Source organism: Caloenas nicobarica, chromosome 3 (genome assembly GCF_036013445.1).
Source record: "Caloenas nicobarica isolate bCalNic1 chromosome 3, bCalNic1.hap1, whole genome shotgun sequence".
Lineage (NCBI taxonomy): Eukaryota > Metazoa > Chordata > Aves > Columbiformes > Columbidae > Caloenas > Caloenas nicobarica.
In genome coordinates, this window is record NC_088247.1 from 119,859,690 (window position 1) to 120,003,868 (window position 144,179).

At 38.5% G+C, this 144,179-nt stretch overlaps 2 protein-coding genes and 1 non-coding gene across 5 annotated transcripts; 2 read left to right on the forward strand and 1 right to left on the reverse strand.

Annotated features, from left to right (window-relative positions):
• The first annotated feature begins 33,281 nt into the window (after positions 1-33,281).
• FANCL (FA complementation group L) lies at positions 33,282-56,126 on the forward strand. 2 transcript variants are annotated; one of them, XM_065631611.1, is made up of 14 exons: positions 33,282-33,401; positions 35,708-35,766; positions 36,701-36,761; positions 37,658-37,714; positions 39,388-39,485; positions 41,574-41,670; positions 45,397-45,465; positions 51,754-51,904; positions 52,880-52,963; positions 53,539-53,584; positions 53,674-53,755; positions 54,562-54,678; positions 54,897-54,968; positions 55,468-56,126. In XM_065631611.1, exons 1-14 carry the CDS (start codon positions 33,306-33,308, stop codon positions 55,501-55,503), a joined length of 1,125 nt encoding a protein of 374 aa, XP_065487683.1. In that variant the 5' UTR covers positions 33,282-33,305; the 3' UTR covers positions 55,504-56,126. The 2 variants fall into 2 exon arrangements, with proteins under 2 accessions (XP_065487683.1, XP_065487684.1); XM_065631612.1 differs by having other exon boundaries at positions 33,376-33,401; positions 36,706-36,761.
• On the reverse strand, positions 55,257-96,370 carry VRK2 (VRK serine/threonine kinase 2). Of its 2 annotated transcripts, XM_065631609.1 has the most exons (14): positions 96,283-96,370; positions 95,903-96,043; positions 88,017-88,072; positions 87,441-87,510; positions 86,522-86,609; positions 86,303-86,411; positions 84,957-85,049; positions 75,537-75,669; positions 67,185-67,305; positions 64,615-64,673; positions 62,742-62,923; positions 58,785-58,958; positions 58,274-58,450; positions 55,257-55,809 (listed from the first exon to the last, which is right to left on the reverse strand). In XM_065631609.1, exons 2-14 carry the CDS (start codon positions 96,036-96,038, stop codon positions 55,564-55,566), a joined length of 1,644 nt encoding a protein of 547 aa, XP_065487681.1. In that variant the 5' UTR covers positions 96,039-96,043; positions 96,283-96,370; the 3' UTR covers positions 55,257-55,563. The 2 variants fall into 2 exon arrangements, with proteins under 2 accessions (XP_065487681.1, XP_065487682.1); XM_065631610.1 differs by lacking the exons at positions 95,903-96,043; positions 96,283-96,370 and adding an exon at positions 89,158-90,404.
• Positions 82,389-82,460, forward strand: TRNAC-GCA (transfer RNA cysteine (anticodon GCA)). Its single transcript has one exon. It is a non-coding gene; the product is annotated as a tRNA-Cys (tRNA).
• Positions 96,371-144,179: the final 47,809 nt, after the last annotated feature.

Sequence of the window (144,179 nt, forward strand, 5' to 3'; positions counted from 1 at the left end):
GGTTAGCATCCCTGTTGGCAAGTCTCAAATGGCTGTGGATTGACTGGGCACATGGAATGAACAACGCTGTGAGCCCCGTGTGGGTTCCTCTGGGTCATGCTGGAGGCTCTGCGGAAGCAAACAGATCTGCTGCCTGTGCTCTAGCCATTTACAGCTAAATGAAGGTCATCGGCCTCTGGGGATGCCAATCAGCACCTTTTCTGACTTTAGATTTCACACAGACAGTGGTGTTTCCTGGCTCCTAAAAACCCTAAACTGTTGGAGGACTTCAAATATTCATGTGAGCAAAATATTGCAGAGCCTAATACAGCCACTATAAAATAAGTAAGCATTTCCTATACATTTCTTTGAAAAAGGCTTCATAAGCACTGTTGAATGTCCTTGGTTGAAATCGTCGAAGCAGTAGCCAATACAGTCCTCAAAGGGGTCTCTGTTGTACAAGTCTCAGGTCTCTGTCTGTTAGGGGGCACAAATGCTGCTTATTTTGAGATGGCTTTTACAGCAAGGATACACTAAGTGGATGGCACTTCAGTGTAGTGTCACAACAATGTTTTTAACACTTCCACTCTGGAGTCCATCCTTCAAATGAGCCCTCATATTAGCTCACACCCTTTTTTAATGCACACTTGCCCCAGCCTAAGACACTGATTTTGTTGGCATTGCCTAAGATTTTTCTTGAAAGACACTCTACCCCCTGATCAGCACTCATGCTGCCCCAACAGATCTCTTGTGACAGCTGAGAATCAAAGCCATTGTCTGGTGATGGTTTTGAGATTCTTTCCCAACAGCTTTCATATCAACTGAAAACGTAAAATTAAATGTATTAGGATATAGAAAGAGAATTGCATATAAGGGACCTGAAAATGCGCTGTACAAGACTGTATTAAAAAAGTAGTCACATAAAGACTCACTGCTACAGCACATTTTCTTCATTATTTCTGCCTCATTGTATGTGAAACTATATTAGTATAATGAAGTGAGAAATAGTAGGATATTGGATATTATATTTCCTGCCCAGCAGTTTTAGAGAATTTAGCTCAAGGCAAGAGAAAATGCAGTCTTTCTGCCCTGAAGAATAAACAAAAACCTGTTACAGAAATAAAAGTGTCAGTAAGAAATCAAGTGGTCTCTCCACATGCATCAGTGCATTTCTTACCATAGCTGTACAGAGAACTGCTGAGGGTTTAGTTTAGTTTGGTTGGGTTTGGTTTAGAAACACTCAGGCATCTTACACCAGGATATGTACTTATGTGTACCTTTCCTCTTTATAAAGAATGGAGACATTTGGAACACTGAATAATCAAGCTGCCATTGCTAAATTACTGATAATTGCACAATTATAGAAAATTATATACTAAGAAAAATGAAAGTTATGAAATAGCAGAGGACCCAGTGTTGCTGGGATGAATCTTAGTGCTGCTTCTACTGAAGACATCTTGCATTCTTTTTACATAAGCTACTTTTAATGTATAGCACTGGTGTAAACTATGTACAGCAGACTTACGCACTTAATAGTTTCAAGTCAGAGAGTTATTGTATTTCACCAGCTGGTGTTCAGATATTTTGTAATTTATGAAGCTCATTAATTTACCAGGTATTTGTTTAAAATGTCACTTTTCCCTTTACCAGGCCTTAGCAATAAAACAAAAATGTCTTATCAAAACACTGGAACTTCACAGAACTTCTCACATTATTACACAAAATTCCATAAAATTAGAGAAAATATATAAAAATAAAATGATCCAAAAAAGTAGGGCTTAAAGGAAAAATAATGTTATTGCCCTGAAAATAAAGAGAAACATGAGTGGGAGACTGGTAAAAACAAACGAACAAACAAATTTTAAAAGATCAGATGACCTAATACGTTGTGTAAACCAGCAAGATGTAACAATTAAATACCTAGCCAGCATCTCATGAACATGAAGTGCAATATGCAGTTGCATTGCAATCTGCCTACTTGATCTATTGGAACAAGTTGCTCCTGGTCTTACGCAAAACAAAGTGTAAAGGGCTGATATTGCAATAGGACTGTGCATCTCATGCCTTAGAGACAAGCCTGGTGCACTCCTTAAAAAGGTGTGACTGCCATTAGCTCAGCAAGCACAATGCTTTTCATTATACTGGTACTCACTTCCCACCTTCACCTCTCAAAGCAAAGCAGCTCTGCATGTTCCAGAGGACAGGGCTGCACCTCCCAGGAAGGATCTAACACCTCTGCTGGAGCCTTGTAAAGAAGCATGATGCTGATCAGAGCCTGAATGCTCTTTGGTTTAACCTTCCTTCAGGTGAGACCATTCTAATATTCTTAAATGTGCATTGCTTCCAAAAGCTGATTGTGAGCTATGTCAAATGCTAGATCTTGGGCTTGAGTAAGTCAGGGCAGCGTACCCATAAAAGCACACAGGCATAAATCTAACCTTTTAATTTGAAAGCTCACAGTTATAAATAAGTATACAGTAATCGGAAGTCAGTAAGGCAAGTAGCCCATGTCAGAGGTTGTAGTGAGGCAGTTTTATTCCGCTTTCCAACTGCCAGATAATTCTTCCCCCTTATTCTAGTTCAGACTGCTACAGTAAGACAGGAGGGCTGACAAGAGCTCCCATTGCATGGAACTGAGAACTGCAATCACTGGAATAACTTTGGGCAACTTAAGATCAAAAAGATCCAGTTCTTCTAGCTGGAAACCACAATAAATTACTAAGTAATACCTGGATACCCTCATCTAAAGACTTTGCACTTACTGCTGCTTGAGGAGATGTTTGTGCTGTTAGAGAAAAGCAAAGTGATCCCAGCGAAGGCCAGGTTCCAGCCCTGCATGTCTAACTTCTTTAATTCACATTCATTCACTTGCATATCTTTCTTACCAACTACCATTTATTTTCGTTTCACCCTGGTACAAACAGTTTTCTCTGTATTACAGCAGAGTTAGTAGTTACTTCACTGGATCTGCTACTTTCAGTTCCTTGGTGAATTTACAACGTTCATTGCACCAAAATGACTCTGTTTTACCTCACAGCCCACACTAAATCACTTTTAGTGAAATTTCCCAGTACAGATACCAGTCTACTATATTTTTAATTCTGTCCAAAGGAGGATACTACTTCAGCAGTTGTCACCAAACTCCATGCTTTGCATGTATCTCAGAAAGCAAAATTATCCTAGGGGTCAGATGATCAGTTTTGCTGGAAAAAGCGATTTAGCTTTCAGCTAAGGCTTTCTTTTCTGTCAAGAGCTCTACTGTGAACTGTGTTTTCCTTCTGATAACTTTTCAAATTGTTTTATATGACATTTCTACACTTTCTTTCTAACACAATAATTCCATCTTTGTTTCAGGGATAAGGGCTGTAATATATTCTCATGTTTGCCACAGAGCAAGCACCAATCCATCTAAGATATGACAACCAGCATGCTTCCTTATCTGCAAAAAGGGTCATCTGTTGTGCTTAAGAATATGGTGCAAATGATTGCACCAGTATATTGTTAATGCTTAAATCTACATTTCTATGTAAAATTAATTTTCTCTTTTGTCTGTAGTTGCAACTTGGAACGCTTTCCTTATATGCACTATAAAATGTTAATAGCAAAATTTAGTGTGACTTTATGACTGGAGTGTCATTTTTCTCAGCTTGATCAGCTCTTTCAAATGGCATCATTATGATCAAAGTTGTTTACAGTAATAAAGCAAGAATAGTTCCAATAAAATAGTAGGTGCCTTTACAGTTAAAGTGTAGTTGGCATTTAAGAATGCAGCAGCTACTCATTCTGTGGGTGCAGAATCACAGAAGTCCACAATATAATAGAGTTAATGCATGTAATTACAAGATTGCCCCCCTCAGGATTTGAGGGCATTGAAAGAGACAACAGGAGAAAACATTACGAATCTGAAAGGGGGGAAAGTAGCAAAACTGCACATATTGACGATATAAGGAGAACCAACTACGCGTTGAAGCTTTGAAGTCTCCAAAATTGTGGATTATTCTAATGCAACATCATTCTTCACTAGCAACTTGTCAGTGGTTATTAATTTAAGAGAACAAAATGGTGGCATTTTAAATTAAGGTGCATTTATAAATATTTTACTAATGTTACATGATTAATACACATTACTTTAAAACTAAATTATTGTAGATATGCTTTAACATGTGGGAACACATGGATGATGTTTCAAAAGATGTTTAATAAATGAGGTTCTAACTACCAGCTCTAAACATTAATACTCTGGGACATATGAAATAATTCCTAAACCATAGGTCTCTGTAAAATCTTTAAAGAAACTTTGTAGCAGTGAGAAAATAATCAGTGATGGTGGTTTAGACCCGTTTTACCCCATGTAAAGCATAAAGATGAAGCCTGAGAAAGCAAGATTCAAGGAATGTAATGTGAGTGAGATCTCACAGGATCCATTACTAACTGGGAGTATCTGGTTCTGGTAATACGTTAGGTGAAATTCCAGGTCAGCAGTTGCAATGCATAAGATAATGAAGAAAATAAAGAAAATTTGTTCAATGGAGGGAAAAAAAAGATTGATGATTCTTTAGTGAAGCACTAAAGCCCAGTACTTCAGAAGACAGGGGATCAACGCTCGGCTCCATCAGGACAATAATAATATGTGATATTTGCTTGGTTAACAGTGACAACTGGCAGTTTGGATCAAGGTTAAATAAGCGAAAACTCACTTCAAATGTTCTTACCCTTGGTAATAATTTATTAGCAAAGGTTTTACCTGGGACAGTAACAAGTAAATCCCAGACTGATCACGGCTCTCCTACAATGAAATCTAGTAACAGCACTGATTCCATTTGAGGGCTGTACTTCAAGATTGTAGGGCCCTGACAGAGAACTGAGGATGTGATTGATTTACATGACACTGTTTTAACTGAGAACACCGCAAAATAATTCAAAACCAGTTTGACATCTTGGAAGACAACCTTATATTTAGAAACGTCAAGATTGTAGAGCACAGAAAGAGAAGCCAGTGATACATTTTTTCAATGAATACCAAAAGTGGTAGGGATGCATACCTGTAAAACTCCTGAACAATGTGTTGCAGCACATTGTATCCTTGGAAAGGCCAATCAAGTAGCACATTATATGGTACTTGTGAAATGTTGCAAGTCTTGGAATGAGGAACAGAAATTTGAAACAGGCGTATAAATCTGAGTCGTGCTGTTAGGGTTGAAGAATTTTCTTTTATCTGGATTACCCTGCTGCTCTTATTTGATGTTGAAAGGTGTTTATAACTGTTCAACTGGGAATGAAAAATATACGGCAAGCCACATTCACCCAGAAAGAAGGCTCATTGAGGAAATCAAAGTTATCTTTGACTCATGGGATAAGAGGAGACCTGTGCCTGGTTCCTGTGTTTTCACAGGAAGAACAGCCTTTCAGAAATGATTGCCTCATGTTTTCTGTTGGTAAACTACAGCCTTATTACATAATTGATTTTTTAAAATGTACAGGGCCGCATTCTCCTCTTTAATCTTACAGAAGTTTAATGACTTTCCCTGCCTCTAAAGCAATTTTAATCACTAGAGACTCATGTCTACAGGGTACATAACACTGTGGTTATAGCACACAATGCCTAGACAAACACAGCATTATTTCTGCTTCATCCTTCCTATACAAAGAGAGAAGGAATTCAGCTCTGATCCTTCAGATGCTCATTATCAGACAGATTTATACAAATGATTGTCTGTACACATGGTTGGAAGTCCCACTGAAATCAAGAGAGTTGCAATGCAGGGAGTTAAATATATGCATAAAGCTATGTAAGATTTGGGTCATAACAACAACTGGGTTCAGTCTCTCCACATTCACTGCAGTGTTTTCTCATATGCCCCCATCTCAAAGTGACAGCTGCTTTTTAGAAACTCTTTCCAGTATCATTTATTATACTTAAAATTGTTAAGACAACAAATTATTTTAATTGGTATTATTTCTTGTCTCTCCTCCATTATTTTTTCCAGTTCAACCTGTCCAAAGCACGAACATTGGATAACACTCACAATCCAGGTAGTAAGAGAAATATTTTTGGCCCGAGGATACCCTAGGGCCTCTGAAATGACACTAGATGAGTACGTTTAGATACCTAGTCCCAAGGCCGCTGCAAGTTAAGGTCCCAACTATGCATCTTCTTAAGGAGGAGATGTCCTATTCTTATCTAAAGTCTTTCTGAAGTCAGCGAGGAAATGCACTTTTTTTTTTTTTAATTTGAATAATTTCCTCCACAGAAGAAAATATCCATTTCATCCAGTCTTTGCCTGAGAACGTTTACATCTCTCTCCCCTCATACAGCATCATATGGAATTGTATTAGGGGTACATTAGAGCTGCAGATGCATGAAATCCCTTTGCCTTTCTCCCTAAAAAAAGGCAGGTAAACATTCTCCTACACAGCCTCCTGATGCCCTTCTGCATCCGTCTGAAATGTCAGCTCTCCTTCTCATTGCTAGCATCTGGCAGCCAAACGCGTTTCCCTTGTCACAGAACATACAGGATGACTTGAAACATTACCCACCAACAGACACAGTAAGTGCACAGAAGGGAACGTGTTGCTTACAGCAACTCTTTGCCTATTTGTTGCTGTCATGCTCCGTGGCTATATTCTTTTTACCTTTGGTCTGGTGGACTTCCCAGTTGGGACCTGGTGTAGTTACACAAAGCAGCAAGAAACGTACAGATCCAAAAGCCAGTTTTCCTTTCTCTTTGTCCTGCTGTGTTCTTTTTTTCTTTTTTATTTTTTTTCCTTTCTTTTCTGGCTTACACAAGGGTGGAGCAAAGGGGCATATCTGATTAATCCTGTTCAGACTGGAAGGCTTTGCAATTTTATTACAGGACAAAATTATTATGAACAGCTAAAGCTAGAAATACTCTTTGATATGAAGAAATTTATTTAAAAGTGTGCCTGCAATGCCTGGTAAGACCAGAGCTAGAATATTTGAATAAGCCCTTTGAAGCTTGCAGTCGCCCGAGTTCATTGTCGTCCAAAGCTATAGTCCAAGACGACTGGAGCTGCTCCAGGCTTTGCGAACTTATTACAAGCATAGGTGAGTTGCTGTCATGAAATTGGAGTGTCCATTAAAACTTCAAAGGATAAGCTTGATCTAAGTTTTCCTTGTTATAATGTGTAATACTTATTACAGAGAGATTTATTAAGCTTCTCTCATTTTATAGGTTGAATCTAGTGTAGGGTCATGGAACATATTAAGGTTTTGACCAACAGTAAAGAGCTGAAATTTTCATATTTTGCTGTTCATGACCTTGGGACTACCTAAAATGGCAGCCACCTTTAATTCAATGCAATTGTGCCTAAGCACAGCTGTACTTTCACTCTATTGATGTTTCAAGAGACAAAAAAACCATGAGAAGATGAATGTTGAGTGGGTTTAGGAGGCATTTTAAAAGCCAGGCACTATGCTAGGCCAGAAATGAGGGACCCTGTCACGTAAAATAGTCGAACGCTCAGGTGGTAATGCTATAAATTGAGAAAAAAAGATACATAATTTAGTAAATTAAGTTTGAGTGCTCTGTCCTATCCTGAACTAAGTCTGTGTCACTGTTGCACATTAAAGATCTACACTGTGTGCCTGAAAAACCCCCATTAAAACAGTGAGGTTTCACACATACTTCAATATTGCATTCCTATCTACTGGGAGTGAAATTATCAACTGGCACAGCACAGCTAATAATCTTACTTTTTTCCTAATGATATGCAGCAGAACTGCAACGCAGATGAGAGAAGTGTTTATACTGCTTATGCTGGTGTAAATCTATAGTAGCTTCTCAAGATTGAGAAAGTTTGGGAAGTTCCTTTATTTCCTTTGAGACTGGTTTTACAGACTTGAGGGTGGGCTTCATCTGCCTAAGAACAGCCCTGACATCACCCAAAATCTCTTGGTATAGTTAGTTCAGAGCTAGTCAAGGGAGCCTAGGGCACAATTTGTTTCACCTTCAAAGAGACTCTCAAATACTTCAGTGATTATTTTTCTTGACCTAAAAGGGAGGTTTGTGTGCAGTGGGTACCTCACTGCAGATGTCGAAAGCTTGTGAGACAAATTTCTTCACTGGGTTTAGTTTTCAGAATTTCCAGGGCTCACTTTCATCATTGTTGCTCCGGTATCACAGAAGAATGTGGAAATGTAAAAAAATCTTAAATTGGTAGAAGCCCTGTAATAGTGGAACACAAACACATACACAAGAGTGGATGGTGTTGTTTTCCATGTATTGTACTAATACAAGGAAAAGAAACGTTTATCTGTCTTTCAGAGTCAACTGAAAACCAACCAACCAACCAAAAACCCAAACCAAACCAACTGGGTTTCTTTCCTTCTTAGGTTCTTTATGGTACATAGCAAAAAAACTAGTAACAAGATTGTTTCTGCTTAAAAAACCCAAAACATTTGCAAAGCTTGCAAACCCCATCAGGTTTACAGGACAACCACTCTATTTGTGTTGAGCCACTACACTCAAAGCAGTTCTTACTTATGATAACAGAAGATCCTGCTTTCACTTCACATAATGTAGGATAATTCTTTTACAAACCAAGCTAAATCATCTTTAAGGGTATCACTGGAGTTATTCTGGATTTACAATAATGTCACTCTGAGCAGAGTGTGAGCATGAATTTGTGTCTTATTCCATTTTTATATGCAGTTCTCATGATTTTGTTTTTATGGAATTTGCCACACTGGGAGGGCCAATGGTACGAATGTGTCAGGCAACAGGGAAGTATTTGTTCCTCCTGACAGTTGACAGTAAACAGAATGTTGGCCTAGTGAGGAGGTTAGTCTCCAAAGGCTTCCTGCATAACCCATGCAGAAAGAATTAAGATCCTCAAGCGACTGTCTGAGAGCACCTGAACTGGGCTTCTGCTCTGAACTGCCCTGTGGAGGGTCCTTTCACTCTTTCGCCTTCGCCCCGATATAAACTGGGTGCCTAAATGTGCGTGAAGGTGAAGAACCTCCCTGGAGAATCTATTTTGTGCATAGACTACATGACAAGTGGGAGAATGCTTTTTATTTTGGGGCGGTTAATTTGGACCGCTGTACAACTGTATTTAAATATTTCTGCAAAGAACAACCTCTTGCCTACTGTCTAAAAGAATTTATTTGTTTTCATGAGTTTGTCTCAACCTTCCAGTTATTGTAACAGTTTTGTGTATTTAATATACAGCGTGTGTTAATATCACAGACAGTTTTATAACAGCATTATAACATACACCATTCCCTCCAGCTTTTTATGGACATCTACGCTTCTGCATTAAACTACTGTAGCTTGTAGAATTTACAGTAGAAATCAAGAATGAAGCCTGACGAAAAGCCTTTTAAATTGTGTTGTATACATCCACTGCATCCATCTTGCAAAAGGACTAAAATGAAGAGAACTCTTATGTGATAATTTCTAGCATCGTATCTTAGTAAGACTACAGGATTACCATTCTGCTACACAAACCATAAAGGAAAAAAGATAGTAGCACAGTAGGAAGGCTAACTTAATATTTTTATTTGAAGTCAAGTTTAATTATTTATATTTTCTGAGGAAAATAAAACCAAAATGGTAACTATGCGTTCTTAGTTTAAAAGAGGTCTCATTTTAGATTCTGTGGCATTAAAATACAGCTAATATATCCTATCTAGAAAAATAAAAGCAGAAGAGACCCGGGAGAGAGAGACAGACAGATACCTCTCTCCCTACCTCTGCAAAAAATGGAGCTAAATAACAAGGAGTTTTATAATTACAAAGCAGTCTAATTATTTATTGTACTCTGAAGATATATTAATTCTTAATTTGAGAATTTCTATGTAATTTTTAATGTAAGCTTTATGCAAGTGACGGAAGTTCTTATTATGTATAACAGCCAAAAAGAAAAGACACGACAAAGCTGAACTGTTCTTTTTACCTTAGAAACGCTCTGAGTTTCTACTGAAAAATATAATAGATGACACAAGTTATGCTTCACATTATCGGTAAATACCACCATAACCTCACCATGAGGCAACACAGGTTGTCATATCTAGTTACTATTTTCTTAGGAAATAAATGACTTTTGGTTATCATGGGCCGATGTGACATGACAGTGTAAAATCATATTCCAGTCTGTGCTGAGCAAGATTATAACATATGTCACCGCTCTACTAAACCTGTGAAAATCCCTTGGAATTTCTATTTATTAAACCTCATGTTCACCACACTGTACAGTATATGGCTTCTTCACCAGTTACAGTAAAGCACTGCGTACTGTTAATTGCTTCGGAGGATCCGATTTCAATAGCAATCAACCTTAAACAAACTAGTCAAAACTCTCCTTAAAGAAATACTATGAGCATTTTTCGAAAGTACAAGTATGCTACCAAATTACCTCAAGGACGGCTCTTTAGCAATGTGTTGCCTGTTTGCAGTCTACTAATTCAACTAAATTTAGCTCACAATTAAAGCACAGCTGACCCGTACTAAAAGTACATTACCTGTATTTAGGTTCTATTTACATAACAGTTTTTATCTTCTTTATTACTCTGTCTCTCAATTTTTCTCTTGTTTAGCTTACTACAGATATTCTTAATGGGGAATTACCATCCTGAAGAAATGCTTTGAGGAAAATTATGATTAAACAGTCTCTGTATGTTAGATAGAAGCAATTCCTGCAGAACTGTCTTTGCAAAGCAAAGAGCAAACTGAAAAATTTAACTCCAGAGCTCAAGACCTCTATGTTCATATAAATGTCCAATCCCTCTTTTGCCAAACTAACATCCCGCAGTAACAAGCTCCACATTGGGTGAGAAGTTACGTCTTCTGCTTTAAATTTCACTGAGTGTTGTTATCATACATGACAAGATCCTAACCAGCCTTATCAAGACATTATTTCATAGCTTTTTATCATCTCTCTCATGTAGCCCTTTGGTGAAGCTGGTGACGCCAATTGTTTCAGTCTTTTCTCCTTATCCTCTGTCATTCTTGCCAGATAGAACTGAGCTGCTTCTAGTTCTGCAAAACTTCTGTTTGCAGTAGGTGACCAGGACTGTACGTGGTGTTTGAAATGCAGAGTACAACTAATTCAATCACATTAAAGAGTTTTTCATATTATTCTTCCTTCCTCTACCAAAACTTTCTACTATAGCTGCATGCCAAGGGAAGGACTTTATTGCACTCTTGGCAATGCTATCTAGGTCCTTTTCCTTTGATACAATTAATTTAGAACTCAGGTGTAAAAATAGATAAAAAATCCTTGTAAAGTACATTAATTTGCATATATCAACACTGAATTTAATCTGCCATCAGGTTGATCATTCATTCACCTAACTTGTTTATTTTCTTCTGAAGTTTCTTATTACCCTCTCTGGACTTCATTAACCTGAATAATTTTGTGTCACCTGCAAATTTTATCACCTCAATGCTCATCCCTTTTTCCAGTTCATTAAAAATTGTATTAAACTATGCCACTTCTGCTGAATAGCATGAACTTAGATGTCAAATTCTTCTATGGTGAAAACTGAGAATTCGTTTCTTCCTCCTCTTTGTATCTCCTGGTTGAATTGATCCATGAGAAAAACTAAGTGAAATCTCTTTTGACTGAAAGCTACAGGAACTTTGTTGGGCATGGAATTTCTATTTTTGTCTCCAGTTTTGTGACTACTTAATTTCTTTAAATTTTGTGAAGCTTTGAAAGGCTAGACTTTAATGATTAAGCAGTTTATCCACATTTTTATGACATATTCAATGAGTTCTAATAGACAAATTGGTATGCGAATGTCCTGTTGTACACAGATAATCAGAAAACAACTTTTATTTACTAGATCAGGTTCATTTAAAAGCAGTATTTATCTGATACCAATTCTAGGGCGTATTGTCCTGAGGACTTTTGACATTGCAACATATGTCTTTATCTAGAATATTTGTTTGATGGGGTTAATTAAATTCCTTCAGAATGTGTGGCTCCCCGTATTTGTCATTTCTGTTTGAGAGGACACTTGGCACACTTGCAGCCTCTTTTAGCCCTTCAAGGTTTCATTTGCAGAAGCAAACAACCAACCTGTTTCTCCACCTGACATGTAATTGCTCTCTGGGATAGTCTGGCAAGCAAAATCATTACCAGTACTGAGAGGCTAAGTTTCTTGTTCCTGCAAAGAAGGATTTGCAGTTGTTAGTTCAAACATAGAAATTCCCTGTATTTCTAACTAGTAGATTTCTCTGGTTCTCTATCCCTTGAGAACAAGTTGTCAGTTCAATGAAGGCCAAAGAATGGGCCATACTATTAACACTACTCCAAAAGTAACCACACCGTAGGCAGGGGTGTCAGGGCTACCTGTCTTTCCCCTGAATGATGAGCTCCTGCTCTGCTGGTGTCCTCTGCCTGATGATGAACGTGAAATTAATAGCATCATTGGAGCCTTCCACTGTCTGAAACAGGACTTTTCTGAAGCCAAATGATATTTTGGAAGGTGGAAAAGGGAATGAATAACAGAGGATAAAGGGAATTATTTAATCCACTTGCTGACCTCCCTAAGATATCTTGGGAAAGCTTATTGAGTTTGCTGAGGATTTAGTAGAGGGAGGTGACTGGAAGCTATAAAAGTTTCATTGATGCTTCCCTAAAATTGTAAAGTAATCCTCTAAGTTACGTTAATATTTAACTCTACATCTTGATCCTCTGTAATTCCTTTAAAAGGAATCTATATTATTATTTTCCCAGGAACATGGGTTACCATACATTATACACAGGATTAACATGTCTGTCTGGTAATTATGTAATCTGCACGTGACCCATGTTACAGATTTTTTTGCCATGCCTAACATTTTTGGAGCTTTTTGAACAAATGAGAGCTCAATATGCAGGACAGAAATAATTTTACACAAAGGAGTCCTTTTACAAGAAAGAGTCCCTACCTCTTTGCTAGATTACCTGTTGTACACACTGTCAGAAACATTCTAGTGAAAGAGTGGCACATTTCAATTTTTTTGGTTCTACATTTGCAGAGATAATGAAAACTTGAACCAGTTCTGGGCAAGCAGCTCTAGCTGACTCTGCTGGAGCCAGGGGGTTGGACTAGATGATCCCTTTTAACCTAAACAATTTAGTGTAAATGTATACAGAATATATAATGATTATTGTTTAAAATCACTTAATGTTTGCTGTAACTACTAACAGACAGTCTAAACACAGGAACTAATTAACAGGTCCAACAGAATCCAAGCTCTGTCAAACCAAACAACAGGTGAGAGTAGTTCAGCCTTTGATGAAGCCTGGAATTTCCACTTAACCAATACCTTTTGAAGTTAGTCCTTCAAAACTTCTGAGATGCTTCAATAAATTTACAAAATGTATACCTAGTGCCTCTTCTTTGTGCATAAATTTAGTCCAATTATATAGGTCCAATAACGAATACAAACTATCAGGATTTCAAAACATCACCAAATCCATGCACCTCTCTCTTGTGAAGAAGTGAAAAATCCACCCTTTACTGATTCAGCCAGTAACAATTCAGTCCTTGCCTCAGTGTAGTTAAATCCCCAAGACATGATTTTATGGGAGAGAATGTTAGAAATGCTTTAATAAAAACAAATGCCTCATTATTTTTTTCCATTAAATTCATAGAATAAAGTATTAATTAAACTATTAAACTCTTATGCTCTTTTGGAAAGACTACCTTTTTCATAATACAAACGATGTAAATGTTTCAACAACGGTACTTAAAATATTTTGGAAGGAATCTTAATGCCATTATTGCACATTAGACATGTTTTATGATACGTTAGTGTTTAGAGTATGAAGAAGAGACTTCCCACTTCTTCAAAGCAACATAAAGGACATCTTGAAAACAGAACCCAACAGAGACAGGAAATGTTTATGGGTTAGAGGAGCATGTGCTACCAGAGCCAACTTAAAATCAGAGGTATCAGATGCTTCTGGTGATGAAAATCTTTGTGTAAAGTGAAATGGGCTACGTTCTGTTCCTTTTATTCCAAAGATGAGATGGATTTGAAAAACCTACCTGGGTCCTTGATGCAAGGACTCGCCACATGAGATAATCTCCAGCACATTACTATTGGCAAGCAGATCTTTCACCCTTTTTTCTCCATGCATTACAGAAAATATTAAATCAGTTTGGTGTCCATAAAAACTTTTGATCGTAGGAATAGCCTAGGGTACTATCATTATCTTCAGGAGAACCATTTGTAGATCTTCAGTAGGTAGCACTAATTTAATTTCTTTGCTAAAGTGGCTGATTTTCTAGATCAATATTTGATTGAATATGTTTGAAATGTCTGCAGATAAAGGCCCCTTTTTCTGGCCCAAAGAGTTTTTGAACCACAGAGGTATACTGTTCTAGCTCCCCTGGGATCTGACTGCAAGGAGGTCTCAAAGATCTGTTAGAAACCTTCCTGCTGTTCCTTGTGTTCTTCCAGCAAGACTTTCTAAAGGTTGAGATGAGAAGAAAGAAGATCAAGAACCAAAATGTCTTTATATCCATTTTTTAATCTTTCCTGGTGCTTCTCTTAACTAAAAATAATCGTTTATAACACCAGTTTACAAAAAAACTTCTGTAATAGGATCATGTGAAAGGAAGGAAAAAAACCTAGTGAGGGCCAGTCCTTCAGATTTGCTTTAAGAAGATGCTCCAACAACTTTTGCAAGCCATTGACATTTGAAGGGCTTTTTCTCTTTCATGACACTAATTAAAGCAGAATACCAATGTATCGTCATCTTGAAAGTGATCTATTAAAGAGATATGCTCAAGGCTGAAAAACCAGGGCAATGGACACATGTTTTAGAACTTCAGAAGAAAAGTTGCCCAGTTATGTTAGATAACTACAGAAAAGCATAAAAGTGAAAAGATATTCTTAAACAATGATAAGAGATGCCGTTGCAAAAATGGCATGATGTGAGAGCCTGCATCAATATATTCCATATAAATTCATGCCAAATACATGCACACACAGACATGGCCCTCCCTCAGCCCCATGCAGAACAGTGCTCGTGTTCATGCTGTTCAAATGGAGAGGTTTCTTTAAATCTTCAGGACCTAGACGTACATTTCTCAGAATGAGACAATGAAATATTGTGGATGGAAACTTCATGTAAAATTGAGCTAAGAAATGCACGAAAGAGTAAACCATATTGCCTAGCTTGACTACATGTATACCTTGATGTTAAATGATTAACAGTATACATATTTATACATAATAAGATTAATTCATCTTAACATTAAAATCAAATTTAAATAAGAGAAAACCAATGGTGATTTGCTTCATAATATTTTACTTAGAGCTTTGATATTATTTTTAAAAGTATGTTTAACTTGCTAATAAAGTATGTGCATACTTTTTCAATTAACAAATTAGAAAGAAAACTGTATCAAAGATACTGAAAGCATGTGGTGCCCTAACAGTTCTGATGGTAGCAGTTCTAACTCATCTGCTGCAGTGTCTAACACCAGTTTTCTGCCATATTTATAAATATTATATTATTTGCAGGGTTCCAAAGTTCCCTGCTTTAAAAATGCCTTCAATTACCCAATATTCGAGCAACATAGTATACTACTTTAATTTATTTCAATGTGAAGTAAAACATATCTCTATCAGCCAAAAATGTGTAAGCTACACCACTAGCTGCTTAATATGCCATTTCAGTGACCCTGGGAGAGCCTTTCAGTCTTTTCACTTCTTTTAGAAGCAGCAAAAATGCACCAACATTTCTGTTAATCTCTTGGGAAATACAGAAAAAAAAAAAAAATCACGACTACTCTTGTGTCTACCATGTAATTTAGAAAGATGCTCTAACTCCAATGCCTTGTATGTAAATAGAATGTTGGTTTTATTTCATAAAAAGAAAAAAAAAATAGCAGCTTTGCCGCCCATTATTTCTGCATCATACCTAAATGAGTAGATTATATCAAAAACACCTCATCCAGTTGCTGTACCAGGTTCTGCTAACCGAAACCATAAGCCTCCAGCAGCGAAGTCAGCTACCCAATAGTCTCTGCATGGATCAAAGTAAGCCAAACCAAATCTATGTTTTGTACTTGCTTCCAATATGTTTGGGAAGCACTGTTAATGAAAAATGAGGTTGATGTACCTATTGCACACTTTTGGATTATTGTTCACAACCATCAATCTGAAACCTAATGAAACAGAGACCACCTACAGTGGAGGGATATTGTGTCCATCTGACAAACTGCATCCAATTTACTAACTGATGGGATGGCATAAGCTGCCACTGGTCATATGATTTTCAGCTTCTGATTGGTAATACATTAAGCATTAGTAATGGGGCAATGCCATTTCCACTATCATTCTCTGGCAAGAGTAAAAGTATTACATAGCACGCTATAATTCTGTGATAACGATAGCATGCAATATGCTGCCTTCTCCCCTCTGCGGACACAAAAATTGTAGGAGACTTGGCTCCTCCAGACTGTCTTTATGGAATTAACAAAGAAATACGCTTGCTATGACATATATTGAACCTTTTCAGTGCATTTCTGGGTAACTTTATGGGCACATGTGTTATGTGTGTCACAACCAAACTCTGCAGGAAGAGATAAAATAGAGCACACATCACACATTGGGTATAAACAATGGACAACCTAGGCTCCAACCTGCATAGTACAAAGAGGTTTTTTCAAAGAAAACTGCTGACTCTCTAAATGGAAGATGCTTTTGTGCCTGCACCTGTTTTGCTCAGTATCTTGTTAGGCTGCTTCTACGATATGTCATACTAATAGGGAGAAGCAAAACAGGGAGAAATTATGGTGGATATTAGTTGATCTTCTTGTTATTGCTAGATGTGATTATTGCTTTTTCCTGCTTGGGCCCCCTCAGTGTACTCCTAACAGAGCGCAGCTTATTAAAAACCTTGCTGTTTAAGTTTTACTAGCATAATAACCAGTTCTCTCTTTATGGTTGTTCTGAAGTCGATTCACTGGCTACCTGTCTGTTTGTGAAATAATGTTAGGTTTTCCTAATGACTATTAAGGTTTTTCATGGATTTTTAGAACATCGTATCTCTTTGAACTTGTCCAGTGCTGTGTTCATGCTTGTGATTTATGCTTAGCAGGTGTGTGTTTGCTATGGGTTTCTAAATGTTGGCTTCCTACTGTAAGAAAGGAATGGGAAGGTGGGAATGGGTTTATTGTATTCTGTATATTGTTCCACAACTACGAAATGGATTTCCAGCTGACACTCTATGTGCTGCTACGTATTAAGCCACAAAACCCCGTCTATATCAACAATATACCAACTAATGCAGGGGAATTCACAGTTAAGACTGAAGCTCCATTACTAACTGACTACGTTGTGCCTAGGTGTTGCTGTACATATTGCTTTGATATATGAGGTGTTTCAAAAAGATGGACCCAATTTCAAAGAAGTACTGCTTCTTGTATACATCCTGTATACCAAGAAGACTGCAATAGGTAAACAAAAGCAGGTGGGCTCACTATACTACTTCAGTCTTCACTATGAGATTCTGTGCCCTGACTGTTTTAACCAGACCTTTTATATTTCCTGAATTTTATCTTTCGTTATTTCAGTTTTTCAACTTTAAAAAGTTTGTTGAGCACTTGTGATCCAGTAAAAAATATCCTTGGAGACCTCTTGTGTAAATACATGAAATGTTTATCTAACTTCTTTTAAAAGAAGACGTTATTCACATCTACAAAACTAAAATCCAGTGCAATTAGCTAGATTAGAGCAACCTAATTTTAAAACGTGTATTACTTACCTGATAAACTGTAAAACCTCTTGTCAGAGTCACTGCAGTGTTCATTACAAATATTTTGCCCCTAATTCTCACAGACATTATTCTCTTTAGAAAGGATAAATACCACTGTGAAATTATGGATTGTTAAGTGCTACTAAGAGCACTGAGATTGTTTTCAGAACTGTACCTATACTAAAATTGGAATGCTGCAGAAATCATACCTTTCGTTAGTCTGCAAAAGCTTCTGAGGCTGCTTCTGTCATCTGTAGTTCCATTATCCACAGCCTCCCCAGTCAGCAGAAAAAAAATTATTGCTTTCAGTGGGCTTTGGATTAGTCTACATTTTAATATACCTTTCAAAGATGGGGTTTATACATGCACGGGTCTTCTTTTTCCCCCAAAGACAGGTCCTACTTTGCCTATGAGTCATAATTTAGTTTTGTCCTCAAGGGGATCCATTGCATTTTGGTGACCTCTTCCCCGCAAGTTAGGCCATCTTTTTTCCAGTGCTGCCGACTGAGCATGATTTGGGGCTTCCTTTTGTTATTACATTCTCATCTTGTCACCCATGTTACCCAAGTAGTCACTGGCATGATTTGTAGTTGACGCTTATCGTTTTAGAAAATTTTGACTTTTTTTCCTGGTGACTTATAATGCCACTGTTATGCCATAAAGTGAAAACAAGATACAGCTCGGCTTTCAAGAAAAAATACAAACCAACCCAATACAAGATACTGCAAAAACCTGCAACTGGTTATCACACTTACTACTGTGGGCTGGCTTTGATTCACCTTAAAATCATGATTACAGAGGTTTAAATCAGTATTTCACTTAAAATTAGAGCCTACTATAAAGAATGAAATCTTAACAACAAAACCACTACACTTCATGATGTTTGTAGGACTCTATCCAAAATTTACATTTAAACTAAAATAACCTCATATCTCTCCTTTGCAGGAGTTTAGTTACTGACTTTTATTCTTCAGCCATTCAGTGTGTTTGGGAAGTTGCAATGCATACAATTTTATTTATCATATAACTTTCTTCCATATCATTGAGATATACACTAGAGTTAGGATTGGCTTGGCATTTGCCAACCAAAGGTTGTTATTTTTGTTAAGTGTCTGCATGCTCTTTTGACAATAACTCTTCTGTTTCCTTGTCTCCTCTGCTTAAACTTCATAGTACATACTAGGTAATTTAGAAGATCTTCTGAAAACTGCTACTTATCAATGTCTGTTAGCTCCCCTTTGTAACTCTCATTTGAGAAAACATACGATTTTATAAACTGAGGGAAAGCACCTTGTAACAGTTCTAAGAGAGATGCCTCTCATTTCTGTAAGACAACTTAAGAGAAAGGACTGGATGTAAGAGATTCCGATTATATCACTTTAATCTTTAGTCTTAATCTGGCTCATGAATTCCTGTGGATTTTTCCATAACTTTATTGGTTTAAAAAGAACACAGAGAAGATTATAATAGGCCTAGTTAGCAGTACAAGAATACAAACTACCTGCCAAACAGAATCACATATACATGTGTGGTTCTGTAAAATCTGAAGTCTGGTATCGTACCATAGTGGAATCCTATTTTTCTCATAAAGTCTGCAACAATGCTGTATAGCTTTTGAGAGAGGAACTTTTTTCTATAGTGTTTGAATCACCTTCCTTTTAAAATGCTGCTAAGTGTGAAATTAGCATTGTCCCTCAAAGTGCATGAGAATAATTGTCAGTAATTGAACACAGTTTGGGGGCTAATTATATAAAAATTGATATTAAAAGAATACTACAGGATTGATTGAGTTCTGCAGTTCATATTTAGTTTTCAAGGCTGTGGTAAGAAACAAAAATCCATTCAAAGCTGCTAAAGCAAATTAAGGTTTACTAGTCCTCTGAAAGACAAATGATTCAGGTGAGGTAACACAGGAAGGACAGTGAAAAACTTCTTGACATTTCCCATAGATTTAAATTATCAGGTGTTTTCAGATCCCATATGTTGATCGAATTTAATTTTTCCACTGAATTTCTGTTTAGATATTTGGGATTTCTGTTTTGGTTTGTTTTTAAAAAACTCGTCATGCAAGAAATGCCTTCTTTAGGTGTATCAACTCCAGAATTTTGTTGAGAATCCAGTGGAGTTGGTACGTGCTGAGATGTGAGAGGAGCATAACCTGTCATGATCCTGATCTATGCTTTTGAGTGGGAGCAGGAAATTAGTTTGGGGGAGAATTTTTAACCACCACTTGCTCTAATTGTACAGTGTCAGAAATAAATGGGATCTTGACAAAAGTAGAGTAAATGAACTTACCACTGTTTCTCATGCTGGAAGGAATTTTGCAACCCCAGAAGCAGTTGAAGCACTCCCAAATTTTCCTGGAAGAAGAACTGTAACAAAGTAAGACAGAAGGGAGAGAAATCATGTACACTGTTGCATGTCATAGGCTCAGAGGGTTTCAAGACCTATTGTGCATTTCTTTGCAACCAGAAATAGCTGGAAATTGCTGAACAATTAAAAGGGGAAAAAAAAAAAAGCCAAATAAACATTGATCTGCCCTAAAAAGACAGTGGTACAGAAACGTTTCCTTTTTAAACTAGTAGCATGGGAAGACCACTAACTGGTATTTCGAACATGCACACGACAGTGCAGAATGTTTTAGATGTGAACAGCCCATTCATGGAACATTCAAAAGACTGGACCAAACCAATTTAATTAAGTTGGTTCTTTTTTAATCGAAGCTTATAAGTCTTGTCAGGAAGATGATACCATTTTTAGATGTTTATTTTCCTATAAAAATGTCATTCTCTCTTAAACAAAAAATCTTGAGTTTTGTAAGAATGATTGCTGATATTTGCTGATTGCTTAATGAAAAATGGTAACTCTAAAAAAAAGTATTACAATAACATTTTAAACAAATACAGGCTAAGTAAGTATAAAATAAATATTATTGTAAAATATTTTTAAAAATCTGAAAAAAATCAGTTTCCATGTCACTGTTTAGAGGGTGAATAGCTTGCTATAAATAGTTATCATTTTATAGGATTAGTGAATCAAGTAATGTGGATGTTACAAAAACAGTGAATATTTACATTGGTAACAAAAATATTTGTAAATGAAATAGCAAGTTTTGGAAAAAATAACTGAAATGTATCTGAATAAAAAACCCCGTTTCTCTCAATACAGATGAAGTTCAATACTAAACAATTAAAAAAAAATCTAAAGAAAAGCGATCACACCAGGATGATGTGATATGAGGAAAGACTGCATAATACTTGCAACCTCTAAATGGTCGTAAATAAGGAATCAGCCTCTGATGAATCATAAGATTATCATTAAAGTCACCGCTTTAAGGAAAAAGCTTTTTTCTACTATTTTACTTTATGGACAACACAGAATTTGTGCTTCCAAGGCTCTGCAGACGGCCACAATGCCATCAACTGAAGCTGCTCTCAGCAGACCCTTTCAGTAATAGTTTGTGATGCTAGAAATAAAAGGCAACATGAAGGAGTTTTGCAAGTTGTGTGAAATGTAATAGTGGCAAAAATAGGCAGGAAAAACTAACAGCCACCCAATGCTCAAATACTAAAGCAATAAATATGACGCATTAGCAGGCAATTAAAATGCTCAGGAAATGAAGCCAAACCGTTCTTTCTACAGAGGAGGTGCCGCTGACTATAGTTATAAGCAGGGGAAGAGGAAACATGCTTAGATATAACAGCCAACTGTAAAAGCATATGATCAAACAAATTTGTCTACTGAAATGGATGTACAAACTACAGTTAATGAATCTGATGAAGTTTTTAATGGATTGGGATGCATTAAATCTATAATATAACACATTGCTATAGGCCCCAGTGTGCTTTCTGAAGTAGATGTGCCACATAAAACCCAATTAACTCTCCGAGACAGAATACAAACTGAACTTCACCAGATGGCTCAGTCATTTGGAGTTAGTTCAGACACTACTGACTGGGTTAATAGTCTGGTCACTGGACTAAAACAATTTTAAAAAAAATTATGAGAACTCTAGAGATAAGAAAGACATGAATAAAGCAATCAACCTAAAGTAGTTCCCTGGAGGAGCAGGTGAAGAGGTCACATCTAGACTTCAAAATGCAAGAAAGCTTTTCGTTTGGGATGTCAGCCAAGGAGCCTGGCAAGTCTAATTCCTTCAACTCTTTTCAGAAGAGGTTTGCAAGAATGGATATGTTTCACAATTCCACCAGCACCTGATTTTTAGGGGTATCTTGTCTCAGATTTTGAAGGGTGTGGGCAGCATGGAATCAAGTAATTACTACTGACCTGCTGGGAAGCAAAGATCACCTCCCAGATCAGAATGTTTAATTTCTATAAAGGAGAAAGAACATTAGACTGAACAGAAACACACTTTGTGTTCGGCCTGGAGGAATTTGTGTATGTAGAAGAAAATAGTGACAAAGAACTAGACTTGACCCTGTAGAAATGGATTTAAGTGTTTGAATGGAATACCCCAGAACAAGAGGGTCTGCTTCCATGAATGGGCTTGCTCCCATTCTTGAAACATACTCATCCATAACTTCTTATGGTTAAGTACTTCCATCAAAAAATACATGACAGTATGTTGAATGGCAGAAGAAAAACCTTTGGAATACAGAAGACATTATCCTGCAACTACTGCAATGTTTTGAGATCAAGCAATGTCCACAACCTCAGCTGTGTTACAGACTATTTTAATATTTACTGACATGTAGTTCTAACCCTATAAAACACAACAGAATGCTCACGCTTCTTTTAGTTCAGAAACAGTCTCTTGTCTAAGGCCTAAGGAATCACAATTATTTAAAAATAAAATATACAAATGATTATTTTCCCAAGTCCTGCTGTCCTTATGAAGCCTTATTTTATACTAACATCTTGGTTTCAAAAGATAGATGAATTATTTTACTGTTTCAGTCTAACACTGCCATTTAAAAACATGCTTAACTGAGATCTGAACATTACATAGAAGGCCGAAATCTTCAATGTTGTGAATGCTGCCTTCGAAATACAAGTCCAAGGTCAATCTGAAAATGGATTTTTCTTAAAAATAACCCTTCTTTACAAACAGCTAGCACATATTACTGAGTAGTACAACATAATCATAACATTACTCAGTTTCACCAGAAAAATCTTTCAATGGCTTCAAGGCCATGTTGTTTGAAGAAGGAAACTTCAAAAATCAGCCTCAAATCCTGGTCCTTCTATATGACTGCACTCTTCACAAAGCCCTTCCCTATTTTCTTAGTGATCTTTCATGATTTAATTAGAAACATCTTTAAAAGGCACTTCTTTTTTTAAACTATAGTAGTAACATCTGCATTTTCAGCAGTATGCTATTTAATCACATTGGGTTATAAAGTGAAATTCTTAGTACTTCGTGTAATATCTTGAGAACCCATGCATTTGGTCTTTTAGTGTCCCTGACTCATCATCTTATATTCTTTCATCAACATTTTAATAGCCACTCTTAAAAATGTAATTTGATGGATAATTCTCTAAACCTGTTTCAGTTCTGTTATTTTTTTAAAAAGCTGTGCCCGTACACGTTTTCTTTCTCTGACTACTGCACCTGAAACTAATTCCAAGCATTCAAACCTACAGACTTAAACCCAGGGCCAGCATAAATGGAGAACTCAATAGAGCTGTGCTAGATTGTGTTGTGCAAGATTCTGATTCCCAGTTAAGAGAATTTTGTTAATGTCAAGAATTTCACTATTAGCTTTAATGAAAACATGTTTATTTACTATATATCTAATGTATGGTGTGCAGTGTAGTTTGACTTTAGACACCTGAAGTCTCTTTTAACCCTGTGTTCAGTCCCTCTACGCTTGATTGGATCCAGCGCTCGCTGTCTACAGATAGTTGATTTTCAGAGTCACTGACTAAATTCCATTGGAACAGAGGACTATCTGCAGCTATTTTGCAGCAGACTGGGTAGAGCATTTATTCACTTAATTTCCTTCTTGTTAACTTGACAAAAAAACCCCTCCATACAGTAAAGTGGAATATCTATGAATTTCAGGGAATCTTGAATGAAACCTTCCCTGAGGATAGCACCTCCTTAAAACCATACTTGATCTGGACAGCTCTGAATAGGATATTTATGTTAAATGTTTACTTAGACAGACAGGCTCCTCTGGGGAGTAATACAGAACAAAAGCCTAATTTTAAGTGCTTTAAATTGACAGTGCTAAAGTCAGCATGTGTGCACAGTCCTTAAAGAGTAGAATTGAAGCACTGAAACTTGAGACTAATCTCTTTGTTCTCAATCTGGATATTGAAAATAAAGTCTGCAGAAATGTGGCCTTTGCAGATTCTGCATAGTTTACCACTGTTGGGACAATTCCACCAATACTTCTAAACTGAAACCCATAAAAATTCTTAGTACTTCTACAGTATGCACACAGAAAATAAGTTAACCTTGCCAGTTATTTTGGATAAACAAAATCTTTTTTGTATTTATGTACATCTACATTATACCAGGTGACCAGTCCTTATTTCCAGGCACTATTGCTAAACTCTTCAGGTCTCAATACACCCGCTTCTTGGTTTCTTAAACAAAGCCTTTACAGCACTTCGGTTCTTGAAGCACGGTTGGACCGAATGCATCTTTTGACCCACAAGTGATAATTATTAAGCCTTGTTTCAAAGGTGGAAGAATTCTGTATTGCAACTTACATTACTAGTTAATTGTTAAAAAAAAAAAGTAATAATCGGAGCCATTGTCTGAACTCGATTTCATTACACATGAGCAAATCTGGAATAAAGCTACTGCAGGCAGGTTAAAGTCAATGAACTATATCAGATTTATATTGGCTCAACTGAGATCATAAATTGGTCCCGTAATTGAACCTTTCGTTTTAAATATAACATTTGCAATTGGCTGTTCTGCCTAGCGAACACACAACTGTATCTTGACAGACTTCTGAACTTATTAGAATTAGTTGGGAGAGGGTGACTACAAGAGGAACACCTAGTTCTGTAAAAGAGAGAGAGGTAAAACACTAAATACTGAATTTGAAGTAGATTATCCTTAGATTTCATTTGCATTAGCAGTGTTTGTAGACCATAAGGAGTGTTAACTTAAAGCAAAATAGGAGGTGATAAGGGTGTGATGTTTCTGTCATGCCTTTTTTTTTTTTTAACTTGAAGAAAAAAAAAAGCTGTAGTTGAGTATAATTGACTGAATGCCCATTTGCAGCTGGAGTGTATTAGATGTATTACAGCATTTTCCACTTCGGTTTAATCCAAAAGGAATTCAGTTCATGTGCTTCAATACCACATCATGATGTGAATCAAAGCACAGAACATCAGGACAATCAGAGATTCACTTCAAAAGCACAATGCTGATCTGAACTAAAATGACACTAAAAAGAGACGAACTCCCAGGTACAGAAAGGTATTTGTAGGCTTTGCTGAAGATTGTTTAAACACTCACTGGAAACTGTCCTACAAAAAGGCCCTGAGTGAATCCTATCTGCATTCTTCCCTCAAGTGGGAAGACAGGCCAAGAAGGCCTGTGAGTGAATTTCTTTTTAAACAGTAAGATAAATGATCTTGTCAAGATCAAACTACACTTCCTAGTTTTTAGCCAGCTAAAACTAATCATGTAATATAAGAATGGTATACAAGACATCTCTGAGGACTGAACTGTTCCTAAAGGAAACTATTTGGAGAGGAACAAGGACTTACTGAGATAACATTAACTCCTCTGCTGACCTTTAAGAGAAAACATCAATTGCAACACGGATACCTTCAGCCCAAGCCAGCCAACCTGGCTGAGTTAAGGGCTGAAATACAGGCGTGCTCCCTTTTATATAACATCTTCCATCTTCAGCGCAGATGAAAGCCCTCTTGTGTCGACAGTCCCTTTATGTCCTTTCCACAGCTCACCCTCATGGGCCAAAAAGGTGTCTTACAAGTCAACTTGTGGAAGAATCCCATGTTACTTGACAAGAGGTCATGTTCAGGGGAAGGCAGAAACTCTGAGTGATCCTTCATACAGTCAGCAAGGATGCTCACAGGGTGACTAGACTGTCATGCTTATGCACCCACAGCAGCCATCTCAGCTCTGGATTTCTGCTTACAGGGCTTTTCTGGAAAAGGCAACATAATCTGCTTCAATCACCTTCATCAAATATTTAAATCAACCTGGATGGTTTTCCTAGAAGCAGAAGGATCTACTGTGTTCTCTCACTCAGCCCAATCAACTGATGAAGCACTTTTCGGCACAGGAAGGACAGTCAGGTCAAGTGTGTCTTCAGCATCTTCAACCAGTACAGCTATTCATGAAAGGAGTATCTGCCCATGGCCTGACCTTGGGGTACAAATCAGCAAGTTAACTGTATGCTGCAGACACTGCCTAAATGTAATTAGCTCTTTTGTTTAAGAATAAACTGACTCTAACCACTTCTTGAGCATGTGGTTCTTTCAAGACAAAAAGGCAAATAACTCAGTTACATTTAGAAAAATGGCTTTAATGAACAGGAAAATGGCATTTAATCTTTTGGTGCATCCTGCATTTTATGAGTAAATTCCATGGGAAACTGTGTAAATGGAACGTAATTATTTTTAAAATAGAATCCTTTGTTATTAGCTGCATAACTGTCATGTGTACATAAAGCACCCTGCTGTACTGACAAAAGACTGGAAAAGTTTCCTGGAGAGTTTCTGCTATTGAAAGAATAAAAATTGAAGCAGTGGGGTGAACTTTTGGTTCACAAATACTGAATGTTAAACCTGGCTGAGAGAAAATCACTTTATTCTGATAACCGGATTACTTAGAACAAAAATAGAGAAAATTAAGAACTGAAGAGCAGAAAATTAAGGTGGAATGCAATTTAAAGAGTAAGTAGATGATACAGGCTTTCATTTTCATCCCCCCCAGTGTCCAGCTAATTAAAATTACAATCAAAATGGAAGTCTAAACTTGTAAATATCTTTAGCTAATGATTTTGTCTTTTTAATCATCTTCACATTCAAAGACTTTATTTTATTCATTTAGAGCTTTACAATAAAATGAAATTGTTTTTCTCTACTAAAATCCTTTTAATTTTCGTTATCTGTTTCTTTTTACATCATACATTATGTATTTTTCTTTTTTCTTTCTAATTTCTACACAGTATTCTCTACTTTTATAGTCTGTGCTCCTCTTACACATTTACTTGACTATTATAAAGTTAAATGTAATAAAGGGCTATAATGTAAACTTTTTGCTTTGCATAAAATCACTGGAGTTGCATCTACTGGCTTGAAAACTGATCTAGACAAACACTAGCTTTCTTCATAAGGTGCATAATGCAGATACAATGAATTTTTAAGTCACTGATTACAAACAACTGTAAAATTAGACAGAAGAGTAAGTGTTCATCTTGTTTCTAAGACAAAGAATGGATTTTCCTCAATTTATAGACTGTGACCCATGAATAATGGCTGTTTTTCTGTGAGTTTTGAGGCAACTCTCTTAAATGGTTCAAGAGTTAAAAGTAATGAAAGACATTCTTAATGTAAAGGGCAGCAGTGATTCACCTTTCTGATCTTGCTGTTCTAAAAATTAGTATTTGCTGTCAGTATACATTACACTTCTCAACCATTTGGGAATACGGAGTAATTTTATCATCTAAAAATGCATACAAACTTACGGCCTTTGTTTTGCATGTTTATGTTATGAAACTTACTAAAAAACATATTTAGTTTTGCTCCAAAATTTTTTTCGTTATGTCGGTTTTCTAAACCAAGGGTGAGGAAACCTTGAAAATGTAGGGAAAATGATGCCCAGTGATAAGACTCTGTCTTAATGACTTATTTTGGATAATAGAAGCATTTCATTTTTCTAGACAATATAGATTTACAATGGGCACTAAGGTTGGAATTTAGCCAGTCGTAACAATATACTTTACCACCATGCAAATACAACATTTATTTAGTAACACAGTTCATTTTTACTCCAGTGTTACTCGCATGATCCAGCCACACTGTGAAATCTGAGGATTCCAAACTGGATCCTGGGAGTCACACTGTGCTCTGCTTGAGAGATGGTTTTGTATTCCTACAGTATTTAGAAAATCCCACAAAAAGGCAGTGCCAGCACCCAAGAGAAATACCATAGGTTCGAAATTGTCAGATTCGGTGGCTGTTTGATTCAGTGTGAATGCATCTCAAGGTGCTAAGCCTTTAACTCTACAGAAAGACAATTCTCAAGTTTCCCATCTGTAATGACTGCCATGGATGCTACAAGTCACATGTGTACAGGAGATCCCATTCACATGCAAACACAGACCATGGGTGCATTTAGGGCAACGAAGATGCTGAAGGGAGTGGAACATCTCCCTTATGAGGAAAGGCTGAGGGAGCTGGGTCTCTTTAGCCTGGAGGAGACTGAGGGGTGACCTCATCAATGTTTATAAATATATAAAGGGTGGGTGTCACGAGGATGGAGCCAGGCTCTTCTCAGTGACAACCAACAGTAAGACAAGGGGTAATGGGTTCAAGCTGGAACACAAGAGGTTCCACTTAAATTTGAGAAGAAACTTCTTCTCAGTGAGGGTGACAGAACGCTGGACCAGGCTGCCCAGGGAGGTTGTGGAGTCTCCTTCTCTGCAGACATTCAAACCCGCCTGGACGCCTTCCTGTGTAACCTCATCTACGTGTTCCTGCTCCGGCAGGGGGATTGGACTGAATGATCTTTTGAGGTCCCTTCCAATCCCTAACATTCTGTGATTCTGTGATTCATTTGCAGCCTATAACAGTTTTCAACCTACCTGTGAAGATCTATACTGTCAGTCATCACTATGGTATCTGAATTATTTCCAGGTAAAACCTATTAGTAGCACAAAAGACCCTCAGAGCTATCATGAAGCATCTGACAAATGTTTTGGGGTTTGTAAAATTCCTAGCTAGAACAAAACAATGTTTTTATTTGTTTCTTATCTTCAGTTTGGTATTCTCAGAAATTAACAGGAAAGAAGATGTTAGCTTTAAACTCTATCTTGCAAGATAATGATCAGGTTTATATTTACCTTGGTGTACATATACACACCTCCACTGAAATATTCTCATTTAACACTTGTAAAAGCAAGGCCAGATTTTGGCCCAGCATCTTTTGGAATCTCTAACAAGATACATTCCCTGGTTCTAAAAGGCAATTTTCAGCTGGCTGCTTGGAAGATCTCCAAGAGTTTGTGCTCTGCAAGGTTTGAAAGGGATTAACTGCATACTCTTGTGCCTCTAGAATCAATACAACATATGGATTGGCCTCATCTTGAGTTGCCACTGACTGCAAAGGGAGTATTTGTACAATTCAGGAAGATGTAATTGGGCTTAAAGCCTCTCTGTTTTTTATGTGCAGAAGTTAATTTATGTGAATGCATTAATGTTCATACATCAGTCACTTCACTGGCTCATCTGCCAAAAAGAGTGCCAAGATTTTGCCAAGACGTACAAAGATGAACATGGGCTTTGAGGGCTCTCTAGACCCAAGACATTTTAAAATATCCAATGCTTACTTAATCATTTTATAGTGTTAATAGATCAAACAGTTTTCTTGGTTTTGGTACCAGCATATGTTTTCTAATATTAACGTTCTGAAATACAGAAGAACATTTGCATTTAAAATCATCAGGACAGACACACTGGCTGCTTCAGATGCTTTTGTTAACAGCTGTACTGCTTTGTACTGAGGTGTTATAATAGAGATGTCCAGAGCCTCCACCTGAGTTTGTGAACTGCTGATGATGCAAAATGCTTTTAAAATAGCCAGAAATAAAAGTATAGTGCAAGATAATTCTATGCAAATCACTAGAAATATTTTGTAGCAAAAATTTCTTGGCTAAAACAGAGGAAGGGGGATACAGCAGAACTGTGCCAGCAACGGGGTACGGACTGGGAGGATTGTGATAGAAGGGGAAGTCTGGTGAGACTCACCTATGTGCTCTTCCAGTGTCTGATCTGACATCTGTTTCCAAAAAGGGTGGTTTGGCTTGTGGATGAGCCCTCCTGATGCTTTCTTCAAGTCAGCTTTAGTGCTCATGTCACAGCTTCAGCAAGCCAGGCCGGCCTAAAACTAATTCATTAAAAGCAATTAGTTTTTGGTCAGTGAACAAAGTAGCACAGTGCACAAGGGGATCAATGGGAACCAGAGTTGGCGTAAGTGAAAAGAAAGGGCTGCAGGGTCAGGAACAGGGTGAAGGGAAGAGCAAAACTGTCCCTCACAACAACCTTTAGCTCTAGAAAAAACGGTACAACTGTGTACCATTCAAAACATTCTTTTGCTGCAATTAATTATAAGTCCTTTCATATTTTTTACCTTTAAGAATTCGTTAGGGCTGGAATTCTTAAATTGTAGTCTATGGTGCATTTTGTAGAGGCCTGTGAAGCTGTTGTGTGTTTTTAAGTCTGCTTAAAAGGCAGTTAAAATATACTTAATATTTTTCTAGTATGTATTTTTCCTTACAAAGAACTATTGCTTTTAACATCAGACTGTCTGATCACTACATAGTTGAGGAATCATCTCAGAAAAGAGGTGCTCTCTGCAATAAGAGATGTTCTGTATTACAAAATAATGTAAACTATGAAGTTTAAAAACACTTGATCGATAGCTTTGCACTTAGTAACACTGACCTTCAGTGGCTTGAAATACTATTGTAATTTTTCAATTTGCTACTATAAAATTCAAATTTTATAAACATATTATTATCTTTCCATTATGATTACTTATTCTCACCAAGGCCTACGATGCTTTTCTATAACATCTAAATGGAAATGGGATTAGAATGAGATTCTGTCACTCAGGGGATTTGTGGAAAAAGGTGGGGATTCACACAGAAAAGGTCATTTCTTAGGGGTGAGATGAATAAAATGACACTGAGTTATGATGAAGGACAGCAATAACATTATTAGCAATTTTGCATGTTTTAAAATTGATTGGTTTGTGTTTGAGATACTAATGTTCGAGAACAATGCACTGTTATTTTCTTGCCTTTCATAATATCCTTAAATGAATAAATAAATAAAGCTCCTAAGAAAACTACGTTAGTTCAGTGAAGTATTTTTTTAGGTTACTAAGTGATTTTACATGAATTCTGTCTTCTTTAAATATATTTGCTGTCTGACTGTTGTGCGATAATTTTACTAACAAAATCTACCCTATTAGATATTCAGAAATTGTCTCTTTCAAGTGCTTAGTCTGCACAATGCTTGTTTTGTCACTCAAGTCATGAGGGTTTTTTGATTATTTAACCAGATGAATGTAATATTTGAATGGACAGATAATAACAAACTCCATTATGATTCTTCTGGCAAACAGTGATTGTAATTAATTTAGCAAAGGTGGCCTGTGGCTGAAAGGTCAGACCAGGACTCCTTCGTCTTAAGAAGAATACCTGTCAAACCTCTTTCTTGCTTTTAATTTATTATTTTCCTATTTTAAAAATGCTTAAGTCTGTGTGCCAGATTGAAGTAATGTGAAGTTTCAAGTAATTGCATTTTTATACAAAGTTTAAAAGTGTGCCATACAGTGTAAGATAACGATTAATGCTCTCTGGGCCACAATTCTAAAATATTTTATGGTTCTGATACCACAGTGTTTTTAATTTAGATACGTTACTCCATAACTGCACTTGGCTAAAGTGACTAGACATTTCTTTTAATGTCAGAGACTATTAAATACAGCCAAAGGAAGAAAAAAAAAAAAATACACACACACCAACCGTCTTTGGGTTTGCATTTGATGTAATTATGAAATAATCTCTGTACCTGGTAAAGTACAGAGATACTTCACAATTAAATAAGGTAATTTCTAATGTAACGCATATCGAGAGAAAACAGCCCAAGAGAATAAATGTTTTGATCAAAATGAAATTAATAGATAATCTGAAGGACGCAATTTACTATGAAGCATTGGATTAACTGCTCAAGATAAGCCATGCTGGGTATTGAAATACACATGAACAGCTTTAAGGGAGTAAACTCTGGGCATATGGGTTTAACAAAATGGTATTTAAAGCCTGTTTGTCCATACATTCAGAAAATTTTCCTTGAATTAGTAACTGAGTCTTACATTGTCCAGAGTTCTCTGGAGGAAAAAAAAAAAAAAAAAAAGTGACTAGAGCAACATTCTTGCAAAGAACTGAACTTCTAGAACGTGATTTTTTCAGGTACACCCAATAACTTGCTGGTAGACTGGAAATCATCAGTGACACTTCCAAGGTGTAAAATCCATGTTAACCATCACCGCATACATATTTGTATCAGCCTGTATTCCTGGAAATCCTACTATGATGAATTTAGATGGCAAATCTTAGGACTCTTTCACCTCTCTATTGACTCTTAGTGCATTGTACACCTGATGCTTGGGCAAATCATTGGCAGAATTCGGATACAGGACAAAGGAACTTTGGCAGCATAGAAAAAGAACACAAGAGACTTCAACATCCAGCTCAAATGAGCGAAAAAGGCTTCACATTCATTCCCTCACTTAGCAGCCATATTTCTAATAGCCACAATATAAAACTGCAAAGGGTTCACCCCCTTTTGACTCCTCCGTTTCCATGCTATCCCCATGTACAGGTTTTCCAAGCCAAGGGTACAAGATCTAGCTGCAGGTATAAACACTTCTGTCGTTTTCTTTACTTCTCCTTCAATTTTTCTGTTCCGCAGGTGCTGCCAGCACTCAAAGACAGTGGCTCTCTGCCATGAAAACATACAGAAAACACTTACAGCCACTTCCCAGGTCTGGAACAAGTGAGCTCCTGCCATCTAACACTGCTTTTTCTACACTTTGCTGAGCCTTCTGTACTCACATCCACAGTGAGCACTGGTTTAAAGATACGAGCAACTCAACATGTGTAGGGAGAAATAACCTTCCCTATTACAAGAGTTGAATAACTGGATTAACCACTTCAGTCTTTCATACCATATCCAAGAGTAGAGGCCTTACCAGCTGGCCTATACATATAAGGCCTTGTACGAACTTCAGTAACATATTGCACGCTAAACAGATTGCATTAGCATTTGTTTCCAAGGGAAGCAATTTGCCAAGATTCAGGTGCTAGTCCTGCAACACACCTCTTAGACATCATTGGTAAGCCACTTACCCCTTTGTAAAAACTTTTTTTTCCTCCCTCAAACATACCTATTTCAGGAGAGACTGCCTCTCACTGTGCTTTGCCTGATGCTCGGCCTTAGCGATGTTCAAAGTCTTGAGGCCTCCCGAAACACAGCTAATAACCCCCGAAGTTTTGTTTAAGCGCCTTTCCTCAGGCTTTCCCAAAACGCACCGGACTAGCGGCAGCCCGCCCAGAAGAGCGAACGAAGGTTTTTACCCCAACACCCGTGAGAGAAAGCGTAGAAGAAGGTTTTTTTTCTAGCCGTAAAGGTGTGGCGGCACAACGGCCGCCACCACCCCCTCAGCGAACGGCCGCCGCGCGCGCGCCCGCCCTAACGGCCGCGCCGCGCGCCCCGCCCCGCCCCGCCCCGCCCTAACGGCCGCGCCGCGCGCCCCGCCCCGCCCTTTGCCCTCAGGCGCGTGCGCAGTGTGCCGGCGTGGGGGTGGCCTCGCCCGGCGGCGCGTGGGATTCGAACGGCGGGAGCGGAGCGACATGGCGGGCGCGGCGGCCGCCCTGCTCCGCCAGTGCCCGCGGCTGCTGCCGCGGAACCGCGAAGGGACGGCGTACGAGGGCTTCGTCACCGCGCAGGTACCGGGGCCCGCGCGGCCGGCGGCCGTTACTGCGCGTCAGCCTCTGCCGCGCTGGCGGGCGGCCCCGCGGCCGGCGCTGTGAGGGGAGGGAAGCGCTTCCCGCCTCTCCCCCCGGGCGGGGCCGGCGGCTGCTCGGCCGAGCGCGGCGCCGCCGCGTTTGTGCAGCAGGAGACCGGCCAGCCCGGGGCACCGCGGGCCGTTGTGCGCCCTCGGGCCGCCGTGCGGAGGCGGGTTTGCGGTGCTGGCAAGTGGGTGTCGTCGGCGGGAGCGATGCGCCGGAGCTCCTGACCTAGGGGGAAGGTTAAAACAAATCGCTCGGCGTGGGTATTTTCTTTTCCCTTACTGTTTTTGTGAGGTTTCAGCGTGAGTAGCTGCATCGTCTCTAAGAGGATGTGGTGAACTGCAGAACAGCGTGGGCATGATACTGTAAAATCGGTCAGTTACTTAGTCCAGTGAGGGGCTAAGACAGGTTGAGAGTGAGCGCTCTTAAGCCAAATTCGCCAGCAAAGACGCCGTGCAGTGACACTGCGGCCACGGCTCGTTGGGATTGCACACAGGTTCCTGCACGCAGACCACAGAAACAGCTCCTAACAGGTGTATTTTCATGTAGAAATAGCGTGGGATTCTCCTCCCGTAAAAATAAGTACAAGTCAAAAGACACGGGCTGGGTCACACTTGCGTTTTTAAAATTGTTTTGCATTTCAGAAAAGTTTTGCAGTCAAAACTAGGGGATGTTTTCATGACTCATTCAACCTTCACAATACATTTGCAAGCACATGTTTATATTTGCATTGCTCTAACAGCTGCAAATTTTGACATGCCCTGCGTGTTAGAATGTATCCTGGATGTAATGCAAAGGTTGAGACAGGAGGTGAGCATCTGCTTTCAGATGTGGTATTTTGATTAGGGCTAAGGCTACAGTGTAGCCAAGTCTGAGGTTATGTGCTTAATTTAAGCAGGCAGTAATCATTAGGTTTGGAGGCGTTTGGCAGCAAGTGATGCCAATGGGCTGTATTCTGCTCTGAAACTGGTATCTGGCTTTTGCTTGTGAGAATCACAGGAATATTGAGGTTGGAAGGAACCTCTGCAGATCCTCTAGCAGGGTCAGCTGGGCTTGGAGGTGTTCAGCCTGGAGAAGAGAAGGCTTTGGGGAGAACTTATTGTGGTCTTTCTGTACTTTAAAGGGGTGTATAAGAAAGGTGGGACAGACTTTTTACCAGGGCCTGTTGCGATAGGACAAGGGGTGTTGGTTTTAAACTGAGGGTAGATCTAGATTAGATACGAGGAAGAAGTTTTTTTACACTGAGTGGTGAAACACTGGGACAAGGCTGCCCAGAGAGGTGGTGGATGAACCATCCCTGGAGACACCCCAGGCCAGGCTGGACGGGGCTCTGAGCAACCTGAGCTGGTGCAGATGTCCCTGCTCACGGCAGGGGTGGCACTGGGCGGGCTTTAAAGGCTCTTCCAACCCAAACTGTTCTATGATTCTATCCGCTGTAGCAGTCATCTAATCACAGGAGGAAATCTTGTTTTGTTCTTCCTGCTGAAGAAATCCCAGAATTTGTAGACACAATTCAAGGAATGGTGAGCTGGAACGGAGTCTGGAATAAAAGTTTGGAGATAACTGCCCTCTTCACTTCAGGAAGAGTTACTCACAAACCTCTTTTATTTCAGTTTTATTTTGATCATCCCATAAGAAAGTAGGAGGAGGATCACAAATAGGGATAATTACTGAAAACACAAGTAGGTGACATTTAGGAGCTGCCCCACATGGATTGCACTAATGGGGAAAAAATTACATTCATGTACTTGGGATTGTTTTTGTTTACGGTTTCTAAAACCTTACTGAAATGTGTTGTGGATCAGTTCCCAAGTTCCTTTTTATTGTAGTACTTTTATGATAAGAATCTGTTTTGACTTGAGTTGAGGACAGACTTTCACGTACTTCAGCATGGCTTGGATTAAATTATACTTCTTGGGTTTGTTCAGATTTGGACAATGTTTGGTTTTCTTCTAAAAGGTGTTATTTCCGCTTTATCAAATGCGATGCACTGATGACTTTTTACTGAATTCTGTGAGTCGGAGATTGAGTGTGTTACAACTTCAGAGTTAAAATCAGCTTTATTTCTACCTGTCAGACATGCTGCTTTTTGTCCTAAATAAAGAAATTCTGAATAATATTCCTGAAAGTCAGATAAGATAAACTTTATGTCTTAGCAGCTGATCTTATGTGGAATACTTTCTACAAGTGTCTAACTATTTTTCGTTGCTGACCTTCCTGTTAACTAAATGTTTATTTTCAAGGGTAGAGACTTCCATATCAGGATACTGTTACCAATGGATTTTCAACTGAAAAATGCAAGGTAAGATAGTGTTATGAAAGCGATTTCCAAATGTATGTAACAAGAGCTTACTTTGATATAAGTGATGTGGATATGCATATGAATTATTATTTCTTTCCAATATCAGTATTGGTAATTAATTCTTACTGGTTTCAACTTAACCTTGCAATAAAATTGTACAGCGTCAGTGTTAACAAACACCGACAATAAACATTTGCCTATATCAAAATATTTTGTTGTTAATTAACTTTGAAACCTGTTGTAATTAATTAGTTGTATTTATATATAAATCAATGTACTTGGAAAAAAATGTTCATTTAAATCAGATTATTTATACGTTACAATTTGGGAAACAGAAAATTCAGTGAAAGTTTGTAAATTTAAGCAATTGTATACATCAAGTTTTCTCTTTCCTGCCAATATGTATTAATTTCCGTCACCCAACTTTTCTTTAAAATCTCTGTTCTTATTACTGTGAGTGTTTATCGTGGTAATTTGTGGGGGGTGTACTGTGTGCGTGCACACAGACTTGCGTTAGTCTTTACCATTGTATTCCACGCTTCTGCCTAGGCCACAGTGAGCAGATGTGGTATTGCACAGCTTTATTATATTCTAGATTGGATACTTAAAACCACATTACAGGCAACTTTGACATTTTCAGGATATAATTTTAAAGTATTGGTATATTTTATGAAGGAATATTAGCTTGCAAGAATTATGTTGTTGTTTTCAGCAAAGAACAGAGGCTTTTGTAAGTAAATGTTTAATTTTTAATGGGCTTTGGGATAGTGACATTTGAAAGTTTTAAATAACTTTGAATATGAAAACTCAAAGAAATTTTGAAGTATTGTTTTTTTGAAGAAAACTTTTATGTTGTGGTATAGCAGACTTTCTGATCTGTTCTAAAAATTATGTACTGTGAATTTAAAATTTACACAAAATACTGTTTGTCTAGTATAGAGTGTAGCTGGCACCTAAAGAAGATACTGCATGGATATCGGCATATTTTAAAGCAGGTATACAACATTTAAAATAACTTCTGTTACATGTATACTTATAGTAATTTTGAAAAGCTGATACTTGCACACCAATTCTGAAAACATTAAAGAACTCTCCTTGCGTTGTGTAGCCAAGATTTACTTTGAAAGGCTTGAAGATTTGTAGGTCGACCTAAAGAGAGATGGGTAGAATTTAGTAAATATTTATTTTTCTTCAAGCTTTATTTTTTGAAGGTTGGGCTAGGACAATTTTTAATGAATGGCTGCTGACATTTTACTGGAATATTTCTTTAATCTCTCAATTAGATTATTGTTTTCTCTTTTTAATTAATATATGTTTTTGCAAGCTGTTTGTAATGCGAAGAAGATAATTCACATTGATTATCGATAGATCTAGCTCATTCTGTGTTGTAGACAGTCTCAGGGACTGTGAGCTCCTTTGTAGAACAAGGGTTGTAACTAGGGAGTAAACAAGGACACAGGACTGAGGAAATGGCAGTGTGAATATGGACCACATTCCAAGATAGACAGACATAACCATGGACAGCATCGAAAAGCAGACGGGTCTGGAGAGTTCTCAAAGAAAATGTAATCAAGAAACATTTTCAAGTGATCCTAAAGCTTCCATTCTCATTGGTGAAGACTAAGGTCTTTACAAATATCTTCATAAATACTTAAAGTGTAAAGTCTTCATAAACTATGGAAATGTGTAATGGGATGTGATGTGACAAAGGGGATGGTTAATTTTCAGTGAGGTCCCCGTATTCTGGGAGGTTTACTCTGTAACTGAAATATTGAAACATGTTGTTTTGTGTTCGCTGGTTTGACAATACCAGAAAAATAGTTAGACTGCAATTGTCTACCACTAAATGTTCTGAGTTGAAGAAAACAAACTGATACTGTCTTCCCTCCAGAGGTTGCACAGCTGTCCAGATCTTGTCAGTTTTATGGTGGAGCTGAAAACTGTTTTGGTAAGTGACAGAATGTATGTGGGAGAAGGGATGTTCTTATAACTTTGTTTTTCACTTTCAGTTTTTAACAGTTTATGGTTTGATAGATGGATTTATGGGGTTTTTGTGTGTGTGTTTTGGTTTGTTGGGGTTTGTTTGCTTTAGAAGAGGGCGTTTCATGTGTATGCTGTTTGTGCAATGTTTGTATAAATATTATTTAGGATTTTAAGTGACTGTACTCTTTGGAAATTGGAGTGTTACAGAAAAATTAAAATCCTGGCCAGGGACCTCAGTATAGAGCCATGCACTTTACAATTATTTTCTTGGAATTCCTGGTATTCTTCAGGTGGTAAAAAGGGCTTGTAATCATACAAAGGCTTATACAGTCAGTGGATTGCTGAAGGTGTTTTTACCTGTGTGACAACTTGACCAATAAATGCAGAAAGCTTTTTTTATAGCTCAAAGACTGCTGTTTACTCTGTTTTTAAAAAGATTTTCTAATCTAGGATGGAAAAGTAATAAAGTCTTTAGTTAAGAACACAAACCCGACAATTTCGTGTCAAAGATTACTTGCTGCAAGGTACTTAACTTAGAAATAAATCACAGTAAGTATTCTTCAGAACAACAACAAAAATACCTTCCTGGTATTATGTTAGTGCTCTACGGCAGGAACACCTTTCCTCAGTGTTGGTTCAGTCCCTGCCAAACTGGATTACGCTAAGCCAGGGAAAGACACTTGGAACAGCACTGAATAAGAATGTGTACACGTGGCTATTTTGGAATATTTAACAATAGTTATTCCAATCTATTTGCCTGGATACACAAGCACTCAGAAAACAGGAGTGCAATGAAAGTATAATTAATTCAAAAGAGTAAAATAGTAATCCTCAGTGCAGATAGTAAAAACGGAAGACGCTGTGGGAGAACTGGGCAGAAAGGACTGTTATACTGATTTTATTATTTCTTTTGTTGAAGATGCTTTCATTTTAAATTACTAATAATTTAATTATAAATTTTATTAATTTATTTGTCCTGTAAGCATAATTTAAACTTAAGTACACTTCTAAAGAACAAGCAGTACAACACGAATGTAGAACACGTGGTTTGGTTTTGTTTTTCTCTGTAACGTGGCATTATCTTTTTGATAAACTTTCTTTTTTGAGGCATTATGACATACTTGATAGGTGTCTGTACCAAAACTTACTGTCTGGGATTTTTTGAAGTTAAAACTGAGAAACAGATTTTTTTTTTAAATTGCTATATGAAGTCGTATATAGCTACTTAAAAATAATAGGAGAATTTCATATATGTGTTGTCTTTCGAGGCTGTGGAGCCCAGGAGACAGCTGTGGGCTTAACAGAACCTTCTTTTGAAATGTTCTTTCTGTCAAGATGCTTGACTTCAAATTTACTAGCTGAAAAAAGGCACATTTGATATTTGCATCTGAAGACTATGTTGTCAACATCTGTGGGTTTTTTTTAAATTGCAGATGTTTTCATTACCAGTATCTGAAGTAATTTACCACACAGCTTCTTTGTCTGCTTTAGCTGGAGGCTATAACAAAACAAATGCAGTGTACAGTTAATTTTACATAAGCTTAATATTTTTGAATGAATTGCGAAAATCACATGACTAAATAGATGCAAAAATATTGAAATCTCTCTTATTGATGTTTTTAATGTTCTTTTAAATAGGAAATTGCTCTAAAGAATACACAAGACCTGCATATACCACGGCCGCCAGAATACTACTCCTGTCTTGTCAGAGATCTAGAAATATTGGGTTGGAATAAGTATGTTTATTTTATTTCTTAACAGACAATATCTTTAGAATATCTGTTCTTCTTTTGTATTTGAGGTTTGAACATATCAATGTACTTGTTCTGTTAATTTATCCTGTTCAGAAACTGGTTTGCTTTAAAAACTCTGCTGCTTTGTTTTTAATTAAAAACCCCAACAAACCTGCACCAACTGAAGGTCTGTTTTCAGTCTCAAATAACTGAGCTGAAAGGCAAGATGCTACTACTAAGAAATCAATTCTTCTTTGACCTATAAACTATTGGTATAGTAAACATTTAATACAATTTTATAGTTGTCCTTTTTCTTCTTTCCCCTACTTTGCACAGCTTTTTTGACTATTCCCATATGCTATGGTTGATCATCATGTACCTTTATGCTTTCATAACAACAGTTCATACATTTTTTTTTTAGAACTAGAATAATTATTTTTAAAGAACAGTTCTGTCTTGCTCTCCATAGCACAAAGATCTCCTCTAGACAAAGGAATAACATGGTTAATCCACAAAAAGGTAAATCTACCAAAAAAATATGCAAATTGAAGGGAGAATTTTGAAAGCTGTAAATCCAGAAGTCCAAACCAGCCAGGTTTGGGATTTCCCCACCCCAGGTGACGGTACGTGGAGGGGTGAGATACAGGTAGTTTCTTATCTTTATCAAACCCTGTGATATAATTTTCAGGTAAAGTTAGAATAAAGCAGGAGTAATGATATTTTTTTTTTTTTCCGTTTAGAGGAAGAATGCTCTGATTCTTTCCAAATAAATTGAGTTTCATTGACTACAGTTGAATTACACTTTTATCAAGACTTGTATTTTTTTGAACTGTTGTAGAGAAAAGAGGCGTCAAAATACTCCCAGGAATCTGTAAGACTATTGCATTAAAGTTACTCAATGTTAAACATGAAGTAATATATCACTTTCCCTACTTACTACCACTACTGCTTTCTCCAGCTGTTTTTTTCAATTCCTTCATATTGAGGCTATGTCATTTATGTAGATAATTTTTTCTTTTCACTTCCTTCCTAGGAATCTGCACACCCTTTGGTGTATGTCTGCTTTTTCTTGTACAGGTGTCTCAACTCTTGTTGCCCATTTCACTTGAAAGAGAAACATTTTTCCCAACATTCTGGCCCAAATGACTAGGCTAGCATGTATTGCTTTAAAAAAAATCTGTTACTTAGGTCAGCAAGCAGACGCTGTCTTTGAGCTCTGATAGGCCTTTCCATCCATCTAGGTGATAAGTTGTACAATAATCTTGGACTGCTTTTTATCTTTCCACAAGAATGACAGAGTAAAAATGCCAAAATATCCACCTGCCTGTTTTGCTGGTAAACAGGGAAAAGTTTTGACCTTTGAGGAGTTGTTGAAGCTACGCAACAGAACATATTTCTAGAGAACAATGTATTTTATAATTGTATTCATCTTCATTGTTGTGGGAAGCACAAATCAGTGACATCTTAAGCAAAGAGTCAGTGATTATGTCAGAAGTTTTAAAACTTATTTACTTTTAGTATGTACTTGCTACTTGCTTGGGTGCATGTATACTGTGTAAAACTGTCATGAAACGAAGGCAAATCATCATAAATAACTCATTTTGTACCTGTTCGGGTACTGTTTTCTGCAGAAAATCGATTTCAGAATATGAACCAATATCCACTGAATTTTCCACAATAATAGTATTGATAATAAAAGAGAAGTTCATTGAAGAGAAAAGCAAATCAAGAGCATAAAAGTCTCATACAGTAAGAAACTGCAGAAATGGATCAAAGATTTGACAGGAAGTTTAATGTGTACATAAGTAGAGGCTGACAGGAACATGCTGTGTGTGTCAAAGGTTCCAGTGATGGAAAACTGAAACACAGTGCTCACTGACCACAGCATGAGCCTTGACACACGCTGTAAATAACCCCAAGATGTATGACTGCATTAAGCAGTAGGCTGGTGTATTAACAGCAGTAAATCTAGACCAGCAGAAATGGTTGGCATGTAGGACTTCCTCTGATTAATATTTGTAACAGACTAATAGGAGTATTGCAGATGTTTCAGGCTGGATTTCTGACAACGCTGTTTCTTTTCTCTTCCAGAGTCACATATGTGGATACTGGTCTTACCACAGTCAAGCTAAAAGCTGAAGACTCTTGTGGTCGACAGCATCTCATCGTTCTGAAGTTAAACGCCAAGGTGAATTTATGCGGCAGAAAATATTTTAAGGCTTCCTTGAAATAAATGGATTTTTGTTAACTCGTAAGGATTTTAGAGACCTGGTTTATTTGTTATTGTGTCTGTTCTGCAAGATAATGGTGGGGGTTTTTTTGAGAAATATTTTCTGTAGAGTTTTCAGACTTTACCTTCATTTAAAATTAATATTGCATTATGGCTATCTGTAAGAATCTTTTCATATGAAACTGTGCATCACAGGAGAAACATCTTATGATACTATAGTTATTTTGGTGGATTGCAGACAAAGCCATTTGGGAGACTTTCATTCATTATCGCTCCATCCAGAGACTATGCATATAACAAGAATCAGAGGATGCTGGGTTGCTTCTTTAGGAAGTCTTACTGTTAAAGCTATAGATATAACGATTTTTGAAAAACTAACTACGGAGGTTGAGTTCCTTATTTTTAAAAAAATCTTGCTTTTTAGTCTAAATAATTGGCTGATTTTGGCAGTGCTTACAAAGCAAATCCATGGCATGTGCAGGAGCAGGAAAATGTTAATTCTTCCTAGTACTTAGAACTGAATTCAAATTGCAATGTTTCTTCATAGAATTTCTCACTTCCAGGCAAAAACCTCTTGTCAGACTTTCTCCAAGTGATTGTTATGATGAAAGATCAATTGCTTGTCCTTTTTAAACCACGTCTGGCATTTAAACTTGCCACGAGAGGAAGTTCATATGCAAAATGTGGTTTTGGTGATGTGGGGATTTGATTTTCCTTGATATACACATCTAAGACATTTGAAAGGACTTTGCTTTTTTGAAGGGATTTCTTTTTGTAACCCGCTTTAATACAAGTATACTTATTTTTGTTAGGCTGTTGCTTTGGTTAAGGTTAGTATGTGAGCGGAACCTTTCTTCCCCAGTACATATTGCTGGCTCTTGTGTGTTCTGGCAGATTGGTTTGGTCAGCCTTGTCCTCATGGATGCCATACAGGGACGTGAGTTTATGAGCCTGCCAACAATGTTTTCAGAAGAGAGTCTTCAAGAAGTTAATTATTTTTCATAAAGTTATCAAGTGTATTCAGATAATCCCCTAAATATTCTTAACGGTGTGGATGTGTTTCGATGACTTTTCCTTACTGCGTTGTCAAATGTTCCCCACTGTTATCGTTGTCTTGATGTCCTTTCTGTTAGGAACTGTCCTTTCAAAACATTTACACTCTTTAAGCTGCCCTTGTAAAGTGTCTCAGAAACTTGGGGCGATCCATTTAAACCTGGAGGAACTGAGAATGGTCATATCATAGTTAGGTATGTTAGCAAAATCATGTGCTACACAATTTTGACTTTTGTAAATGATTAGGCTTAAACCTCACAAGAGGATATATTGTTTAACGGTCAGATTACATTTTGTGAAATAGCTTTCCGATTTATTTGGTTGAAAATGCCTGGTCCAGAAATCTTTATCCATTCACTATTTAAATAAATGACTAGAGAAGTTTTCTGAAAACAAAGTGTGCTTCTTTGCAAGTATAAGAGTTATGAAAATACTTTATCTAGATAAAGTTAGCTGCGTGCTCAAAAATGCAATAAGAATATTTTGTTTAATAATTGCTTAAATTATTCTGAAGAATAATTGGATGATTGCAGAGATATAAATTTGAATGTAACTGTAATAACATATGATGTCATTGATATGCTCTGGTATAGTATTTTAAAATACTGTCTCCTGGGAAATCACTTGCCTTATTTTGTAAACGATTTTACTCTGTAGGGTCTAAAAGCATTGTGTACATATGTACAGAATCGTTGTTGTGTAGTTCTTGGCTATTATCCAGTGCACAGTACAATATTGTGCTCTTAAAGAAAATTTGACTTAAAATGCAGGGTAAAAGTGGTTAATGTTTTTTGGTTTGAGTTTTTTTAAGTGATATAAAGTTAGTAGAATCTGTTTGCAAGCAGTTGTTCAAAGGCACCCTACAAAAACTGCATTAAATGAATTTACTTACCAAGAAAGTAAACACATAATTTTCTAATGCCACTAGGATTTCAAATTTCGTCAAACCGATCCTATGGAAAAATTGTTGTGACTTAGTTCGTTCTAGGCGTATTTTTATACCTTGAAAACAAGTTTATTTCTATGCAAGCATTGAAATCTTTCGTGAAAAATAATACCTACACCACAAAACCACTAAGAGTACAATGCTTACAATACAAGATCAGTAACACTACAGTAAAATAAACTCTAATAGGTTTTGTGGAAACGCATTTCCAAGTTGTAACCGCTCCTCTCCAAATCAGCTGTGCTCTGTCACTGTTTTATAACTTGTCTGCTTCCAATCTGATAAAATGGTGAAGCACAAGATATTCAGATTGTAGGAGCTGTTTTCAGAAAGTGGATACCTAACAGAAACCACAAATGAAGGCGAATGAAAAACCAAGTTTGAACAAATTTCCGTGAAATCCATAAATCCACTAGATTATTATTAAAATCAAAGCAGTGAAGAATGGGTGCTGCACCTCTTCTTTGCTCTTTGCCATAGAGAACGATTATGAACTAATTGCTGTAGAATTACATTTTACATAAAATGAAGACGCATTTAAAAACCTCTGATAAATTAATTGCCAGATGTCTGGTAAATAAGGACAACGTCTACGTCTAGAGGTTGACTTTGGATGGAGAATATTTATGGCAAGCAGCACAGCTCAACTTCGCCTTTTTGTCTTAACTCTCTTTAAGATGGGGCTTTTTTTCATAAATCTCCCCAAATAAATATCTCCGTAACGTTTTCTTGCATTGGCATTTTATGCAATACTGATACAATTTCTATAAAACCACTGTGTACATCGCTGGTAGAATTTGAAAGGCTGCGTAGGACTAAAGGAGGGAACTTCTCAGGTGAATAAAGTTTTGGATAGGTGCTCTTAGAAATGACAGTTTATTTGTAATTAGATGTTTCTTTCCTTTGCTACTTTATTTTTCAGAAAATACCGGGTTTTTCCACATTTCATATTGGACGCTGAACAGCAATAGATTTACTAGTGTAAGGAATAGTCAGTGGTTATTTTTGGAGTTATCAAACCTTTTATTTTTATAGTTTCAGTTTTCTAAATACAGCTGATTTTTCTTTTCTTTATTGATACCTTTTAATTTGAGGAGGGGATGGGCAGCTGTTTTCATTTAGGGTGTATGTTCCTTCATCTCTTTCTAAACAGTTATCTAGTTATCTGATTACTTTCAGTTCCAAAACCAAACATGTTGCCAATCAGAGCAAATATTCTAGTTTAAATGAAAATTAGTTCGTGACTCTTGAAAGGTGGGGGTTTTTGTTGTTGTGGTGTGGGTTTGGTTTTTTGTGTGGGGTTTTTTTTTCCCCTCCTTTTTTTTTCATTTTCCTATCTGATAGAGGTAACTAAGGAGATTTTTTTTTTTTTAATATATTTGATCTTTTTGGTCTTAAATTATATTTTAATGTGTCTCTGTGAACACTGAACAGAGAAAACTCTGGTTCTTCTGTCTTTACTAAAAACTGATAAATAAAAGCTGTTTACATGTAGATTTCTTCTCTAAACGGTAGGTAACATTAATAACCATTGCTGAAAATGCTTTACAAAGAGTTTCCTGTAAGAGTCAAGTTCTCAAGATGCTTGAAGTGCTCATATTTTGTTATAAAATTCGGCAGCTGAGTATCAGTCTGACTTTGAATCGCTTAAAAAAACCCCAACACCTGTATTTTCTTTCCCTCAGTATCCAACAGAACCACCGGATTGCCTTGTGGATTTTCCCGTTCAGTTTGCTATTTCTTGGATGCCGCAGGTAAACTGCTGTACCGGGCATGTTTTTTTAATAACTGAGATACATATGCAACGTGTAGGTGGTAATGAGGGCTTAGGCTTTATTTTTTACCTCCAGCTTTTTTCCCTGCGTGCATTTTACTTCTATACATGCTCACGTAATGATACTGAACTTCATATTCCTTATGATACTGTTTTAAATATTCTCCTTGCCGTGTAGTTACACCTTGCCTGGTGTACGTTTTGCAGTCATACTGTCTGGTTTTTTCTTAAGCTATTTGTACGTCTGAACTATCTTTTGGAATGACATTGGGAAAATATATACAGGAGAAACAATTGTCGTATAGAAAAGAAGCACCCTCTGAAGTTGACAGATCTTTAAAAAAGAAAAAGGTGGTTCCCCAGTTTATCCTATATAGTTTCCATAACATAATAAAATTTTTTCACTTACAGTCAAAAGAACAACAGGAAAGTACCTAATAGAATTCTGATTTCATAGCGTAACTGATACCGTTAATATAAAGAACCAAGAGCCGTTGTCTTTTTTTAGTCTCTCTTGCATTATTTCATGTATCTTTTTTCTTAATAGAGCATGTGTACTTGATTAAATGGATTTAAATGTGACCGCTTAGAAGTTAATTTGAATTATCTCTAGAAAATAGTTGATGTTTAATTTCATTTGATTCAGGAAAATAGGTTTTACATAGATTTCATTATTTGAACTCTCGTGAGGGTTTCTACCCATCTATAAAGCCTGTCTTTATGGTACTATATTTACATAGGGAACATGGCTGAAAGGTTGCATCAGAATGATTGGAAGGTGGGCGTAGAACTTGGACTGCAAAGCCCAAGGTTTTGTGTGTCACCTCAGGCCCTCCAAGGCGAGAGCTGCAGGAAATAACTGCAAGAATTTCATTGCAAATGAAAAATGTGTTTAGCTCTGCATGTAATTTGAGATGTTGATTCTCTGATGTGCTTTGGAACAATTTAAACAGATACTGTTTTTACCTTAAATTGTACTGGATTCCATATACTACAGGCAGGATTTCAAGTAGTGTTTCTGGCCTCAAACTTCATACATGCTTTTCATAGTGTTTCGTTAATTTTGTGACCTTGCAATACATGTTGCCACAAATTAACAACATTTCAAATATCCTTGACAGTCTTCGCTTCTCTGTGTTTACTGTTAGTCATTTCAAAGCTACTAGCTGGACTTACGTTTTAATAAAATGTTCTTGAAAAGCATGATATGAAGCTGCCTTCTTTGACAAGTGGAAGAGTGAATATAGTAATATTGACATGATAAGTAAAAATTTAATGTTAAAAATATGACATTCTAATGCTTACGATCTTAAAATCTTTTTGCAGTTAGCATTACCTGTGGACTACCTGAACACCTGAGCAATAGATGTGTGTTTTGAAATTGTGAGATACTAGTTCTTGCTGCAGATAGTCTGCTATAATATTGAACCAAATACCAGGCACCTGTGCATTATGCTGATAGAAACGCTTTAGTTGTACAGTGTGTAACGTGGATGGTAATTGTCTGAATTGTGTTTGTTTTCAAAATGCGTGGAAATCATTGCAGTGAGCAGACTTTGTGCTGTGGTAAGTGAAGGGTTAAGGTTAGATAATGCTGAAACACCACTGAGAGCAGAATTTACCAGGTCCCCAAGTGGCTGAACATTTTAGTTCTTAAGAGGGAAAAAGAGCATGCTATGCCTGTTTTCTAGTAAAAGTTTTGGTACTGATATGTCTCAAATTTTAATATTTGTTGGTCATATTTAATGTAGAAGCTATCAAGCCTTAATTAAAATTATGCAATTGCACTCGAATATGATCTCTCATGAAAGAAAATATAAATAGATTTCAAGTAATGGATTTTTCTTTTTCCACCCCCTTGTGCGTGCTGTTGTTGCCTATTTCAGGTTCTTTTCAGTGCTCACGGACTTGAAACTTGAGGGGTTGTTGGATGGTTGGTTTTTTCTTTTCTTTTTTTTTTTTTTCCCTCCGTATAATAATAGACATGGCTTTATGGCATCCATATTAAAAATGGGTAATTTTCCTTATGGTCCCTGTCTTCCTGCTGGGTTGATAATGTTTTGATGTATTTTTCTTTTGCTCTGATGAGAGGTCTGCCGCTGCTGCTCTGACATATTCATTTGGATGAATAATTATAACTTGCACAATGTCAAGCTGAAGATGGTAGGGTTTTGTGCGTCATGACAAGCCTGGTAGCCAGTGCAGGTGTCTCACAGCATGAGCAGCAACAGCCAGTGGATTCTGGCTCAGAGGAGACATTTTAGAGTGGTAAGAAATCAGCACCAAGGGCAATGCTGCTGCTGCTGCTCTGAGTGCCAAATAAATGCAGAGTGCTTCTCAATGACAAGCGCAAGAACATCTACTTATTTCACTTATATTTTTTTTTTTTCTAAATAAGCGGATAAATGTGCTGTCTCCACATTTCGGCATGCATTCTGCAGTTTCAGTGCATCTATATTCTGCTGCCCTCACATCAGGGGGTTGTTTCTATACTGCCCACTGCCCACCTGGTTGGCTACATGAAGGTCATGAGAGTGGAAATTAGTGACTAATGAGGTCATGCAGCCAGCCAACAATGAAACTAATATGAGATTCAGAAGGTAAAGTGGTATGAATGAGATTCTTTGGGCATTTTAATGAAAACACGGGAAAATGCATCATAATTGTGCTTTTTCTTAGCAAATGGGCTTCACAGACGCCAGCTTTAAATGCAACTATAAATACAAAAAGCAGAGATGGCTGACAAAACACTTGATAAAGATTTCAGAGTGTTTGGTCTCAGTTTCGTTTGTGCTAAGGAGAAGGGAAGATTGTTAAAACTTCTGTTAGTGAGAAATAAATCGTTTCCGTATAAGGCATAAATTATTTAGGTGATACAGGTGATCCCTTTTCCAGCCAACAGCTGTTCACTTTATTAAATTGTATTTTATCTATGAATTTATAAAGGGCAAACAAGTACCAGCACCTATAGTTTAGCCTACTTTACCTTTTCCATTAGGAGGTTTCCCAGTTGTTTTAATTTTGGATAAGCAAATTTTGTGTCAGGAAGAATTTTAGAAAGAAAATCTCAGAATAAAGATACATATTTTTAAAATTGTGCCGCATTTACCTTAATTAGAACATTCTTACTACGGTTTGATTAATGTTTAGTTCATCAAGGATTTGGAGTGGGTTTTTGAAGTATTTCCATATAACACCTCTTAAAAGTTACTGAAAGACTTCATGGATTTTAAGGCAGGTGCAGACTCAAGATTTCCTCTTGATTCTTCCCAGCCTCTATGGCTCTAGAAACGTGAACTCAGAGTAGAGTGACTTTTGTTCTATTCCTTCTTATTCCTAATTGGCCCAAGGAGCTACTGGTGATGAGAGGAGACGAGAATAGAAACGAAAATGTTGCAAAGCTACAGCAGACTCTTTCCTGGTAGAAGAGAAGGTGCGTTCCCCTCAGAAACAGGACCAGAATATCTGATCTTCGCCACCCAAAATAAGTGCTTCATCTCCCACCCCTTGTTGAAAGGAGCGGAGGATACATACAGTCTGAGAGCACAAAGGGAACATTTGGGTCAAAGTTTTCTAAAGCTGCTGGGAAATCATCGAAGTTGATATGTTTACGTGTCTGTTTTCCTCTAAAATAACCAGTTTCACCGAATCTCTACAAACACCTGCTTTCAGAAGTTCAGATCACAGAATCGCAGCCCTCCAAATCAACATGAAATTGCTGTTCAGTCCAGAGGACTGCGTTGGTATAGTTTGTAGCAGTATATATCACATTTTTGCTGTGTAGAGCCTCGGACTTTGAGGCGGAACATATGCTTTGCTGAGAGAGAAAGCAGTCTGTACCGAGCATCGCTTACAGCGCCTTTTCACAACTCAGCTCTGGCAACTTGAAATTTGAAAAATCCGGAGAAGAGGGTTTGTTTTTTGTTTTTTTTTTTTTTTTAGAGCTGTGACACTGGTCACTTGGGGCAATGCTCTAATAAAAACAGTCCTGTTCAAGCCAGATGAAAGGATCTCAAGTGGAGTACTCCAAACGAACATTTTCTCAGTCTCTTATTTTTTCCGTATGAAAACTCAGAACGAGCCCATCTAATCTGAAAATGCATTTTGATGGTGAACTTGGTAAGGGTGGACTCTCCAGTCCTCGTCTTGGAAAGTTCTTTGTCCCAGCCGTGGTTGGCTGGTTTGGTTCAGGTCTGGTCAGAACCACACAGGGTGTTCCAGCTTGGACTGTGCCCTCACCAAGTTGTTGCGAAAGATTAAGCTGCCCCCAAGCTATTTGTTTTTAGAATGGAGTAACCCTCTGGTTTTTCTAGTGGTTTTTAGACTCGGGTGGGCAGCCAGTGGTGATACCCTGAATTATTACTGTCTTATTTTCCAAAGAATATTTGACATCTTTCAATTCTAAAGCATTTCTACAAAGGTTACCAAGAAACAAAGCATTTGTGCTTTTTGACATTATTAACAACTATATTGGTGTAAACAAACAACCAAAAGGATTGTAGCGGTGTTTGCTGAGAGAGCGTTGGGCAATGACCAAAAATTACTTGGTTAATCAGGTAAAAAGGAACGTTATAGTTTTCATGGTTTGCATGACAAGCATGTGATATCTTTAAATAGCTATAGATACATTTATGTATATAGCAGGAGACAGCTGGCAACATCAATGAAGCAAGCAAATAAGATCAAATGAACAGTGAGTTTGAAAAAAAGAAAGATTTAACTACCTTTTTAAGGAATATCATTGAAAAATTACAATTAGTATCAAAATTAATTGGATTTTAAAACTTATCTGTGGGTTATAATCCCTTGATGTTTCTTTTTTCTAGTGAAACCCTTTGAGTTCCCGGAAGATAAAGATAAAAATGATTATTAGAGGATTTATCTGTATGTGATATAGAAAAATGTAAAAAATCAAAATGGAAAGCAACTGTTGCAAGTACCAGAAAATTATGCTATTAATTTAAGTGTCATCAGAGCACAAAAGATCACATTTCAGGACTGTGTGAAAATTATTAAAATACTGGAAATAATAGTACTTAAGATGAAGATATTATACTCTAAGATGTGGTTAAGTGACTGACACTATTATATCACTTCAGGTATTATAAAAGTAACAAAATGCTTTTAAAGATAATAAGCGTTACATTTTGAGATTGGCAGTATTCACACTTTTCTGCTTAAGTGCTTTCCTACTTTAATATAATTTAATAACAGCGGGAAAAATGTAGCATTTTATTTCTTAGCTACACTGTTTCATTCTAAAATACGTCTGCATAAGATACAAAAACTTAAATCAAATTTCTTCATCTGAGAATGTTCACGTGAGCTGCTTCTTTTTGTCCAGGTGAGAAAGGGAGAACGGAATTACTAAAGATTGAAGGAAACCGTTCCATGTGTATTGTGTTATTTACGGGAAAACACCTCTTTAAGAACTGGTCATTTGCTTTGCTTTTCCTTTTGGATCTCAAGAAGTTGTTCCCAAGCCCAAAGCAATCTTTTGGTTACCTCTGCTTGGAGAAGGCCTTTCCTCATAGAAATAGTGACTTTTTTGCCCAGGGAGGATTTTCAAGAGGCTTCTTTTGCATCGCTGTTCTGTAGATTGTCCTGTAGAACGAGAGATTTTTCTGATTCCAGCTAATCCACTCGCAAATATTGAAATCCCTTGAGTGTAATCTGCTGGTTATTAGATGGTTTTGCCTTCTCTTACTGTATTTACATGGTTTGAAATCTAATGTTAAGCACCTGTTTTTATACTCCTTAATTTTGAAATAATGATGACATTGGTAAGCATTATTTCTTAGAGTCTTTAAAAAATAAATCCGCTACTTTAGTTATGTGAGTATTTCTGTGCATTTATGAGGTAGAGACAAAATATCTGAACATTAGAAGTTTAATAGTAGAGAATGACAATCTTAACTTTCTTTTTACTGTAGTTCATTGTAAGTTAAAATGCAAATTAATAGTTGCAATCTCTTTGCAGAAAAGTTTTCTGAAAAAGAGTATAAAACATTATTAAATCCAGGTATGATGGATGTACATCACATGTTAGAACCCCCAGGATTAGAGAATTTATGCCGTGCTCAGGATACAGCTATTCTTTACTTGTGTTATTTCAATTATAAAACCTGTGCGGTTCAATGTTTTATTGGACACACACTAGATTTTAACACTTCTTAAATTACCTACCTGGGCTTTTTTTTTTTTAAATATTCTGTATGGCTGTAGGTAGAAGCTAGATAAAACTTATTTAAATTTCTTCTTTTCTCAGAACTCCTTAATAGACATTTACAATCAGTTCCTGGCTGCATTAGAATCACTGAAAGAATTCTGGGATGCCATGGATGAAATCGATGGCAAGACCTGGGTGCTTGAGCCAGAAAATCCCACCCGGAGTGCTACAACAAGAAGAATTGCAATAGGTATGAAAAGGTTGGAAGGAATAGAATGGATTTAGGAACTAAAACTCGGGGTGCTGCATTGCAGGAAAATATTGTGTATTTATAAATTATCAACATGTAACTGTCAAACTGGCGACTTGCATGATAACTCTAGAAAAATGAGTATTTGTAAAATATCAGCTTAGATGAAGCCCTTATCTCATGCACAAATTCCAGGTTTTTTAACAGACTATGACTTCAGATTGATCCTGTCCTGGAAGAGTGGAAGAAATATTGGAGTGCAGCCAAAGGGAAACAAAGGGGATTACAAGAGGCAGGTGGAAAGGACAGAGAAATAGGAGAGGAAATAAGAGGCTTAGGGTGTTAACCATCTGAAAAAGTACCTTGATTCAGGTGCTCCTGTCTGGCATTTTAAGGTCTTTATATATATTTATATTTATAGAATAAGGAGTCTTGTAATTGGAAAGGAGAAAGTTGCCACTGTCAGAGGTTAGAAATACAGGGGGAAAATGTAATGTGTGAAAGAATGCTGGGGAGGGGACTGACTTTGTTGATTTTACTGCTTAAAATTGTCTTTATACTTCTCTTTTTGACTGTAAAAGATGGTGAGAAATTAATAACAATTACATCTCTACTACCTTTCAAATTTCACTAAGGTTTCAAATGGATTATGTCATCTAGCTTGAGTCTGAATATTCAGAAAAAAGTCCAAGTGTTAAGGTTAAGACTAGTCTACAAGAAATGCAAGACTGGCAGGTTTTTTTAATTAGTTGCTATTTTTAATTACAGTCCATTGAAATGTAGACATTTAATATATACTGATATTTTGTACAACTAATTTGGATACCTGCCACCTTTTTTATTATTTGTCATAACGGAAACCAGCCTCAATTAACCCATTTAAAACTCCTTTTGAAAAGGTGAATATTTCTGTTTTGAAATACTTGAGTGCAGAGCAGAGCCTCACCTGTGCCTGCCTTTGCTTTCTCACCGCAGGGAACAACGTCTCGGTGAACATAGAGGTGGATCCTCGGCACCCAAACACGCTCCCCGAGTGTTACTTCCTCGGAGCAGAGCACGGTAAGGCAGCAGCCACGGGTGTAAGTCCGTCGCGCTCCTGGGGTAAGCTTGGCTTAAGCAGAGCCGGGAATTAAGCTGAATATGTGCTTAGGAGAGCTTGCCGCAGCAGATGCTGGAGTTTCGCACAGCCTCAGGCCATAGCATGCTGCTTTGCTCCATGGGACACTTTTTTTCTAGTGCTTTCCTAGCACAGTTTAGAGGGAACCCCATGTCCAACAGGTTATTACCCAACCCTGTTTACATTTTAATATAATTTTCTAGTTTAAAAAAATAATATTCTGTATGTCGTAAATGTTTGGAAATCTTTACATCTTTTAGTCCATGTCCCACAGCTTTTTACTAGCTTTTTAAGGTAAATAAGATCATATCTTCACCAGTAAGATATTTTAAATACTAGTGTAATGAATTCCCAAAACTAACAAATAAGAGCAGTCATTTTACTTAGGTGTGTGAAATAATTAAGCAAGCCCCAAGCCCCGCATTCCCCTTCAGTGCTGAAATGTGAGAGCTCGGACTGGGTGCGGGAGCAAAGGGATCCTAAAGATGATGTAATGATTTACGTACGTTGTTTGCAGCGGTTAACCCTTTGAGAATTAAGCTGAACAACAACATGCACTCATGGTAAGCACCTTCAATAATACAGGTTTGAAACCAACATGCTGTTTGCCATTCCTAGCGTTGACTTTTTTCTCTCTCTCCCCTACCTGCAGGGATCCAGAAATCAGTTTATTACAAAACCTGCAAGACCTCTTAGAAATTGATTTTCCATCTCGTGCTGTGTTAGAAAAAAGCGTAAGTTGCTTTTTTGTTTATGATCAGTCATTATTTCTCAATAAGGAAAATTCAAATGCTCACTTTTTAACTGCCAGCAAAAATAAGAGACTTGGAGAGGTAATTGGATTAACGTATTGTCATAAGGACTTCTGAACTTCAAGCAACAATTGTCAGAGCTTGTTAACCTTTGATTAGAGGTGCACACTTTCCTGAGGCCTTCATCGCTGTTTGGCGATTAATAACGGGCTTCAGTATTAAAAAGGAAAGAGGAAGTTCCAGAGTAGCTAATGAGATGTGGAATATCCAAACACTCTGTTATGGATGTTGATGACTTACGTTCTAATTAGGTAGAGCTGCTTAGAGGGGACAAGAGGCCATCCAAATACTGGTGCATTTCAAACAAACTTGGAATTAATTTTGACAATGCTGTAACACTGGATTACTAGCTTCCCTGTCACTTGTGAAATCTTTAAATTAATATCTGACTGTGTGTCTTGCTTCTGATGTCCAAATGTAATGACAAATCATTGTGTTGAATTAAAACCTCACACTAGGGCCCAAGAGTATGAAAATGCTTGTCCAGCTAGACGTAATTCAGCAACAGCATAAAATACAACCTAACAAAGCCTTGTACATCTGGCACCTGATCTCACTCTCTATACCATAAAGGTGTAAACATCTCTATTGAAGGAAAAAAATAGTTAGTAATTCTAAGTAACAAAAAATGCAGGAGCAAAGACAAATAGATGAACATCTGTTCTGTGTTACCAGCCCCCTTTCTTCCTTTCAGTTGTACCATAAGCTAAAATGTGTTGTGTTTTAAGGATTTTGCCAAGGACTGTGGAATCTGCTATGCTTATCGACTTGCTGGCGCTCCTCCCGATCAGGTGTGCGACGATCCTCGATGTGGCCAACCTTTTCATCAGGCTTGCCTTTATGAGGTAAGGTAATTAAGGGGCAAACCTTGCTCATTAACTCTCAGATTCTAGAAAATAGAAGGGAACCCACCCCTCTTTGTGGTTATACAGACTCTGACTTGACACATACTATGGCAGATGCTGATCAAATGAACTCTGTTTGGAAAAACCCTTGGTAATAGATTGTTCTCAAATTTGATATCAAACAAATATGAACTTTAATCCACTTGCTTGTGTTGCAGTGGCTACAAGGTCTTCCTTCCAGCAGACAGAGTTTTAATGTCATCTTTGGTGAATGTCCCTATTGTAACAAGGTAAGGAAAGCTGATGAAAATGAGTGAGCTAATAGTGTGTAGTAGGCAAATAAACGCAAAACTCTGTGTTTGTCATCAAGCAGAATTTGTGGCTAGCATTTTCCCCTTACACATTGACATAAAGAGAGGAAAACTTCAAATTCCCATGCATTTAATGCATCAGTATTAACCTAAATGTTTTTTGAACAGTAGAAAGATGGCTACACACAAGTTACCAACAGGCTAGTGTCAGAATAATTGAATAACACACTCCCTTGTAGTTCATGATACTTTTTTTAATATTGCTGTAGCAAGGTCCAGTTTCAGGGAAAAAAACCCAGAAAAACAAAAAACAACACACAAAAAACCAAACTCCCAACATTCGTATCACAAAACAGTCTTGTACAAATAGTTTAGTGCATATGTAACTATTGAGTGCTGATTTGGAAGGGTTAAGAGAAGTTGCCTTTAAAAGATGCATATTAACAGTATTTTTTAAAAAAAAAAAATCTTTTTCAAGCCATTGACATTGAAATCTTCAGTGAAGAAACTCTGAGAAAAAACTGCACGATGGAAACACCACTGCACTTACCCTGAAGACACTGAAACATGGACATCAAAGAAAATACAAGGAAAGTACTATTAGTAGCAGCAGTACGAGTATGGCTACACTGTAGTGGTATGTTTCCTCAGTAAACGCAAGCCTCAGTATACTCGATAAAGGAGGACTAGTGATGCCAGAACCAGCTCCTTGCGATGATAATGGATGATGATCTGTAGTGAAGAGCTGATTGTGGTTTTTTTTGGATTCTGAGAATATCGCTTGGGGGTCAAATGGTGGTAACTCTCGTGCAGTGTCTTTCTGCAGGGAAGAAAAAAAAAGTAGTCATAATAAGTTTATATTGAATGAGGGTGACCTGGAAAACAAAGATGCCATCCAGGTATTTAAGTTACCCTTGAGAAAGCAATACAATACTTACAAAGTCTTAACTCGAGAATTTGCAGCTGTAGGTACATTGTATATTAAGTGTATAATATTAGGTATGGTTAAACACCTTCTAAAGAGATATACTCTATATTTTTTACTGAAGACAACCACTGAAATTCTTCTATATCTTTAACTTGTTTAAAAAAAATGTTAATATATTCACTCCTTACAGAATCCTGCTAATAAAGTTTCGGCCTGGAAACCCTGGACATTACTCTCTTTGATTTGCCATTTTAAATTTGTGTAAGTTTTTGCATTTCCTAGTGAAGCTCAAGTTCTCCAGATCTATCACTGATAGCATAGATATGCTAGAGTATGGTGGTGGGTGGGCTTTTTTTAGGTCTCCAGAAGCAATGTCACCCTTAGCTTACCTTTTTGATCTCCATCTCTGAAAATAATCCCCAAACACTACAATTCTGTTTCTCACATATCCAAGACTTGACCATGTTTTCCACTGTCCCTTAGAAAAATTCCCACCTTTGGTTTCCTTTCCATTATCCCATTCACAATGTTATTTTTTAGCAGTACATCCCACTTCATTTCAACTCTAGAAATACAGTTTTCTTGGTGAAAATTCATAAACTAAATTGTATTTCTCTAATAGAAATTTCCTGTCTTGGTTTTATTCCTCTTTTCAACTAGTGACAAATGTGTCTGTTTCTTTCTCTTTAATGAAATATGGGCCCTATCTAACAGAAAGATACTATTATGTTCAACATAAAGGCAGCTCAGGTTTTTTCTTTTGTTTTTTATTGTTTCCACATTGTTTTCTTGATGTTACTTCAGTCTTCCCTGTTCTCCCTCTCCCAGTGTGACCAGCTGTCCCATCTCTCACAAGCTCCTTGTCCTACTCTTCTCAGTCACACGTTCCCCTCACTGGAATATCTTCAATGTTTTCTGACATCCATTTTAACTCTCCCCTAGTATGCATAATATTCAGTGAGTACCACAGAACTATTCTACAGAGATACAGCATTTTTAATAATATTAGAATAGCAGCTTTTCCTTTAGAAAGACAAAATCAAAACACACATCTACTCTGAACACTAGACCAGTGATTGGTCCCTTTAATGTAAAAATGTACTTTTCCCTCCTCCCACAAAAAGGAGGGAAACAATTGCTAAGTTACTCTGCAGTGTCAGGATCTACAATCCACGTGGTGCTTGCAGTTCAAGTAGACAGGGGAAGTGACATCAACTTTTTTTCCCCCCTACATCTTGTTGGAAACCTAAAGGTGTGTCTCTCTGTATCTACTTCTTTTCAGACTACAGTAGCTTTTATATAAAATATAAAAGAGGGAAGAGATTTGCTACTTTTTTTGACAATCTTTTAAATTTTACATTTGCGGCTAGGAAGTGGCACTGGAATATCTTCATGTTCCAAAGTTGTATTTGTTACTTTGAGGCACTGTTCTGGCAGGACTCCAGAGACTTCTCAGAATCTGTCTACCTTGCTAGCAGCCAAAACAGCTCCAGAAATTGTTCTGCTCACCGCTTTAGTGCCTGATGCTCTCAGGTACCACTGTGCTTTTTCTGCTTCCCTCTCCTACCTTGTACCCGAGTCTCCAGGGAGTGATCAGCAGACTGCCTGAAGCAAAGGATTTTGGATTAATAATAAAGCAAATCGTTAAAGTTGCTGGTTAGTGCTTATTAGAAATTGTCCTCATTTAACGAGTTGTCTTTCCATATGGAAGAAAAACAGGGTAGAATCTCTTTGTTAAAATACACATAAACTCCATAGAAAAGGAGTGCAGTGTGATTGCTAAGATGTACTTTATTCTGCATTATTTTTACTAAAACCTTGTTTAATTTTTTCATGTACAGTTGAAGAGTAAGGCTGAATACATTAATTCAACCCTTTTATGAAGTAAATTACCAGTAATATTCAAGGTGAGTTAGTTAACTGCTAAAATCCTCAGATTAAAAAGTCAGAATTTAAGAACTTAAAGAAGTTTTCCACTACATAGAAAAGGAAACTACTGAAGTAAGTTTCTACCAAGAAAACAGTGGAGTCCATAACGGGAGATGATAATTTCTCAATGTTTTTATCTGCATGCTGGTGCAGGACTCAAAGGGTAGTGTTTTACTACCAAACTATAGAAGAAAATGGGGTGTTAGTTTGCTAATTGTTTGACCAAGCAACTATACACAAGCTTTTAGTGTTTGTAGCAAACATACCTGTAGTTTGGACTTTGTTTGTGGTGCTGTGGGTTTGGCTTTTGAGGTTTTTTGGTGGGGGTTTGTGGGTTTTGTTTTTGTTTTAAACCCTTATTTGTAGAAAAGCTGAAATTTCCTTCCCTGGGTACTACGACTGTTCAAAGGTAACACCAAAACCTCACCTTTGGTGGGTGGTCAGGCTCTTGAGTTGTAGTGTGAAATTTAACTGGCATCGCTTCAGCCTGGAATTGCCGGCGTGTCACCCGAGCGTGGGGCCTGCTCAGGCCGTTTGTTTCTTCCTCTTCCGCCTTGGTTTGCTTCTGGTGCACTGGTTTTGCTGAAGGCTTCTGTAAGTGAACCTGTTGGGATGTACAGACAGGAACTCTGTATGCTGAAGAGAATTCAATAGCGTTCAAATTTATCACAGGTAGCATTCCAACACTTGGACATGTCAAGCTTGAGACAGGTAAGGGCAATTCCCTGTTTGCATCCATTCCCTGGGCTGACAAGAAATCTGAGTTTCATGTTTGCAATAACACAAGCCAGCAAGCACACAACAGCTTCTGGAGTTTGTGACGTAATACTTGGCTATTTTCAAACACCTTTCTTCCTTGCCCACCCCAAAAGGTGGACACTGAGCAAACAGAGCAGGCAAACTCCCAGGGGAGACCGTGAGTTATTCTGAATCCTCACCTGCTGAGGCTCTGCTTGCCGAACGATCCTGTTTAATTGACTTGGCTTTTCTTCATCATGGAGTTGTTTGCCTGTTACCCCCATACGGGCTTTGTTTTGACATGCGTGTTCATCACTTTCCATCTTCTTTTGCTTCTGCTGAACTGGTTTTGGCATCGGCTTTGGTAACCGCACCTGTTATTGTACAGTGAACAACTTTGTTTAGCAAAAAAGTCAGTATTTCAAAAAGAAAAACATTGCATCTTCAGTACCAGGAACACAGAATGAGAGTAAGGTTTTAATCTTCCTCCAGATAATTGTTTTCAGTATTCGAATTATCTTCTTTGAACAGTACAAAGTTAGAGCTATGCTATATGTGGGAAGTGCACTATAAAATAAATGTGAGTTGTATGTTTCAAAACATTCACTACTAACCTTTATTGGGAACGATGCCAGTAAGTCACCGCTTCATTAACTGGGAGAGCTTGAATGCATTTCGTATCACTGGATTGAGTCAAACGCAAAACTCTCTAAAATAATCACCAAGTTTTCTGACTCTGGGAATCTAATTTAAGAGTTAAGGCTTATATTCTTCTACGGTCTTCTAAAATGCAAATGTGGAATACACAGTGAAGAGTTGCACGAGTTAATGCAAGTTTTTTCCTGTGCTGCTCTAAGCACTAAGTATCAAATGATGTCTGGTTTTGGCTCTTGTAACTTGGAAGACAAATGTAGCCAAAACACAGGCTGCATGCCACATGCCTTTGGTACTTTGGCACACTAATAACTCTGTAACTCTAACATTTGCATATGGGCCTCTATGCAGCAGCTGGATCTGAATATAGCAGCTAAAAAAAAAATAATGGGCTGCTTTTTTCTACTGCAAATTAAATACATACAGGAGATAGAAACTGCAAAACCTACATACCGTTTAAAATGCCAGTAGGCACCTCATGCCTTGCTTCATCCAAAACACCTTTTAAGAATATAATCCGTAGTTCTGCTCTGTGAAAATTACTGATGTTTAGCAACATAAAGGTCTATCTGTTCTGAATAACTCAAGCTACTTTCAAACAGTCCACCCCAGAAAAAAAAAAGAATGCTGTAGACAGCCCTGAGAACCTGAAAATTACAATATTCCATACTAATAAAAATGACAGGTTGGTTTTGATGAAATTATTTCAAGTAAGTAGCCAGCTGGCCTTATCATACACTTCATCTGGCCGTAACACTCACACTTTCACCGGGGTGAAAAAGCTGAAAATATTTATCCAGTTCCAAAAACTGTGGTAAATAAATTTGAGAACAACACAATATGGTATCACCTACGTTTGGTGTGCGATTGAAACAAAGAACCAGGATGTTGCCACTCTTAGGCTTTTTATGTCATCTCTAGATTCATGTACTATACAGGGAGCTGCATCTTAAAATTCATGTTCTGTAGCAATTCCTCTTCAAGAAGCTGGTGTTACAGGATCCCCTTATTGGTACTTAGAGGTGTTTACTGGTCTTCAGAAGGGAATTAACCCAAAATCACCTCTTTCCTGTGTACCAAACTGGTAGAGGTGGAATCAGACAGGTCATCTGGAGTCACATTCTGCTCATAAGCAAGAAGTGAGGAGACAGTGGATTGTTTGTAGTGGCTCCCACTATTCTTAGGTTGCCTCTTTAATGGGAGAAGTGTTTGGTGAATAAAAGGAGAGGTGGAAAGGGAATGCAGAGGGCCGAGATGAAAAGAGTCAGCCCCAGGATAACGACAGACAGTGCCGTGAAGAGATGCAGTGGGAAGTGCCTGCCTGTCAGCGAACAGTGGCAGGGCTGGAGCACCAAAGAGCACCAGGCCTTGAATATCCTCCACAGCCAAAAACCACAGCCTGAAAAATCGGATTCCCTGAAAATAGCAATAAATGTAGAGCAAATTCAGTTATCTGCTCTCTCCGCTTGTATTTAAGTACTCCTTAAGTCCTTTGAATAGCCCTAGAAATTTCTTTTCTGCACCTGTTTTGCAGTGAGCGTTACGGGAAATTCGCACACACAAGCAGCAGAGCTGGCCAAAGAAACACACGTAAAACCGGGTGATCATCGGAGCAGCACTAACATTCTGACTATCTAAGAAGCAAGACACTCAACACAAAATTTCTCTGAAAAAGTGATGACAGGTGCCAAGTTATAGTAACATGCAGACATTCCCCCTGATCTTGTTCTTGGCCATCAAAACCAATTCTGCTTCATCTTACAGCACAAGAGTGGTGATAACTGACACTCCTCATTCCTGGAGTTTTCAGAGGGGTTGTGCACTTGCAAATAGCAAGCGCTACAGCAGCTTTTACAGCCTGGAAGGTCAGAATCAGCTTTTCTGCCAGCATGCTGTCATGTCTTAGGCCAGGCGATAAAAATTTAAAAAAAAAAAAAAAAAATTTACTATTCAGTATCTGACTCCAAGAAATCAAAGACTCTTGCAAACCAGAGATCCAACCGGATCAGCTGGAGATTGGTTACCAGCTACCTGATATTCCAGTTCAGAAAACAGTACAAACTTTTTTAAGCGCCTCTCAAATTAGTGAGGACCAAGTGGTTGCCATCCCAGCAAGGGAAATACTGTCATTGGATTAGCTTTTGGGTTTGTTAAAAGAAAAAAAAAAGTTATAAAAACAGAAAAGTCAATAAAATTGCTAAAATAAGTATCTGTAATTACCAAGATCAAAACCCAGTGCCTTTTTATTAAACATGAACTTTTGTTCTGCCTTCCATAATACGTAAATAGTGCTGACAATTGGTTTGCGAGGCACTTGCTACAATAAAATGTAATTGTATCATGAGAGAAAGGTGACAATCAGGAGATCATGAAAAAATTACATATTCTCACTGGTGGTTAATTAGCCATGCAAAACCCCCTCAAACAGATATTCTCTTCTATTAGGAATGATTACTATGCAGGCCTACAGATGTCAATACCACAGTCATTCAAATACTTCTTTCCCTACTAATTGAAGGTTGTAAAGCTCTGGTGCCAAGGTTTTGCTTCCAAAGAGCTAATTTATGACTAGAAGGATATTTTATGTCTTCAGTTGCAGCAGCTACAAAACTCAGCAAATCAGAACCATCTGTGCACCGATACTTGAATCACCATTCATCTAGCAGCCTATCAGTCACATTAGTTTGCATCCTGCATTCTTGGCTCACGTACGCTTGTGATGGTCCAAAGTTCACCAGAAATATTAAAAATGAATGGTACCTTGACCCTGCCTTATTGCACACGCAGCAGAGACAGAAACGGGGCTTCTGCATACGGGGAGTTTCATGGCAGAGGGATGCTGGGACTGACATTTCCCAGCAGGTCCAGTAAGACTGCTAATTACCTCAATCGCCACTTATTAAAACATGGCTTTATTAACTGTGTACTTTCAGACTTAAAAGTACAAAAGGAAGAAAATAACAATAGCTGTCAGTTTTAGAATTCTGTGTTAGTGCATCATATAGCACTGCGTTTCAATAACAGTTAAATCCCAGAATAATACCTCCTCCACGTTCCTGACTGCAGGAGTATAAAGGCAAATGACAAAGAGCAGTTTGAAAGTGAGAAAATGAATTAAATGCTTTCACTAATAAAGGTAACGTTGCTTTTAATCTGGAACGAAAGAAAAACCTGGCATTCAGGCTCATCTTCAAGATATTAGTGAACAAAGTCCTTGACTTCCCCATTATCCTGAAAGTAAATCATTCTCCGCAGACCTACCGCTTTGAAGTGAGAGGCTGCAGGTCAAAAGGACTCATGACAGTTCTTCCTCCTTCAGGGTTGATATCCCACGATTTAGCAAAGCCAGGGGAAACAGGAATTAACAAACATGGTGTATTTAAGGCATAAGAACTGCTGTGTCAGTCTCATTTTGAGATCTTAAGCTATTTCCTCTTCCACAAAAGAAAAGGCAACAATCAAGCAGGAGATGTCAGAAATTATCCCAGAACTGTCTTTCTTACTTTTGAAGCTTTAGCCACACAGTGGTTTCGTGTGCACGCTGCAGCAGAAAATTCCAGAGGGCCGTCGTAGCGAGTTCCACTCGACTCTAGTCCATCCAGCAGGATTTTCTTGAGCACTTCATACTTTGGCTTCTCATCATAAGCCAAGCCATAAACATATGCCAAAAACTTGGATGTTTCACCTGTGGAGCATATTTTAATAGAAATTTCACTTGGTGCAGACCTAGAACTTCAGAAAGAATTTCATTCCAAAATGGTTGCCAATCCTGCATTGCCAAACGACACAATTTCAGCTACAGACACGCTCAAAACACAGAACTGACAGTATCTTGTCTTTTTGAGATGAGAAAAGAAAAAGACAGACTTGGATAAGCAAGCTAAACCTTGAGTGCTATGTCTCATTAGCACATGAAAGCTAAGTATAAAAATTAATCAAAAGACTTTATCGACAAATATTGATAGTTCTGTGTAAAACAGAAGCGTTTCATATTTGATAGATCATAATACCCCTTTGAATATTAACTACTCTCACCAACACTATTTTAATCTGCACAGATATACTCTGAATGATTTGGAAAAAAGCAACATTTTCTTTAGTTCTAATACTTCAACAAATACTGGGTTTGAGATTACATCCTAAAACAGTCTAACAGCAGCATTATTTTGCTATTATTGAGTGGTTCTGGAAACAGGGAAACCACTAAATGGGCAGAAATAATGCCATTAGGAAAAACATATGGGGTGGATCAAACTTTGCTTTCAGTTGGAGACCCAAGTGTATCCTAAAACCCGAGTACTACACCAGATATTAGCATCTGGTAAAATCCCAGCAGTAAAGATTTATTAAATATGTATACACATCATGAATATATTTTATGTCATACACAATGCATTCCAATAATTCCAATACAGAAAGTGAATAAATAAAAAATAGATCCTGACTTTTGAAGAAAGTTTGGTGTTTTCCCTGGGTTACTTTTGTATTTCAGTGGAGGAAGAAACACATGACAAGGCAAACTGTCCATTCATTTGCTTTTTCAAACTCTGAATACTGAGCAATAAACCTTTTGTAGACAGTTGCTTACTATTTCCATACCAACAGCTACTTCTGTTTCTAAAATAGTTACTAACACCTTGGATTACATACGGCTACGATCCCTTATGTCACTCTATGGTGTAGATCACAGATGAGACTGATCAAGATTTTTGTACTACAACACATTGGGGCTGAAAATGTAGTCATCTTTATATCACCTACTTAGTACTTGATAATGGGATAATGCAGGAAAGCAACAGAAAATGAGTTCCTGCAATAAAAGCGTTAAGTATCCTGTGTCAGTAAGCACCAAGAATCATTTATTGCAGAGTGACCAGCGTTCAACAGCATCCAGGAATCTACCTTCTCCCCTCACACTAACAAGCCTTTGAGCTGAAAATGCTTCAAGTATAATAAGCTTTACCTGAAGGGCCTGATCCAGTTCCACTGAAGTCAGAAAGATTAGTTCAATTTAATTGCACCCTGAATTAATGAGTGTGATATAACCTAACAATGAGTATTACATAGATACGGTGTCAGCAGCTAAATACAGGCAAAATTCTTTTGTCGAACGGGTGTGTGTAAGAGCGGTTCATGCAGGCTGGATTTCAAGGGGTTGATTCTGCTTGTGCACTGTAGTTTGCCCTGAGCGCTCAGCCCTGGCAAAGGCCTCTACCTCAAGGTGCAGAACTTCGCAATACATTTAAGATTTTAAATCGAAGACTTCATTACATTTGTGCTACTTTTACTTCTGCTTCCCCCAAATAGAGTAAGACACTAAAGGGTTTTTTGTAACAGGCTAACAAGCTGTATGGCACATAGTGCAAGCACACTTACCACAGCTGCTTCCAGAAGAATCCCATTCCAGGACTGAATGTGGGAGCTCATCCATAAGTCTGAAACAACATGAGAGTGCAACAATTTAATGTGGTTTTGGAGCAGGTGATTCTTCATTTGGGATTTAGGAAGACAGCAAGCCTCAATTCCAAAGGGAGTGGACCTCCAGGATAGCTAATGATTCACAGTACTGCTTTTAAAACAGAGTCTCCTCTTACCAGCTATATTTTTAACTCTTTGGAGACTGCTGATTTCAGCAAGACCAGGCTGACAGCTAAGGCTGCACTTTAACGTGAAGCTTTTCTTTGCAGATGTTTTAAGCTTTCTAGAAAGAAGAAGAAAAAGCCTTTGAGATGAAGTTGCTCTTTTCTGATTTAAGCATATTGATTAATATTTGTATTTTGGAATTTAAGCAGCACTTCTGGTCTGCCTACTAGTCATTTGGCATCCGTTTTTTTCTGCCACATGGCTCACGGGCCACGGGGTGATGGCCATCAGGATTGCAAGCAGGCACAGCAGGGACAAAGGGGGAGAGGGAAGTTAGACGATCTTAAGACCCATGCACTTCATAAACTGAAGGGCAGGGCCACAGATGTACTTTCTGTCCATCCAGAAACAGCAAAGGACACCGGAGCTCAGAATCAATCATGCACTAAGAATGGATGAAGCAACAGCAGCTCTCACATTGTGCAGACACAAATCAGGATCATCTCCCAGCACCTGTAGGAACCTGCGGCTGCACGAGCCCCCTTGCCCCAAGTAAGTGAAATCTGTTTGTCTATCAATACTGTTAAGGCATCCCTTTGTTTATTTGTTTAAAGGAACCATAAAGATCCAGTCAGTACCAGGACATGTTCTAAACCGCAGAAAGTTGAGATGCATTGGCTAATAACCTTCAATTCAATAATTTGCTGTGTAGTATCAGAAATAGGGGATTCAGTTTTGGGGAAATGAAACATTTAAGCATAAATATTTGCCTGTAATCTATCTTAAATTCTAATTCAAATGGAGCTTCTCTTCTGATTACAGTATAGCACAAACATTTCTGAACTTAAACATACCAGCAGTCCTTAATTCCCAAAGCTTTGGCACAGTTGCCTCATCAACCCAGCGTTACTGGAAGACGAAGAACTTGTAGCGAAGGGATGAGAGGAGGAATGAACTGGTGAGTTTGAGGTGCTGCTCCAGCGCCTGCCTTTTGGATGCACCCCAGTGCCAGCCCCAGCCCCACACCGACCCCACAGCAAAGGACCCACATGCTCAGAAGGGATTCTACCGTGCTGGTAATGTATTTATTAACTGATAAGCAACTGGAGACAAACATCTATCCGGATGTCTATTTCTGGCCTTTGAAAACAGTACAGGCACTGAAAATTAAGATAAATAGAAGGGGACGACCTGGGGAAGTTACTTAATACCAAGAATTTAATTCAATAGACTAATGGGATATTTCTGATACATGGAATCTGTATCATTTTCCATGCATTTCCTCTCAGCTCCTGTTCACTGGGCATCCTGCAAATGCGAGCAATCTAAGGGTTAACCACAAGGGAAGAATTAGTGAAGCAGCTTGATTGATTAAATTGATTTAACATTGAATTGTGTAAGTGTTACCTTGCAGGGGGTTGTGTAATGATCAGAACTTCTAAAGGAGAAATATTAAACATAACATCCGATGTCAACATTTACAGATGCAATCTGTATTATCCGCAGTCTGCAGGCTAACCTTTTCTCTGCTGAGAGCCCATGCCACACTGAATTTGCAGATTGATTTCTGTGGATCAGCTCTCCCTATTGTGTACCTCTGTTGTGACTTGCCCTACTTAAAAGTTTGCTGCCTTCTCCAATTGTGCCATTACATTTATGGGTAACTACTCTTCTGTGTAGCCTTCCACAGGCTACACTGGACCACATGCAATTAACTCTCTCAAGTCCCAACAGTAAAAGCAGAGAAAGAAAACACTAATACACTCTGTTGCTTTAGTAAGCTGTAAATGAGTCATGCTGGGAAAAAGGAAAGATTTTAATCAAGTTCTTCAGTATTTTTGTAGTTAATTGTTTGCAACAGCAGTAGGCTTATATAACATTAAAAACCTACATAAAAACATCTGAAAAATAGTATCATATATAAAGTAAAATAAATTAAATGCACAAGTGGAAAAAATCTTTCCAGAGACATCTGTACTATAGTCTCTACAAAGTACCCATGAAGATTCATGGAAACACAGAACTTTCTGATGTGCAATAAGACCTGTACTAATTCACAAATGCTTTCTTTAAAAAAAGAGTATTAAAAAGCTACACAGCAGACAAAACAGCTGTGTACTGTGCATTTGAATTTATCACCTCTCCATAGCAGCACATACATGAGCATGTGCAAGGGGGTATATATGCAGAGTCCACATTTTTAACTGCTTCTAGTACCCCAATTAAGGAAAACGGTTTTAGCTTTCTCATAAGGTGCTATGCTAAGAGATGTAAAGGTGTCTTTTTCAGACCTGTTTTGTTAAACAATGAGGATTTTGCAAGCTAGGATGCATGTGCACATGTATGTGTTGGTTTATACTTACTTTGTTTTTGCAGTCTGGACAGCTACAGGGTCGTTCAGGTTCTGTTCCCAGGGCAGCTTCCCACACAACCACTGCAGCATGCAGTAGCCAAGGATTTCAAGGTCACCTCGTCTGGACGGGGCTAAAAAGTAGGGAGGGAGGGGTGGAGAGGGAAAGAAAAAAAAAAAAAAAAAAGAGATGAAGAATAAGAACCTCTTCTTAGGAAGTAAAAAAAGACTTTGATTGAACTAGTGTTGATGAAATATGAAAAAGCCAAATGGGCAGAGTGTTTTGTTTATTCAGCTGTATTAGCCCTAAAACGCCCTGGCGTTTGGCCGCAGTCCACAGGCAGGCAGTGACTTGTTGTGTTGTAGCCAGGGTCAGCTTCCTCACCTCCTCCAGCTCCATCCTTCCTCAGGCTGGCCTGTCACATGGACTTGATCCCCATGGCCTCTGACATGATCCAGACAGCCCATAACCGAGTACCAACACTTTCTCAAAGAGCCAAGCAGTAAAACAAAGAAATAAATGTCTGCTGCTAAATTGCTAACACATGTTCCAGGAAGTCCATGGGGTCCACATTGGTCATGCAGGGACCCCACGAGTGCAGACTAAACACTGATGGCCTTTCCTGTTCTCCTACAGAGCTGCTTGAACTTGGAAGATATGACAAAAGTGCCATCTAGTGTACATTTACACACCAAAGTTGTCTCCTTACAAGTACCATTAAGTGTTCGGAGTCGTAGCGCAGGCTGAAATACACTTGCTGTTAGCAAGGCCTGTGTAAACTTACCCCTACTGCTTCCAAAAAGGAACAACTTACTCTTACCCTGCACACCCCAAACAGATATACTAACTACAGAATACAAATACAGTAGATACAATTCCATCAAAAAATAACCCCATCCTCAAACACCATCTATGCAGAAAAACAGGTAACTGAAGTTAATCTACAGATTGATTTTCCCAAGAGAAAAAAAAAAAGTGCGATACTAATAGAATTGCTATTGCTTGCTGCTATTCAGAGGAAACGAAACTTGAAAATATTGCAGCAATCCTGCACATTCAGTTTTTCTTTGTACACATTTGACTTGCAGCCTACAGTTTGCAAGTGAAGACCACATGGAATCTGCAAAACCAGAAACTGTTGATCGTGATTAAAGAAAGACAGATATACAAGTTAAATTTAAGCTTTTCCAACATGAATTTGCACTTTCCTGGGGGAAAAAAAAAAAAAAAAAAAAAGAGGATTTCAGATTTGTTTGGTACTTTTTGTCTAGTGTGAAGACTAGTAGTTGAGCATAGTGCTGTTAATCCAGCTGTAAACGGTTATCACATTTTATGGGCCTTCATTAAATAAATTCCAGAAAGTCACTCAGCAAACCTATCTTTTAATTTTAAAAGTCATCTGCTAAAAGCTACGGTGCCAACACATCATAACTGTTTCTTGTTACCATACACATATTATTGTAAAAGCAGAAGATTAGTTCTTATATGTTCTCTATCTTAACTGCTATTAGACTACGGGATTATTAAAGGCCCTTCAATCTAACAGAATGCTACACCATCCCTTGGGTGTCATTTATTTTCTGCACTAGATTCAGCAACATCCTAATGCAAGACTTGGCTCTCATATGAAAATAAAAACACACAATCTCTACCACTTGCTGTTCGGTAGTGATTTCTTCAGCCATAAATCTCCTGTTAACTGTGGAATGATTCCATTCATACACATGTGTTCACAACTCCTTTTTCCATTATGGCAATTCCAGATTATAACCATATAAGCCAGCACTTTTGATTGCAGATCCTCTTATTTTCACACGATGCTTTCCTGGTACCTGTTTGTGTAAGATGGGCTACAGAAAGTGGCCTCTTGAGAAAAATTGTCAAAAAGACAATGGACCACTTTTTTTTTTTTCCACTGAGAGACTAATTGATATGAATCTGTAAACAATGCTAAGTCAATTAGATTTCAGAGGCTAACCTAAGATAACTCATTTTCTGACAAAACAGTCCCCAGAGAGTCAAGTTTACTTCACAGTTAACGGTTTGGCCATGACTAATTACGTTCTCGCTCCCATGCAGATCGTCCAGCCATTTCCTGACTAATGAGGGCAAAGCCATCACAAACGGGGAGGAGTGTGTGCAAGTGAGACCTTACGAATAATACCTTCCGAAAGCCACAGCCCTCAGCTAGGGGAAAACAAAACAAAAAGTATGTACCAGCAAGACATACATCACTAAAAAAATAAAAGGGGAAATGTTTTACACAGAGATGGTAAACTCCCATATCACTTTATCTCCCAGGTCACTGCAAGTGTTACTACATAAAGACATTTACATGTGTTTTTCATAGAACCACATGAAAATGTCAACATTGGATTATTTGACTGTACAAGCTGATTGTTTCTCTCTGCTGCTTTGTCAGCTCGGTGTTAGAGATGTGAACTTCCTCAACTTCCTAAACAATTCAGATCCTTATTAAAAAAAATATTCAACTAACTAATCTTTAATGAATATTATCCATGAACAATAGAGTTCTAAGCCCAAATAAAGCACTAATACATCAATCTCAACTATATGTTTACTTGAAAAAAATAAATCTGCTAATACAAGTGGAGATTACAAGAATTCTTGATAAATATTAACTGAGAGAAGTCAATCTGGCTTCATTTTAAATGTGATAGCCATGCAAAAATAAAACAATTCTGCTTGATAACTCGTCACGGTTACAAGAGTATACATTCAAAATAGTACTTATCTAAATCAAATTCTCTTCTCTGTAGACTAAGACTTGTTGGCTCTTTTTTTTCTTCTTTCTTTTTAATAGATATTTGATTTCTGCTTTTCTATTAACCAGGAATTTTTTAATCATTATTTTAGTCTCATATGAAATACTATTTAATGGAACATGTTGGCAATATTTTATTTCACAATATTTTTATAGTTTAATTTGTTAATTTTAAGATTTAAGGCCTGATTCTGTCTTCACTCCTGCCAAGATAAATCAGGAACAACTCCACTGAAGTTAATGAATTAACAACCATGTCAACAAAATCAGAGTCAGGCTGTAAGAAGTTTTATACACACCACAAACATACTCAACATGCAGGCACGGGGTTCAACGTTAACTCAGAATAACATAACTGAAGCAATTCGCCCTGAGAAGAAAATATATTATGTATCTCCATATACCGGATTTGGCAACTATCTGAGCCCCTAATTTATATTCAGATTCCTATTCCAAAACAGAACATAAATGATATCACACCAGCCACAATATGCTCTCCTAACTACAATGCTCTCAAGAACTCGTCTGAAACCCACGTAAAAACGGGAGTTTTCCTTGATGGCCCTTATTAAGCTAACTTTCTCAAGCCTTTTGGAAAGATCTAGGAGGATAACGAGTGACAGATGAAATGTTCTTTATTATTTTTAATTAGCACTGTTGCATTATAAATTTCACCATCAGTGTTTCTTTAGACTGGAAGCTTTTCATACAAGGATCATTTTAGTTGCTCAGATTGCATCGACACACAGTGGAACCTCCAGCTCTCCCCCTGGCATTACAGCACACACGTTCCTGTTCATTCACAAATAATTGGAACTCGTACCATAGCCATCAATCCAAAAGCCCCTAAAGGAGTGTTAACATGACCATGGAGAAATTTAATTATGTTTAAAATGTATTATCACAAAGTTTTAATACAATAAATGAACTAAAAGTGATGTAACTTCTTGACTCAAGGTTGAGATGATTAAAACAAAACAGACAAATACAAGACTTGTCAAAAATCAGTGCATCTATTAGGGGCAGAAGAAACAAAAAGACCAAAGAAAAAGCTAATTATTAAGTATTGCTTCCCCAAGGTCCTGGTCAGTCTGAGGAGTTCACTGCAGCAGGATAGTCACTAACTGAACAGCGGGTGGCTACAGGGAAAAGGTTAGATAAATATAGATACATTTATGATAAATGTTAGTGCTTGGAGACCACTCTGTACAGAGTTAACCAGTCTCAGGCAGGGCAATTGCCAGCAGGGGCTGGCAACAGTCTCTCCTTCCCTCATGTCCAGTTCTGCACCGTTAGCTTGGCATATGGCTGAAGTACTTACTGACAAAAACTACCACTGCGGAATACCGGAAAGAAAAATAAATCCAGAGCAAACATGGTGTCACCACATCTCTTCCAGAGAACTCTGTTTGGGACATGGCAGAGCTGTCCTGGACAATCACAACAGCCTAATGCGCAGACAAGATGCATGGGAGCTTCACGACGAGATCTGGCCGGGAGATAAAACTGTGGTGGCAAGAAGTTCAAGGTACCTGGTCAGAAGTCTTTCTTCTGCTGGGCACACATTTCTAATCCAACACTCAGAAACTACAACATTTTCTTTATATCACACTGCAAAGTTCCACTCATTTTTCACTAGACCTTTGTCCCACACACAGTCTTTGGGAAGCACACCAAACTGCAGCAAATCAATAATTCATTTGACTGCCAAAAAAATCCAACAGGCTCCCCCTGACTCTTAACTCTACATGGACAGACACCAAATAAACCTCTTGATCCAGAACTATTTAGAGCTGAAGTTCTCTGGAAGTCATGCAGGCTCGGAAATAATATGTTTCCAGGCATGGGTGTTTATATTCTTGCACATCCTTCCTCACAAAATGAACCCTGCATATATTCCAGTCAACCCCTGCATGTAAAAGAAAAATGGCCAAGCACTGAGCTATGTTTTTAATATCAAACAGCAGCAGCAGATACAGGTTCTGCAAGGATTTTGGTAGCAGATCTATGCAACACGAGAGATGGCAAAACTGGTAATAGTTACTGTGAAACATTGTTAAAAGGAAGAAGAAAATTATCTTGAAATCTATGCTGGAGTGAATTCAACGTAGACAGTTCATACTCTTATGTTCATCAATGATAGCAAATTAAAACTGGTCTTACGCACTCAATGCACAGGACTGGAGTATTTAAAAAAACTCAATATGTTAAGCGCAGTATATCTCCAGAGAAATTAGGTATTGACTGCATGCCTCAGTGAGTAGAAAATCTACAAAAATCCATAGGAGACATTGATCCAAATATTACTTTTTAACACTAACTATGTAACAACTTTTTAAATGCACACTGGGTACAGATATAATTCTCCTTAATTATCAATCAACAAACAAAAATGTAATACTGTTTGTACAGTATGGTCTTTAGAAATGAATACAATTAATACACTCAAACACTACACTAAAACTAGTTGTGCCATATGAAATTTGCATCAAATTAAAATGTTTTAAATTTTAAAAAACCCACATGCTGGTCACAATGAGATCCAGCCACCCAGTACAGGAATGCTGATGGTGTGGGTCAGATCCTGTGGCAAAGTCCAACATAGGGACCTGACTGGGTTCAAAGTGAAGTCCAGACACAGCCAGGGATGTAGCTGAGGTTGCAGCAAATACTTGTGAACACCCGACAAGTCTGGAAGGCCCCAAGCAGCACTGCAGCACAGAAGAACCAGCCTGCGGGGCTCACAACCCAGGCAGGGCCCAGGTGAGCTGCACAAAACTAAAGGGAATAAGTCATCATGCAACTGGGTTAAACTCTCCATTCAACTAGGGAACACCAGTGTTGATTTAAATTAGGGGGAAGTGGTTGCATTTGATTGGCGTTATGCGAGGTGGTGATCAGCTTCAAGCATTGCCAGGAGGAACTTTTGAAAGCAACAAATTAATAATTTGGTTTTACATTTCAGCATGTACCTCAAATCGCTCTATATGTTCAGGTAGCTGCTTTATGAGCAAGTCAAAATGTTCCCATTTTTCTAGCTCAATACAGCAACTGGTACTATTCAGGGTTTTTGAGGTTTGAGATATTCATGTTGCTACATACATTCAGGAAATGCCCTCTGGAAAGGATCTCATTTATATAAAATAACATCTAAAAATTAAAACTATATTCCAAGAGCATTGAAATAAAAAAAACTTCACTCTGAAAAATTGGGTAACACCAGAATGAAGGCCATTTCTGTAGCTTCAATTTGCCAACAGTGAAGCAGTCTAAGGTAACAGTTCAGCAGCTACAAACGGTTTTCAGAAGAGCACCCACCTCACTTGGTACATGAAACTGCACCGAGACTCAATCACGAGTCGGGAGTATAGGAGATGGTTGAGCAAAGAAGCCCTTTGCCCCAGCTGGTGGAAGTCTTTTAGCATCCTGAAACATCTCCGTAACTCTAAAGCTCACACAAGGGATGAGATGAGGGAAACCAGTTGCTGTGTTCTGCCATCTGGACCTGTGCAAGCTCCAACAGAAGTCGCTGCAGATGCGTATTTTCCCTGGGATGCTGAGAGACCTGCTGCAAATGGGAAAGTCTGGTAATTTGACCTTAATGGCTTCAGGCTGTTACAAGGCCAGAGCTGAGGCATTCGACCCGAAGAGTTTAGATTCTCTGCAAGATACCAGATACTGCATCATGTTGTGCAGCCTTTTCTGGCAGGAGCATCAGAGAAGTCTGCACATCTTCCATTTGCAGCTATTAACAAGCACTACATTTTCAAGTGTAAGATGGGGGTACTCTCCCTCAAGCTGCCTTTCCGAATATTTCATTTTCTGGAGTTCTCCGCTTTTCACCAATTCCATCATGGCTATAGCTACTTGACAAGGTAATCTAACCCACAGATTGCAAAAGATAACTTAAGTCACACTTGCACGTGCATACCCTTCACCACCCAAGTCTGTAAAATTTCTCTATTCCTTCAAACAAAAGGAATTATTTGTCCTGCAACCACACACCCATCAACAGACATCTGTCCACTAGACAAACTACCTGCTACCACTATCCAACTGCCAAACCCCACCTACTCCAGTTTCCATCTATTCCCCAAACAGCATCTACATCAAATACCAAAACACAGCCACATTGCTCACACTACCAGGAAAAACAGCCCGAGTCAGATCTCCAGAAAAATGCACTGCATGCTTGGGAGGGCTAGAAGAGGCTGAAACAGATGCCCTCTTCATCACAAATTATTTTTTAGCAGGTAAAATTGTGCAATTGTCTTAGTAGCAACTACTTGATGGTCTTCTTTCATTTTTCCTAATGACCAGAGTTAAACGATTTCAGGTTTAAACAGCGCCGGCAAATTATCAAGACCCTCTACATTACATGGTCAATGGTCCTTTTAATAGAAAAAGCAATAATATACAGTTGTTTGTGCCAACTAAAACTCGTTAGAAAGTATTAGTTTAAGGTAACAGTTCAGCAGCTATTAACAAGCACAAATTTCTACTCCAGTTTTCACTTGTGACACTATGATCCTCGCAAAGCTGGCAGCAGAAAACCATTCCTTCTGTTTCAGAAGATTTTGGGGCTGATGGGGAGGACAGGGGAAAGAAAAGTTAACAAAAACAGTGTTTTGTACCAAGAGTCAAAGTTTTTCAATAATCACCTTTTTTTTTTACCTAGCATAACATTAGAATTGACTTTTTGTCTTGCTGACATAGCAACTAAGAAAGTTGTGTTGCATTGACCATATTGATTGTGAACAATGCAGCCATCAGTGGGACTTTGCACCATATATTTTCAATATTGACCTCCCATTCCCTTTTCCATGGCTCTATGGGTCTGCTATTGGATTTGGACTGCAGTGTAATAAACAGCTAAGGTTTAATTAATGGTAAATGAATACAAGACATAGGTTATGACTTTAACTAATTAGGGAATTGTTGAATTAAGTCTGCCTTGGAATGCAAGGCAGTACAATCAATATCCAATAAAAGGACTATGTATGTAATTTACCTGCAAATGTGTTTCCAATACCATCAAAGTGAGTTTAAATAAGTAAGATATATGAAAGGCTACTGGAAAAATATTACAAAAAGTTAACACTTTATGGCTTCGAAAAAGGTTTTTCTCCTCGCAGAAGGAATGTCATCTTGAAATATCCTCTCATAACACAGATGGTGACACTCAGACACAGCTCTCCCTAAAGGACAGTGCAGACTCAAAACATTTTTCCTTGACAACACAACATTAGAAAATATTGCCTCTGCCTCTACAGAGGAGAACAAACACAAACCAGTACTCCCAACATGAACTAATTAAGTTTAATGGCAAGCTCTTCTTGGGGCATCTTGGTCCACCTTCCAGTACTGTACGTCCAGCAGCCTTTTGGTTTGAATCGTGCTGCCCCCTTCCCCCAGCAGCCCTAGAAAAGCATTCCCAGGTACAAGAAGTCACCACACAAGGGTCTGATCAACCCTGAGCAATTCCCAGGACTACTTCTGTTGTATATATCAGCTCACACAGCCTGATTACTCATTCTGTAATCACTTCTCTGAAATAAAAAAAAAAAAAAGAAACCTACCTACTCCCTTGTGAGCATCTAGGCTGGTAAACTTTATTGTCCCATTATGGCCCTTCCTAGGATTTTCCTGATACTGTTTGTGGTTCCCATTGGGACAATATCTGTAGGAAAGTCCATAATCTGCAAGATAAACCTGGAAGACATGAACAGACAAATGAATAATGCTTTTGTCCTTTGAAAGTATAACCTTTATAATTAAGTCTTAAGAAACTGATAGGTTAAGGACAGCCTTAGATCTAAATTTTATTAAACCAAATGGTGCCTCAGGATAAAATATGTACAACTGGGGGCTATAACAGCTGCCCTCCCCATTTAAATCCTTCCACTACTATATTCTTATCTCATTTCAGAGTCGAGCAGAATTTCAGTCTTTTTATTTTGTTCCTAAGCTCTCCCCTCTCCAGGTGGGCATCTAGACATCATGAACTGCAATCTACCTTTTATGTATCCTCACGTTGCTTATGGGGTCCCTTCCTCTCTTTACTTAGACAGGCACATACACACCTCTGTTCAAATTTTCCACCAGCTGAGACTGTACAATTTCATAAGAGCAGCACAACTTAAAACCAGAGGAAACAAGAGGCAGCAGCTTCCCCCAGCCGGATTGGCCACAGGGCTCCAGCACTAGCAGGGACTGCGACCACATAAAGTGTTAAGATAGAGCAAAATAAACTAGCCCTCCTGCCCCAAAATCACTCCTGAATTTATAATACATCTTAAAAAGGCACAGGCGCCACTTTAAGTTACTCTGAAGTAAATCCATAGAGCTAAATCAGTGTAAAAGAAAAAAAATCTGGGTCCCCACTGTGTACGTTGCAGCAAGCTCATGCATTCTGCCACATTTACCCTTCCACCCCGGCACAGGTGATTTTGTTTCTTATTTTTCCAAAGATGCTTTACTATAGCCACCTAAATAACCAGAGGGAGGAAGCCTCTCAGTTCTGAATGATGTATCCGGGAGATGCACTTGTATATTGTTGAGATTAACTGTGAAAGCATGAACTGACTTTAAACTTGGTCCTGCTCACTTTTATGATATTTGGAGCTGAAAACAGAACAGCTCAGGAGAGCTGAATGTTACTTTCAGGTCTTCTGCTCCCTGTCAGGACAAACCCAAACATGCCATCTGGCTCCTATGCCTCTATTTCTCCATAGGCATCATGCACGCAGCACTGCATCCACGTCAATTCTGCCACACTCATAATTTAGATTAAGGGCACAAGTCCGCTCTATGAAGTTCAGATTAACATGTTCTACCCTCCAACAGGGGTAGACTTAATACATGGACACCAGCAATTATTGCAGCACAGCTGACAAGCAGTAACTTGTTGAAAGCAGCTGGAATTTAATCACAATCTGTCCACCCCACAATATCCCATAGGTTATTTTCTCACTCTCATTTTCACACTCTCACCTGGCCTTTGCTCCTTACATTGACCACATTAGGTAATTGCCTTTTTTTTTTTCAATAACTATCCAAGTATGGTACTGTCACTTTAAAAAAAAAAATAAAAATGCTACAGACTGGTATTATATTGCAAATGAAACTGATCTCTGGGGCAAAAGCTAAACCATCTGAAAGAATACAGAGATCATTTCAACTAAATCTTATTATAAAGGAAAACTTCTCTTATTCAAACCTCAGCTTTGTTTCCTCTTTAGCTAAAAAAAGTTTATACATTAAAAGTCTACAATAAACTCGTCTATCACTCATTGTAATTATGTTACTCCTGGCAGAAGAAAAAAACAAACAAAAAATCCTCAGGAAAACTTAAACATTGTTTTGTAGCACATTCTGTTGAACTACTGATTCCTGTTTGTGCTCCAGGCAACTTCAAATCCTGGGATGTCTGGTCTCTTGGTTTTACTGTTTCTGCTGCAGGATCTGTGCTGATTTGGAGCGTGTAAGCTGGGATGCAGCACTCACTTCCTGCAGGGTGATGGCTTTTAAGATTCCCAATGATGTTTTTCACCTGACAGACTATACAAACTGTGATACAAGATTAAAGACCGTAGGCAGGTTGAAAAAATCTGGGACAAGGCATAAACTTCATTGGGTTGACCAATTTGATTTTCTCCTGCATTCGTTCTCCAGCGTATTCCTGATGCTCTGATACCTGCCCTAATTGAGCCCACAGTCGATGTGAGAGAACTAATTTAAAACTACCCTGATATCAAGTTTTGCGAGTCTTCTGCATCCTTGGTGGGCTGGGAAGGAGAGAGTAGTCTAGAAGGTGTATTCTTCCCAGCCTAACTGGTACATTTTGGATTTTGCTTACTATAGATTTCTGACACATACAGTTGACCAAATAGAATAAGATGAAATACACAGATTTAAACCTTTAAAAATTCAGGCTATGCCTTTTATTAATAAGAGGTTTTTAACTGTTAAAAAAACAATGCAAGAAAAGCATCTCTGCCAGCTCTCTGGTTCTGTCTGGGCTGGAAACGCTAGCTTACGTGACAGACATTCCCGTATGGCAGCCCAGCTTTGGTGGTCTTTCAAACTACCTTAACAACCAGGAATCTAGAAAGTAGCCACAGATATTTGCTAGTCAAACTTGAGCTATGTAAAAAAGTTAGCCGTTATCCTACAGAGAAATCACAGTAACTATGTACCATTAATCCATTTTTAAACAACAGATTTCCTTAAGGTACCCTTGGTAGTAGTATCAGCAGAGCAGTTTTAAATTTACGCTAAAAAAAACCCTCTAAAGGTGAAAAGTAGCTTTAGGTTACCCTGACTTTGGTGGCAAGACCTGGAAACCAAGCAGTGATCACTTCTTAAAGCCACTCACAAGCAACTGCAAAAACATCTATGATTGCACCACAGTTTGCTGCAGTTCAGCTTCCTTCTAGCTCAGCCATTTTTTGCTTCTGCAACTTTCACATGACATTTTTTCCACAAACATGCAACCAATGGTAGACTCTCAAGGCAAAGCCTCTTGGCCACCAACAAAAAATAATCCCCTCCAGCTTGTACAAAACCAGCAATGCACCGTTACCACCTTGCCACAACCATTATCAGAATGACTATGTTATTTTAAATTACCATTAATTTCCTTTTATCAGTTCTCATTATAACGCCTTCATCATTAAAAAGATATATAGTTCTTTATAGCTAGTTGTCACTTTTTCTTAATGTAACACAATGTGCCCTTCCAAATTTGCTGAGAACATGGTGAGTAGGGATAGTCAACAAATTTTTAGGTTGATGCGAGTTTTTTAAGGGTATAGGAAGGGGGAAAAAAGATGAGTATTAAAGAATATCGAGAAAAATTAAGTCAGTGTTAGTATGCGTTTCAATATCATAATTTTTTTCATCTGCATGCTTTTTTTTTTTAGGAACAACAAAATGAATAAGAACAAAAAGAGAATAAAACATATGCAGAGTAAGATAAACAAGACACTTGAAACAAGAAATGGTAACATGGGTGATGAAGGTGCAACAAGTGACATAAACCTGGAACAGCTAGGTTAAGCTGTGTTACCCTGTACACTCCTTCCTACACACTTTATTTTAATTCATTTTTGTTCAAGTTTCTCTTTTTTACACATCCCAGCCTGCACTAGACTCAGCAGTGCTTAGCACGGTCTATTATTGATAGATTTTGTTATAGATTAGGAGCCAGATTTCTGCAAACATGAACATGCCCATCTTACTCAAGCGAACTGCCACACAGGCACAAATAATTATTTATATGCACAAGCAACCAGCTGTAGATTCTGCAGTCCTCTTGTCCTTTCTGTGCATGACTCCACCACAGTGCTTTATACCTGAAGTGCTAAAGATCTGCTAAACATATAAAATTCTTACAACTTGTATACATTATGACATATAACTGCCCTGATCTGGGAAGTTACAAGCCTGGCACATTGCATTCTTGTGGTATTCTCTTTAAGTACACATAGCAGGAGATAACAATACAGTGATTTTCTTTGTACACTTTCTTTCCAGGAGTTCCATTAATAGGCTTATGTAATGCGCTGTAAATAATTAAGTAGGTACCTACTAATAAGAGGCAGATTAGTTGCTAATGGCCACAGTGCTGTCAGCTTCAGTTGGACACATGACAAAAAGGCTAAAGGTCGACTGAAGTCCCTCTTGGGCCAGGAAGTCTGAAGCACAGTGTTTGGGACAGAAATGGCATCTCTCACAAAATAAAAGCCAAGAAAGAAGGAAAGCGGGTTAAACAATTGAGAGAAGGGAAAAAATATTCTGCAACTTGTCAGTGGCAAGTCCTAATGCTGGAATCAATTGAACTCTGAGATATTTGAGCCATTACTACAAAAAGAAAATAAACCTGTGTAAGCAGTTCTATCCAAATGTAGCAGTATGACTGATGAAAAAAAATTAATGCCATCCAATTGTGAAGCGACATCTCAGATCAGGCAGCATCCATGACTTTAAACTGTTTCTGTATGGTACCTCTGTGTACTGTATCCTTCCTAAAAATGCATAAAGGAGAACAGAAAAGATTCTCATTTTTCTCAATTCACCTGCTCTTCAGCAAATCTGTCATACTGGACTAAAGAGCAGGAAGCAACATTATTCATCTTGCAATGAAAAACAGCTTAAAGTCGGAATTGTTTTCATGCGTGTTTTTCCCGTATGATCAATATGTGAGTCAATATGTGAGCTCTGTATCTTCTATCCTGTTCCACTGAAAGCTGCTCTTAAAACTTATGATTTCAAAACATTTTTGTATATTTTTTTCCTTTTTGGTTAGGGCTATCTATGATAATCACATCTGAGAGTTTTATTTTGTAACTGTCTTGTATAAGAAATGCTTAAAATCAAAATCAGAACTGAGCTGCAAATGCAGTTAAAATGTACAACTTAGAAATCTAAATAGGCAACTTCTGGTGAAGACTTGAGTCTGCAACACTGAAGCATGTCTGCCCATATATTCCACGGGGGGAAAAAAAGAAAATACTACACGGTAATTGTTTTGAAGGGGCATTCTTCCAAACATCATTTCATTTATTAAAAACTCTTATTTTAAGCTCATCTGGTGACCGTTTGGCCCTTTTAATAGTATCATATTTTAAACGAGTTTAACAGATTTGAATTTCTTTTTTAGAGCCTATATCAATAACACTTATTCTGTTTTATGATACAAACAGGTACTACTATGCACCAAATTATCTTTAACTCACCACAATACTGAGACAGTGCTTCACTTGTTCCGTAATTTATAGGTCTGATCACTTCAAGTTTTGTTCCAGGCCTCTCCAAGATCCCCGGGCTGCGCACTTCCCTCAGTACATCACTCTTGTTCTGCCAGTCATCATGCTGGGTCCATGTTCAGAAACATATTGACTAGAGAATTGATCTTTTGACCTGTAACTCACTGAATGGCCTCGCTCCCTTCTACTGAATAGATCTGCAGCAAGCTGCTCTTTGAGGTCACTTGATTCTGATCTTCTAACCATTTCTAAACATCATTTGGAGGTCACAGAGTGACAGGACCTTTATTTGTTTCTCTGCCTTGCCACAGAAGGTAGGGGATAGCAGTACGGATTCCACATGTTCTTTCAAAAAAGGGACTATGATATTTATTGGCTGTGGTGTAAACGTACCAGGTTAATTTACAGAAGGGAGAGAAGCAGCAGAAAGTCTAACAGAAAAATGACCTCTTTTGGAACTGCAGGAAGTTGGTGACAAATTCACACATAAAAGTACACATGAACAGCCACTAAATGACAAAAAAAAGCCAAGATGAGTATAAAGGTACATGTGATTTTTAAGAGATTTGTCTCTTCACCAAAACAGAATATGGAAATATATTCTGAATATATATATTATTTTTAAGATATTGGTTATGGGTTTCCTTTAAGAAGAAATTTCTAATATTAACGAATAATTCAAATCTGTTTTCTCTTAAAAATCCTAGACCCTAAAGACCAAGAACTCGCTGGCATAAAATTCTGAACTAAAACTCACCACAGAAATTGTTAGGTCAGACAGCTTTATTATGTCAACTCCCACTGGAACTACAGGTTTCTCAGCTTGTATTCCTGAATTTGAGTTTGCCACTGGCTAGATGCTCTCAATCCCTATTTCAAGACGAGGTTGATTACTTCACCTCTCACAGAATCACACAGAATCACAGAATGTTAGGGATTGGAAGGGACCTCAAAAGATCATCTAGTCCAATCCCCCTGCCAGAGCAGGAACACCTAGGTGAGGTTACACAGGAAGGCGTCCAGGCGGGTTTTGAATGTCTCCAGAGAAGGAGAATCCACAACCCCCCTGGGCAGCCTGTTCCAGTGTTCTGTCACCCTCACTGAGAAGAAGTTTCTTCTCACATTTAAGTGGAACCTCTTGTGTTCCAGCTTGAACCCATTACCCCTTGTCTTACTGTTGGTTGTCACCGAGAAGAGCCTGGCTCCATCCTCGTGACACCCACCCTTTATATATTTATAAACATTGATGAGGTCACCCCTCAGTCTCCTCTTCTCCAGGCTAAAGAGACCCAGCTCCCTCAGCCTTTCCTCATAAGGGAGATGCTCCACTCCCTTCATCATCTTTGTGGCACCTCTCAGTTGCATTGGTTTTAAAAAAACAAGACCAAGACACTCTAGATATCCACCATTTGAGCAGAGAAAGAAGGCTGGACAACACACTTCACAGGCATTTGGCAGCACTAACAGTGTCTGAGGTTTTATCTGAAGTGTCCAAGGTTAGTACAAGACTGCCAAATTAAAACACAGCCTTTCTGACAATACCTTGGAGGCTACAGGACAGGATATTCCACATTGTTGTCATATTTAGTCAGCAGTAATGCTCCACAGAGCTTCCCAAAACACAGTTTTGGTAAATACATGCGATACATATCAGAAATAAATGGGGGTATAGCTCAGTGGTAGAGCATTTGACTGCAGATCAAGAGGTCCCCAGTTCAAATCTGGGTGCCCCCTTGAAAATTCTTTTTCAGGCTAGCCATGAGGAAGACTTTTTTTATAATGAGGGTAGTAAATAACTGGCCCAGGTTGCCCAGCGAGGTGGTGGATGCCCCATCCCTGGAGACATCGCAGGCTAGGCTGGACAAGACTCTGAGCAACCTGAGCTGGGTGAAGATGTCCCTGCTTATGGCAGGGGGATTAGACTAGATGGGCTTTGAAGATCCCTCCCAACCCAAACTATTCCATGATTTTATGATTCAGCTCACCAGAACGTTATAAAGACAGCTTAATTTGTAGAAAAGGCTGTTGCAACATCGTGAAGTCTTACTTCGGATCTGGACATGTTTGGAATAGGAAGAAGCAACTTTCATGGCAGAATTACATGTAAATTAATAGCACATGCAAATAGCCAGGCCATGACAAGTGCAAAATCCTCTATGCAAGTACTCATGTACCTGAATCTGTGAGAGAATGTTGTCCAGTACTGCTCCTAACCCAGGTAAAGGACGTTTATTGAAGTATGGGGCAGACAGCACATCAGAGTCAACAACTCCAGGGGAAGGATATTCAATTAGCGGCATATATAGGTCTGCCAATTTGAAAGTTTTAGCTTTGGTGCTGGTGAGATTATTCCTTCTTTTTATGTCCCACAAGCCACAGAGCATACGTGTTTCAAGATACTGTGCAAGCTGTGTCTGGAAAATATTTTTTATTTGACCAGAAACAGTCCCATTATGCCATCTGCCCCAATGCATATGCTAAAATATAGTACACACTACCTTACAATACTTTTCGAAATTATCATCACTGTCTACACAGCTGTAGACTGGTGCAGGTATAGTCACCATGGCTCCAGCAGACCTGTGGGCACTTGCAGAATTTCTGGGGCCCATGACTGGGAAGTTCATCTGAATAATACCTGAAGAGCTCTGAGTTTTGTTAAGCATACAGAAACAAAAGTTTAATTCCTACTTTACAAATGCAAGCAAATATTAAGAATTCTCTCCTGCTAGCTCTTCTGAATCAGTATGTGAACTTTTTAAAATGTTTTATAGAAAGATTTCAATGGAAAAGAAGTTTTACTGAAAGTTTTACACAACGGCTTTCAGCAGCAACATACGCTTTGTATGTTTTGAGCTAGGAGCTACTTAAACTAGTATGTCTATTGATTTATTTAGTAAATATAACAAGTCGTATTTCCACCTAAAACCTCTGTCCAGTAATTCATAAGTACCTTATTTTTAATTTGTCATGGAATTTAGTACTCGCGAAAACAAAATACTAGTATAGCACAACCTTCATGCGGACAACATGAGAAACAAATCAGAAAAATCACCCCACAAGCAGGCTAATTCAAAAGCAGCCGAACGAAGTCAGCTACGTGTCTTAAAATTTTATGATTACTGTAAATGGACATTTCCAAACTTATTTCAATGTGAGAAACAGCAGCATATCTCACTGTCATAAAAACACACAATAGCCAAGACCAAAAAAGCCATTTGAGTTATGTTAATGGGTTTGGATAGCAGATTGTTTTGCCTCTAAATGGCCTCTTCCTTTGGATTCAGCAGGCTGGTAAACACCATAAACTGAGATTACGTACTGGCTGCTACCACTGTCTAAGAACACAGTTGTTTTAAACAGCCATGATAGTTTTCAAACTATGTGTTTTAGAAAGCTGAAAAGTTAAATTTGACTCAATCATTTAACTTGAAACCTGTAAAAAAAGCCGACATAGTTCAACGGTTCAACCTCCAATGGCAGTGAGCTGTATTGCAAGATCCTTCTTATCACTGCAGTAGAAAGACAAAAATTGAAAGAAAAGAGGAAGTATTGCTTACAGCTGATTATATTTAAGTGAAGCTAGAGATGTCCTTTTTTTTCCTAAATTACATTTTTCCAATAAAAAAAGCATACTTAGATTTTATTAGCTGAAGAAAAAAAAAAAAGACATCATAAGAGCATGTAGAGTATGACAGGATCAAAAGATTTGTTTCAAAACATTTCACCAAAACACTCCAATTTCAAAGCCAGCTTTAGTTTTAGAGCGTTATAGAGAAGCAACCTTAATCTTTCTTACCTGTTATATCCACTACAACAAGCATGACATAAGAGTTAAATGCATGGAAACACAATTCATGACAGTATTAGAAAGCTAGAACTTCCTGAGAATGAGAACACAATGGACCATATCCTTAAAGTCTATTAATATACTTAAACTGGCATAATCTAGAATAGCAATTAGATCCTCTAATTTACCATTTTGATTAGTTTACCATCCATACCAGTACCCCAGTCAGCAGAGCACAAAGGGAACAAAGTAGGTCTGTTCTGCTTTCTCAGACCTTAAGCTCCACAGAGCCACTCTCAGATTTGTCACGAGAATGTGAATGTCCTTGCATAAAACTTGTCTTAATAAAAGAACTGTTAATGCAGAATACACATAACTTAAAACTATTAACCAGTGATAAACACATTAGAGTAACAGTGTAGATAAGTAAACATGCTTACCTCGTGTGGATTGGTATAGCCCAAGAGTAGATTTGCTGCTTTAATGTCGCCATGAACATACTCATTTTCATGTATATATTCCAAAGTATCCAACTAGGAAAGGAGTAGAACAGAATACATCATCATCTCCACTCTGCCCCTAACCCTACCACCAAATATTTCTTACTTATTCAGTGAAACCAAGGGCTATACAGACTAAGCTGTTTGGTTTGAGTCAGAGCACAAGGACCACCCGGTCTGTCCCCAGGGTCTGTTCCCATCAGGCACAGAGCCAATGGCAGATCATTAACAAGCCATATATTGCCATGAGGTATCCCTGGGTAGCTACCTACCAGTACCAGCTTCTAAGATCACAAAGCAAGAATGAAACTAGTACTTTATAAACACTGGAGGAAATGGTGAGAACACCAAGCTCTTAAAGAGAAGATATAAACCTTCAGTGCTGATTGAATAATAATTTGATCCTGCCAGTTATTAAGTGGCCTGCATTTCATGTCTCCATTCCCCTGCATCATTATCCTTCTTCAGCTCCTTATTGAGATACAATAGCCCTAATTGTTATTAAAAAACACGTTTGCACTTGGCAACTCATACAAAGGACAACCTAATCCTGGCTTTTGCAGAGTCCAAAGAGTGCTACAAGTTTCTCAGTTATGTGACTACAAACCCTAAATTATTTAGGTTAAAAGACACTAAGGCACTCTTTCTGCAAAAATTTGTCATTTTTACTGAGTTCCTCGTCCTGCAACATATGACCACTGCCTCTACTCCACTTGCTGTGCAGCTCTGTTCAGTAATAACAGCCTTTCTCAATACAAATGATATTACAAAGAAGCATGAATACAATCTTCCGTTAGTGTGTGCCAGTCTACACACATTTGAAAACAAGACTGATATTTGCAGACTGGCCTAATCCTGGTCTATACACTCAGTGTGTTCAAACACACTGAAAATTTTGCATTCGGGCATGCAATTGTGAACTTTGACAAATATGGATGTCTAATACAATACCCTTCAGACACACAAAAAAATCAATACATGTTAAAGCATATGAGAATAGGTTTACACATCTCAGTCTAGACACACATTTTGAAGTGTACGGTCTATCTTTTAACCTATTAGAAAAAAAAAATTAGTTTGAGCCCACCAGCTTCCAGGCTGCAGGGCTTCTTGAGTTTCTGCAGCTTTTATTTTTTAAAAAGATGAAAAATGAGAAAATACATAGCATTTACACATGTTTAATTCTAAACTCAAGATCTATCTAAAGGAACTATATTAGAAAGATAATTTTCTAGTTGAACTCAGCAAGTTTGAGACATAGCAATTTCCTCTCACTCTGTACATACTATTCGTGCCCCAAGTTGCAGAACAGTCTCCTTCTTAAATCTGCCTCCACAATTTTCAAAGATTCTTTGAAGGTCTTCCCCCAGTCTCTCCATGACCATGAATCTATAGCTAGCAGGAAATAAAGAGAGGAATCCTTTAAGACAAGACTGCAAGTTTGCATCAGATTGAAAGGACTTCAGTCAATTTGAGGCTTAATTACAATTCATCCATCTTATTACCTTTTTCCCTTGTACTCAGCCAAGCCTGATCCCCAAAACACTGGAATTCCTAAACATCTTATTTTTTTGAGATTCATCCATTTTCTTACTGTAATAATAACAAAAAGATAACATTGGGTTAAAGGTAGCTAGAGTATTTCAAGTTGGGTGTGGGGTTCTTTTTGCTGTTTTTGTGTTCGCTATCAAGCCAAGACTCTGAACGAAACAAATACGACTTATTTGCCAGTTTGTGTAGGAAACAATTCAGACCATAACTTTACTCTGAAATTCTCTACATTCTGCAAAACAAGAAGCAGGTTTTTGTTCTAGCAATGTGGTACTTTGTTCTCCTAGAAGGCAGATAAGCAATTATCAATAGCTGAAGAAATAATTCCTTTAGGAGCTCTACTTTATTCAATACAGAATGCTTCAAGCTATCAAAAGTGCTTATGTCTACCAGCAAACTAAGTCATCTAAAGTCTTTAGGACAGTTCCCATGGAAAAAAAAAAAATTCACATCCATGCTTAAGTGTCTATAGAATTAAGTGCCTTGATTATTACTAAATCCTGTGAAGATTACACACACTCTCAGCTCTGCACATAGAAATAGTTACTAGCAGAAATACGGTCACCAATTAGTCCATGTAGTACCTGTGTTCTAAGGCTGGCCTCTCTCTGGAGGCCATTCATTGTTGTGCACTCTGTAGTGTGCACATAATAAATTTGATGTGTTTCTGTTGTCCCTTCTGATCAGAAAGGACCATGATGACATCCAAGTAAAGAAATCTATAGCAATCTCAAATTATAGCACCAACTAGGATTAGTTCAGTGTCTATGAAATGAGTTGGCTATCAAGCTCTAAAGCAACAGTTTTTATTAGATGTAGTCAAACCCAAATTTATCTTTAAATCTCCCTGAATCAAACTGGTATATTACTTACTATGCTCTAGTTTTGCAGCCCTCTGGTAAAATTTCAGTTCAGAAAATAAGGGGCCATTTTCAAGATATTCCTGTTGAGAAATAAACTTAGTATCAAAAAATGCATTAGAAAGACAACAGTTACTAATGAAAAGTGTATGAGAAATTCAAAGAGAATGAACCCCCCTTTTTTTCCCACCTCCCATATACCATACCACATGAAACGTAATTTTAATAAGTAGCTAAGAAGAAAAGTTGTTTGGTAACACCTTTTCGTAACAACACAGATTCTTTCAGGAATTATTTAAGACACTGTTTTCAGAAATATTGTAGATCAGGTGTGTCTAAGTTCAGAGTCTGATTTTGCATATGAAACTGCTGAGGGCAGTAATCAAGGAAAGGAAATAATCAAGTCAAGGAAATACTAAATACATCCCCAAGCAGAGAAAGTATATCAAGTAATTAAAAAAAAAAAGGGGGGAAAAAACCCGAAAGCCACAAGCATGAAATACAGACCCAATGGTGAAAATAAGGATAGATAATTAAGAGAAAGAACTGCATAGAAGTTAACAATTTAGAAATGAGATCTACACATTACCACTTTAATTACATGCACCGCATCATCTTCTACAGGAATATGAGTTTGAGGGGAGGCTGCAAAATCAAAAAGAGATGGAGATGAAGCTGTATGCAACAAAATATAATTGCAAACAAAGACCAAGCTAACATCGCATAAGGCCACCAAAAAAAAAACTATAAAGATACCCAACATTTTGTCTGAATTCCTGCTTTAAAGGTCAGAGTTTTGCCAAGTTCAAAGAAAAACAAAATGAAAACAAACACACACATGGAAGTTTTAATCAACAAGTACAGAAACTATTTTAACCCACATTTTCAGAACTCTCTCTCTCGATGCTAATTAAGGAGTAAGCAGGATGTCCCCATTGCAGGTTTGCACCACAATGAAGCATTCCATTATAACAGACGATGTTTAAGTCATTGCAGTCAATTGGATAACCTCTGTACTTGGTTGCTGTCAATCCACTGTCGTGACAAAGACACCGCTTAAAAGTTACAACCTACATTACGCCCTTGACAGGATTGTCTGTTTTCCTTTATTACAAATTAATTTGGCCCTGGAAGCTTGATTTCTGTCCTGACATTCTTTAGACCCTGGCCTAAGTTAGGGGTAGCACAGCCAGCACCTGCCTAAAGGGGAGATGAGGGATTTTGCCTCTTAGTGCAAGTAGAGATTTCAAAACAATAATAGACCACATGTGCCAATTACAGCCCAGGAGACGGAACCTCTCTGCACAGACAATGCAATCCTATTTTCTTCTGACCCTGAGAGAACTATCAGTTCTCTCTGATACTACTGAAGCTACATGGAGCTATACTGGGATTAAAATTTAATGAGACTAAATCATCTTTTACAATCATCACTGAAAAAAACTAAAAAGAATACAGTTCCAAGGAAATAAGTGTCCCTTTCAAACTTCTTATAATGATCAAATACCAACAACAGTCCAGGTGTTAAACACTTCAACTATCAGCACACACAAAAATAGACTACTTTTATCCGCATAATAAAAATCAAGTAAACTTAGATCTAATCAAACCAACCAAGCTTACATTTTTTGATGGTCAGAGAACAAAAATATTTTTACAACAGGCTCTTTCAGCTGCCATCTTCCTTCAATTCTATTCAGCACCTGGGTTGAATCTGGCAGCATACATACCCCAAACACCCGCAGGCTCCCCACTGCCTTCTGCTTGACACTTCCCCATGTGAATTCTTCCGTGCTAATAACACATTAAGATAAAACGAACATAACCTGAAACAGTAGCTCTGGAAGGTGTGAACTATCCATAGACTCAATTGAGTAGCAGTCACATTCAGAATACACTTTAAAACTATCATGCAACCAGGAAGGAAGTTTTGGTAAACTTTGTTCTTACCATATTATTGTACGGAATTGGGAATTAAGGCACAGGTGCTTAAGTCTTTATTTTTCTTTGCCACATGTAGGCTGTGTGTTAATAGCTGAAGACATTAGCTTAAAGGAACACGTGCCATGTGTTTTGTTACATTCAACAACATCACATTACACAAACAGAATTAGATGTGCTCCCTTACTGACACAGATCAGGAAAGAACCTATGTAGTAGAAAATGTATTTTAATACCAAGTTACTTAATAGAGGTTTGATAGGTATAGAGAAGTACCAAATTTAAATGTATTTGAAAGTGTCTGATCTAACTTCCCTGTAGACATCTTGACATTTTATAAAGAGAGGCCTTGTTCGTGGTAATCTGGAACAGACAGTAACAGCTGTCAGGGTAATGAAGAAGAGCAATTAACGGGAGGTACCCCAGCAAAAGGGTCTAACCCCCATGGTTCTTACACTATGCCGGTGTGGATGCTTTTTGCAGTCACACTGAAAGAATATCATGAAGAAAAATAAAACCAAAACTAACTGGCAATCATTACAGTGTGAAAAAGGAGAAAAGTCAAACAAAGCTCAACAAGACACAGGAACAGATGCTCCATAAAATGGGTAACACGGCAATCAAATCTACAAAAGGAAAAACAGTATTATTATTTTTACTGCACATACATGAAACAAGGCATAACATTAACAATGATTAACACTCTAAACTTATTACACAGATAATGCTTAGACAATTAATTGCATACACACAGATAAGCAGGAGTTGCATGCATACCTTTTGTAACATGATTTTAATTAACCATTCATATATCAAGCAGCAATACTTTTAGCCACTGCTCAGAAACAAGACAGACTATTTTTTGTCCATAAATATACATTTTTTTTTTTTTTAAATTGTCTCATTACTATGTATAGTTACTTAACAGACTGGAAAGGCTCCCAAGGTTTAACAAACAGTCTGATTACATACCTCATAGACCACCACCACATACTCTCCTGCGAGTTTAGCTCATAGTTAATTACTGTATACTCGTAATTAGCCATGTGCTAGCCTCGTTCTGTGTGGTAGCACATGGCTATTTATAATATTACAATCAGTTAAATGCTAGACTGCAGGACAGTAAGCAGAGACCCTGCAGGAGAGCAATGCTGATAGGCAGGAGGTCTCTGATGGCACATAAGTACACACACAGAGTACCAGGAGCTCTATATGGTGAGATTATGTGCACAAAGGATATCTTAAAATAGCATAACAAGTGTGAGAGTTCCCAGTTTACAGTTCATGGTGCTTTTATCAACTAGAGATGCACAATCTCCTTACATTTGGGGGGAGGTGTGTTTATGTATGCACACAATCGAAACCGTTGTCTGCATAATTGTAACTGAGAACACTGGTGCAAGATGAAGTTGTGTACAGGGCTGTGGCTGTTTTTGTCGCATGCAAGAACGAGTCTTGCAAAACATTGGCAAAGGGCAAAGCTCTATTCTCCCTTCCTCCCCTTCATCCCACCATTGCAGCTACCATGCCAGTGAAAAGCACACAAATTTAAAATGCACTCTAAAATAAAGCAGTGTGGAAAGATTCACATTCTTTGCCACGATTTCCAACTGTTGTGCCTACACAACACAGCAAATAACTTACCTCAAATTAACCCATGTTTAGAATTCCCTAGTTTGACCCAGGCACAGCAGTTATGGTCTTATCATCCACTTTAATCTAGAATTTCATCCGTTTTGTTGCTGAGTGCCACAACCTTAATTAATGGAGCTTTCTAAATATTAATAAGACATGGTAACAAAAGAGTGTTTCTGGATGATCTGCGATTTCCTACAACCACACAGCACAATTGCATGCAGTCTGACAAAGAAACGTGCCAATTCTATTTGCCAGTTCAAACGTGCTTGTTGTAGTTTTAGCAGTTAATTTGTGGCAGTCACATTTGGAACATGGCGAAATATTTTCAATGGCTCTCACAGAACCAGTTTTGTTGACAAAGTTTACACAGTGGAAAAGAAAACAGCATTGATTTGGCAGTTTCAAAAAACATCCCTGCTCCTGTCCACAGCTGGTGTCTTTGCCACTGCTAGATATTTTGACGATATTTGTTTGGCAAACATGAATAAAATAATTTTCAGAAGTTCTTGGGTTGCTAGTATTTAATTTTTGCTTTATTTCATTGGTTAACTAATCCTGAGGAGTGGTATTGTCAGCTTAGTTTTAAAAACTAACCTCAAAAATGCCACACTTCAAAGTTACAGGCTACCTATTAAAAAAAGCTGGAAAAATTCTGACTCTGCTTAAGTCAAGTCAAGAGCTGTTAAATTCATCGGCTAACAAATACAGGAGAGTACTGCTGAGAGCATATAACAATAAAAAACAATTTAAGTTGTAGTAATACAGTTACTAAAAACAAAACGTGCACAAATAAACTAAAAGTAGCATCTGTGATTTAACAAACAACTTCAAATATTTCCTACATATGGCAAATATTTAAGGGCGAAAAAGCACATTGCTGCCCCCCAGCCACCCTTACGACATCCAATACTTCCCAAGAACTGGAGCATTCAGTGTTTGAAGGGTACGTACAGTCCATTTTTAATGTCATCTAATGCAGATCTGCTTCTCTGCTCATACTGTTACTTTAAAGACACATCATCATTTCCTGAACAGACTTTCCTGAGCAATGTTTATGAATGGGCTTTTTTAGACTCTTGTTCTAGGTAGCTTTAAGAATGTTGAGTTTCATTACACAAATTACATATCCATAGCCCTCTGTACCATGCTTGTGAAACCATCTTCCACAAGACCTAACTAAACTTGTTTTGGTAGAAAATTTGTGCTCAACTGCTAAACTGTTTTGCAGTTAACTGCAAATATCTCCAAGTTAAAAACATTCAGTACTGGTAAGAAATTTTGCTACCTTTCTTACTCATCTTTCTACAAAGCCTTAATCTTGATTCACCCGAGCCAAAGTTTTGTATTCCACAGCAATAGAAGCCACTGTTTGACTTTCAAAGTTAATTACTCTAAGCTGGAATAGGTATGACACATTCTTTAACCCCAGGCAGAAAAGCTTGGTATGGTCTGCTCTTACAGCCCTCTCAGATGGGAGTCCAAGCCTCCAATATTTAAAACTTGATGCATAAACTGTTTTCTGGCAAGATTCTGCTCCAGCCCATCTGCTCATCTGACATGGTGCCCACTCAGAAGATAAAATGCCCATTGCAGTGCGGTACAGGTGCCAAAGACAACTGAAGGGAGTGCCCTCCATCAGGCAACAGGTGCTCTATCGTTCCTCCAAAGCTCCTCCTGTTACCGTATAACACTGCTCAGAAATACGTCCTCCACTGAAGAGAAAAAACAAACAAACACACAACCTGTGTGTAAAACACAATCAGTTGTGTAAAAATGAGTTATGCTTTCAATGTTAAGACAACTAGCCTATGGAGGACCACAGAAAAAAAGAAAAAAAAAAAAAAAGGAGGATTCAACAGTAAGCAGTTACCAGCAAGAACTCATCGAGACAGGGAGTATTTCCTCTTTAAGAGATGGAGCAGACTGATCCTGTACCATGTGGTCAGCCCTAAGTAATCAGCAAGTAGTAAAATTAGACTAAATCCATGATTTAGTTTGCCCACAGACAGGGTGAGAAAAATAGGTTATCTACTCTCAATATGTGTATTTATATAGTTTAATATTAGTGACTAGATAAAAAAATTCTTTCCTCAAGTGGTGTTTGTCTGCCAGTGAATTTATTCCCACACTGAGGTTCACATCTGCAGGTACAACGAAACCTTTGCCAAAATGCATTTTGAAACCTGAAGGTTAAGAAAAATCCATCCCTAACCAGACAGTTACCTGCTAGTGCTATTAATTACAAGTTTTTGCTATTAATATTATTTCCATTGAATTTATAAAAATCATGCTGAACATATACTTTAGGTATCACTTTTACTGCATTTTAAATTCCTTTGCTGTGCTATAGTAAATATTTTCAGTGAAGTTAATTTAAGCAACTGCTGAAGTACTTAGTTTCTATAGGACCAATTGCTAAAGCTGGCTTCCAAAGGCAAACCAAGGAATGAACAGTATGACAAAGACGCAATGTGCTTCCATCAACGCTTCACTTCCCTGACATGTGTACACCCCTGCTCACAGCCATGGAAATTACTCTTTCTGAAATAGAAAATCTTTTTCTCACACCTCAGCCTGATTTCCAGAACATCAGGCCTCAGAATATCAATGACAGAGTGTACTATAGACCAAGCTTAAAACCAGAAAAGGCCACAACCACATTATGTTCCTCTTCTTGGAATATGGGACAGGGGAAGAAAAAAGGAAAGGATAGCGGGCTGGTTATACTGGTGACAGATTTCCAAGCAGGGCAGAATTCAACTATGACTTTTTCATTATGGACTTCCCTGAGCTTCCCATATTGTAACAACACAAGCAAAAATAGCAAATAGCAACATCTAAACACCTGCTGCAAAGCCAGATACAAAAAAGCATTTCAAAACCTAAAACTTACAAAGTTGCATTACAATACACACACACACAATACATTTACAATGTAATAAGTTCTATTGTAAAAGACACTATCTAACGAACATGTATGCATATAATATAAAAACTAAATAATTTGCAGAACCATCAGTTTCCATGAGAAAGAAGCCTGCAAATAGACAGTGCTGCATACAGCAGATTTCACTGTGACAGTGGAATTTTAACAAACCATTGTGTGACCTTTCTGCGTTTAAATTTTCAGTCCAAATTGTGCATTAATAGAGTGCTTGCAACAGGACTAGAGAATGATTTATATAAAGACTGGTGTTAATTACTGACTGTGATCAGGAAGATAAATGAGAATGTGAGGCTCTCAGTAGCACCCTCCTCAACTCTTGCTTAATTTTCCAGTGTACTGCCACTGTTCTCTAAGGGCTACAAGCTAGTCGTGAGACCACCAATATGTCACATTCTTCCTCAGTTGCTCTTATTCTGCTCCTTCTTATCAAAGGATAACAGCTCGAAGTGTCTCATGACAAGTTAGTACCAGTAACAAAAATAAAATAAAACTTCTAACATGCAACAGCATAGTTAATTCCCACTTATGATCCATATTGCTCTCACTACAACAAAAGCAATTCTTGAATGAACATCTCTAGATGGCTTCTATTACTCTGGCAGCAGAGGAAGGTCTCCTCTTCAGGAGCACTGGGAAGAATCAGTATTTGTTTGCCTTCTGCTGCTGGGTTTGCTCTGGTCAAGAGAAAAACACAAAGGGAATCCAAGGGAAGGAACAAATCAACAAAGAAATAGATAAAACGGCACAGATGGGAAAGAAGAAGAACAATCAGAAAACCAGGGAAAATGTTTGTGAGGCAGGACAGAACTTGTAGCTAGCGGTTACTTTCAAGTACATAATTAGAAGTTTAGAAGCCCTATACCTGAAGAAACTATTTGCATCCTAGGGCTCATGGTCAGTAAATGGCATTCAGCAGCTTTGATTTACTAAACAAAAACTTTGATGGAATGCAGCCCTCGTAAATATATTTTGCAGAGATACTGTAAAATTTCTCAAGAACGTTGTTATAGATTAATGGAGTATGGAGTACCCTTAATGGGAAATTAAGCTGTAACAACGCACATCAAAATCTTTACACCACTACAGTAAAAATACTTATTAAAAGATATAGCTGGCAAAGTTAACCTTTAATTTCATAAACGGGCTGTGCTGTTCATATCTGGCAGGCGGTCGAACTTGTCTGCACTCTCTTGTCTCGCTCACCTCTCTTCAGCTCTTTCTGGGTTAGCTTCTCTCTGAAAGTTTAGTGGTCCTCTCATATCTCACTGTATATGCACTAAAAACTAGTCTGAACAGAACAGAGAAAGAAGGTGCCTCTCAGCACCGAGCATCGGTATCTTACTCTCAAGGTTTGACATCTACTTCACTCCCCTTGACTCTCAGAGACAGCTGAACATTTTTGTAAAATCAAGCCCAAAAAAAGCTACTGAAAAGTATACTTTTCATAATATAAACACACATCAGAGATAAAGAGATGGACTAAACACCAGCTAACTATTGTTGCTGTTATGTTTCTTGGATGAAAACTCATTTAGTCCTGGCCAGAAAAATCACATTTCCAGTAACAGGAAACCCAGAGCACTCCAGAGCACAAGACTGGCATAAGTCCAAAGTGGCAGCTCATGAAAGCATCACCATTACTTTGAAGAGCATCAGCTGGCAGTGCTCTTCAGCAGCCTGACAGCAGCACCCTGCCTGCCCCACAAAAGCTCCACGGAAAAGCACATCAGAAGCCAGCAAACTGGGCTGGAGAGCCCATAGACAACACGCTGCACTATCAGCAACACTTCGAGCAGCAAGGACACCCAACAGGGCGCTGTAAGCGTCAGGAAACCACAATTCAACACCAGCACGTAAACAACAGTAACTTTTAAACCCCATTCTTATTCATGGCAGAAAGTTCCAAAGAAATGTACACAGCCCCCTTCTAATCACCACCAGTATTTTACCTAAATAGATGAGGCCAAACCCTCCCTGGCCGATCTGACTGCCCAGCCTCCAGACTTTTCCTTCCGTGTCTTTCAGGATCATGTCTTTTGGGAGAGGAACGGGCAGCTTGTACCTGCCTCTATCCTTAGCCGGCATCGCGCCTTGAAGGGAGGGGAGAAAACGAAAGAGAAGTTAACTTTTGTCAGAAGAAACACCACCCCTCAGTGTTCTCCGCTCGGCTGGCACCGAGCAGGGGAACCAGCTCCCCGCGGCCTCCCCGGGCGATCCCCTCAGGGCCGAGAGGCCTTCCAGCGGAGCAGCAGGCGGGCCGGCTCCCTCGCTGCGGCCTCCCCTCCAACGGCCGGCGGGACAGAGCCGGCCCCACCGCCCCCGCACCCACCTCCGCAAGGCCTCCCCGCTACAAACTTCCCGGCTGAGAACTTCCTGCAGTCCGGGCCCAGCCGCAAGAGGAGGAGGAAGAAGCGGGCTGCCGTCTCCCCGCGGGAAAGCCCGGGGCGGGGAACGGGGAGCGGGGCCGGGCCGGCGGGGCGGGACGGGACTCCGTCAGCCGCCCGGTTCCCCTCAGCGAGGCGGGAGCAGCGCGTCGCGCGCCTCCCTCAGGCGCGTGCGGTTTCCCGCCTCCGCCGGCCGCGCGCGCAGCGGCGTTCGCCTCAGAGGGAAACGGAGGAGGTTAAACGCCGACCCTGACCACCCCCCCCGCAGAGCCACCTTTGCTTGCCCTCTTTTGAAGCTGCACTTTACAAGTGAGGAGGTTTTTTTGGTTTAGTTTTGGATTTTCGCGTTGTTGTTTTTAGTTTTGTTGTTTTTGGGGTTTTTTTCCTTCCAAAATTGGTTTGGCGCGCATAGAACAAGTTCATCAGGCCGTTCCCTGCCTGAGGTAAAAAGAGGGGTTTCCGTGCCCAGCAAGGGCTTCTAGAGCTGAAACAAAGCCACACAACTGCCAAGGTGGCACCTTTGGCCTCAGGTCTTTCCACCATCAGGCCACCCCCACGGCGCCGTCCTGTCCCGGGAGCGTTTCTACACGCAGAAACGTAGATACTTACCCAAAGCCAACGTGCAACACCTGCCGCGTTTGCACCGGTTGAGGAGACAAAAACTCGCGCTGCCGGGAGGACCAGGAGCCATCAGCAGCCCCACAGAAGAGGCCGTGGCCACCTCACAGACCAGCAGCCATTGCTCTGGGAAGGTACAGAGAGCAAGATACACAATAGTCTGTCTTAGCATCAGTGTACAGTAACATACACTCTGACGCTGTTTTGGAATGCTTAGGTCAGGCTATGTAACCTCCCTTTCACTGGTACAACACAGATACCTACATAGGTAGCTACGGTTTAAGATCTTCAGTTTAAGTTTTTCCTTTTACTACTAAAAGAAAAGAAGTTACAAATTAACAGCATCAACTCCATCCAGATACAAGAGTAACTAAAATTGTAGCCATTTTTAATATCATGCAGCTCTTTCATAACTTCTACAGTTTAACACTATCACGTAGTATGAAAAGGTTTAAAATATTTACCCCACAAGTAACAGAAAATAGTTGCAGTGGAGGTTTTTTTGTTTAGTTAAGAGAGGTGTGTGGGTTTTTTTAAGGAACAGAAAGAAGGCTAAAGATTTTGAAGCTTTCATCATTCATTACAAGAGTTTAAAAAAGCCCTCAGAGACAGATGCATAGGAATGTAATAAGGGCTAATAATATTACTCAGCCCAAAAAAAGAGATTTACTAAAAAGAAAAGTTTCCTGCACATACCAGACTGCTTCTAAAAAGTTTATTTGCCACTTAAATACAGATGTTTACTAGTAAACAACCATAACTAACAGGACCACAAAAACCATATCTAGATCTTACTAACACGTTTTTCATGCAAACTTGCTCTAGACAAAGCGAAACAAAAAATTAACACATATACAAAAAAACCCAAACAAACAACTCAGAAAAACAACAGCCGTACCACAACAAAGATCAAATACTTTACCTGAGAAAAGCTCTAATCAGACTAGAACTTAATAGTGGGGGCTTTTGCCCTGTAAATAGCACATCGCTGTGTTTTGTAGGTGGGACTAAAAACCCCTCTTTTCCTGTTGGGCTGAACGGGAGACAGGACTCTTTTTTTTTTTTTTTTTTTTCCTGCTAATCAAGAGACAATTAGCAACCCTCCCAAGAAACATGAGCTTCATTTGGTCAGGTTAAACCCTCTATTGCCTCTTAACAGTTGCTTCGAATTAGCAGTTTGGGGATGTGATGTAGAGGAATGAATGGCCAAAATAATTATAGATATGAGGGTGGGGGGTTTGTTTGTTGTCTTCTATTTTTCAGGAAAGCCTAATTATGATAGAAGCAGTTTCCCTTCAAAGTGATGTAGCCAGTATTGCTGCCTAATTCAGGAATCCTTATAGGAAAAAGGTGTATATGCTAATGAGTGTAAAAATATACATGCAAATGAAAATGCTATCAAATTACTGTTATTTTATTTACTAATGGCACATTGCTGCAAACAGCTGAAGGCCACAGCCCTTTCTCATGAAGAATGTACTCCTCAGGCAACTCAGGTAGGCATTTTCTCATTACTCAGTGTTATATAAGTGGTGGAAGGGACTCTGTTTAGATGTTTGCTTTAGTGCTCTGTTATTTTCAGGGGCTTATTCGTTTATTTTGTTTGCTATATGTATATGGTACATGAGGAAATCATCTGGCTATCTCTGCTGAGTTAATACAGGTATGTTTACTGTCACATTACTGGAAAAAAAATGGTGGTCCTCTACTCTTTAGGTTATTCTGAGATTATTGCTAGTATTCTGGGTTGGCTTTTCTGCAAGATAGATGCAGTGGTCTAGTTTGGGGATGCAGATATAAATGTAGGATACTTTACATAATGGGTAATGTAACTTCTACTTGTTGTCCGTGTAACTTTTGAATGTACAGCTCTGCTCTCTAGCTATGTGTTCAAGTGTTTGATGCTATTTGGTGTCTCATCTTCTGGATTTGTAGATGCCCAAGAGGCATTTTGAAAGCTGGAAGCAAGCTTATAGGGTTCAAACTGAAAGTTTTATTCCAGTTTGTGGCTCAGAAACAGCACCCTACTCCTAATATTCTTTCTAGAATAAGTTCTAGAGGGTGACAACAAGCCTTGATGTGTTATTGTGAGTTGCATTCAAAAAGTGTGGTGATATTCTCAGGTAGTGCCTTATTTAAATATTTAATAATACGGTGAAGTGTTTTTATATCTGTCCTGAGGCTGTATTTAGTTTTGGTTTAAAGCACTGCATGTTAAACTTTAGGTCAGTTTGCCACTTGTTTTGGTATTTTTTTCCTCCTTGTTCAAATATAAGCTTGAATGTAAAAGACTTTAGTCAATTAGATGAAATCTTGCAGTATCACATACACAAAGCCCCTTAAATTTGCTACAGTAGGTGAGCAACTTGTTGCTTCTCTCAGTGGTGCTTCATGATACTTTTGTGGTATTTAACACCGATATTTTAGCACTTCCACATTTAATTCTCCCCCTGCACTCCAGGTCTTGTTGCTTAAAATATCATGGCTAAATTTAAACTAGAGATATAACGTCTCTGTATTGAGACCATTGACAACAAGGTATCAAGTTCTAGACCACTTCCTGGTTTTTGCTGGGAAATGCGTTTGTGTCCGTATGTCTGCAGAGAGTCCCACACACTTGCTGTGCTTGTTCAGTTGTCACTGTGCTTGCTGCCGGTTTTTTACAACTTTTAAAGTAATCACTTTTTACAGTATCAAGGGATTTCCAACATCCAGGGGGCATGTTGCTCAACTCAGTCATTGTCTAGGTGCGCTGACACCCATTTTAAAGACTCTTGACTCTATTTTGTGTGACTGGCCCCATGATTGTGATCACATAATTACAATAATTAGGAAGCTCACCTCAGGATATTATCAGAGCAACCCACCCAAACCTAAGTCCATATGGTTTGAAGTAGCTAATGAGTTAGTTAATGTGCTATGTCCAGGAGTAATGGACACTCAATATGGATGGCATGAAGACATAATTTACCAACTTCCTGACTGATTAAGGTTTTCCACGTAGACAGTTCTTGTATTTTGCATCTCACAACAAGTTCAAAGTATTAAAGGCTTTTATGTGTTAAATGGAGCAGAGGAAAGCGACTGAGACTTTTAAAAGACAGGCAAGAAACTAGTCCTCTCTTTAAAGAAAAAAACCCCAAAATTGGAGGCCCTGGAACTATTGTCTTAAATATAATACTAAGAACAAATTATTTGAAAAACTCTATCAAAATATAGGCAATAATGATAGCAATAGGTGACATTTGCTTTAATGCTAAGCAGCCTGAATGAATGAATGACTCCCACACTTCAAGAGGGGCTGCTGTGGCCTCTATAACTTGTCTACCTGGTTTCCCTTGAATGCTCACCTTGCTACTGATGCCATGGAAATGTGTCATCAGTTCTACATCTTGAACTAACCAGAATAGGGGATTAATACAACAAGGTCAAACCTTCTGGCAACAAAAGCACCAAAGTCCCTGAAACAGGGAAGAAGGGATGCCTGGTTTTTGAATGAGCTATAGAATCTGTCTGTCCAGTCAGGGTCAGGAATCTTCTCCCCAAGTGTGTTTCTGCTCTGGCATCATTTTAGTTCCTGTTGGGATGAGATGTTACTCCCAGTTCTTGTCATTATAACTGAAAAGACAGTCAGACCCTAGATATGTTCCTTATCTCTTCTTGTATGTCAGAGGTTTTACTGCTCATACCTTTAAAAAGCAATTATTTATGAGCATTGAAGAAAAAGTGTTTTCTTAGCCAGGTTTAGTTACTTTCAGAAATGTGCAAAGTGATAATGTAAGTTTATTGTTGTTGTGGGAATGGATTGTATTTACAGGGGAAGCAGAATGTCTAGTGGTTAAAGCAGAGAAGAGGATCAGCAATGATTCTTCTTATGGCAATAATTCCAAGAATCCTGATCCTGGCTCTGCTAGTGACTGACCTTATACAAATAATTTCATATCTGTTTCATTTTATCCATCTGAAGCAGTCTGGGTGGTTTGTTTTAAGGTGCTGAGATTCTCAGGTGAGACTTTGTGTGTATGTATTACTGCTCTGGCTATGATCTGATGGTGAACATTAGCCCTACCTTATCATGTGACATGTGATGCATTAGAACTGGTTTCACGTATAGGCAGCTTGAATGTATGTTCTTCTTTCTGTCATTGTTTCAAGTGTTTTCTATTTGAGCTTCTCCACTTCAAAACACATAAAATTTGCATGAAGTTAAAGTTATCGCAGCTTTGCAAAGAAAATAAATATGTGTGCCTACACTGGTATCCTTGTGCATTTTATCCTAGGTATAAAAGTGAAGACGTGCTGGTCCAAAAAGCAGGAGTAAGGTTGCTAAGGTTATTACTTGGGCCCTGGGTCTTTTCAAAGGATATTTAGGAATGGAAATGAAGGCACTACAGGAAAATTAGCAGTAGCACACCCATATTCTTGGTCTGCAGGAAGCAGTGGCTCTTCCCCGCCCTGCCCCCCCAGCAGTGTATGTGAAACTGTTTAGAGAAACAAAGAGGAATTTGGCAAAGCACTTGGGGAGAAGATGCATATACTCATTTAAGTCTTTTGACTTCTGAGATTATTCATGTGAAGTTGTCTGAGAAAGGAAGCTCATCTGTCATAGCATTCATTATTCACATATCAATGCTACTTTTTATATATAAACTTAATTATGATGATGGGATATATTAAATATGACTCATTTTACTGCAAGATTGATTTTTTTTTTCCTCTGACCTCAGAATAAATATTGATCTTCATGATCTTTAAATGTAGTGCAAAGGTTGTTATATTAATGGCATATTAATAGAAAGTAGTCCTGACCATGCAATATTAATATATTTGCATCGTTATTTCTCAAATCCAATCCAGAAGGAAAGAGGAAGGGTGCTGATGCCTTCTTTCCCAGGAGAAATTGGGAAGCTGTTGCATTTTAATGACTGTTCAGACTACTTTCAATTTGTTGTTGTGTTTTGGGGGGGGGTCTTGTGTGTTGTGTGGTTTTTTTTAATTATAATAGTGGTAAAGTGGTGAATAGATTGTATAATACATCTAATAAGATAGCAATATGTTGCTTTAGCAGCTTGCCCAGAAAAGCAAACCTGATATCATTGTACTACCCATTGCCATGCAGTCAAGTCCATGAGCAGAACCATAGTTGTGAAAGGAGGCTGAGGGGATAATTTGACAGTTTTAGTTAGTAAATTCAGTCTCTGTGGCTCCAATTTCTTTAATAGTCATGCTAGTAATTTCCTTAACAGCTGATTTTTAGAAGCAGCTAGCTTATTCAAGTGAGGCTTTGTTCTGCTTATGTTACTTTTTTTTTGTCTTCTAGGCTTAGAACTGCTGTTCTAACTGTTGCCTGAACCAAGACAGATCTGTTGGTTTAAAATATTCCTCATAGAATACTTGTGTAAGACTTTTCTATAAAGTCTGCTTTACAAAGAGCAGGGATAAGAGATCATGCATTGAAATAACCTTTGAATAATAACATGTAGTTTCTAGCGGTCCTGAGAATACAGTGCCCACTTAAAGGAGGAATACTTGTGTGCCTTTTATAAATGCTGTTTTATGGGTGGTGTTTCTGTTTAATACATGTTTTGAGTGTTTTGTGTCAGGTGATATAAGTCAAGAGGGAAGATGACAACTTCTGGAGTTTACAGACAGAAAGGAAAAAAAATGTTTCTAGTATGACATATTACCATATAGAAAATACTTAAAATTAAGAAAGTGATTTGAGCAACTAAAAATCTGGTAGCCTGCCTTCAACAGTCTGCAGTTTTAGAACTAATTTTGGAAGAAAGAATAATAACAGTCCATAATGACTTCAAGATAATTAATGCAGAATCATATGGGAAATTATTAATTAAGCTGGAGAATGAGTAAGTGCATGAAGTGTGAAATGGTGGAAAAACGGGCAAGGAGTAATAAACTGAAGGGGGAAAATTGCAAATGACAGACGTTACTAGTTTCCTAAGGATCTACCTCAGGACCTGTTCAATTCAGTATTACTAATTTCATGAGCAGCAACAACAAAACAGAAATGTCCTAATACGATTTTCTGATGAATATAAAGTTGTGAGGCACTGGAGTATTGATATAGGAGAAACAGAACAAAATTTTGTAATACAAAATTTGAGGCTATGCTTTTTGAGACTGCTGGTTTGGAAGAAAAAGAGAAAAATCACAGAATGACTATGGGCTGGTTATGTGACTTAAGAAGTCTGAAGAAAAGTCACGCCTGATTCTAGGTTGTATCAGATCAAGTAGTTTTATTATGAAATTCAGAATACGTGTTTGGTAGTCTTTCTGTGAGATTTAATCTTTACTGTCCTGTATATTCCTTGAAGTGTTAAATCATGAATGTTATCTCTGAAATGATACAGGCAGAGAGCAATGATCATACTCAGTTCTGTTGTGGAAAGCAGAGCTAGATCGTGATTGTGAATTGAGTTGGAAGAGGACCCTTTCTGCTAGAAACTGGTTCTTGTAAGAAACAGATTTGAAAAGAAGTTGTGAAGAAATTTCTTTCCAGAGGTAGAGTAAGGAAAATTATATAGTTTTTTCAGATGCTAGGTATATTGAAGGGAGGGAACACACAAACTCCTTTGCATAAACAGTAAGTGGTGGGGAATTAACTTGATAGATGAATTAGGAGATGGGCAGAGGACAGAAAGGGAATATTTGTTTTGTACTTAGCAAAATAACATCAGAAACACCATTAAAGATAATAGGCTGAGGGTAACACAATGTGAATTATTTTGGGATATGCTGGGCTGGATTTTGGAATCAATCTATCCTTCTATTTCTCTGCTTCTTCATGATGTGAAGACCTATTACTTGGGTATACTTTCTTCCCTTGAGCAGGAAAAAAAGCAACAACTGCTGAGTTTTGAGATTTCCACCACCCCTCTGCAATGGGATTTTCTAGAAAAAGGAGCTATTTCAGCTCATTTAAGTACCATTGTTAGTTTGGTGCTTCCAAAGTATAGTGATACAGTAATGGTTATGCACTATTCAAGTAAATTAAGGCAATGACATTTGAGTAGTATTTCAGTAATGTCCTGGGCTCAGTTTGTCCCAGAACTTTTCAAGGGAAAAATCTGACCTGTTTATTTGTTGACATAGTATTTTGGTGAAAATGTAACTTTTTTCCTTTTTCCTGATTTTAAAAATGAGTAGCTACATATATGTTAGAGATTTCAACAGAAACAACTAATGTATACTACAGCATATGTAATATACTGCATATGGTACTGTTAATTTGCTTGTTTTTGTCTCTGCTCTTTGCATATCTGCTTGTGTGTGATACTTTATTGGAGCCCATATGATTTGAAAAAGCTGATTGCCTGCTGTGGTATTTGTCCTATACAAATTCTACATTAAATGACAAATTTTAGACCCATCAGAGACAGAAGACTAAGTCCATCCATTGAATTCCTATTTGTATTATTACTTTCTAATGAATTCTGTGCTACAGCAGGTGTCAAATCATATCTGTTGTTTTGCAATTGAGTATGAATAGAAGATGTATTGCTATTGCAAATGAATCTAATATGAATCTAATGAGCAGTAATGAGCAACTGTTTTGTCATTATTGAGGCAACCACTGTGATGCTAATAAACTCTCATTTCTGCTCTTTAGAAAAAAGCACTGACCAGGATTTATAACATGGCCTTAATGTCCCAAAAGCCTGAGGCAAAAGAGAAAAGTGGAACCCCTAAACTGAGCATAATTTAGTCATTTTCTGTGTGGCAGGCCTCTTATTTTCTCTTATTAAACTAAACCTGGTTTAAGTCTTTTGAGCTTTCTTACGTTTGAAAGGAAAAAGATGAAGAATGAGTGTCTATTAAAGGAACATAAACTTAAGAAGATGGGCATTCTGCCTTAATTTTCCTTATTGTAAGTACACTAATTCCATACTTCTACACTTGACAGTGCTTTTGTAATGATAAAGGCAACTATGTGCAACTGTTCTAAAAACAGTCACTTTAAAAGTAACAGGCCATTAAATCAATATAGAACTGTAATATATTTTGGGGGAATATCACAACTGTCTCTTAATTGAAACTTCTTATTTTAATTTTTTAATTTTTTTTGTAATCTGTGGATCCATAAGACTGCTGAATAAACAAAAAATATCTTTGACACAGTAGCTTCCTACGTAACTGATATGTAGAAGAGTTCTGACTCCTGTGTGGCTCTGCATTTTCCAAGTATAAATAATACATAGAACCGATACATAAAGCTGTGTAAAAGGGACAGCTGCGTACATGGTACTTAGAAGTGGAGCACAGGAAAACTAGTCAGCACTGCTTTCCTAAAAGCTAAGTACTATACTTCCATCAAAAAATAATGCTTCTGTGTATATAGTCTTCATGGACTCATCTTTCTGTGCAATAAAGCTAGATGCACTGTAGAGATTCATTTCAGTATTTCATTTTGAGGTTTGAACTGTTCTGTGTAGGGTACAGCTGTTTGTTTTACTACAGTACACTCCATACTTGCTTTAACTGCTGAATGGAGACTATATTGCCACTATTTAAGGTATTATATAGACACAGCAGTGAAACTGAATTTGTGAGCAAGCCAGGGGATGGGCATTAGGACAAATTACAGCAGTCATCTCTCAAAGTTGCAAATAGGGTGTCAAAGGTTGTGTGAAAGCCATAAACTGTTCCTTCCATGCTGGGCCATTAAAAGGACTTTTGTCCTGCTGAGCAGTAGCTTGCAATAGTTCTCATTTACTGAGGTTTCAATTCCATCTCAAGGCCTAAGAGGGGAGAGGAGCAGGAAGACAGGGTGCTGCCGGCTTTCTATCAGTTGCTCTGCCAATGCAGTGGCGTTAACTGGGTTGGCCATTATGTCTAGCTCCTCTTCCCATCATCAGTAATATATGGATCATATTTACTCACCATTTAGGTATATCATAAGGTTAGTTTTTAGCAGTGCTTGGTGCACGGAGTTGAAAAAGGCAACTCAGCTTAACAGCATCAGTATCCTAGAACTCGCCAGAAAATACCTTTCTAGATATATTCACGTTCACTCTGAAATTTGCTTTCACATAGCTTCATTCACTCCCAAAGGAGTCGGTTCTTGTAATCCACAACTGTTCTGTAACACAATCCAAGGGGAGAAAATTGGGAGCTTTGCTTTGGAAGTATAACTCTGATCTGAACCAAAACAGATGACAGGAATCTACCTTTGATGGGGCAGGAGATAAAGCAGACGTTCAAGGCTTTGTGTTGTTCACCTTGCAGCCAGTGTTCTGGAGTGGCTTGGGTAGGAAGGAGATTGCTGCCAAAATTTGGGGCAGACAGGTTTGGGGAGCAGTTGTTGTTTAGACCATCTTTGAATTCTTTAGTTATGTAGGGAACTTTCCAGGTGCACTGGCTTTGTGCTGAAGGTACTGTTTGCAAACCGTGTCAAGTCCCACTTGGGAAATTGCACCAAGAGGATAAAATCAACACCAAAATAAAGCACCATAACTGAAATAACTAGAAATTCAGCTGAGATGATTACAATTTTTCTGCTTGTATAAGATAAAACTGCCATACAGCCTTTGACAAGTGTCTGTCCCTGATGTTGTCATTAACTCACCACAGTGACCTACTGTAGTTGAGTGGTTCATCAGATTGAGGCTTTTATGGAAAGCAGATTGTCATGGGAAGGCATTTGATGAGATCTCTTAAGGATGTAAATATCACTTGCAGGAATCCAGAGGCGATCTCCAAATCCCTAGACAATCTCCAGAGACATCCTTCCCTTTGCTTATGGCTCTTTTCTGTTCTGCTGCCTCCTCTGACTAAATGTCAACAACAAATTAATCAAGGGGTCATCAAGCTCTAATAATGTGTCCCAATCCATCCCCTTGTTCACATAGAATAGAATCATTTAAGTGAGAAAAGACCCTTAAGATCATAGAGTTCAACCATAAACCTAACACTGCCAAGTCCACCACTAAACCATGTCCCTAAATGCCACATCTATGTGTCTTTTAAATACCTCCAGGGATTGTGATCCAGCCATGTGACTGTTCCCTGGGCAGCCTGTTCCAATGCTTGATAATCCTTCCAGTGGAAAAAAAATTCCGAATTCCAATCTAAACCTCTGCTGGCAAAACCTGAGGCTGTTTCCTCTTGTCCTATCACTTCTTACCTGGGAAAAGAGACCCACACTCACGTGGCTCTCTTCCTGTCTCTGGGGCTGGAGCAGGGAAAAGAACATTCCTTCTGTTCTTTCCTGTTATACCACCGCATGTGTGCACACACAGTCAGTAAATCTCTGTTGTATCCTTTCTGTCAATGTGGCTCAGTTAAGCACCTGATGGAGTTAATGCTTAGGGAAGGGGTACTAGAAACTACCTGACATCCAAGGAATTTTGGCAAGAGGTTTTGGTAGGCATGTGGCTAAATTTCTGGAAGAGGTGGGCGTGAAATGTTGCAAGGAGAAAGTAGTGGCTTTAGCTCTACAACAATTGTATGCAGCATAGCTTTGTAAAGTTACATTGAATTGTATTTGCATTCTTATGAAACCATTATAAATGCTACAAGAGCCATGTGTAAACCAGCAGCAGTATCACCATATAGATAGCATCCCGTTCAGATAGAAAAATACAGTCTTGCACTTTCTCTGTTAAAGAGCTGACCCTACTCTTCAGGAGTGAAGGGCACCTGAATCCAAATTGGAGAGGCGATATGCATAAAGAAAATAGAGTTACATTCCCTATTCTAATAGGTGGCAGAAAATCTATAAAGAAGCTCTTTGTAAATTCGTTCACAAGGCAATGAAAAAGCAATAATGCTGCCAAGGTAAATGTTACCCATACATAAGATGAGCCTACTGTGTACTAACATTACAGAAGGCCTATATGTACTGCACAGTATGGTAACATATGTATTAAGAGCACCATAACCAAAAGGTGATGGCCTCCAGGGAATCCTTGCTATCAGCTGTAATCCAACACTGATCTGGGCCTCCAAACCTCTGTAGTGCTGCTAAGCCTCCTCCACAAACTCTGGAACTGCAGATTTTAAAGCATGCTGGGTGGGGAATGGCCTCCCATTGCATCAACCATATAATGCATACCTGGCCACAGCTTTCCTTCTTCCGGGAGGGAAAGATGGCCACTCACCAAGTGTAGATGTTCTCGGATGTATGGCTACACACAATGCATATTGACAAACAGAGTATTTTCCTCCACTGAAAAATAGCCAGATTATTTTAAAGAGGCTTGATGACATGAAGCCAAAAGCTGCTAGCCAACAGTTAACAGTGCTTTATTTTGGTGTTAACTTCAGAGATGAAGTTAATGGTCACATTACAGGATTGGGAGAGAGGAAGCAAATCTATATCTCAGTTTTCCCAAACCTGGGTTACTTGAAAATGTCTAGAAACCATTTTGGTTTGCCTTGAGTACTGACTCTGTGAAATATGAAGTATGGAGGAGAGGAAAGATTTGCAGGTGTCTTATGAGAATGTCTTGCTTACAGGCTATAAAAGTCATCTTTCTTTCAGAGTAATTCTCTATCAGCTCAGCTCTTCCATCCTACCAAGCTACGGCAGGCTACAGATTTGGGTGTGGAAATGACAGGGTGAAGTCTTATAGCTGGTGATTATTTGAACAGATGACCACAGTGGCTGTAACAGCCTTTGCATCTCTGAAGTTTCAAGACCTTTCAACAGTATGCACTGTCAGGCCAAGGTGTACCACTGGATATCTGTATCCCTGGTTGCTGCTCAGACTTCAGTAAAAGGAAACTCTGTTCCCCACTTCTGCATAGTTGCTCCTGCTCCTAACTTGAAAATAGATGCCATCATCCAGTGACCTGAACTTGTTAGTTGTAGCATATTGTTACTTGGATATATACATTGATTCTGGTTTCATAGCAATTGTGCTCAGTAGCTTAACATAATTTTGTAATCCAAATAAAAATCCGTTCAGGCTTTTACTACCCTGCGGAAGGTACTTGTTCCCTACAATTAGCTGGATTAGAATTACTTAATTGTGACCTAAATTCTCAAAGTTTCCCTCAAGCTATCAGTGATCTTGTAATCCTCTAGCTCTCATGTGCTTTGATCCTTGACTCTACAGTGAAGTTTCACTGTGACTTTTAAATCTTTTTTTTTTAATATCTAAATGTACAAAGGAGTGAGGTTCATTTCTAGTTCTTGGGAGATAGTTCTTGTCCCTGGTTCTTCTGAACTATTACAGGTGTATTTTTTTTGGTGAAAGGAAGAGTAAGACAATTGCAAATGCAGTCTCTGGGCACTACTTTCATTGATACTGTGATGCTTTTGTATTTGTCTAATGCAAGGCTTTAACTTCATCACTGTTCTTATGCAGACTTCCTGATTAAATAAGAGTGTATGCTTGGTAACTGCCCAGATCACCTCTGAGCTGTTGTGAGAATGGACTCTCTAGAGGGTCTTAGGCACTGAGCAAAAACTTGGTGTCACTCCCTGGCAGAAAAGCTACCTTGCCCTATGGAAACCCTGCTGCTCTGTTTTTGCTCATTTCCTTTAGTGAGCAGTTGCTGTCATGAGCAACCTGCTGCTTAGTACAGGAAGCCTTAAAGCAGCTGTGATTGTGATTCCTGATGAGCTTCACAAGGGACTATGCTGCAACCCTCAGAGGAATTTGCTGCTTCAGTTGAGCTCTACCCTCCTCAGAGCCATGCTGCCCTACATGACACTGTGTTGCCAATGCTGAATGTCGCTGTAATGCAACCGGGTGAGGCAGGCTGATGAAAAAGTCATTATAATTTTCAGTTAGAAAAGGCAGAACTTTAAGAGTCTAAGTGTTAAAAGATTTATGTTCTTTTAGTCAGCTAGTCTAAGATGTTTTGTGCAAGGCTGTTTGGTAAAGTTCAAGGTTAACTTGATTTTGGAATCTTTGTTTTTATAGCAAGGAGAGATTTTTTTTCTTTTTTTTCCTGATGGAAAAAGAGAAATTGCTGGTATCATATAATTTTTTAAAAATAAGTGAAGAAGGAGGTTTGTGGGTTAAACAAAGAGGTCATTTCTAAACAGAGAAAGCATAAAAACCATCTTCATGTTGAACTCTGTAGCTGGGGACAAAACAGTTTTATGAGATAATTGCAAAAAATAATCACTGATAAAGACACAGGCTCAGCCTCTGCAGAATGGTTCTAGTAATAGTCATTCAGCCTCTGATTCATGCAGTGAAGTCCAGAGAACAGAAGGAAAAGGACATCCAAGTGTAGTAAGTGGGAAAAGGGTAATAGATATTTTACATTCCAGGTTTAAAGATCTCGTAAAAAGAGAAGTAAAAGAGAATAAGGGAAGAACCTAAATTTTTATTTTTGGAGGGCAAGATTGCTGGAGACTTCTGTAACTCCAAGGAACTTTATATTCAATGGCTGGAATGATTTTTTTCATTGATTTTCCTAAGGGTTCCCCATGATGCATTTTTAAGGTGTGGTGGATAAACAAAATATTATTTGCAGCTTCTCATTCCAGCTTTACAGTAAAAACACTGTGATAAATGCAGCACACACAAAAAGCATCTGTCAGAACCTGACATAATTTCCTCTTTATAGCTGAGAGTGGTTTTTCATTAATTGGTTGTAAAATGAAAATATCAAAAAGCTTGTTTAAAATGCACAGTAAAAACTATAAATACTTAGAGGGCTGTGTTTATACATGTGATTTTCATGCTGACATTTGAATGAGCCATGAAACACAAGCAGATGAAACAGAAATGTAGACAAAGTGTTGAAAAGGCCAAGAGTTCAGTGTGTTATTCTTCTGTTTTACTAGTTACTGTGAAGGCATGCAATGTGCTTTCAAGTTTTTTGCAAAAAACCCTCAAATCTTATGTTCTATGAGCTAGTATGTGTTGAACTGTCCCAAGTGACATATGATGCTCACATATGAGGTCATTTGAGGATTTTGCAGTTTTGCAAAGAAAGCAAAAGCTTATAGTTTATGCATCAAACTGCAAACTTACAAGTGCAAGTCTTTTGTCTGCACCAAGCTTGAGACTACAGACTGTCATAAAAGGGGGGAAAAAACCTGTTAAAGAACTTTTACTGCTTTGAAAGGAGAAGGAGCTGAAAGACTACAAGCACTTGCTTTTAGTGGTGTGATCACAGCACTGAAGTTGCTCCTAGGGTTTAAATAGAATCCAAACACATCTCAGGGCTCAGCTTCAGTGAGATGCAACAGACTATTAGTCTGACATCATTAATGGATATTTCGCAGAAGCATGAGGTACCAAGGGGAACCAAACTCACCTTTATCAGCATTTAAATTTTCATAAAACTTGCATCTGTTTTGCAAGTGTACTGATGCCTGTCCCAGGTGTACAACATGCATTCAGAAGAATCTGGATATTTTTTTCAAAAAACTTCTGTATCTGTGTGTGGGTGTGGTTTGGGTTTTTTTTGTTGGTGGGGTTTTTTTCCTTTCACTTCTGCTTTCTCACTTTATTCCTGTTAATCATGTGAAAATGGAAACAGGATTCCAAGATGATATTTTTAAATAGGTCAGCTGGACTTCAATGTAGTGTTTGGAGGTCAGCACAGGAAGAAGATATTAAATTAGTGGTGACTCATCAATAAAACTAATTGGATCCCTTTCCCAAAAATACCAGCTCTATCATGCTGATACTTGAACCAAAGTCTTTGCAAACCTATTTGAGTCAAGGTGATAAGAAGCCAGTCAGTATGTTTCATGTATGTTTCTTCTGTAAATGTTTACAGTTCTTCAGATATGAAGGTGAATGTTTGAAAAGTTTTGTAAGCTTTTATGCAAAACCCATTCTAAATAGAACTTCAGAAGTTGCTTTGGAAGCCATGGTGCTTCAAGTACATTTGGCAGTCTTCAGCATTATAGCACGTTCTGGGGAACATTTGCTCCTTATGCTCTGGCATGTTTTCCTAAGGATTGCTTTGCTAGACTCAATGGACTGCATTGTACTTACCAGTCTCTGCTCTGTTCCCCAGCCATGTCCTACAAATATGGCCCACAAATTTCTGTTTTGCTAATTTGACATTTATCCCAGGCTTTCAGGAAATTCTTCCAAACAATTCTGTCAACAAGACCTTTGTCATTACACACAAACATCACAAAATATGATCTATATCTCTTCTCCTTGTAGCATTTGACTTTTCAGATGAATTTAGAAGGAACCTCATCTGAGTCTTGGACAATTTTTTTCAACAAGATTATCTTCACTGGGATAGGTATACTTTCAGTCTGATCAGGGTTTTTTTGAGGGTCTGCAAGATTGCAGAATTTTCATTCTTGGAAATTGCTGTGGTGATGGTTGATATATTGCGCCTAATGGCAGCTATAGGTTGCATACAAATTTCTGTATTTTTCAGCTGGCTTTAAAAGGTGATTACAGGGTAGTTTTCTACTATCCATCTGTACATAGTGTTGTAAACCCTGAACATGCAGAGTGATCCATTGATTTGACTGATTTCACTGAAAGTACTTTCACTTAGTGATGATATAAAAGCCTCTTTTAGCAGTTTAATTTTCTTACCTGAAAAGTTAACAAGATTTTTGTGATCAATAAAAATGTAAACATCTTCCTATTCAGAAATCTATGGAATTTCCAAATTCCTGCAAGTACGTAGAGCATCCTCTTTTATTTTGAAGATTAACCACTGGAATTAGCTGAATGTGTACACCTGAATTTCTGGGCATAAGAGAGAGAGAAGAAAAACAAGGCCAAGTGTTTGGGTCACAGAAAAATTCCAGGGAGGAGGACTGCAGACTTAGTCACTGACTGGGAAGGGGTCTTGGAATTTGAGCAAAAAAGCTCTTCTTGTTGAGTCCTGCTGTTTTCAGGGAAACAGAACTTCAGATGTTCTTTACAGACAGAACTGCTTGGAGGGGATGCACAGCTCCATTGCCAGTTCTACCTTCTAACTAGAATAAACTCTAGGAGTCTTGAGTTTTTGGCTAACTGATCAGAGAAGGGAAGTGTAGCCTGCTGTTGTGGGAGTAGAACTGCAGGGGAAACGAGGCTCAGTGTACCCAGCTCAGGCTTAGGAGCCTCACATCAGCAGCAGGAGCAAAGTGACAACAGTGGCAAGTGTCAGCTCTCACCAGGTGTGACACTGCAGCATGAATGCTTTAAATGTTGTAAAGACAGCAATGAGTATGCCTGAGTTTAGGGATTCCCTGAAATTAAAAAGCAAAACACAAATAAAAACTTGGCTGAACTAAAGCTGAGTATATGAGAGAAGTGTGTTAGTTCCAGGTTCTGGAAAAAGAAGCTGCTTTGGAATAAATCTGACCTGACAGTGAACTTCAGAATAGACTGATCTTCCCAAAGGAGCTTCCTAATTTGTACCTATAATGAACACATCATCTATATAACTGATTCCTGCATTTGAACCATGCCATGTTTGTTCCATTATATGATGAAATACAGATGTATTTCCAGACACACTGGGAAGCTACTTCTAAATCATCTTTTGCTCCACTGCTGACTAAATAAAGTGATTCCAGGCTTTCAGGATTTAAAACAGGTTCCTATCTAAACAGTTGTTGAGGGTTGCTTTATAGTCCCTGTAACCAGAGAGAGTCCTGCTATTTCATAGGATACTTGCCCAGCACGTGTAGAAAATGGAGTTAATACCTTACGCTAACCATTTTCTCCCACAGTTTTCAGAAGCTTTATTCTATACTGTAGGGTGCACAGTCCTTATGCTGACAAAGCAACTGAAGCCTGTCCCTTTCTAACCACATGGTCCTTATGTTCTTTCTAGCAAGGCAAAAAACCTCTTATGCTTGTTTCCTGGGATTGCTTTCAGAGGAGTGGCCCTTAAAAATCTCAGAGAATGGAGCAACAACACCTCTAAAGAGAAAACTGGGACTAACTTCACCTCCAAGTAGTTAGCTAGAGCAACAGATTTCTGCTGTTAGAAAAGACTTCTGGCTTTGTGACCTGCTGTGTCTATACCATGATATCTGTGTCAGTGACTTCTCTAGCCATTGTGTTAGGGGTTGACCCTCAATCATCCCATTATTGTTATTCTTCCCTCCTTTGCCCTTCTGACAGAAACTGCCCTGAGCAACCCAGTTGCACTGAAGTGGTACCTGTTAAAGACTTGCTTACATTAAAATAAGAGATACACTAGTCTTCAGTATTTTTTAATGTTTAAGTAATATCTATGTATCACATCGATGCTGATAGAAGTGCATGGAGTATCACCTGTGTGGCTATACAGTAGCATCCCCCTTCTGCATTCCCACAATTTAGACCTTGCTGTTAAGAGCAATGTTGTGAGGATAATCGGAAATATCTTTTGTTTTGCCAGCCGACCCTGTGCGTGTAAATGTGCATTTTTGAAGTGCCTGAGTCATCCCTCTTCTATTACATTATTTCTTATGGGAAAATCTCTTTATCTGTAAAATCACTAACCATTACAGTTCTCAGGAATGTGGCTGGACATTGGTATATCTTGGCTAGATTTGAAAAGCAAATTATTAATAGTTCTCCTAGAGTGTTTAAGCTACGTGTCTTCACTACTGCAAAAGGCAATCATTCCTTTCAAAAGTAGCAAGGTTTTCTCCTCTAGCTTTCTAGCTAATCCTTTCTCTGCTAATCTTTTTTGACAACACCTGATGTTCCAATTCTTGCCCCTATTGTTGAGCCAGCTTCAACCTGATTCTATCATGGTCTGTTTGGGCTTGGAGAATATACAGCTATTGGTTCACATAGTGTACATAATTATGAGAACTTAATACTTCATGATGGGCAGCATGCTGCTCATCCAGGAGTGTGAGGTGTGCTTCTGTGTCTGTCGCTTCCTTGGGTTTGTAGTGACTGCCTTGATGCCACCTGCTTCTGCTTCCCCTTCTTGCTCTGTTTGCACCAACCTGTGGCAGCAGTTCTGACCTCCAGCATGCTCCCGGCAATATGCTCTGGACATCTGCAGTTTCAGCTGTCTGCTGTTACAGGGGCATGATTTGTGCTTGTGTTTGCAAGACAGGCTTCTGCAGTGCTGTTTCCCTGTATTCTGTAAGCATTCTTGTGTATAATGAATTGTACATACCTGCAGACTCCAATGCCTGAATGCTGTAGCAGGCTTAAGTGTCAAACTACAATGAGTGATCTCTAAAAAAAAAAAAAAAAAAAAAAAAAACAAAAACAAAAAAAACAGCAACCAACTTTGTTGTAATGTAATCAGAAGGGGACAACACGTGTTTCAGAGCACACTGGGCATATTCTAAAGGGAGGCAAGAGCTTGGGGGTTTTTTAGGTGACTTTGAGATGCTATTACTGCATTTCTTCTTTTGCTTCTCAAGGCTTAGATCTTGTCTGAAAAGGTTCCATATACTGGCTAGAAACCCCCAGGAAAGCCCAGTCTAGCACCTTTGGGAATGTTGCACTGTTAAATATGGTTCCAGGAGGTGTATATGTTTCAGCAACAGATGGGCAAGCAGGTCTGCTGTGGCATTCTGACAGATTTAACAAAAAGTTTCTTGTAGTGCAGCCTTACAAGCAGCTCTTTCTACCTCTTGTTGATGCAATTTTGTCCTTCGTGTAGCAGTTTTTATGAAATTTACCTGATGCCTTTTGACTTTCTGAAATCGTTTAGCCTTACATGGAAAGTAGTGATTAAAGGTAAAGAGTTAAGTCACTGAACTTAAAGACAAAACTTGTGTGATACATCAGGCAAAATATAGGAATGAAATATCAAAATCTAATTAAATCAAAAAGGTTATATACTGATTTTCAAGATCTGTCTGTTCTCTAAAACAATGATAGGAAAAGTCATACTTGGAATAAGTGATACCACTGTCAGGAGTTTCTTAGACTGAATTTTGTACAAGCAGAACCTCAAATGACTGATTTTTGGTGCTAGTCAAATTTCCTCTTGGAAGTTTCCTTTTTGGGTATTTTCTCTGCAGGTATTCTTTTTCACCTGGAACTTCTATGGAAATTCAGTCTGACAACAACTACTGTTTGGGGATGCTTTAAACCACATTTATTATTGAGACAATTACTATTCGGAACACTTCACTGATTAATACACAGCAGTAGCGCATACATAAATGTACCATTCCACATATATGCATATATGAGTGTACAAACTCTTTGTGTTTGTGTGTTGTTTTTTTGTTTGTGGTTTTGGTTCTGTTTGGGGGTTTGTTTGGTGGTATGTTTTGTTGTGGTGTGTTGTGGGGTTTTTTATGGTAGCATTTATCCCCCAAAGTTTAGAGGCATGTTGAAGTGGAAAAGAAGCCTGTGGTAGTAGACTGTATGACTCTCTCAAACCATCAATATCAATGCTCTCAGTTAAAAATGGATCAGATTGCATGGAGTACGAATGAAGCATGCATCTATATTTGTAGGGATGTGTGTAAATGTAGGAGGTTTTTGAGCTTAAAGCTCAACTTCACTTTCTCCTGCTAAGGCTGTCACCACGTGCCCTGAGCTGAGACAGCCCATTCAACAAATTGTTGTAGGGAAATAACTAAGCGTATGGTCATCAACTCTTGCCATATTTTCCTCACAACATCATCAGCAAGCAGATGCTTTATGTAATCAGAAATTCTTGCTTACTAACAGAGAAATCACAAATATGACACATTGCCCAACATTTGGGCTTTTTTTATTACAGGATGGCTACAGGAATTTTAAATATGTAGTATAAAACTAATGAGTCTCTTATCTATTTTTTCTGAAAACATGGAGCCTGCATAGTCACCATTTCCAGTCCCTTTCTCTTGTCTCGTTAAGCCAGTATCTCTTTAGAAATAAGGTGTCCTTGTTCCCTGTGCCTTTGTCCAAGTGAACTGCGAGGGCCGACCCATTCCATCATCCCACCCTTACAGAGCAGTGTTGTTACTATACATCCTCTTGTACCACCCATTTTAAAGTTGATCAGTAAGGTGGAAGCCGTTTGTGATTTCAGAATCCAAATATGTTCTATAGTCTCTTAGCATCAGGAATTTAGGCACCTATTCAGGGTGCTGAATTTTGAACGTTAAGGATATTTGGAGCACTGTGGAAAGTTGTGGTTTGATCCACTAAGGATATGCAAGAATAGAAAAAATGGTTTATCAGAATTTTATCACTTAGGAAAATCTGTTTTTTCAGGCCACATCTTGAAAAGCACAGGCAAATGTGACCCAAGCTTATGACTCTAACCTTACCTTGGATCCCCATGAGGCACACCAAATTTCAAGGCAATTTGAGCAAGTATGTGGATTTTAGAGCACTTAAAGTGTCGACCTTTAAACAGAAATAGGTACTCAACCTTGGAGAGCCTGCACTCCCTGATAATTAACAGGAGGATTTAGTTTTTAAACTGTATTGGAGAATGTAAAAGCTCTTTGTTGATATTATTAAAATGAAATTTTTGAGCTACAACAGGTTTAGATTTTGCTCTTAAAGATTCTAGTGAATAACACTACTTAGAATATGTCAGAGCTGAGCTCTCCTTAAGGATCTTTATCTGCTATATTCTGGAACTGTCATAAAATGCTAAAATGCACTTCATTGTGTGTCCTCGGAAACCATGTGTATTTCTTGAAGAAAATACTTGCAACACATTTTTTTTTTTTTCTTTCCTAAAGCCAATGGCAAGCAGTGGCAGATAAAAGCAAGCAGTCTAAGCAGCATGGACACTGACGTGCACCTCTGGAACATGACATGCTGCAGTACTTAATTTGTGAAGCACAAGAGCATATTGTGACGTTAACTGCAAGTTTTGCGATTGGTCTCTCATGCACAGCAACTGGTCAGATGTTGCTGTGTGGTGCAGTAGCACCAAGTGGTTTCAGTAGAGATCAGGTCATTACAGTAGTAAATATTGGGAAAACAAACAAACAAAGCCAGTAAAAGCAAAACTGGAAGTCCAGCTAGAGATAAAAAGATATAGTGACAGGAAAGAGAGAAACAGCAAGGGGAATGATGGCAGATGTAGGAAGAATTCAGCTTTTCTTTCATACCTGTGTACCTAATTGTCTTTCCATGAACATACATTTGTACTCTGGAGTAAAAAATATTGACTTATTTAATTGATATTCTAGCAATAATCATAAATCTGTCCCGTAGTACTGTCTAGTATCTTGTGCATTCTTTGGTCCAGCTTCAAGCTCTCTGGAGAACTGGGACAATGTGCTTAGCAATGCTTCATTTATTCTTCTTGGTCTTACAAATTGTAGATAACCAGCTGTATTCTGTGGTCTTTTTAAGCATGTTGTGGCTGTAGTCCAGACTGTAAGGCTTCAAAACAGGAGGATGTCTTCTGAAATTCTGGAGACAGACTTACAGTTGGTATAGCAGCCATAAAAGTTCTTTTCTGTCACCTACTTAAGTCTTTTGTTGCCAATTCATCTGCAAAACCCTCTCCTTGTGGTGACTGCAGTGCACCTGCATTTAAGATGGTTTTGCTCATGTGAAACTGGCCTTTACATGAGTGAGTCCAAGTTCTTCATCCGCAATGTATCTTCTGTATTTTCACGCCGATGTTGGGCACAGTCCAGCCCTTTCTCACTTCTGCATTTGTCATTCAAGCAATGTGGTGTTTTTTTGTTTTTCTTGCTTGTCATTAATACAAATGCCAAATGAGCGTGGGCATACCTCAGAACCTTCTGGCTCCCCAGTAGGTAGCAATACACCAGGTTGAAATGTGTCAAGTATCTATCATTACTCTTTGCTTGCAGACCTTCGAGTAGCATCTTTCACTACTTCTGGCAGACTATTTCCTACAAGCTATCCTGAAAAATTAATATCTAGTTTCTTGGATAGGGGGACTGTAACATGGATGTATTAAATAATTCTATTGAGTGCTTTCTGTGTGCTATTTTTGTCAGTATGTTAATACAAGAATCATGGATATAGTCTGGCCTGCTTTAGCTTTTTTTAAGAATCCTGGTTTCTTATTTTTCAGCATCTTTATTTCATCATAAATTCCTATGTCTTTAATGGTTATTGAAGCTGAAAACATGGATTTGAAGTTGCATAGTTAATGCCACAATTCTTCACATATGTGTGTGTATGATATGTGTGCGCATATTAAAACATTTCCCATTTGTTTCTAATATACTTCATCCTACTCATTCACATGGTCTTTTACCATGAGAAACAGTAACAAACCAGTGGAAAGGAAGTGGTATCTGCCTTGCTTGCCTCAGTGAGAGTTCACTGTTCTGGAAAAAAGTGGCATGTTTTCATTCAGTGAAGAAAGTTAATATAAACTGAACAAGATACATTTACATGATTTAATTGAAATTATATGAATTAAAAACATAAGTAATGAAAGTGCAAGTAGCTAATATTTAAAATTTTTTTTAAACTGAATTAACAGGCAGATGTATATGTTAAAATTGCTAAGCCTCAGTGACTTGGATTTTTTTTTTTTTCTTTCTTAGTTGCTCTATGCATGTCATCTTCTTAGATTTCCTTAGCTGGAAAAGAGCTGTGGAAGGTAAAACCCTTTGGCCTGTTGGCCTGACATTGGCAACACAAATTTGAATATCACATCAGACAAGCTAACTTCTTACTGGTCTGTCACCCCTGGCAAGTTCTTTGTCTTCTAAAATGTAGGTGTTTTGGGATGTGGAGAATTACCTTGTCTGTACTTTTCACGGCCATGTGGTATTAAAAGACAGTAAAAATAGACAACTAACAAGGGAACATCTTTACAAGAGGGCAAAGAAGCATTTAGACCTGTGGGAGATGGCTCTTTCCCTCTCTCTTTTTCTGTGTCTCACACACACATGCACACACTCAGATGCACACACACATACAACCCAAGATGTGAGTGATCAATGCACCTGCTGGGCCAGGCTCCTGCTGAAATCACAAGTGAATCCGAACAAAACAGCTGCCTTCCTGACCTCCTGTAGCATGCTCTTCAGGACAAGGTGAACACATCCACCTAAAAATCATGTTTTGTTTGCATCCTCCTAACTGAAACAGCATTAAAGGGGGAAATGGGAATTCAGAGCTGCCAGCTACAGTATCTCTGCTATCAGTTCACCAATAAGGCCTAGTACAGACCCGCCAAGCCTCTGGATAAATTGTGTTTTCCAAGGGTTAATTAAGCTGTCTTGAGCTTCTGCATGAAGGGGAACAAACTGGCACTTGCAGCGTTTTCTGAAACCTGCTGTCGACATTACAGTCCCTGCTGCTTTTAGCTGTATCGATCTGATGCCTGACCTGTGAAATCCTTGATGGCTGCTAACACTGGAAGCTTACTGGAGCTTTCCAAGGGAGCTTCAGGACAGCTTGTGTAGTCAAGTACAATTACCTGTCCCTCCAGGAGAGCCAATTAGTTCACAAAGAGCTGGAGCAGAACAAATGTTTTGTGTGTGATTTAGAATCTTAAAAAAAAAAAAAAAAAAAGCTTTGTTCTGTCTGACTCTTTTGTTTCTAATTTTATGATTATTGCTCTGTTCATGACAATCCACACTGCATTTCCTTACGTGTCTTGTAAAGGACTACTTGGGCAAGAGAAAACAGATTTACAGTTGTTATTTTTTTAACTGAAAAAAGTCTCATGTGCGATGCTAAAAACAGCCTTAGTAATGTTAAATATCACAGACCTAAAAGTAGAATGCTCATGTATCGGATATTTTCAGAGCCTTAGATTAACTTGTTTAAACCTGGCAGCATATGTAGATATTTGTGCTGTAATGTTTGTTGCACATATATACATATATGTATATATATGTGTGCATCTTGCTCTAAATTCTGGGTCTCAGTTTTCTGAGAGCAAAAAGACAAACTGTTGTACAAAAAACCCAACCCATAGAAAGAGTGGAAATTAAAGAGATCACCATGTATATTACAGCCAATTAATGTAGTATTTATAACTTTTGAAAGTAGAAATAAAACAGTGAACCAAAACTCAATCTCTGTTATTCCAAACAATCTTACTACTTGGCTCAAGTTGGACAGGGGTAACAGAGCAACATTGGCTTGGTAACAAACCTCTTCAATTAATCTGAACTAATCATTCAAATAAATAAGGACCCAATAATTTAAGTGGCCAGTTAGTGTGGACTGAGCCCAAAATATGCAACGTTCTGCATATAAATCAGACCATAGCAAAGGTGATTGCAACAGGAAAATTTTGGATGGTTCTCAGCTGGTGGTGAAAGATGACCTGGGGTCAGCAATTATGGGTTTCATAGGTATTGCACAGCTCATCGCATGTTGCTGAAAATGGAATCCTTGTGTAGGGGTTTTTGTATGGTTTGTGGTTTTTCTTTTTTTGCGGGGCGGGGGGTGGTTAGGGGGAAGGAGGGGAGTGGAGGTGTTTGGGGTTTTTAATCTTTGCTTAGAAGAGTGATAGAGAATAGATCTCACTGGCTTCTAGTTTAGGGCTCAGGGTTCAATGACATATCCATTACATTTGGATTCCTTCCAGTCCTAAGAACCCTTGGCATTGCCGTTCTGCTTGAGAAATGGAAGGAAAGGGAGTGGGATGCAGACCTTTTCATTTCAAGGTCACTGGTTTGATGAGGTCTGGGTTAGCAGTGACCAAAAGTTATTACTGTGTGATGACTGTTTTGGTTTCCAGTGAGAAATGAGACGATGGTCTTTTAGTCCAATTCCCAGTTGAAGAATGTTCATAGTACAGAAACCACCATTACAACTGACACTAATTGGCACTTGGCTTAGCAGATAGACCAAGGATTGAATGAGCATTAGAAAGGATTTATATTCTAATTCTTTGCTGTTGTCCTTCCAAAGGAGGCTTGAAACACTGCAGCGCAGCAGTGGGGGGACACAACTTGCTGTTTTGTTTACTATCCAGGTGTGTCTTGTAGGGAATGCGGATGTCCATGCCGTCAAAATGGCAATTATCGCATGTCAGATTAAAAAATAACAGTTGATCCACTGGGCAGACAACTAACTTTTTTTACCGGTGTAAATGGTAAAAAATTCTTACAGTCTTTAACCAAAGTAAATTACCATGTACTTTGTTAGAAAATTGGGAGCACTTAAATTCAAGGCTGAAAAAAATCCTGAGTCACCTCTCATAAGAAAAAATGCTTTCATGCTCTTGTAAGGACTTTGTGGAAGTTGGAGTTTCCAAGCCTTTCCATAAAGTGTGAGCATATGTAGGAAATGACTTTCACTTTCACAGTTTGCTTTTATTGTTACTCTAAGTGTCACTAAATCACAGGCATCAATTTAGGAGTAAACTTAAATTTGGCTTATGTGCTTTTGTTAGCTTCTTTTCATCAACTTTGGGAACTTGTCTTACCTCTTGAACTAGATGTGTTCTGATACAATAGGACAAAGAGAGAAATCCACCACAGCAGCTGCTACAGTGAAATTTGCTGCTGTTAGGTAATACAGCTCTTTCACTGATGCTCATAGTCTCTGAAGCTCTCTTCAGCATGTGCAGGTCAGCATCCGGTCATTCTTTTTCATAGCATCTGGGTGCCTGTGTCCATACTCCATAGATATGCAAGGAGGATTCTTGGTGCATTTGTCAGCCATCTTCCTTCAGGGTTGAAATGGAATATCTTGAAAGAGATCCAGGAGTCTCTCATGCTGAGGAACATTATTCTTACATTAAACTTAATCAGGCATATTCATGGCAACAGAACCACCCATAGCAGGAAGGATCATTGCAGTGTCTCCTCTAGTTGTGCTGCTGCCAGGTTCTCTGACTCCTAAATGCCTCTGTGAAGATGAAAAGCCTGGACTGTGGTGGAAATTTTTGGGGTTGGATTGACCAAGTGACATTGCATAGAATCTGGAGGACTAAGATTTATATATGTGCCTGATTGACTTTCAGGTTGGTGAGACAAGATGCTTGCCATTTGAAGAGACAATCACTGACCCTCACAGATTTCCAAGAAATCTACTGGCCATAAGAGCAAGATGATACTGCAAAGGGTGAGGTGGTATGTTCTAAAGGTATTTTTTGTTTGAAGTAGCAGTTCCCACAACTACATTCAGCCTATGATCTTATCAAATGGTGGGCGAAGGGAGGAACAGACTTGGTCGGCCTCCACTGGATTACCCGCTTATTGCTCTAAGTATCAAAAAATGCCTGATCCTTTGAGCATTACGTGCTCTCGTAGTGACTGTGCTGAGCTATAAAATGATCAATTATTTATGTGGGAAGCATAGCAAGTCTGAGTGGCATTTCTGTAACCTGGAGCTTCGCAATTAATAAATAAAACCATTTCTTCTACTGTCACTGGCCTGTATCCTTGCTTGCTGAGCTGCATGCTGGGCAGCCAGAAAAGGAATTGCAGGGGCACAATGCCATACATTTGCTTTGCTGGTGTAATTACTTGGCAACGTTGTCAATATTATCTACCTTGTTTAGAAGAAAAAGGATATTACTGTGAAAATCTCTACAGTAATATTAAATGAAGCCTGCCTTAGTCATTTGCTAAGGAAGCATCATAAATTATATTGCAGCAAGCCTTCAGAACAGTCTGTTATTTGGATTTCTTTCTTCCCTGCTACTTCATACTGAGTCCAGGAAAACTCCATGATATGATGGGCAGAAACCACAAGGTTAACAGTAAGGAATAAGTGTTAACAGCCACAAATGCTGTGGTATTCCATGCAGCGTAGTGATTCTTTGTCCTTTGGGTCAGGGTTAAGCACAGTACAGCAGCACTTTCAAACTATGCTCTGAGTACGAGAAGCTGCAAAGGAGGTCATCTTGTGAAGGGTCAGCAAAAGCAAAATAACAAAGTATATCTGTGTGTGGGAGGGAAATGTTTGAGATGTTGGTGGTACATGTAAGAGACCAAGTGCAATCTTAGGAGTTTACAGCATCCAACCCTGGAAGCTCATTTGTGCCTCTTTAGGTTTCTGATTCAGGTCTCCCTTAGAGGAGGGCAATTCATACCTCCAAAACTTTGCAGATTTTCACTTATTAAATTGAACAATTACTTAGGCTACAGTATGGAATTGAAGGATTCAGGTACCAAGATGTGCAAGAAGTAAAAATTTGGTTGGTTGACTGATCAAGGTCTTTTGGTAAGTGCTCATTCCCACACCAAGTCATTGGAAATCGGCATACAGACTAGCCTGGAGGCTTAGCACTTCATCTTTGGGGATTTTTTTTTTTTTTTTTTTAGATTGGGTTTCTACCTGCAGCTCATTTTCTTTTTCTAATGTTTAAGCAGTCCAGTCAGCTTTTTATTCTTTTGCTACAAGAAAGACACAAAAAGCAACAAAACTGAAACTTCTATTTTCCTATAATTACAACAGCAACTTCCATTTGAATATTTCAGGGTGCCTGACTGAGGAAATTTAACGTGGTGCTGAATAGCTCTTGTGGAAGAAAAGTACATGTGCTCCACAGTTCCGCTGAGCCACTGGAAGTGGTACTTGGGGCACGTACTGTCCGCTTGCTACAGCTTCCCATTAGATTTGTAAAGCATGCAATTAAAAGTCCAAATGCTAAGCGTGTGTGGTGAGTTAAGTTAGTTGTGTAAGAAAAAAGCCCACTTAAGGTATTAGCATAAAATAAGCCAAGGTGTTTATTAAATGATTATTTTTTGTTCATCCCTCAGCGTTAAAACAGTTTGCATTTTTCAAGTGCAGAGATTAAATTCCACTTATCCGCAATAATCACATGTTCTATGGCCAGAGAGGTGGTCACATTAAAAAAACAAAAAAACAAAAAAACCAAAACAACAAAAAACAATGAAAAAAACCACCAAAAAACAACAAAAATACCCAACAAAACATCCCTTTGCGTAGCCTGCAGTGTCCCTACTCACTGTTGCAGTTCTCCAGCGGTCTTCATAAAAAATGGATTTGGGCAGATTATAACCATTCTTCAAACATCTGTGAAATACTGCTATCCACAAAACACTTGGGCTTTAATTGTTTGAAATGCCTGTCTTAAAATGATCCTTCTAGAAACTAGCTAGATACTTCCTTTTCAATGTAAGCAACATTTTTATGTTCTTAAAAAAAAAAAAAAGCCACAGCATTGTCAGAAGTGCTGTGTTCCACTTTATGAACCCTGAAGTAATGGCTCTGCAAAAGTATATGCAGAAGTCTGTTATTGACTGCAAAGACATTCGGTACCGATTAACTGTGAACTAAAGCATCATTTTCACTCTTATACCAGCATCAAGATAATATTCCATTTGAACCTCTGATTTGATTGATACATCTCAGCAGCAGGACACTTAAACTTTTATGTCATAAAATGAAAATGAAATATTTTATGTCACTGAACACAACAGCCTGGCATGCAGTAGTTAAAATCCAATGGAGTTCCAATCAATCCTGTAGTTACTAAAATACCCAGAATCCTGCATTTTTGTTCTGAGAGGGCTTCCAGGAAAATGTTGTAAAGTTAAAATGGTGACTAGTCAGTACGTGTACTTTCAAGGCTTTCAAATTTCCCAGCTTACAAAAGCTGCTGAATATGGACAAGCAGTTGTGTAAACAGCAGCTTGGAATACAGAATATCCAACTCACCTATTTTGCAAACTGAAAACTCTATATCTTACAAGTATATTGACCTACTAGTGTTCAACCTGGGGATCCAGTTTCAAAGATTCTTTCCTAAATATTATTTTAATAACATACTTGTAGTAAAATGCAAGTCATGTTTGAGTTCTTCAGGTTTTGTCGGGCAAATATCTCTCCATTAATCTAGAAAATATTTAATTGAATATATCCTCTCAGCATTGAGGTAATCTGTTTCTTGTAGTATTCTAAAGGAAAAAAAAAAAATGTGAAGATTGTTTTAACTTTTTACATGAACTGCCTGTCTTGACAAGTTCTTAACTTCAGTATATTGTGCCTCATTAGTACTTTAAAACCTGCTGAAGCTAAACTGCATCTTACTTGCCTATTAGTTCAACCTTAGGCCCATCAGTAGAGCATTACCCAATGTCTTGGGAACAATTAAGGCATGCCTTCCCTACCAAACAGTTTCTAAGTGGACAAAACATATTTAACAGTAGAGTTTGTGGCACTCAGAATGGAAATGCAGTGAAAACTACTGGGAATATGCATTAATCCTAATGCTGAACAAGTTCCTAATAACTCACTTGAAACTCCTGGGGATATAGTATCAAGTATGTACTCTCTAAATGCTACTAATGAAACATTTACAGTCTACAGTGATAAAAGGAAAATAGAAGAGTCTGTAGCCATTTTAAGGGGCTATTTGAACAACACCCAGAATGCAAACTTAAGATGTATGTGAATATTGATCTTTTTGGCAAAAAGACTTTATGAATATTATTCATACCATACCATTAGAAGCTGAAGTAGCCTGGGAATTAAGCATCAGCGGGAGAGCAATTGATGGATTTAGACAGGTCAGACAATGTCATTCTAAAAGCAGCTAATCAATATGGACAAATGTGTCAGAAAGGTGATTTGAAAAATGACTTTATAATAAGGGAGGGAAAAATGCCATGTTCCTTAGGTCCCCAATTTTTCCTCCCTCAGAATTATATATTATTGAAACAGGATTGTTAACTGTTGCACATTTCCACAAGCAGCAAAAAGAAATTAAACTAAAAAACCACAAGGGCAAAGCTACAGTTTCACCCCGCTGAAGATGAGTAAATAGGCTGACACCAGGGGAATTTTGCCCAGTGCAGCTACTGTGGTCTCCCTGCTGTCCAATTTTACAGCTGGGCCATACGTTATCCCACCTCGTTTTGAATCCTCTTTGAAGCTGTAAACTTAGCACCAGAATCTGTGTAGCATTTTGTTGAAAAGGTTTGTTCCAGCACTCCTGAGGAGGCAAAACCTTTCTGAGCTGGATTCTTTTTGCAACAAAAGAGCTGTGATGGCTTTAACTTGCTGGCTTAGGTAGCTTTCCAGCTGCTTTGTTCTCATTCAAGTGGTGCAAAGTGGTCAGAGAGATGCCACTTGATTTCCAGTTGGACTTCTTCAGGAGTCGACTGCTAGCCATTGGATATTGTTAAGCTTTTGTCTGTCGGATTAAAAAGTGCACTACATTAAAGTGTAATGTTATTTGCTCTTGCGGTTCTCCATAACCTATCTGCCATCTGAACAGCACACGCTTATCAGAGCTTGTTTAATTCTAGACTCACTCAGCCAAACTTCTGGCATCTAGTCTCTCCAAACCACAAAGAAAATCTAGTGACTAATGCTTAGGGCTCCAGGTTAATGCTAAGTAACTGTTTCTGCTTCTGATAAAAACTACTTATCTGACCTGTTGGACACATAACCAAACCTGTCCTTTGCTGCAATTTCCCCACCGGCAAAATAAGTAGAATTGTACTTCACTGCTTGAGAAGCTCATACTTACAAACCTCCCCCGAGATATTCCGATGGAATAAAAGAAGTACTTAGAGGATTATTGTTATTTCTGCTTTTGTCAAAGACATGGCTACCTTCAATTTATTTGAATCTCAAAAAAGAGGAAAAGTAGATCATTGAAAAGCAATGGATGTAGAAAGTCTGAAAAAATTTCTTGTTCCTTTTTGTTTCTTCTGTCTCAGGAAACACTTAATTGCATCAGTCCCTCTGAAATTCTTCTCTGTCGTCTTTCCTGTTTGATTCCCATCTGTTTGATCCAGTAGTTAAATGTGTCAGCTGAGAGGTGTTTTCTTCCCCAAAATGGCCTTTCTTTTTGAGGCCCATCTGTGCCATGTCACCTGAGCAGTACTTTCAGTTCCAATATGCTGTGAGTGTTGTACTGTGTCTGAGGTTATTCTCACCATTTCCCTGGAAGAAGAAATGCTAACTTGGGTATCATCAGTAACTTCTTGACAGAGTTTGTTATTACCCTTTGAAAACATTCTCATGTCATGACTGTGGATGAATACAATCAGGATGAATGTGGTCCCTTCTCTCCCTGCAGAAAGGAGGGCTCCTGGGGGAGGTCGTCCGTTGCCACTCTCTGGGCCTTCTAGGGAGGAATGAATAGGATCGTTGTAACGCGGTACCATCTGGAAGCAATTGGAGACAGAGTAAATGAGGAACAATGCAGGCAGGTTCAATAGGTTTTGGATTGCGTAGGTACTAAGTCAAGAGATGGCAAATACATTTCAATATTAAAAAAAAAAAATAATAATAATACAGGGCCAAGAAGGGCAGTTGGGGATTATTTACTAACCAGGACATTTATATAGCATGCTGATGGGGAAAAGGATTTTGTGAGTTGCAGCAGGGTAGTAAATAAATCTCAGCCAAGACCTAATGTATGTGAATGCCATTGTACTTAGAGGAATGGAGATTTGTTCAAAGCTATCATACTTTTTGCTGCTAGTTACATGATTATTAGACATGTGTGTTTACTCAATTTGGAGTCTTGGTTTAAGGACTGAAAAAGATTTACCTGTGGTGAGGTGTGGATTATGCATAGCCTTGATTTCACCCTGGAGAAAAGGGTTTTCTGCTCTGGATCTGAGCTGGAGCTAAACCTTAAGGGACAATTGTTGAGCTCACAAGAGAAACCTGATCCCTTCCCTTCCTCTTCTCTCCTTCCCCGCTGATGGCGTAGTTCAAGAGTTTTGGTGTCAATGTTTCTATTTCTCCTGCTACTGTTGGTAATTGTTTAAATAACACAAAATCCCCAGTATGTGCAGTAAATACCTTATTTATTACAGTTTCATCAGTTGTTGGTTGTATTAGTTCTGTGATCAAGTTCAAAGGAAAAGCCTTTAGGAATATCAGGTTTTTTCTTTCCTCCACAGTCCTGCCTCTTTGGCATGGGTGCTCACAGCAATTCCCACTAGTAGTAATAGGTATTGAAAAGGGGTTTTTCTCCTTTTAATGCTATTTCAGCAGCACAAGGTCAATGCTTCTTTCCCTCTGGTTTTCCCACCTCAAGAGAGCAACATTTTTGAACAGCAATCCCCAGTGTTTAGAGCTCTGATGTCCCCCAATCCTGAAGCTCATCTTTGCTACTAAGAACAAAACTGCATTCTCCATAGTGCGATATACCCATGATATTAACCCTGTAACCCACTGAGCTCCCGTCGCCATCTGCAAAAATAGATCTGGAGTCTGTTTACAAATCATAGAGATATTCCCAGGAACACTGCATTGTAAAACAACAGTTTGTCTTGAATGTATTTTGATTTTTCAAAACAGTTTTATCTTGAAAGCAATCCTGTAAGCCTTATCAAGCAAAGCCCTAGTTCCAGTGTATCCGTTTGCTGAATTAAACAGCGCTAAACATTTAACATTCTAAATGAATTAGGCTGGGAGATGTGAAGAAAGCTGAGCTTTAAGATGAAATGTAGGACAAACTCAAAAGGATGTTTTGCCTGTTTCATTCAGCATTAGTATCTTGCCTATAGGCCTCCCTTTGAAATAATCTGTGAACATGGTTACCATATAATTAGCTGAGCAGTAAGTTAGGTGTTTAAAAATATTTTTTCAGGTGCTTTTTTGTATTCATGATAGCTTCTCAACACCAAAAATCAATCTCAATCAAAGCTGCTACTGAGTTTATCATAAATTATCATGAAAAGGTTTTCTACTGAGTAGATGGTTAATTACTATCTAATTTGAATAATTTTGCATATTAATGAGAAATGAATGAAAATCATTTTTAGATTTTTAACTTCAGCTGAGAAACCCATGGAGATAATGGCCCCCTTTTAAGATGCATGTGATCCTGTGACTAAAGGAGACTGAGAATTTTTTTTCATTTACCAACTTGTTTTAAATTGATTAATGGATTAGCGTTTTTGTCATTAATAAACTATATCCAAATGAAAGACAAGTTCATTATTTGACTGTGTGGCCTTATATCTACTGCCAGGAAAAAAAAAAAGTGACTGAAAACAGGCTTTGCTTAGGGAGGATGTAGCCTTGCACAACCCTTTGTAAATGCCAGCAAGCTAGAGAACTGCGAAGTTATGCAGAGCTGGTTTGAGGTAGGTAGCAATTCACATGTTTTGCTGTATGAAATGGTATAACAAACACAACACCCTTTCTTCTCGGCACCCACAGCTAACTGTGAGTGGGTGAGAGCCCTGCCTGTGGAAAATGGGAGATGCAGCCCCCAGGGCTGCAAAAGGCCATAGAGCTGTTTTGCCATGGGAATTTCAGCCTGGCGTGTGGAGCAGCCTTTGTGCTTTCGGTGGGCTCCTGTGAAAGGGGGAAGGACCCCAGGAGCCTTGGTGGGAGCTCATCCTGCATTGATCTGCGTTGGGCTTCCTTGTACACCACTTTACATGGAAATGAGCTGAATTACTGCTGCCCTGTTGCTTCGCTGCATCAAACCAGTTCTGCATCTGCAGTGAGAAATGTGAGACTCAAAATATAAATTCACACAGCAATGGGAGTATATGGCCATTAGAAGCTGGGAACTGTAAATGACAGTAGATCTGGGTGCTCTGCAAACCTTCTGTATTTGTGTTGTCCTTTATGTAAAACCTTTAGGGAGGTCACAGTCTGTTTGCAGAGTACCTAGAATAATGTAGCCCTGATTCACAGTTGCATGGTTCTCTGAATGCTGCAGCTGTAGAAATAGTAAATAAGGATTAAAATATACACATGCCACTGTATGGAACCACATGCTTGTTCAGGGATGTCTAGTTAGTGTTGCATCTATTAGCACTTGGGTTTCTGGCATTCCTCCCTTCTGATTTTCAACCATGCAGTGTTTATAATATGAGCAAAAGGAACTCACAATGAAATTGAAAGGTTATACATTAAAAATGAGTATACAGTGCACTCTTAGAATAAATAATTAATTGCCAGAAGATATCAGTGAAGCCTAAGGAGTGACATTTATATAAATATAACAAGACTATCCAGATTTCTAATGGCAAATATTTAAAGACAGGAGGAAAAAATTTTGTAGGGAAATAAACCATCTTGGTTCAGAGCATATGCCAGACATGACCTAATGTGAGCTTGGGAGCAACTACGCATGCTCGCTGTGAGAGATGTTTGACTGCTCATCTTCCTGCAGCACTTGGTAATAACCTTTGTCAAGAACAGATTACTAGATACTGAGTATGTCAGTCCTGCGGTCTGCCCAGTCATATGTAATTTTTTTAATTGTTATTCTTCAGTTTGATGGAAGGGAAAGGAAAAATTATCTGCATTCTTTAATAAATCCTGGAACTCTTTAGGGCTATGATCCTTACTCCTGATTCCAAGGTGCTATGTTTGAGGGGAGTCTGAACTTTCCTGGAATCAGTTTCTTAAAATACTAAGTTGTGATGGCTGAGTTTGCACAAAATGGTAAAGGCTGAAATTTTCAAGATGGAAAAGGGTATTTAGCACATATTTTTCATTCTCGATAATGATAAACACATAGCTAAATGTACCTAAAGGTTTGGAACATAGATTAATGTGAAATGTAACCAAAACCGTAGGGAGATAATAGACTATTTTGGAGTCAGCTCTGATCCCTGCTATGATCCTTTCTTTACCTCCGTCTGTATTTTTGCAGCACTTTAAATGTTGTTTCCGAGACACACAATGTTTTAGGGATTAGCATTTTTCTGTTTAGGCAAAGACTTTGTCACCTCCATTCCCCTCCATTGTCTGCTTCCTTGGTTTTACTTCTGGGAACAACTACCATGTGCACAACTAAACCAGCATTTGGTTGGATTTGTCTTGGATGAGCTGTGGACCTCAGACTGAACCCCAGTTAAAAATGGTACTTCACATCAAAACACTGAAAATGTCAAGATGGGAGCTGTGTATCAGAAAACCCGGTTAATTAACACAATTTCTTTAGTGTGAAAGTATTTTTTTAGGACTTAAAATGAAATACCTGTAGAAAATAAATGTTGAAATTAACAATATGAGAATTTAGTGATCATCAGGATGCTGCTTTTGCTCACTAACAGGGCACCTGTATATCCAAGTCCACCCAAACAATTTTCTTTCCTTTTCTTTAAAACAACATTGCAATCTGTGCACTAGTGCTGATTTAAAAAAAAAAAAAAAATCTTAATAATCATAACCCTTAATGTGTGAAAGCTCCTACATTTTACCAGTGTACAAGCTAATAAGCATGTGACTGGCAAAATATTCCACTCTTTTTTTCCCAGCATTAAGCCATATTTTAGAGATGCTTATATTAATGTCTCTTGCAGAAACTATTTGGCCCAGCTCTCACAATCTTCACTCAATACTCTGATTTCAAAAGAAGTTCTGCCTGCATTTTGACTGCCTGTAATGGCTGACTGTCAGTAATTTTGTCCCTAGATACACTACTTCAACAAAAATAACTTCTATTTGTAGAGAATCTGCAGGTGTGGTTTGTAAATCAAACCAATGGATTTGGTCAATAGGTCTGCAAGAAATAATGAAGCCATGAGATCAGAAGACGTGCTAGCACCTTTAACTCACCATGCGTGTATGCACAGAACTCGGTGCCTGCCACTGATACTCAAGTTGCTCTAATCAACTCCTAGGTTTTATGGTCTCTTACATTGTAGAGGAGACTCTATATAGCTTGTATATTTTCTGGTTAGTAAAGTATTTGCCATCATCAGAAACATCAGCAGAAGGTCAGACTGGCTGCATGAGAATTGTGTGAATATTTTTGCAGCTTTCATTAGCAAAATTATTTTAATTAGTGAAGCCCAAAGTAATTGAAGGAGAAGGTCATTTTATTTGTTTAGGATCAATGCCTCCATCACCATCCTGGTAGAACAGATTTCTCCAGTTGTGAGGACTAATTCTAATCTGGTGTAAATCAAGAATAACTCTACTGAGGTAAAATAGAGCCCCTCTACTATAAAACTTGAGTCCTAAACACTGCTCGAAGGGTGAAGAATGAAGCCGGGTGTCTGTTCACATTTGGTCCTTTTCAGAGGTACTTCGCCTCTCAGTCTTTGGGCTATATGGACCTATAGAACCATCTGCAAAGTATATTACACCTTTATGTACATAACAATATGAGATGTCTGTTTGTCATATCCAAGATATTGTATGAGTGGAGTAGGTCACCAACCTTGTTCAGGGTGTGAGCTGCTCACCCTGGAGTCACAAGCTGGCAAACTTCATTCTAGCGCGATCATTCTAACAAGTTGTAATAAGGGGGAAAGGTATTGCAGACTCCTTTATCCTGCACCTGAACATGAATGTTTGATTGTATATTTTCTGTATACCTTGTTATTTTTTCAAGGAGACCACACATAGGTAGAATGCCAGGAGCAAATGCAGCCAAATGTTAAGAGCTCTGTTGGCATTACATTTTCCTTCGTTTTGTGACATTTTCACCTCTCCCCTATGTATACGGGTTCATGCACAAATTTCCGGTGCACCTTTTTCTGAACTTCTCTCTTAAGTGGCACAGTTCTAACTTCAGACCCAGTCGTAAGAAAGGCACTATTCCTAGAAACCAGTGATATTTTTAAGATCCAAATGCTTCAAACACTGTTTGAAATGATCAAGGGCTTGGACCACTCATGGAAATTACTGTGGGTGAAGAAACTAGGCAGTTAAAAGAAAAACACCACAAATAATTGTTGAACTTGTTCTAAATCATATGAATTCATAGAGTAATGACCAAACTGTGGCACAGCTCCACTCTCACTTGCATTGAGTGTAAATTTATAGTAGTTGCAGTGAAGTCAATAGCGTTTTTTGGGCTGACAAAGGTTACTGAATGTCAAATTCTGCTTTCAGGCTGAGAACAAAATAATTCTAAAGATATACTGAGAGCATGATCCTAATCTGCTTCAGCAGCCTTTGGCCTCTTTGTCATATAGAAACCCAGGAAATTACAGAAACCTCAGATTTGTGTTCCTTTAAAGACTGGGTGATTTTTTTCAAAGACCATCTGAGGAAGCAGCATGTGTACCAGTTAGGTAATGACCTGGTTTTGAAGGCCTGGTGGATATGTGTGCCCTCAACTGGAACCAGGAGCATTCACTTGCTCAACTGGAACTGGGTGATCTTCATTTCCTCGGCTGGAACTGGCTACCGCAGGGCAGGCAAAGTCCTCGCTCTGCTTCCTGCTGTGCCCTGAAGTGCACAGGCTTGACATACTTTAAAATGATGAAAACTTGCTGAACTCCAAATGCAACTCAGCCCAGGGCTAGCTGTTGAGACAAGCCATGGAGACGTTCCGCCTCATTTCAACAATTAGTGGATTATCCTTATGCTGTTTGATTATCTTTGTTATAGCCTTGTGTGCAGTACTGAAGTCTAATTCCCGCTGATTTCAATGTGTAAGATGCGCTTCTTGTTTTAATGATAACTCTGGAATCTGGAATTAACTATGCCAAATGAGGTTGCGTTTGGAGGTCCAAGTTAATTTCTGTTTAATAGAAATAAATACAGGTGACTCTCCCTCAGGAAAACAAGGTCTGCAAGGTCATTTGGCTTGCTGAGACATGTGGATGATGCTTTTATGCGAAGCCTAAATGGTGGGCAGGATTAGAGAAGTTTCAGAAGGGTGTTTTGAATTTGCATATGTGCAGATCCGATAGCTGAAAACAAAATGTCTTGAGAAATGAGGGCCACATAAAGGAATGGTAAGTGTAGAAGGATGTCCTTGTGTCTCTTCAAGTAGAAGCAAAATACTGTAGCTGTGCTCTTATGGCCAAAAATAGACTGCTCTTTTAAACCGTATGCTGGTAGAAGCATGTTTTGGGATGCCCATGCTTGGATAAGCCTTCAGATGCACCCACTGCTTTGAAATCCCCTGTAGCACATGCTTAAATGAATTGTGGGCATGCTTGCACCTCCAGCTGTTCTGTCTGCCTTTGCAGGAGCAATGTCAAGCAGAGGAGACCTTGTCCACTGTCCCCTGCTGCAAGGACAGACAGGAGTCGTACACTGCCCGAGTTCATTAGCTGGTCAGACTGCCTGCAGGAGACCAGCAGACACCAGCGGCAACTTCAAATCTAGAGCATCCATGGGACGGTTGTGGCAAAAATAAGGTAAGCCACCCTGGTTTTCTGCACATGCACATAGGATGTTAATCTTATACCACTTTCCTACAGAATGGATCCCATAGCTGAAGCTGCAAAGCTTTCAGCCCCGGTGTGATCCATGAAGCCTCAGCCAAAACATCAGCCATTACAAAAGGCACTTCTGATAGATGCTGTGCTTCTGAAACAAGGCTGCTTTTTTTGTGGAAATGCAGTGACCAATAACATGAATTTGTGGGATGAATTGTGTCTTGACACTCATCCAGGTAAGGCAGCAGAGGTGATGGATAGTTTGGCAGAAGAGGTGCAGTTACCATATGAAAGGATATCTATAACATATGGACATCAGTATATAGTTGTGGATTAATACACAGCTATTCTTCTGAAAAATAGGTTTTAAAATTGTCCTTTCTGCTTAAAAAGTCAATGAAGATTTGATTATAAACCCAAACATACCTAATACATATGTAAGAGAGAACCTGAAAAATATTTAGAGGACACAGAATGAAAACAAAGCAAAAAACTTGTCAGAGTAGCTGTTAATGACAATGGATCAATGCCAGTTTACACCACCTGAGAATCTGGCCAATAATACGTATTTAGCACATGCTATCCTGCATCACTTGTAATATTTATTTTAGGATACCTTTGGAAAAATAAGGCCCGCCTTTATCTCAGGGGCAAGTCTTAAACAAACCCTAATGCCTAATGTTCTTCTTCTGTTTTATTTGTGTATGTAGAATAAGCTAGCTGTATGCAGTACCTTAGAAACTATGTGTTTCCATGGGTTACAGACTTTCTTATATATTTATATACAAATTATATGACTAGTTTTGTAAACTTGTACTTCTTAGGTAAGATGTTCCAGAAATCAAAATAGTCAACATTAAACACTACAAGTACAGCTGCAGTTTTAAATATTTTATAATCCAATCAAATTGTTTGAGTAGTAATGCATTTAAATGTTGTTATGGAATCCTCTCTAGACTTTTTAAAATGGTTACTCTGTTCTTGGCTTTGCTATTTATGAAATTCATATGGGATGACATTTTTAATAATAGAGCATTTGACTTACAGAGTAGCAATTCCTGCAGTGTCTCAGTATAATCTATAATTTTCTGAGTGAACTTTCAGAGGGACACAAACACATATCACACTTTTATTAATGAACATATACATCTGTTGATGTTGCCATAATTGAAATGACCTTAAGTGAGAAGACCTACATAAGTCATTTAGCATTTTTTATGAAGCCTGGGTGAAGATGCTGTACAGATGCAGCTTTAGGAAGCTAAAGTAGGAGTACAAAAGCTGTGCTACGATGACAAAGGTAGACTTAATTTGGAAAAAAGCACAAAGCAAAGCACAACCCACATAGAATTAAGCAACATCCAGTACCATAGAGCTGGACAGAAGAAAGCTATCAGGGAGTCTAAATTACTTTTCCTCCCTGGAGAGGATGGCACTGTCAGGTCAGGGCTGTACTAAATGCTGAGTAACATGAGGGTATTTGATTGCAGTTGCTTTTGCTGTGCAGAGGTTGTGGATAAGCTGAGGACACCACTTCTGAGGGGCAAAAGTTCCTTAACCTCCTCAAGCACAAATATGTGTCAGAAGGGCATTTATAAAACAACAGCCAGGGCTTTGGTAAAGGGAGGGGGCGGGGGGGGCGGAAAAGAAGCCTTCAGTCTTGCCCCCTTCTCTGCCTGTAAAACCTCTGGTTTCAGGCAGAGGTGCAGATGTCACCTTCCTCTGCCTTAAAGTTCATGATGACTTCTTGCTGTGCTCTTGCAGGTGTCTCCTGCAGGAGAGGGTGGGCTGGGAAAGCCTCGGCTGGGCTGTGTTTTCTGGCCAGCCCTAGGCCAAGGGGAAGGGTGGTCCAGGACACACGCATAAACCTCCTGGACGAACATCCTGAGAACCACAAAAATGTAGCTAGGGTTCCTAAGGTGGCTTTGTTTTGTTTCAGCAACATTTCTGCTACCCTTTCTCTACATTTTTCTGCATATGCTTAAGTGTATGGAATGATTTTTCTAATGATTCTGGCCAAACCAGATGCTCACGTGGTAAAAATCGGCATATGTAGCTCCACTGGCTCCAGAAGCATAAGCGAAGATAGCTAATAGTTTTCATTTGCTCAGTTCTGTGGGAGAGTTTGATTTGGAGTTCAGACCAGAAAAACTTTCAAGAAGAGAGCCTACAGGTGGACGGAGAGATCCTGCTCCCGTAAACACAGTTGTAAATCTTGCCATGTGAAAGCTCTGGAGTTTCTTCAGATTAACTTCACTGAAAATGAGCCTGGAATCAGGCCCTGTGGTGCCTGACTTACCTCAGACTGTTATTAATTTGAAGAGAGAAAATGAATTCTTGTTAAGGGGAAATAAGCAGTCTTTATTAATAATAATTAGAGAGGGAAGACATTAGTTTTGATATATTGGTTTAATTTGGTAAATAGACAGATCAGTAAAAAATAGAGTTAATAATTTTACAAACTAGTAAACATTTTCTGTAGTTTAATATTAATTGCGTTTAAAATTTTTTTCTTAAAACTGTGCATTGTTCTTGCAGTAGCAACTACAGCAGAGTGAATTGTCTGAGCACTCCTGCTCAGTTGTAGAGTCGGGTACCTGCTTTAGTCCTCAGTGACGGGGTGGGATCACCGAAGGCCACTGAGCCTGTGATCAGAGAGGCAGCAACACCAGCACGTATGTGTGTCACCAGCAGCTGGGACACTACATACTTAATTTGCATGCCACTGCACTTATGAACTGTTGCTCGGGATTTGTTTCTCCATATGCTTTTCGTTTGGGTTTCAAGGCACGTAAAAGACAGTATGTGCTGTTAATGTAGTACCACTTGAAGGTGTTCTGTGCTAAGGTGTGAGTCTCGTTACTCCAGACCCCGAAGGCTTTGGTTGTGTGTTTGTTTAGATTGTAAAATTTAGGTGGGGGGGTAGGAGGCTTGGGATTTTTGTGCCAACAGCATATTTGAGTCCCTTTCCTGTCATTAAACTGCATCTCCTCTGAACCACCAATGTAATGGTTTTCACTGGCTGAAAGGGAGTGGTGATGCTATCACCACCATCGCTTCTGAAAGATCTCACTGGTGCTTTGCTTTCCCATCTAATTGCCCTCATCTTCTTACCTGTGACTTCTGGTGGGATCACAGCACAGAATGAGGAATAACTGCGTTCCAAATAATTATTTGACACAAACTAAGTGGAGAAAGCACCAGCATCAAATTTCAGCAGAAGCCATACGCTAATGTACCAGGATCATTGTGTTCTTCCTAGTCAGAGTGATGGTATGTAATTTTACATGTAATGTTCTTTGAACATATGGTTTGTAACATAAAAATCCCTTCATTTTAATTGACACAATAGGCTGGAATGGCTTTTTTTCCCTTGCCAAAGTACTTGTTATGGTCTGTATCACCTATAATGTGCATTCTGTAAAGCTCCTAACTAGGTATTTGGATGGCGGAATGCAAAAGATTGCTATTTATGAGACCATGAGACCACCTAGTGGGTCAATGATTTGCATTTTAAAAGTTCATTAATATGTACTAAGATGATAATAATGCCAGTGTTTCATCAGACCAACCTTCATCTCATTCTAGTAATAAACATATTTTTAAAATGTCTTTTAACATAAAACAGAGGAGCAAACAAATGTGTGTTTTTGTTACTCTCAGGTTGCTCTAATTGAAAGCTTAAAGGACACCGGGCAAAGCATTTGTTTCCCAACAGTGGAGAAAAAAAATTTTTTTTTTCCTCCCCGCTCCGTTGTTTTTAAGAATGCACTAGAGGCTTGAAAGTGAAATCTGTTTTCTTATCTAATCCCTTTTTCTTCTTTCATGGACACATACTGGTTTGTTATTGTAAGGCTGCTTATGAGCACTAGTCTGCCTGGCATTGATTTTTTTTTTTTTTTTTTTTCCCCCTTTTCGTTCTTATTTAGGAGTAGCACTACTGTGTATTTGTTTAGGAGAAAAGACAAATACAAAGACTTATGTGGGTTTTTTTCACACATGTTACAAACAAATATAAACTTTCTTCTGTAACTATGTACTAGCTCTTGTGCTCTGAGGCCCATCCAGATTTCACATCGAACAGTTTTGCATCTCTGTACCTGTCTTTAGTTGAAGTAGCCTTTATTAAGCATAAGCAAACACCCCTTCTTCTCAACTCAATGTTCGTTCTGATCTATATTCTTTTCCCTTTCACAGAGAAAATTCATAATGATAATTCCTCTGACAGAAATATTGTATTTTGATTTTTTTTTTTTCTGGTCTGTTTCAGAACCATAGCATGGGGGAATTTACTTCAGACTCCTTTTCATTAAAGTTTAATCACAAAGGCATATACAGAGTTAGGTGAATGCCCGCATGACTTGTCTGAAATATAGGTTAATTAAGCAAGCTAAATATACTTTACAGAACAGAACAATAGAGCAAAGCGTTCTGCAATTGAATTCGGAAGATTCTGAGACAAACGTGATCATCCCAACATTTGCACTGAGCTTCCCCAGGCCTGTTCTGAACTTGATACAACAGCATAGACTAGTGGCAAGAGGAAAGATTGTCACCAGGACACCTTTGTGACGCGTTGTCTTTTGGGCTGCGACCCCACTCAGACTGAACCTGCAGTGAGAGCATCCTGACCTGTGACTATGGAAACAGGTCACTTAAGGATTTTATAAGATACGAATGTAAATTATGACTACCTTAATTAGCTAAAGCTACTTGCTGTTGGCTGGGTAAGTGAAGAAAACAATCTCTCAGCTAATGCAATAGCTAATGTGGTAGCAGTTACATAAACTCACAGAGACAGAAGCAAGTTGGGGCACTTCCTTCTCTTTTGGTCATGGAGCGCTTGGTTAACCACAGTTCAACATATCTTTTTTTAACAATATGCTGTTTTCCTGGCTATGTTGGTGTAGCTGTCCTTCTGTGTAATCTGAGATGTGAGGTGACAGTAAACTTTTTTTCTTAGTCAGTTTGATTTCATCTACTTCGATTTATTTCCATTTCTCAGTGGGTTCACACTGTCATTACCTCCAAACCCACAGGATGAGCAGACTGAGCTGAAAGAGCATTTGCTGGTTGTGAATGGGACTGGCTGCTTGTTCTCCTGCTCAGAAGGCTTATGTTATTTAGCTGTATTTAATTCAGTGGATTTTCTTTTAAATATCTGTGTCAGAACAAGTTCTGCAGGCCTCTAAAGGAGCAAAACTCACCTGGTTTCAAGAGGGGCTTGCTCAGTGACAGAATGCCATGTTTGACCAAAGGAGCTGTAACAACAATGTGCAATGGAGATCCCCACCAGATTTCCCTGGGAAGTAGAGCAAGACCACATGTAGGATGCTAAGGAAACTAGTTGTGTTTTTGGTTTTTTTTTTTACAAAAGTCTGCATTATGGACTTTGGCATTTTGCTTATCCTTTTCTGCCTACCTTATATAGTCATTCACACTTAACAAAGAGTAGATGTAAAATGTAAAAGAAAACTGACAATCATCTTCCACACCTTTTCTACTGTTACTTATGACTAAATGAGGTGCAAAACAATGAAAAATCTGCCTTGGGGAAAAATCTTGTCAGACTTACAATAAACCTAGGACAGATTTTGAGTAAATCTGCTGGACTTGTCTACTTCTCATTAGCTAAACCAGGCAGTTTCCCACGAAGACCTGATGTTGTTACCTGATCCACCCTTGGACTTCAGAAGAATTTATTCTAGTGTATGCTGCTGAGCGCTGCTGGTCTGCTGGCCTTGGGCTGTGTTGCTGGAACTGGGAGTGCCATGGGTGCTGTGCACGTGAATATATTTACAACTCCGAACCATGTCTGTCTCCAGGTTTAATAACTTGAGCTCTGTCTGATGCAAACTTCATTTAGAGCGGGGCTAGCATGGGTGAGGGTAGGTCAGGTGCCAGGTTGTACAAGTAGAATCTGACTCAGATGACTAATTGATTAGTGATACATTAGGATCAACTAGCAGAACTTCACTACATTTTTACAGAGTTGCTCTCAATTAAAACACTGAAGAATCTGGCTTTTTTTTAATCCACTCTGATGCTTTGGGATACAGTCTGCAAATGTTGCTTGCAGAACATAGGTTTATTATAAAGAATCTATTGGAAGCTAGTAAGAATTGTGTACTTAAATGATCAAAAATATGTATGTGAGCATAGTATTATAGGTCATGGGACCTTTTTTGGATGGTGGGAGACCGTGCCCTTTCATGGTGAAGACACTGAGGAGCAACCCACACTTGCTGCCCATGACACTCAAATCCTTTGGTGCTAGGAATCCTTACCTGTGGTAACTGTGCTCTTACTGTGTCCCGCTGCAGGGACAGAGCTGTGTAATTATGAATAAGTTCCTTAGAGACACCCATCTATCCCCTGCATCTGCAGCAGTGAGAGCAGGACGTACCAGTACTTCAGTTGCAGACTAAAAGCCTGAACCCGCCTCCATTTAAGTCTATGGGACACAGACTTGTAAAGGTGTCCTCAGGTGTACAGTTTGAGGATAAGAGTCTACTCTCTTCTAAACTGAAGAATACTGTGATCATGCCTAGAAATAAAGAAGCAGCCAGAGACGACAAAAAAAAAAAAAGTGCAAGCATGTAAAAATGTAGAAAGCAGTAGTAACATAAGGACTACAGGGTTCGTGAAAGGGATATGAGAGAAAAAACTATCATATTTTTTGCCCTTATATCTATATTTCTGCTCTCTTATCACTCTGAGTTCTGCACATTCTTTTTTCTTGCCCCTTCTGTATCCTTCTCTTCTCTTCCTCCTTCCCTGGTATGATGTGATATGCTGTAGCTTAAAATCTTGGCACTCTTTTGAACTGCCAAGTTTAGAATTCTGAAGACTTTGAGTGGTAATAGCTGAAATATTTCATATTAGTGAAAGGTTAAAGCTAGGTCACCAGTTCCCCTGTACAGTTTGAAAGAAAATTAAAAATGCTCGGATTTGCTTACTTCTTAGTCTGCCAACTTGAGCAAACATGCAGAGTCAGTCTTTGCTGCTTCTCGCAGACATGAAGTGCAGAAAGAAGGCAGCGAGGGGGCTTTAAGTGCCTGTTTGTAACCCTCCATTTACAGGGCAGGGAGACTCGTGTGAAATTTCTGTACTTGGGCATAAATTGCTTTTTTTCATTATTTCAGTCTTGGCGAACAAGGTAGTTTTGTGTAGTGGTGTGTTTGAGTTGTGAGTGTTACCTAGTGAATTTTGAACAGATGAAGCGCTGTAGGGTGTCGGGTTTTTTTTTCCCATCTTTGGCTTTGTGTACCTTATAGGGCCTGGAAGGTGAGTGAAATCATCTATGTATTCTTCCATGAGTCAGAAAAAATAATAATGATGTCATTTTTTTCAGGACCAAGGTTTTTTCTACAATGCTTATGGAATATGGCTCTTCTTCTTCTGGGGAATTTGAGAACAATTTTCTCATTTTAGGACAGATCTCCATAGTGCGATGAAAGAAAATAGTTGTACTGCTCTCCTAGTCACTAGATTGTCAGTCCAATTTAGCAGAAATTTAGGGGTGCCTTTTTTCTCCTTTTACTTATTTATCCACATATGTCTTTAAGTCAATTCATTTTCTCCCTACTCGGACGTCAGCTGGAGAGTCACAAATCAATACCTGACCACGTAATTTTTTGGTGTAGGAAATGAGGCATGTTTAGGGGCTTACAGGAGAAGAATGACAGAAAAGGGCAGATTTTAAAGCAAAGTTAACGCTCTGGAACTGGACAGATTGACATCAATCAATAAAGCACAAGGAGCTGCTTGACAGTGGTTGCTTAAGCCTCTTCTAGAATGACCATTTACAAGGGAAGGTCATTCAGTTTTTGTGCCATTGTATGTCTCAATCCTGCCTCGTGATACGTGCAAACACCTTCCTGTGCAACTTCTGTGGTCCTCAAATTAACTATTAATGAAATGGCTATTGGATTACATTGGTATTTATTACCGCTGTGCTTCCCAGTCACTAGAATCTTGGAAATGATCCTTTCCATACTATCATCCAAGTCATTACTGTGAATAATTAGGAAGCTGGGCTGTACCCTACTGGTAACCTCTTTCCACCTTGAAATAATCCCATTTACTTCCACTGTTTGTTTCTTGCCCTTCAGCCAATTTTCAGTCTATGTAGCCTGCCAGTTTTCTTCCTATTGTGTGAGTCTGCACCTTAGGCGCTAGTCTCCCATATGGAAATGTTTTCAGAAATTAAGAACTGAATTTCCAGTCTCCCTCTAATAATTCTGCATTATACTATTATGCTTATATATTCAGTATTTCTTTCCTTTCCCTTGTTGGAAATGTTTGTCAAACTGTTTCATTGCTGGATCCCTTTTCAGAGGCTTTGGGTTGTCTCTCCATCTTCACCGTCCCATCTGAATTCCAAATTGCATCTATGAACAGATTCTAAGTCCTTTCTATAATTATCTGTGGGCTGGAAACCCTCTGGATAGCGAACTGAGAATTTCATGGGTAGAGCACGAGGTATTTGGTCTCCATCTTTGTGTAAATCTCTGAAGGGGCAGTAGTGTTGCACCATCAGTGTTTTTGTGGGATAAATGGGGGGATTGTGATTGTACAGGAAATTTAATTAGATTTAAGGCTAATTAAATTCATTTTTTTCATATTAACATGTTCACAAATATTATTGCATCTCGTTAGATTTCATTCTTCTATCCTTACTGAAAAATATTCAGTGGTAGTTTCAGATTACAATAAGTTCATTATGAAGATAAGGTGGAATTAGTGTAGGAAGCTCAGCTGGTTGAAGGGGTCTGTGCTTTAATTACTGCAGAGGGTGTGCATATTAATTACAACACAAGTGATATTTACTGTACCTCAGGAACATATGACAGGGTAAAGATACTGACAGCACCAGCTAATAAACGCAGTATGATAATGAGGAGAAAAGACCATAAAAATAGAAGGAAATAAAATTATTCATAAAGTATATTGATCCCAAAGTAAAGACATTAAGCTCTGATGAAGGGCAACAAAAGGGAAGCTCCTCACTTTATCAAACAAATAACCAAAGTAGAGAAATGTTAGCGGAGAGACAGATTGTCATTATACTGGTCATGTGACCGCGCTCTAGAGAGTACATGTGAGCAGTAAAATATAAGATTTTTTTTAAATTTTAATAAATTAGCAGAAAGCCAAGTTTTTACCTGCAGGATATCAGGTCACGGTGGTTCTAATGAAGCTCGGGGGCTGGACATGTTGCAAGGTAACAGTTGAAGACTGACAGGAACGTATCGTCCTTTGGATGAGGAGCCATCACCAGCTACACAAAGCAGCAACATGGTTAATTGGTTTAGGCTGCAATAATTGCTGCTGTGTGCGTTTTGTTTTGCTTCCTAATACTAATTTTGAAGCAATTGTTTTAAATCATTTTTTTGAGCCACTATACAGGCAGCCTTC

Bases quoted from the DNA above. Each gene is read 5' to 3' on its own strand.
- FANCL (XM_065631611.1), top strand. From the start codon at position 33,306: ATGGCGGGCGCGGCGGCCGCCCTGCTCCGCCAGTGCCCGCGGCTGCTG. The intron at 52,964-53,538 runs GTAAGGCAGCAG...CGTTGTTTGCAG, and splicing joins CTTCCTCGGAGCAGAGCACG to CGGTTAACCCTTTGAGAATT. The intron at 54,679-54,896 runs GTAAGGTAATTA...CTTGTGTTGCAG, and splicing joins ATCAGGCTTGCCTTTATGAG to TGGCTACAAGGTCTTCCTTC.
- VRK2 (XM_065631609.1), bottom strand. From the start codon at position 96,038: ATGCCGGCTAAGGATAGAGGCAGGTACAAGCTGCCCGTTCCTCTCCCA. The intron at 85,050-86,302 runs GTATGTACAGAG...CTCCTTTCCTAG, and splicing joins TGCAACTTGGGGCACGAATA to TTGGATACTTTGGAATATAT. The intron at 55,810-58,273 runs GTGAGGTTTTGG...TCTTCCCTGCAG, and splicing joins AGCCTGACCACCCACCAAAG to AAAGACACTGCACGAGAGTT.